Raw genomic sequence first — 118,696 nt, 5'->3', positions numbered from 1 at the left:
TACTCACAGATTCTTTATTCTTATCACCTATAATTTTTCTGCAGTTCTTAGAAGCTAATTTTTTTCCCTCAGCTGTACTTCCTGCCTCAGCTATAGCGTTCTTTCATCTTTCCAGAGTCACTTCCCTTGGCTTTCCTTTCCTTGTTCTGTTTTGCTTAGGGAGTCATATGATGACAGCCACTTTTATTTTTCTGATTTTATCAGGAAGTTACTTATGCAAACTGTTGCTCGTGCCAGTTAGAGGTTTCTCCCCTGCAACAAGGCTACCAGATGCACAGATCAGAATTCTCTCTTACTTTTTTTATACTGCTTGCAGGAAATTCTGGTAATCAAGTCCGTTCTTATTTGTTTAGGCAGTCTTCAGTGATGTCAGTAATGCTACCAGACAACTGACATATGTACAAGTCCCATGGGGATGTAGAAATGAAAACAACCTCTTCAGTTAGGTTCAGTCACGTAACATTGGGAAGTGTTTTTTTGTTTTAAAAGGGAGATGAGGAATTTTGTTTCGTTTTAGCTACTCCTTTTGGAAATATTTTCATTTCCTAAGATTGCACCTCTATTTTGCAGTCTAAAGTGATACATATATATAGATATTTTAACTTCTATGCCAGTTTCATCTTCTTCTCTTACTCCTCCCATGTCTCTATATAGTAACTATTTCCCCTTTAATATACATTAATCCAAATGTGCTTGGCCTTCCTTAATTACCCTAATTAACCTTGCTTATCCCCATTCTACCTCAATTTTTTTCTTAAACATGCATGATCAAAATCATACATAATATTGCTGCTTTGTACCATGGGATTAGTGTTTTCTTCTAAAGGCACCTCCTTTAACACATTACAGCACAGCCACAGCTCACCAGTCTCTTTCACCTTCTTTAGAAGCAGTTTTTTTCTTGGAATGAAATCCAAATAGAAATAATTAATACTTGTGGAAAGTGTTGTGTACGTTCAACCCGAAAAGTTTATGTCCATATGTGATTCACTAACTGAAATACTGTGAAGTTAGATGATTGTTTCCAGATACAAATAAGAAGGAACAGAAGCAAGACTCTCAAGAAATGACCACACGTTTTCCTGGGTTGTTTATTAAAGGATTAAATGGGACCAGTGAGTTACATTTATGAAGTAGGTAAGAAGTCAGCTCTTCCCACTGGCCACTTCAGTACATAAAATGAGACTTGGCTGTTGGGTTGCATCCTAGATAAAGTTTCATTGCATCAGTGCTCCAAACTATGTACTTACTCTTCAGCAGCATTTTTCTGAAAGGTGGGTAACTAATGCCACAGCTCAGGTGAATTCTGTCTATGACAAGCAATGTAACAAACCTCAAAGGTTTAATGGCATGTTGTTACTCACTTGCTTAAATGTACCAAAAATCTAATTAAACCTAGAATTTAATTGAAAGGAGCAAGTCTGAAGAGCTAGAAAGACCAAGCATCAATTTTTTGAGTGTGTGGGAGGGTGTGTGGTGCGGGAAGGACAGATGCAAAATGCATTCAGAACGAGGCAAGTCGGGGATTGTTGACAACTGATTGTGGTAATGTGCTGTCATTTAATCAGGCCGCTTAGCAAGGATACAGTAATTGACATATGGAGATGTTATCTGTCCTAATTTCAGAAACTTCTTGCCTGTTTACAACACATGGAGTGAATATAGCCATTAACTGTAACAAAATATTATTTGCAATACAAACGATTTTACAGTGACCTGGGTTTTCCCATCAGGACTTAGATACCTTTTAAAATTTAAAACAGCACTAAATTGTTTGAATTACTATTTTTTTTCCATTATTCTTTGGGACAGATGGGCTGGACATCTGTCTGCTCTTCCTACAGCCTCTTTGTTGACAGCTGAATAGAATAATTTTCAGTGTACATTAAGTTGCTTTTGGGAGGAAAATCTCCGCTTTTGAATTCAACAGAAAAAATGTTCTGTACAAAGATAGGGCTGTGAAGAAAGTTTCACTGATATCTTCCATTTCAAAACTGCTTTTTAACCACAGCTACTTTCTTAGCTTCACGTTGTATCTGTTGGAAGGGAAGTTGCCCATAGTTAATGCTTTGAATTCAACACAGGAGCCTTGCAATCATCATCAGCACCCTTGTACTTTGTATCACTCTGCCTGTTTCACAGGAGAAAAACTTTCTTAAATGGAGATAGCTCTGTGTAAAGTAAGGAAAAGCTTTAACCATTCAATCTCATTTCCTTTAAGAATTGACGAGCCAATTCACAATTTCAGACAATTTTAATCTTCCAATATTGTTTATTTAAAAGAAATTAAATGCATCTCAGATCATTTTTACAATGAGTATATTTAATGGGAAAAAAAAACTGTGTTCCAAAAGAACCCTAAATAGAAAAAGATGAAAGCAATTCTGATTTTTTTATTTGTAGTCCATCCTTACCCTAAAATTAATGGCTGAAATCCTAATGACCAGATCAAATTGTGTTAGATGGTAGAAAAATAACATTTAAATTCATTGGTTTTGTGTGCGTATGCACATATGTCCCTTCCTTCTCTACCAATTTAATCATCTGTTCATATCATGCTGAAAATTAAGAATTCTATCAAGCCTCAGTAGCTGTAAAGAATGACACCCAACCATACTGTATAATAGTGACAATCCTATTCAGCAGAGAAGTGCACCTGTCTGACGTAGTTACAGCTATAAATGAGATTAGTTTTCACAGTGTTAGTTACATCAGCCTGGCAGAACACTGTAGGCACCTCTCCAGTAAGGTGTTAAGTTCTATGGGCAGAAGTGAACATCAACCACAGATATCTTTAACACTTCTGCAGATGAATTCTCATGTCACTGAGGTTACCAACAGCCCTCTGTGATGAAAGGCAGTGGCAGGAAGGGTCAGAGAATCTTCATTCCCTACCAGCCAGGGCAACTTTTTGTGTTCATAATACTGTGTTTTTCAACTGTCTGCATGAAAATGAGGTATTCTCTGGAAAATGAGATTTTTCTTCAGTATGGATGTTGACAGTATGTTAACTGAAGTCAGGATATGAGGCAAAATTTAGAAATTGGCCCAAGATTTATAATGAGAGGAAAGCAGCACGATGTACCACGCAGCTTTACACAGAAAGCAGGACAGTGGCTTAAATCACCTTCATTTAGGCACGACGCTGTAACCATTCCCAAGCTTCTCCGCAGGGTTTGGGTGACTTCCAAAGGGCTATCCATCTCCATGAAGACATACCAGATAAAACATGATGACTTTTATAGAAAATAAAGCATGAATCATTAACAATGTTTGTTGAACTGCTCGCCCTCAAGGAATGATGACAGGGGAGGATGGGCTGGAACGCCGGGCAGTTTTTGGGTGTACTAAGGGTGCTGTTTTCACCTGGGTGATGCTAGCGGGGTAAAGATGAAGCACCTCCGTCCTACGCCAGCTGGTGGCTGCCCGTGTACCCCTGCAGGTGACCCAGCTCCTCGCTGAAAGGGTTGTAGCCCTGCTCCCTCAAGCACCGCAGCGCCCAGAACAGCTGCTCCGCGGGGGGGAACTCATCCCACTTCACCCATTCCCATCCTGTAGAAAAAAGAAGAAAATAAATAAATAAATAATAAAAAATTAAACGAGCAAAAGGGGAGGGATGCAGGGAGGGCGGGGTGTGCACCCCCCAGCGCGCCAACTCTCGCTGGCCACGCCCACTCCGCATGGCCACGCCCACTCGGTGTAGCCCCGCCCACCCCACGTGACCACGCCCCCTATATAAAGCCCCGCCCCCGCCCCTCTCACCCTCATTCTTGTCCGGCTCGCTGTTGCGCGGCTCCGCCCCCGGCTCCGCCTCCCCCTTCATCAGCACGGTGACGTAGTGGTAGCCGGCGGCCGGGCAGGCGGCGTTGACGGCGGAGGCGAAGCGCAGGTTGCGCACGCGCAGCGCCGCCTCCTCCCGCGCCTCGCGGGCGGCGCACTCGGCCAGGCTCTCCCTGAGGGAGGGGAATCGGGGGGGAGCCGTGAAGATGGCGGCGGCGGCTCCCTCATGAAGGGGCCGTGCCCGTGCCCGCCCTCCCCCGGCTCCCCGCCGCCCCCTACCCGAACTCGAGGTGGCCGCCGGGCAGCTGGTACATGCCGCCGCCCAGCCGGCCCTTCCTCTTGCCCAGCAGCACGCAGCCGGGGTGCGCGGGGCTGGTGATCACCACCCCGACGCCGACGCCTGGCCGCGGGGGTTGAGCTGCGTCGCCCATGGGAGCAGTGAGGGGAGGGGGGGGGAGGAGATGGCGCCCTTCCTCCTCCTCTTCCTCCTCCTCCTCTACCTCCTCCTCCTCTTCCTCCTCCTCCTCTACCTCCTCCTCCTCCTGGGTGCACGCATGCGCTCCCCCACATGGAGGGGCGAAGCTCCCTGAGGCGGAGCCTCCGCACGGCCGCCCCTCGGCTTCCTTCTCACGGATCAAGGGCGGGGAGTTGAGCAAAAAACACTTAAAAAGCTTCCCAGGCAGGCAAATGAGGGCTTTCCTAAAATTTCCTAAAACAAACATGAAAATCCCACGTGCATACACATCCACCTACTGCAATCAGTGCCAAATGTTCTCCAGTTCAAGATCTGGACGAAATGAAGTGGCTTGATACATGAGTCCATGGTTTCAGCTGGACGAGGGTCAATTAGAAATCGTTTAAAACAAAATTACAGCCATAGCTAGGCAGAATAACAGTTCCTTACTAATAAAATCGAATAAGAAATTAAAATCTGTTCATGCAAACACTTTTACCTTCGTTTTCCTTCTTTTTTTCTTCCAGAATGACTATACAGCATATAAGGAAAAAAAATATTTATTTAACTTATGTTTCTTACAAACAACTGCAATATTTGCCAGGCTAAGATTTTCCCCTTCACCAGCATATTTATCACAACAAGAATGTGAAGTACTTTATCTTTGCAGGACTTCAACATATATATAGATATGTATATATATATATATTATTTTTTTTTGGTAAGGTTTTGAAATTCATTTTTATAGATACATTTTTATTTATTTATGAAGGTCATGTGGCCAAACTGACTGAAAATTGGTCACTGCTTCTAGAGGGATTTGTTTAGTTGCCAGAACTGGATCAGTCTGGCATCAAGCGAGTCCCCGTGTTGGCACGCTGGAAATGTCAGGAGTATGTGGCTGGGTTGTCCTAGAAGTAAGGCTGCCCTTTAACAGCAGTTGGCTCTTTTATTTAGCTGTAATGTTTGTTTAGCCCACACACTGAATGACAGGCATTAGTACATTAATAATAATAATAATTAAAAAACAGCAAAATCCCAAGCTAAGTGGCTTTGTAAACTGAGCTCATTCATTTATATCTTGTCTTCCAGTACAACTTGAGTGTCTTATTCTCCAGGTTAAATGTCAGTCAGCTATGTAATTTGCGTGTTGACAAGATGATAATCTTAAAAAAAAAGACTCCTCCATTAAGCTAATTCTGGTAGAGTATATTAAAAGACCAGCACTACATCAACAAGAATCAAAATGGTATTTGTGTCAAATGTCAACCATTTTCATGTATCTTACTCCAAGCACCATTTAGAAATGAGTTTGAGGATGGCCCACTACCACTCTGCTCATACCATTTAGCCTATAAAAAATACTTGTATGTTTGTTATGCTTGTTGGAATGGTAGCAGGATGCCATTTCTTACAAATATTTTATTATATGTATAACATGTAAAACCAAACCAAAAGAAAATCAACACAGAATCACAGAATGATTTAGGTTGGAAGGGACCTTACAGATCATCTGGTTCAGATTGCCCTGGCCCAGACGCAGCACCTTGCACTTGGCCTTGTTGAACCTCGAGGTTCACACAGGCCCGTGTCTCAAGCCTTCCCAGGTCCCTCTGGATGGCATCCCGTCCCTCCAGCATGTCGACCACACCACTCAGCTTGGTGCCATCAGGAAATGTGCTGAAGGTGCACTCGATCCCACTGTCCATGTCGCTGACAAAGATGTTAAACAGCGCCAGTCCCAGTACTGACCCCTGAGGAACACCACTCATCACTGATCTCCAGCTGGACATTGAGACGTTGACTGCAATTCTTCAAGTGAAACCATCCAGCCAATTCCTTCCCCACAGAGTGGTCCATCCATCAAATCCATGTGTCTCCAATTTAGAGACAAGGATGTTGTGTGAGACAGTGTCAAAAGTCCTTATAAACATCTGTAGTATTTGTCATTGTCCTTATAAACAATTGGATTATTTGTCAGTGAGCTAAGATTTCCCCCTTCCCTCTAGCAGTCTATTGATCACAGGGAGGACATGTCCTTTCCTTTGCAGGGCTTCAAAACAGATTTTTTTGGGAAGTTTTGGAAATAGAAAAAAAAATATCTCTGAGGTTTTGCACAGATCATGAAAGAACTATAGAATGGTATTTAGTGTGATGGTGAAAGGACATCCACTGTATAAAAGAGATGAGAACAAACCAAGAATAAGAAAGTCAAAATGCATCTTCTACCTTAGTAATATGCAGAAAAGCTTGCAAGACTATGATCTACGTGCTCTTGCAATCTTGTTTATTAATACTTCACCTGACGGTACTGATGTGCACTACATAGCTAAAACTGTATTTAAACCAGCATGGGTCTGCGCTACTATTGAAAGAGGCACCTGGTTTTCAGACCCAAGCACTTGTTCCGTGTTCCTCATCCTGGTACTGTTAGGGAAGTGGCTGTGCAGTGAATCGGATGAGTGAACTAATCTGGCTGCCAAAAAAATCCCATTTTGGTGAAATTGTTTTTCAGCATGCTTTGGGCAGCACAAGGAGGGGATAGAATATAGTAGATCAGATTAAACATAGCAGGAAGCCAAACCTAACTCAGCAAACTGTGAAAAAAAAAAAAAAAAAGACTATTATTTAACAGGATTGGTTCCCTGATATGATTTACAGCTCAGGTACATGAATGATTGAATTGGCACAGAGAATACGAGCAGCTGGGAACAAGAATGATGGAACTAACCATGTTAGTGACAGGCAAGATTTATGTCGGATTGAAATGACTATGCAGCCGTTCCTTAAAAGCGCACATGCAGAAACCAAGGCAGAAAAGCACACACTGTACAGAACAGAAATCATCCATCTTCTGAGACTCTCACGCGTGCGGTTCCCGAGCTGTGGAATTTACTATATGTTCTCATTCGCTTAGCAGAAGTATGACCTGGAAGGCACAGGGATTATGTTTAAAAGTTTTACATTGCAAAGCTGGCACTGAGCAGCTGGGTGGAATGTAACAGCAGTGCCTTACATCAGAGTCCTCCCAGCAGGCTGAAACATGAGCTTGAAAGATGTGTGAAGTCTCCCTCACTTGCATTCAAGTAGATAGTTGTTATCCTGAAATTATATATATTATATATAATTAAAATGTAACGTGGTTAACTGCTTCATCACTAGTACTGTATCAGAAATATTTCAGTGTTTATTCCATAATCTTGACATCTCATCACACTTCTACTAAATTGTCGTCTTTTAGCCTTACATATAAATCATCCCTTACTGTCATGCTGCACCTTGATAGAAATTAGCACCAAAACTTAGGAAATATTTGGTACCTTCTTTTTAAGTTGAAACATAACCAAGTTCCTATCACATGCAAATCTTAAAATCCTGTACTTTATCTGGGTGAACAATTGCCTGATGGATCTGACCCAAAGGGTTATAGTAAATGGGGTTATGTCAGGCCAGCAGCCAGTCACTGGTGAGCCTCCTCAGGGCTCCATTCTGGGGCCAGTTCTCTTCAATGTTTTTATAAATGACCCAGGTGCAGGACTGGAATGCATAGCAAGCAAGTTTGCAGATGATACTGAATTAGGAGGAGCTGCTGACTCTGTGGAGGGTAGAGAGGCCTTGCAGAGATCTTGGCAAATGAGTGGGCTGGCAATCACCAGCCACATGAAGGTTAACAAGCACTGTATTCTGCACCTGGGACAGGACAATCCTGGGTGCCACGGTGTAAGGAGGGCACAAAGCTGTCAGTGCCCAAAGGAGCTGCTGAGGTCCCTGGGTTTGCTCAGCCCTGAGCAGAGCAGGCTGAGGGGAGGCCTCATGGCGGCCTGCAGCTCCCTCACGAGGGGAGCGGAGGGGCAGGCGCTGAGCTCTGCTCTCTGGGGACAGCGACAGGACCCGAGGGAACGGCATGGAGCTGGGACAGGGGAGGGTCAGGCTGGGAGTTAGGGAAAGGATCTGCACCCAGAGGGTGGTCAGGCACTGGGACAGGTTCCCCATGTCAGTGGTCATGGCACCAAGCTTGCCAGAGTTCCAGAAGTGTTTGGACAACACTCTCAGACACATGGTCTGATTTTTGGGTGGTCCTGTGTGGAGCCAGGAGTTGGACTCAATGACTCTTATGACCCTTTCAACTTGGGATATTCTATTGTTCTGTGATATTACTGTGCAGAGAGTTGGCTCCCACCTAATACAGCAGCGAGAGCAGTCCTTGGATTTGAGAGCTCAAGTGAGTCTCCTGGAGACTTACTTTGATCTGCTATTGTAGAGTGATAGGATGAGAGGCAGTGAGAGTAGTAGAGCACCACAGCAGGCTGTTCAGAGAGGCTGCACAATCTCTGACCTTGGAGATACCGAAAACTCGAGTGGACATAGCCCTGAGTGATCTGCTTGAAGTTGGCCCTGCTTTAAGCAAAGAGTGCCATGAGGGGAGCGGAAGGGGTTGGAGCAGTTGGCCATTCCAACCTAAATTATTGTGTAATTCTACTCTGGCAACAGATAAGATTTCTTCTGAAAAACTTACGTACTCAGTACTTGCAAAAATACAGAAAATTGGGAAAAGGTCTGCACTTTTGGATTTAAATAATGATTTCACCTGTCAGAACTGGGAGGTAGTTTTGCCTCAAATGAAAAATCGGGACTATGCCCTTGCCATGTTCAGTATAAGCAGGTGCATTTAACTCACCTTCAGAAGTGAGTGTTCAGTCAAAAAAATCCTCATACACTCCGTAAAGCTGAGACGTGATCTAATAAACTATCATCAGGTCCCTCCAAGAGATGGTGATGATGAGAGAGTATCTGATATCCATGTTTATTAGAATTTCATGATCGGCATTTTTCCTTTTTTTCTCTTCAAGTTTGCTATCTTAAAAACATGAAATTGCACTCAAGGCATGCATTATAGTAAAAAGGTTGCAAAGCTTTATACTTGAAAGTGCCTATGCTAATGTTACCTATATGTTTAATTTCTCGTATATGGGAGTCCAAAAGTAAAATAGTATCTGCTGTGGGCAAAACAAGCAGAGAAACCAAATGGAGTTTGTTGTTGTTGCCTTTCCCATTTAGATTCAATCATTAAATCGTCCTGATTCAACAAACATAAATGTTTCTACCATGGTTATAAGTTGAGACTTGCATGAAGCTGGCAATCTTTTCCTGGGTTATTGTGCAGTAAGTGCTTTGGAGATTTTAGATAAAACAGGATTCTCTACTAGAGTCTAGTTCTACATCAGTAAAACAATCCTTGCTCTTTGCTCTCGCAGAAGAGAACCCAGATCCTTCCAAGATATATCAGAACTCTTTATTATTCCTATCATTACTTGTGTAAAACATGACAGAGTAGCTGACAGGTGTCATTTGCTATTTAATAGTTTGTCATGCAAGTTGGCAAGCCAAGATGCACTTCCACTTGGAAAAATTTGTCTTTTGACTCTCAAATCCACTCTTTTTTCCCCCTTATACATATGTGACAGACAGCAATACTAGAGATAACTCTAGATTTCTGACAATGCATCTAGTCTGCTTCAATTTACTTTCTTATAATTTGAGATTTTAATTTCCTCGATACTAGTTCTCTGCAATAGCAAATATACTCCTATATTGATAATTACAATTAATTGCTTGTCAAATAATTTTTCCTTTCAGTATACTACAGGTCTGATACTTTGTATGTCTCCGTCCAGAACTTCCTAAAGTCAAACAAATGCATTTCAATTGTAATCATGGAAAATGAAAGAAGATTGGTGAGAAAGCAGGTTTTGCTTAAACTCTGTCACAAAACATACAAACACACACACACACAAAAAAACACAACAACCAACCAACCAACCAGATAAAAAATAAAAATAAAAAAAATAGAGAGTTTACTTAGCATGAACTCAATACCCTAATCAATGTTGACCCTGAGCTATGTATCTCTGATCTGGAGATGTCCAGAATTTAGGATTCATGCCTGAAGGTGTAGTCAGTGCGTTATTATGGTAAAGCTTCATGTTTAATGCTGTGATGTTTATCTAGATTTCACTGCAGAAGGAGAAATGAACTTGATCTGCCTGCCAGAGCTTATGGAAGTGGAAGAAAATGAAAGATGGGCTGACTTAGAGGGGTTGCTGGTTAGGTACCATGTGGCCTGATTTCCTGTCCAGGCTTTGTCTCTAAGCTTGGTCTCTTCCTTTTTGCACAGCTGTAGAATAGATAATGCCAGAGAATGTCTTTCTTAGGAAATCTTGGGGAAAAAACAGGCAAGGGTTCACAGTATCTGTACGGTGCCGCTGGCCTGTCAGAGTAGTTAGTGATTTGGTGGAGTGACCAGCAAGGAAGCTATGAGGAATACTGTATAAGGAAAAGAAATAAAGACTGCTTTCCTGCAGCTGAAATACTGGAATTTCTACAAACAATCCTTCTTCTTAAGAATTTCCAAGTGAAGAAGGGAATTTTTGCAAAAGTTAACCTGCTTTATCTTTGCCTATGCCCTGATTTTACCTTTATTACACATTTATGATCTGGATAAATCTCCCCAATCCTGGCCTCACGTTAATCTCCAAACAATGGCTCTTCATTACATTTTCATATCAGGATTTATGAGAGCTTTAAGGATTCCTACTTTACCTAGTTCCTTATTGTACAGACAAGGAACAGAAAATCCTTGCTTTTGATATTGTACTTCAGAAAGGGCCTGCCTGAGCAAAAGGAGTTTATTCCTATAACTTTCACTGACTGCCATAAACTAACTCCTGTACTTTTTAAAAAAACAGAATATTCTTTTCTATATTAATGCTGGAATTATCATTTATATCTGGCTGCATTAAGAGTACTCTTTTCATTAAGATATGCTGTCAGCCCCAAAGTGGTCACAGTCTTCACAATGATTTATAGAGAATAATGGTGTGCACGTGTAAAAAAAAGTGTTTTACTGCTTTAATTGCTTGCTTTACTGTTTTAATTTCTTTGCTCTGGTGTAGAAAGACGAGATTGAGCCATCAGAACTAGTGTAGGTGGTGAGACAAGTCTGCTTTATTTGTAGCTCTGCTATTAACTTTTTAAGTGACCTTGGGCAACTTGGAAGCTGGCAAAGATGGATTATGCTCGAGCTTCTATAAATCTCCTGTGTGTATTCAGTGCCAGGACAGACTGAGACAGAAGAATATAAAAATGTCCATTAGTTCAAAACAAAAATCTATCAAGGGTAGCTGGTGGTCCAAAGTGGATCTCTGAAAGAATAGATGAGAAAATGTGCCTGGGCTTTTGACTGCTCTTCTACAGCTATTTGCAGCTCAGTGACTTCTCAGTGCAAAGGTGGCTTCTGAATATTTAGTAAAGCTTTTCTTATTTCTCTTCTCTGAACTTATAAAGACCCCTCTTGAGCCCATGTGAACTTCCATCATTTGCAGTATCCACGGCAAGGTGCTGCATAGCTTAACTAAGCACTGTGTGAAGAATCGCTTTTGCAAACAAAACCCTTTTGCTGCATTAACCCTCTGCTGCTTAATGCTCATACCCTCCTCTTTAGAAAATTGCACCCATCCAGAGCTGAGACTGTGTACAAATGTCTGTTGCGAGCACAGGTGACCATGTCAGAACCCTTTGCAGGACAGACACTATAGCACCTTCATGGAAGGACGTGGGATTGCCTTTCTGTATTACAGGCATTGGAAGGACAGATGGAATATCCTGCTCATACTGAAGATGGCTGCAGTGAATAATTTCATGTTATTAGATGCTCCTGAGATTCCCTTTAGGAATTTGTCCAGAGTTATCCCTAACAGTAGTCCTGCAGGCCAGCAACACATAGAGAGTTAACTGGCTGCAAGACATGCTATGTAAAGCACTGTAGACACCTCTGAAGAATTTTTCTTACTTTGCTTCAGGTCAGGTTTTTCCCTGTGACCTTGGCTAGTCAAGCAGCTAAAGATGTTTGCTGACCTACTGCTTGGCCTAGCTGTAGCCAAGATCGTTATCTTTTCTTGTTTCTCTAAGAAAGAAAAGAAATCGTGAAGATGTCATTTCCAAGAATTGTCCTTTTATGTTATGTTATTTATTTATTTTGAGTTGCAAAGCTCCAGATCACCTTGTACTGACAGTCTGAGCCAGATGATGGCATCAGTGATCAGAAAGCAGAGACAGAAATTCGTGATTTTTTACAACAAATCCCAGTTAGGCCAGTTCTCACAGCTGACAGTGCAACATCCAAATTATTAAAGTTCTCCATACATCTGTTTTTCAGACTGTACACAATGACAGTAGATGCCATACGCTTCCCAGAAGTCCTTTAATAATGCAAGAAAATGTAACATTTCTTCTTTTGATGCATAAGATAAAAACCTTCAAACAGCGTAACTGGAAGATGTCATTGGTAGTGAGAAGATACAGTAGGAGTTGTACTATGATGGTCTCACAGTTCTTCTCAAAGGCAAGAATGAATTATAAGCCCAGAGAGATTTTTCCGAATTTCTTGCAGTAGCAAGCAACTGAGTCAGGGTGTAAGTACGGTTTCACAGAATCACAGAATAGTTAAGCTTGAAAGTGACCTCTGGAGGTCACCTGCTCCAACCCCTGCTCAGGCAGCACCACCTACAGCAGATTGCCCAGGACCATGTCCAGGTGGCTTTTGAAGATCTCCAAGGAGGGAGACCAGCAGGTCTCCAACCTGTCTCGGCAACCTATTCTAGCACTCCACCACCCATATTATAATGAAATGCTTTCTGGTGTTCAGAGAGAACCTCCTGTCTCCCAGTTTGTGCCCATTGCCTCTTATCCTGGTGCTGGGCACCCCTGAACAGAGCCTGGCTGCGGCCTCTTTGCGCCCTCCTTGTGGGGATTCCCAGCCCTGGGTGAGATCCCCCTGAGCCTCCTCTTCTCCAGGCTGAGCAGTCCCAGCTCTCCCGGCCTCTGCTCACAGGAGAGGTGCTCTAGTCTCTTTGTCATCTTGGTGGCCCTACAAAGAACCCTTTCCAGTATGTCCAGGCCTCTCTTGCACTGTGGAACCCAGAACCAGACACTACTTCAGGTGTAGCCTCACCAGTGCTGAGCTGAAAGGAAGGATCACCTCACTCAGCCTGCTCTGTTGACCAGTACTGGTCTCTGAACTGTAGCTTTGGGCTTCTTCGTTTCAGGTTTTCAGTTTTGCCAAACCCCATTACATTGTCTTTGTAAACTTTGTTGCATGCTCTTCTTCCCCTTTCTGTGGGGAGGGTCATTTCAGAAAGTCTCCCAGAGTTGTAAGATTTCCTGATGTTTGATATAGGGAAATATATGTCACACGAGAAATGGCCTGTGACAGATACGAGAATTAAAATTGTGTTTTTTGCAGTAAAAGTTCCACTAACCTTGCATATTGTGCAGACATAACAGTGGGGGGTATGTTAAGTAGATAAGGGGACAGTGGAAGGTCCCACTGTCCCAAAATAAGGGGGATGACTAAGAAAAATAAGACAAGCAGTTGCAGAATCAGTAAAAACAAACAAACAAACAAACAAACCAAACAACTGTTGTTTCTCACACAGAGCCACAGGCAAGCCTGTGTTTTGGTTATTTTGGTGGTGAAAGGACACTAAGTACTTTTTCCCTTGGTAAAGGCAAGTCATTTGCCAAGGAGAAGTCTCAGATTTTGTTCGCTGTTTTGAAAAACTTTGGATGGCGTATCAAAATTTTGTAGTTCCTTACAGGTTCAATGACATGCTCATGCCTTGAATGTCTGAAGGTAAGAGGTGCAGACCTAAGCTCTCTGTGGGTTCACCACAATGCTAACAGGTAACAGTAACACTATGTGCAGACAGCAGAGGACAAGAAGCTATTGCTACTCTGTCTTTTGCAATACTTGCCTAAATAAAAACTATTATTGTGCACTTTCAGTTTCAGAAGAAAAAATGCAACCTGTCTGGTTAGTGGGTAATTCCAGTTACAAAACTCATAGCATTCATTCATACAGAAGTCATAGCATTCCTCGAGATAAGATTTAGCTTTGGCATTCACAATGCATGGAAATAACTGCATTTTTCCTTATTACTGTCCTTTACTGTTAACAGAGGACATTTCTCACTCTGGTTTCCTGGAATTAATGTTTTCTTAAACATTAATTTTATTTCCTAAGAAATGTTTTCCCTTAAAGAAGAAGTTTTGTCTCCCTGTGACTCACAAGGTTTATTCACTGGGTTCTGCAGAGGGTTCTGTCTCCTGCAAAAGGTTGTTAGTAAAATAATCCAAGGACAGTAAACATACACAAGCAAATTTGTAAAAGCATAGACCCAGCTGTAAGCTGCACGAGGCAGAATTTAATTTGGTGTCAGGTACAAAGTCTGGAATGCTAGGGAATTAAAGGCGGGTTTCAAAATAAAAATGTGAAAATATTGGGTCATAGAATCATTAAGGTTGGAAAAGCCCTCCAAGATCACAAGATCCAACCATCCCCTACCACCAGTGTCACCCACTAAACCATGTCCCTAAACACCACATCCAACCTCTCCTTGAACACCCCCAGGGATTGGCTGCTCTTTCTGAGCAGAAATGTCTCCTCATTGCCAACCTGAACCTCCCCTGGCACAACTTGAGGCCATTCCCTCTGGTCCTGTCACTGGTTACCTGCAAGAAGAGACTGACCCCCAGCTCCCTACAATTTCCTTTCAGGTAGGTCTTCAGTTTAATAACTGATGTATTTAATGTATTGCATGAAGACACCATGAAATAAGGAAAAATATAATCAGAGTGAAGATAATAATTATTATTTTGAACTGTAGTGTGAAAATCCTGCTACCCCACAGCAGGTCTCTGGGAAGGTGTGTACTGCAGGGTGGCTGCAGTTACGTCTGCCGAGGTGAAGGGAAGCTCATTGCTATTTTGTCACAAGCACAGAGCAGAGGGCTGTGTTTAAACATCTGTGTTTTGGGCCATGCTTGGCACCTGGCATGCTTTGGGATGGCTGCCCAAAGCATGGTGGGCCTGCAGGCCATTGCAGTTGGGTTGTTCTCTTCTCACAGGTAACCAGTGACAGGACCAGAGGGAATGGCCTCAAGTTATGCCAGGGGAGGTTCAGGTTGGCAATGAGGAGACATTTCTGCTCAGAAAGAGCAGTCAGGCACTGGGACGGGTTGCCCAGGGAGGTGGTGGAGTCACCGTCCCTGGGGGTGCTCAGGGCGAGGCGGGACACAGTGCTTGGGGACATGGTTTGGTGGTGACACTGGTGGTAGAGGAATGGTTGGACCAGGTGATCTTGGAGGGCTTTTCCAACCTTAATGGTTATGTGGTTCTGTGAGGAGGTCAGGATGCGGGGTGGGAATTATAACCCTTTTTAACGAAGGCTTTTTTTTTGTGGGAACCCTTTTTTGTGGGAAAACAAACAAACAAACAAACAAACATAAACTTTATTTATTTTTAAATCCTTGGTGAAGGGGAGGCTGAGAACGAGGGCTAGAAACCCCATCCTCCCTCAGCCCTCCCCGCCAGGCGGCAGCACCGCCATTTCCCCGTCCCCCTTCCCCCCCCCCCGGGCCATGGAGCCCCGCCTCCCGCCCTCCCCGCGCGGTCGCCATGGCGGGGCCGGGAGCCTCCTCCCGCCTCCTCCCGCCTCCTCCCCGGCCCGCGGGCGGCGCATGCGCGCTGCGGGGCACCGGGGGAGCGGGGGGGCAGCTGAGGGCGAGGGGGCTCCGCCATGGCGGCCTCCATCATCCGCAGCCGGGCGGCGGCCGGGCTGAGGGGCAGCGGGCTCCGCGCCACCCTGGGCACCGCCACGGCCAAGGTAGCGGCTGGAGGGCACGGGGACGGGGCCGGGAGGGCGGCAGCCGGGCCCTGGGGTGGCTCTGTGGCGGCTCTGTGGCGGGGCTGCCCGCCCGCGCGTCCCCTCAGACTCAGAGGCTCCTTCTCGTTCTCCACAGGGTTTTCCCCCTCCCTCTTGGTTGCTTTTTCTTCCCTCCCCTGGGCTTTGTTTTCCTCAGGTTTTTGGGTAAATCGCTTGGGAAATGTCCTTCCCTGCTCGGGCGGTGCCGGGGTGACCCCTCAGCTTCCTCTAAACGCCGTGTCAGCGAGCCGCCTGCTTTCATAACCCCTTAAAAAACAAACAAACAAACGAAAAAAAAACCAACCACGGTAAGCCCCGCGGGACCTGCTTCTCCTTGCTCACCCCGAGGAAGGTCGCCCCGAGCTCCCCTCTCGTGTTACGCCGCCAGCGCCTCGCCCTCGGGTTGCCTGCCAAGGGAAGGAGCTGCCTGGGAGCTGCAGCGATCCTTGGGGCTTAGGCTGCCCCCAAATGCCACAGAGAGGTCCTCCTGGCGTCTGTGGGTCTGCTGAAAACCCAGTTTTCACGACCCAGGCTGTTCGAAACGCCCAGATGCACACCTATTGACGTGGTGCTTCTGCCAACGCTACTTACTAAACAATCAAAGGCAAAATTTTGCCTGAACCTAAGTAATTTTTCAAGGCTTTTCACCTTGAACCTGTCAGTTATGTACATAACTTGCAAATTTGCTGCGCTATGTGCATAAAGTTAAGGTTTTCTCCTATACTGAAACATACAAAATGCTGCCAGTGTTTTTGACTTCTGTGGTTGGAAGCTTTTTTGTTATGAAGTACAATTACTTTACAAGCTACTCTTTGGAAATCTCTGTCTTCTGAAACTGTACGAGTAGCTCTTTAAAATGCATTTCTTACGTAGTACTGCTTCTGATGTTTTACCATCAAAACTGTTTTCTCCCAGGACTGTGTTATAGACAGTAACTAGTCAGAAGTTCTTGGGGGTCCTGTACATCAGCTGTTCAAAAATTCAGGCTCACTCCACATTGGGATTTCCCGGACTGTATATTAGGCCAGTTGTCTTTTACCTAGCATTTGAGAAGTTGGTTATCTTTTAGCAACCCTCTGACTGGGGGTTGATGTTTGTATCTAACTGGTTGTGCCTAGTTTTCTCTGTTTCACGATAATCATATGAAGGCAGAATAGCCTGTAGCAAATTTAATTCGCTATTTTCAACTGCTAAAGTTGGTGTTTTTAATGCCCCTCCTACCTAGAGCTTAGTTTTTAGTTTGGCAGAAGGAGATAGTTAACCGAAATTGTAGAATAAACCTATTCTGCATGCTTTTCTCTGTTCTCTTATGCTTCCAGACTTGCTTAAGGTTCTTTTCCCTGCAGATATATGCCTTAAAATACTTAATGCCTTATAGCATTAAGTTCACATTTTTAACCCTGCCAACCCTTGCCACAGCTAGCAACCTCCCCAGCGCTTCCCCATTGTCCCCAATAAAACCCCTCAAGACTCTGTAACAGGCCTGACACGAATGGTTAATATGGAAGATAACAGACAAGAAGTATAGGATTAAGTGGGCAGATGTTTACATTGATACACTTAACTGTACTTGTTTAATACGTTGACGTTTTTTTAAACCTAAGCAGCAGCTTTTCGTAATACAGTCATGTTCTTTGTTTTATCTTTGTTCTTTCTTTTTGTTTTTTCTTTTTATTCTTTCAGATTCTTGGTGGAGGTCCGGGAATACTCAATAATCATGGCTTTCAGGTGCAACAGCAGCAACAGAGGAAGCTGTCACTACATGAATACTTGAGCATGGGACTGTTGCAGGAGGCTGGTATTTCTGTTCCACATGGAGTAGTTGCCCGGACACCGGATGAAGCTTACAAAATAGCAAAAGAAATAGGTATAACATTAAAGAGAATGCATACAATATAGGCATGGGATTGATACAAGGTGTAACTACTTTTTCTGTCTTTCCTGGTAAGACATTTCTTGGAGTTGTGAATACAGCTTCTCTTCAAGAGACAGCCTTTCCTATGGAGCCACTTTCTTGCAGATATGAGACTTTAGAGCTGATGTTTTCCTAATGCAAAGTTTTCTAAAGTTTAAGTGCATAAGCACACAGTGAAATCACTTAAGTGTCAGTTTTAATGATGCTCTGTGCATAGAGACTGGTTTATGAAGCTGAACTGTGTCCCCAAAACTGCAATGGGGAATTTTCTAAACCTCCTTTCCGTGAAGGCTATGGACATGTATTTCAGTCACCATCATAAATGCTGAAGATATTTTGCCTGAAACTTGTGAGTCTTGTTTGGAAGGAATGTATTAGTTTAGATTCATACAACCACCTAGGCTTCTTTTGGGTAATAGACTGTGCAAATCCCGAATTTATTTTCGCTCTCAAGTCAGGTTAGGGGGAATCTTCTGTGAAGAGCTTCGTAGTTGGTTATAGATGAGGCTTTTGTAGTTCAAAATCCTATAGAGCTGAAGATGCAATGGACGTTTATTATGTTTTAGGCTGCAGAAAGGTTAAATCCTATTCCTTTGAGGATATGCTTTTCTGTCAGGATGCAGCTACTTCACGTGGGAGGGGAGGTCTTTGGCGGCTTGTAGTTAGTGCTGAATTCCTGGCTTGTTGATGGAAAAACATCCAATCTCCTTTGCTTTTGCGGTAAAAATGTAGTGTTTAATTTAGTTATAATGTAGAAGTCTGCTATCGTTTGCAGCATCAATGCTACCTTTTTATTTTAAGTTTAGAGGTTCACCCCCCAAATATATTAAGCTTTTCACACTGTTTTAATAGAGGATGTTACTTTTTTGTCATACAGGTATTCTACTCCTATATGCAAGTGCCTAAACCTCTTTTCACCTCCAAGTGGATACATTTGTAGTGAGTGATTCCTGAGGTTACATGTTTTGTTAGATTCGTTTCTGTTTCATGTATAGATTTAATGCAAGAAATAACATCTGAAAAAAAAGATATTTTCCTAGAGCAAGTTGTGCTGCTTTATGTAGAGAGGAATTAGGGAGCTTCAGATCTGATGTCCCAGAAATTAAAGTATTTTCTGCCTGTCATCTGTCTTGTTCCTTGTAGAGAGGAACTGATACACAATTGTGACTTTATCGTCATGAAGGAAACATCTTAAAACAATTCCTTTCCAGCTATTTTGAGAATTGTTTAAATCCCAGTCCCTCAACTTCAGTGAGGGACCCCTTTGGGGTCACCTAAACTTCACAAGTAGGGCATAACCCTCTGCTTACGTTAGTACCTGCACAGAAGTTCTGCTACCGGCAAATAAGACAACCTTTGCCTGAGTTTTTTGACAGCTGGCGAGCTCACAGGTCAGGATTCCTTTATTTTGCTCCTTGTTCAGGGAGGAAACGTGTAGCCAAGTAGGTATGTCTGTAGTTAATTGCTAGTTTATAGCTCAGGCTCGCCCACGTGGCTTCCCAGGTATGCCTGTTATCTGGCATCTGTGACTCTGCAGTTCTTTAGGGGTCAGGAGAATAAGGTTGTGAAGTGTATCAGGTTAATAAACAAGAATGAAGGAATTCAGAGCTTCTGGTTGTCAGTTGTGTACTTCCTTTAGGTTGGTGTATCTTTGGCACTGTGGCTTTGTTTGGTAAGAGAGATAAGAGAGGGAAGACTTAAAACAGGGAAGACTGAAGAAGCCTGGGTTTTTGGGTCTTTCCTCAGGCATTGTCCAGAGCTCTTTCTGAATGTGGCAGACTATCCTTTGCTCCAGTGTTTTGGTTTTCTGTGTTATTGTAGCCATTTCCCTTTGACTTTCATGTAGTTCATACTTAAAAAAACCCTACATCTCTAGAATGAAAAAACTCACTTTTTTGGCCACCTGTTCCTTGTTTGTTTTTGTTGTGTAAGAGTTGTCCTGCTAGATAGGGGATTCTTTTTTGCTTCTCTTTGTGTGTCAAACTTTTTTCAAGTGTTTGTCTAACCCATTACAGAGATAGCTGGTGACACCGCTCGCTCTGTCTTTCTGGTGCAGATCCACGCGCTCCTGATAACCTTTAGTCAGAAATCTGCTCTCTGTCAACTTCAGCTTGGCTCTGGGTTTGTTTCCTTTTGCAGATGCCTCACTCCAGTTAGAAATGGGTGACTTCTAATGGTAATTAGAGTTATTTCTACCCGTTTAGAGCATAACAAATGCTTTTTATTAAGAGATTATCCTAATTCAGCTGTGTGTATAGCTAAATCAGTCATATGAATACAGCCAAACCTTAACCATCCCAGGGGTTATTGTCACTGCAAGATAACTAGAATCAAGCTGAGGCACACTACCCTACACTAATGTTGCCATTTGTTGTAGAGCTGAGTAAGAGGAGCACGTCATATATCTTTAAATAACAAAAATAATGGATTTGTTAGAATTTTATTCTAAGCTATACTTAGCTTGAGGTCCGAAGTGAGCTGAAATGGTCTGGAAGGCAGAAAGGTTGTTTGTTTATCCTCCTTCTGCCCAGCTTTCCTTGTACTGAATGTTTTTTTTTTTTTTTCTGATGAAGACCGAAGTGTCCTAAATAGAGCAAATTGTTTACCCATACGTGAGGTAATTCTAAAATGTAAGTGGAATAAAATAGAAGATTTGAGATTCATTGTTTTCTTCCCTATGACAGTTTTCTAATATTCTTAAAGGAAACTGAGATGAAATTGGATGCTGTGAGCAACTTTTAAGCAATGACGCCAGATCACTTAATGGTTTGAATTGTAAGGAAACTAAAAATCAATTTTTGTTGCTATTTTTCAAAATTTGATTTCTTTGCTGCAGGTGTTGAATTTCTTAAAGTGCTTTTTCAACTCAGATTTTCATTCTGGCTGGACTCTGCAACTGATTATTCCTTCTCTTTTTTTAGAGTGCTTTTCGTTGTGTCATAGGAAAGTTGGACACTACTAAAGCATTGCTTTGCATGTAGCTTTATCTTCTTTTTTTTTTTCTCTCTGTGGAGAGTTACTGGGATTTATTACTTATGAAGCAGCTTTTCCTTAGAAATTGCCCTCTATCCCACTTAAAGGGAATTGTTACCATGTACTGGTTCATGGAACTACATTCCTTCAAAGTAATTACTAAGTAATGCAGACCCTGGGAACAAGTTTGGACCTCCTGTAAACATCACTGTTAATTTCCCCCCAGTGTTTCACTGCTTCCATTCAAGACCTCCACCTGTCATTTGTGCCACTGAAAGGATGTGTTTTATTCGGAACTGAGAAGACTGGTATCTGATGCAGTCTTTAAAGTCTTTTTTTTTAAAATCAGTGAAGTACTTTAGTCATTTGTGGGCTTTGCAATATGTGGCTGTTCAAGTGAGTGTCTCACTTAGATTTTGAAAACGTGAGTAACTTCTGTTGTAGAGTATTGATCCAACACTGTAGTATGTCTTGACGACTGCCTTGGAGTTTACTCAGCCTGCATGTGCATCCCAGCTAACACTTTTACTGGTGCTGCTTTAGGAGCCGATACGTGCGTCAAAAACATGACTAACAAACCTAAAGACTGCTCCTTGCAGAACAGATGTTTCACCAGTGTGATAGCAGATAGCTCAGCAGAGCACACTCTTAGAAAACACAGTGCACGTGAAAGTTTATGCATTGTGGTAGTTGAAAGTTTGATGCTTCCTAACTCCTTCCTCTGGTAACAGTTTTTTGTGTTGCACGCCTACAGAAAAGCTTCTTTTCTTTCGTGGAACACATCTATTTCCATTCATGCTGAAATGAGAGATGTGTCTTGAGGCAGCTTTGGTACTGTTGGTTCCTGTGGTGTTGTAGGATTTTAAGGTAGTGAATCCCATGGCTTCATGTTCATGGCAGACTTCCAAATTTTAGTTTAATAAAGTAAGCTGTATGGAAGCGGAGGTGGTAAGAAACCTAGTGTATTACATTCCACTTACCCACACCTGAGTTACTGGAAGGAAATTGGAAGCAGTAGAGTTTTTCCTGTTACTGCAGTTATTAATAATTAATAACAATTAACAATTAATAACAATTGCCATTGCAACTTGAGTTGGTGTCCTTATCAGTGTGGTTTATAAGGAGTGATCTTTTTTGGTAGGTCTTCCACAGAACGACTGAAGTGATTGGCAGGGCTGTCTTCCTAATGATGTTTCTCTGATTAATAGATGTTTCTTTTCAGACCTTTAAGTTCTTTTCAATATTCATATTTTATTTTGCTGTCTGTTGCTTAAACCTACAAAAAGTAATGCGTAAATGTGGGTAGATCTATAGATAATTCTTTTGATCTCAGGCTCTGTTTAATCAGAAACTAAAATCTAGTAAAAATAATGTATTTTAGTTTGTCTGTAGAGTCTGAAGCTCCACAGAGTTATTCCTACTCTGTAGGACATGGATGATGCTCTTAGGTGGAAAACTTGTACAGAAATCCTCCAGGTGTTCAAATACAACAGCTCTAGTGGTCAGATTTGGTAAGAGTGCTAAGCAGTTTTCTTGATTAGGATCCTAGTTACCTGGTCAAAGTCTGTAGATAACCAGCAGTTGTTGTCTAGAAACCAATATTTTCTTGCTTTTTGGCATCCAAAGCTTATGTTTTGCTTCATCCTTTGCTTTCTTCTGTGGCACTTCACTCCTTTAAAGTTCTTGTATTGGAGCATGCTGTTGGTAATACTTGAGTGATTCAACTAACTCATCTAACCAGCAGGTTCAGATTTTGACTGCTGTATTTTAATTGCTTAAATTAAGCTACTGCCAAGCCTGTCTTGCAAGTTGATGAAAAACTTGATGCAGTCGATTAATGTCAGGATCCATTTGTGTAGAAAATAATTTGTAGTAGGTGTGAAACATCTTGTTTGCTCTCCTGACTTAGCAAGAGTTGGCACATAATTATTTCGATAATCAGACTTTTGCTTGCAGTGATTCCTCTAACTTGAACGTTTCCAAGGCTAAAAAATAATAATTTTGAAGTTGTGTTGTAAGCAGCTATGCTTATTAACAAACCATGGTATACTTTGAAGAGATTCTCTGCATGTGTGGGCAGAGTTAGGTTTGGCATACTGTTTATGAGACTTCACTGTTAATAACACATTATTGGTTACAAGCCTATCTTCTCCTTCCCTAATTCCAGTAAATACAACACGATTGCCTAAACTTAGAATTTTTGTTATACTTATTCAACAAGAAAGGATTGCTTTGCATTATAAATGGAGAAAGATTTAGCCTGGAACTAAAAACTCTTAAATACAGAGTCACTGAGGCAAAGATTTGAATCCCTTTCTTTCCCAGGGTAAGTTTGCAGTTGAGAACTTGATTGTCACTTGTGTTATTAGCCTGTTACTGCCTCTTACTGCTTTCCCTGTTTTGTCAGAACACATTAGGCGTGTGTAATCGTGGAGGTGTTCATGATGAGTGGAAAGCAGTGCTGCCACCATGGTGAATGTTGGGCAAGGAGAAGTGGCAGTGAAAATGATTTGACAAAAGTGAGAATGGAAACCTGTAAAGCAGAACGTTTTCATTCAGGTTGTGTGCCCTAATCATCAGACTTTCTTCTTGCACAGGAAACCTCCAAGATAACAACAAGCCTTCTTGCCTCTTAATAAGCTTTATCATAAGCTTGTGTTGTACTTAAATCATCAGCACATGTGTGTGTGGAGACAGGGACCTTTCACCCAGCTGGAAAGCGTAGGTGGTGGAATCAGAAGTTATTCCTTCCAATCAATAAATATCATTATTTCTAGAAATAAAGATCAGGAAGTTTCCTGGTCGTGTCACTCTTTGTCACTGTCTGGTTCATAAACCGTTGTTGAAGATGTCCTGAACAGATGCTGGCTCTGTTTTTCTGATTTCAGGCACCTGTTCTTCTAATTGGTGTCTACTCTAATTATTCTAAACATTTCCTGACTGTTTCCTGCTTGCTTACATATGGTTTTAGTGCTAACTGCCATTAATATAGAAACAGAGCTTTTACCAAGCGCCAATTCTGAGTTTTTCATGTTGCTGTCATAGCTCACTTACCTCCACAGCTTGCTTCTCTGAGACCCTGGCAGTACTGAAGGTTTGTTGGTTTGTTCCAGCGCCCCGCATGCTCAGCAGTCCTCTGCTGTGGCAGAACCTGTGGTAGTGCTGCAGCTGCAACACTACAGATGAGGTCTGTGACCAAACATTTCCATCCTTGGTAGTTTTAGGGCCGCTTTAAATAGGAGCTGTAGGAAAACCACGTTCACTGAACAACGGACTTCTTGCATGGGTCAGGTTAAAGTTTTCTTAGGACATGATATCTGTACTTTTGTTTTAGAAACATCTGTGAAACTTAATTGCCTGTGAACATAGCTGGTCAAATAACCCTTGACGTTTTGTGTTGATGCAATCAAGCAGCTAGTTTGCTTGCAGTTACAGGAAAACAGATTACAAATAATGAATATGCTGCTCCTGTAATGCCACAAATTGTTGCATGCTCTCCGTGAAGGATAGTCCAATGACAGCTTTATTCTGTCCTTGGTCGATGGTGAAAAAGATCAAGTTTTTTTTTGCAGGCTTTTTTCAGGTGTCTTTGTGTGTTGCCATTCATACTACTTGAACTCTTGTAAGAAATACCCCTTAGGAGCAGGCCAGTGGTGCTCCTGTGTATGTTCTGTATGTAGTGTAGCCCAGTGTTTTGCCTCGTATGGTGCCAAAAGAACATATTACTTAGGGAGCTTGTGAGGCTGTTTTCTGCAGTCTGTGCTCTTCAGTTTTCCCCAGCATCCTTAATTGTTGTCTTCAGAATATTTGAGGGAGCATCTCTGCTGGCTGCTTTTGGAATCTCATTTTGCCTTCGTGTCTACTGGCAGGCTTCACTGTCTTCTGTGTAAGAAACTCTTTTTTTCTTGCATCTTTTAAAAATTGACTTCCCTTGGTAGGTGGCATTTGTTTTCAGCTGGCAGTGGGTGTGATACAAAATATTAATATATTTGTAGATACTTTTTCTTTCTCTGTTCCTCACCAGGTATGGCTAAGGACAGTAATCACGTTCCTGCCTTGTTCTCCTTTCCTAGGTTTAAAAAATGCCAAGCTCTTTCAGTTTCTTCTTGTAAGGGAAGCTCTTTATTTCAGTGATCATCCTATTAACCAGTCTTTACAATTGAAAATTACTTTTATGATCCTGCCTAGAGCTAAATATAATGTTCCACTTGAGGTCTTATCAGAGCTTTAGTTGGCATTTAGTTCTGACCTGTTCAGATTCTGGTCTTCATTGCTAGGATGTAATTACTACAAAGAGCATGCCTGTGAGTAAATTTCACTTCACAGCAAAAGTTTTGCCCCCCTATTTTTTTACTACCACTCAGAAATCATACACAGAAACAGAGTTTGGACAAGTATGTACAAGGTAAATGGTGTTCAAATAGAACTTTATTTTTAAGCTGGCGTATGGCGTTATGCATCATGTACAAGATCATATTTGCTTCATGGATAAATTAATGTTTCTTAAAGCAGGCTAGCTTTGTACTTAGAGTACTTGCATAGAAGTTAGTCTCATGAATAAAAAAGGCCACTGTCTTGTTTCACATGCCCTCTATAAAGCACAACTTGATTGCCAGTACTCAGTAGTTATAACAAAAAGTTGTCTTCAGGAGCAGAATTAGATAACAGACCATGATAAATCAACGTACACTTGCATGTTTATAAACTTCATGCTGCTTGTGCCAGAGAGCCTCATATCAGTTGTTAAATTCAGAGGCCAGAGTCTCTGAAAAGACCAGAGTGGCTCAGCTAACTGTGGCATGAAAGAAGATGAGATGTGCCACACAAATGTGAATGGGGCAGCTTTTGCATCCTGCAGTCTAGCTGCTTTCTGCAGTGTATTCAGTGTGACTGGAGTTAAATAATATCTCACGTGGGGCTTTGTTTTTCTTCCTTTATCATCTTAAATTGCTTGATGATTTTTTTTTTTTGTCTTTCAATGACACCGCAGAATATTCCAGTTGATCATGATTCTATTTGCAGATTTTACTTTTTTAAACCCAAATGCATAGCCTGCCTTACCTACAAGAATATTTTAGAGAGGAATTTTAAAACAGTTTAAGGCAACTAAAAGACCTTGGCTGCTCTGAGAAAAATAGTGGCTTTGCTTAGGCCTCTGACTTCTGCAGAGCACTCAAGCTTATGCAGCAGTGCTCTGCCGAATAGAAGCCGTGGTGCACATGAGGGTTAACTTGGGTAAGTGCCATAGTTGCGTAACATTGCTGAGAAGGTGATGATTATAGACATAAGGTATTTATACTTAATTGAGGAAAATATTGGATTATGATTCCTCAGATGTTTGATGTCATCTTGTTAATGGTCTGGGAGATACTAACCATTTCTTACTGACGGCTTAATCATTTGGGATTCAAACACATTAAAAAAAAATCAGAATACTCAAAGAGAAAGGGTATTTTTTTTTGAATACTAACTCATCAAGGTATGTTCACAGAACAGGCTAAAGCTGCAATTTATGGGTTTTTGGAAGAACCTTTGTGAGTTATGTTCCAGTCTTTTGATTCACGTTTGTGTTTTGGAGGAAGGGATAAAATGAAAGCAACCTTTATTATTCTAACTGGGACAATTCATTTTAGTAGTTGCAGATGACAAATTTTGGGTTTTCTTTCATTCCAGGTTCAAAGGATCTTGTGGTCAAAGCACAGGTTTTAGCTGGTGGTAGAGGAAAAGGAACTTTTGAAGGTGGCCTCAAAGGTGGAGTGAAAATAGTTTTTTCGTAAGTTCTTTCTAAATTACCCAACCAAGTGGAAAAACTTCACTTTCACATAATGAATGGAACCTGTTGCCTAGTTTAAAATTGTTTTAATGATTAACCTTAAAAATAATAGAAATTAGTAAGATTTTCTTAATGCTACTTCTGTTTTGCCAAGAGTTTTTGTCACATTCTGAGCTTCTTTTATTCTAGCCCAGAAGAAGCAAAAGATATCTCCTCCAAAATGATTGGAAAGAAGCTGTTTACCAAGCAGACAGGAGAGAAGGGCAGGATATGCAATCAAGTATTTATCTGTGAGCGCAGATATCCCAGGAGAGAATACTACTTTGCAATAACAATGGAAAGGTCGTTTCAAGTGAGTAGTATTAGAAATAGAAGTCAACTAATTGAATTGTTATAGATATGTTTAAAAAAAAATTTGGCTATACCAGTTGCTTGCATTTGAAAATCAGAAAAATACTTGAGCTAAATTACATTTCATAGTATGTCTATGAAGTTGTTATATAGCTATATAGTTGTCTTAGTGTTTTATATGCTTTAAAAATGTTATGCTACGATTTAAATTTAAATTATAATGGAGGAGTATTGGCAGCCTCATCTGAAGTTCAAAGTCATATGGTTGAAGGGGAGGTAGGTGGAAAGAAGGGTCCTTTTCATTTTGGTTTTAAAATTTGCACTTATCTACCAGAGTTTAATTTAAAGATACAGCTGTGCATGTACACCCTACATGCTATTTAAGGGTGTTGGGAACAAGATAAGTAAAAGTGTTTTGGAAGAGCCAATAGTTCTGGATAAATTAAGCATCTGTATTCACCAGTGTATTAAGATTCTTAGGGATGCACAGGTGGGTCCCTCAATTTTGAGAGTGGTGGTAGCTTTCTTATTCCATTACTCTTCAAGAACTGGTAAGAAAGTTGGGGATTTGAGGTCTGTCTTCACAGCTTTCAGGAAGATGAAAACTGTAGTCTCCTCGGCTTTCCCTTTCTGTATGTTTGGATATGTAGTTTTTTAGGCTACAATACAAACCCAGTTACTGAGCTCTGTCAATATATTACCTGACAGACTAGTGTTCCATTTAAGAAGAACAGAACATGAATTGCTAAATAAAAAAGCCATGTTAAAGCAGGGAACATTTATTTCTGAAGCTCTGTGAACTGAGTTTGGTCTATCCAGATGCTAAGAGTTTGTAGAAGCATGGATCTTGGTCATTGGAGGAGTACCTCTGGTTTGAGTATGAAATAACTTTCTGTGGAGGAAACTAGTCATATTTTTCTTGAAAAATTTGAAGTTTAGTATTGCATTTGTTCCTGCCTCTTCATTTGTAGTTTTTCTAACAAGAAAAGTATCTCTTGTGTAGGGTTTTAGGACATTTAGGTGACCTGAACACCTACATTCTGTTGTACTGTACAAAAGTTTGGAAGATCCAAAACGTTACAGTATGCCTCCCAGACTCACCACAAGGTGGCATTAAAATACTGTGAATGTCTGGATTTTGTAATTGTAAAATGTTGTACTACCCAAAGAAACATCCTTATGGAAATAAGAAAAAATTACTGTAACTGATTTAAGCAGTTTTGGGAGAGAATTCAAATGTATTTTCCTGACTTGCTCTTGCATTTAAAAAAAAAAAAAATCTTACTGGATTATGTTGAGCATAATTATGTGGATTATTGTTTTTTTATAGGGATGTTCTTTGTTTTTACTGTTGACTTCTTAAGTCTTCCTTTTGGAAGTACTTCTAATTGCTGTAACTAGTACAGACAGCTGATGAGGAGGAACTAGCTTTCAGAAAGGTTGACTAGCACATGGCATAGTATTTGGTATTACTACAAACCCCTTTGTTTAAAATGGGTAAGAAAGCTTTTAAAATAATTGAAAGTGGAATATGATGTCTCAAGCATTATTTAGCAATAGGGGCAAGACTTATGTCCCAGAACTGTTCACTTTGGTCAGTTCTGTGGAATGCTGTTATTTTTGTGAAGTGTTTGTAGCTTCCTGACTGTTCAGGATACGAATATCCAGAGGTACTCTTTGTGCTGAACCTTGCTGTTTGATGTAGGATAACTCACTGTCTGCATGTTTGCTTTTGGAAGGATGGTGATGGGAGGGGAGTAGCGTGGTTATTAAGTATGTTCTCTGAACCAGCATCTTGTTTTCAGTAATTAACTGTCAGCAGATAGAAGGCTTTTTAGTGTTTAAGACCTGTGCTAATAGGCAATGCTTCCGTAATACACCAGCTGTCATAACACATGCATGGATGGCGATAAGGGAAGTTAGTTGACGTTATATGACTGTGTCTTTGGAGTAAACAGGAGGACTGTTCCCACAGGGAGCAATTTCTAGGTTTTGTGGTTGTGAGTCCTTGATGTTTGCCTTGAGATTTAGCAGAGAAAACAAACAAAACAACAACAACAAAGCAGAGAAGGTTCTACAAACCTTATCAATTCCATTTTCTTAGTTTCTTGTATTATTGAATAATTGAATGCTGTTTTCTCAGAGCTCCTTGACTTACTTTCATCGATGGCTATCTTTACTGAGCTCTCTGATCCTATTGAACAGGAATAGTTTGCCGTAATTTATCACTAGATTCTGCAGATCTAGATTTGTCCTTGGAGTATGGCAGGCACTTGTTCATTTTACCATTCGATGTGAGTGGAGAAGGGGGAGATAAGGCAGTTCTTTGCTGACAACCTAGAACATAAAATGCATGTAATTACTAAGTTGAATCTTTCTATTAAAATTTAGTATGTCTATGTTAATTGCTCAGTTGCTATGGTATATACAAAAAAAAGTTTTCCATGTTAAAAGAAATTGGGCTCAAGACACACCTTACAATTTAGAAAGTATTATTAGAAGTTGTTTATATAGACGTACTGAATAGAAAAGATAGTAGCATTCTTTTCAGTAAAAGCAAGCCAGTAAAATGCCCCAATCCAAATATTCCCAGCTAACAACAGGGTTTCATTGTTGTACAGTACATTATGTGAAGAACTAACTTTCAATTGTATGGTATAAAATTATTTATGCTTTTTTTTTTTCTCCTTTTCTAGGGTCCTGTGCTGATAGGCAGTTCTCAGGGTGGTGTTAATATTGAAGATGTTGCTGCAGAGAATCCTGATGCGATAATTAAGGAACCCATTGATATAGTAGAAGGCATAAAAAAGGAGCAAGCTGTTAGGGTAATTGTTAATGTGGAAAAGTACACATTAGCGAGGATGGGAGTGTTGTTTCTAAATCTTACGAAGTGTACATGCGTTCAGCCTGCTGAGTTGTCTTAAACCATTTTGAAACAGATTTGAAGGAGTTATTTAAGTATTTTCAGTTTGATAGTCAATGTAAATCCAACTCTGCGTGGCAGTGCTTTATATAGCTGTGTAAAAGCATAAAGTGACAACTTTTTACTGGCTCTTTTAGGATTAGTGCAGTGTTTTATATCAAAACTAATCTTCAAACCTGAGATTTACTTCTTTCCTGGAAGACAAGAGAGGTTCTGTATCTACATATTCAGTTGATACTGAAATAATAGTTAGTGAGAGATTCCTAGTTTGTAACTGTAAATCAAAAAATCAACATCAGTTAGCTGATAATCAATCTTTTACTTTCAGCTAGCCCAAAAAATGGGATTTCCTCCTAATCTAGTGGATGAAGCGGCTGAAAACATGATCAAATTATATAACCTCTTTCTGAAATATGATGCTACCATGATAGAAATCAATCCTATGGTGGAAGATGCATCAGGAGTTGGTAATGTTTCTTTTATTTCATATTCTTCTTGTAACAGCTTGGCATTTTTGTAAATCTGAGTTAGTTTGCAATGAGTTTCAGCTAAAACTGCAGCTGTATACAGCAGGAGGTCTGGGCATTTACGTGGTGTGTTGAAAAGTAAATTTAATACAATATAAAATCTGAGAATCTTAGCAGAGTACACAGCTGTTTTTCATTGCTCTGTATGATTGCAAGTCTGTAACATACTTTAACATGTCTGTGTAGCATTTGAGGTATTATTCTAGTAGTAACGACGTAAAATGACTTTCTTTCTAACCGTTTTTTTCCCTTCAGTGATGTGTATGGATGCCAAGATAAACTTTGACAGTAATTCAGCCTATCGTCAGAAGAAAATCTTTGATATGCAAGACTGGACACAGGAAGATCAAAGAGACAGGGATGCTGCAAAAGCAGATCTCAACTACATAGGATTGGATGGAAACATAGGCTGTTTAGGTAGGTTCTGTTTAATGAATTTTAGATGATTTAGTGGATTTATAAAGTGACATCCTAAATGTTATTTTTATTCTCTTATAGTCAATGGTGCTGGTTTAGCTATGGCCACGATGGATATAATTAAACTTCACGGTGGGACTCCAGCAAACTTCCTTGATGTTGGTGGTGGTGCTACGGTGCAGCAAGTGACAGAAGCCTTTAAGCTTATTACCTCTGATAAAAAGGTGAGGGAAGACTTGAATAATAAGGGACTATAGAGGGGCAAAATAGGCTACGCTTTGAAATACGATTCTTACTGCATGTTTTGCAGAAAGCACATTTTTGTAAGCATAAAATTAAAAAGGGAAGAAAATTGAGGTATTAGCTAAATCTTGGTGCAAATGGAGAACGTCTGTAATCCCATTGAAGTCTTTTTCTCCTTTTTTTAAAAATAAATTATTTAGCTTAGTACTGACTAGGCAGTTTTGTGTCCTCTGGTTGAAATTACAGCTGTATTTGAATCTTTCCAGAGATTCTATGAGTGTCAAACTGCCCACGCCTGCTGTTTAAACAGAAACCAGTATTCAGATGGATTTCCATTTTTTCTCTTTTGTGCTAGTTTTGCAGCTGTTTTGCACATAGTTCGAGATAAATATTCTTTGTGCTGTGCACAAACAAATTTCTAAAGTACTAATTCTATATAGTGTAAGATAAAATAACTTTGTAGTGTACAACAGGATAATTTATTCCATCTAAAGCTTCTCAGAGGTTTATCTTTATCAATCATGCTCTGAAGTCATGCTCAGAATATTCTGAAATAATGTATGGTGGTGAGTTTATACAGAAAATACGTCTTCTCAAGTAAGAGACCAGCTGTTGCCTGCAAACTTGTGCTGGATTGAAGGACAACATGGAAATTTCCTGGGTTAGGCATTTTTGAAATAGCATTTTTCTGAGGTAACTGTATTTCCTGAAGTAAAGTTTGTGACTATAGAACCGTGCTTTTGTTGCCAGTGTTCTCCAGAACACAAACACACAAACACAAACCTTTCTTGAGCTGAGTCCCTTACTACACTTACAAAGCTTGAATTTTCCTTTGGTTGAAAGGCTGTGAGTGGTGCTTTTAGTTGAAATGCTTCTGGCCATTTTTAATACGAGTATTGTTATTGATTCTGCAGGTACTGGCTATTCTGGTAAATATTTTTGGTGGCATTATGCGATGCGATGTGATAGCACAAGGTATTGTTATGGCAGTGAAGGATTTGGACCTAAAAATACCGATTGTGGTACGATTGCAAGGTGAGTGTGTTTCAGTACATGGTAAACATCTTTCTGTCTGTATTGACAAATGTTCTTGAGCTTCTCTATTTCTTAGCAAGTATATATTGTGTAGTAAGCTGAAGGCTATGGAAAAATAAGGCAAACTTAGAATTTAGATGATGAGGATTGGCTAGTTAATAAAAAGATTTCTCGCTTTTATAACTTCTAAAGTAGTTGTCTTCTAGGTTTATTCACTAGCTTACTTTTGGAACAGGTTTTTTAAAAAATATGAGCATGCTCTGGAAATAGTAGTGCACTATTCAGTAAGAGATGCATTTTATCTGTTTCTTAAGGTACACGAGTTGATGATGCCAAAGCTTTAATAACAGCAAGTGGCCTCAAAATCCTTGCTTGTGATGACTTGGATGAAGCTGCTAAAATGGTAAGAGAGCTGGGTGTGAATATCCTTTTCAGTATCTGTTAGATACTATTAAAACATTCAAACTCCTTTCAGCGAACTAAAGGTAGCCTAGGATAAACCAGTGCCAGTTATTATCAGGGCTGCAAGCAAATGTTTTACAAATCAGTAAAGGTAGATTTTGTAAGAACACCTGTGATGTCAGGAGCTATTATGCCCCCGATTTTTTTTTTTTATTTGGCCTTTTTTTCCTGAAAAGCAAGTTTAAGAAAAAGAAAAGGTTTGAAAAATAAGGCAGGTAAATGGCCATGTCAGTCACCTTCCTTGGCAGGGAAATGGCAAAGAGTTTAGCTTTATTAATTGAAATGAAATTCTTAAATTCAGGTAGCTGAAAAATGTAACACTTCATTTGATAGAGCACTGTATTTCAGTATGTGTGATTAAAACCAAACACAGTTGATTGCCCTGTTGTTTCATAAAGTAATTAGATGCTCAGACAGGTTGGTTATGATTTTTGCTTCTTGGGGTTGAAGCTACTGAAGCTTGGGATTGTTTGGAGTAAGAACTTGCTGAGCCTGACAGTGCAGCCCTCTGTTTTATGGGATAGTGTTGAGTCCTGCTTAGTTACAAAGCTTTGATTTGGTTCTTGGAAATCCTCCCTAGGAGTACTTAAGGGTTCTTAAACTGCATTTCATCTCTGTATTTTTTTTTTTTTAAAGCCGACGATGTTCTGTTAGTTGAAAAATGGAACCATTCAAATGTTGGACTTAGTTCTGTAACCTTAAATCACCTATGCCTGGAGAAGCACTTTTTGCGAGGGTTCCATTTGTTTGTGCTTATTGTCCTTAGGTAATTCCTTGAACAGGTTTATGTAAGGTGATGCAATGGGTTGGATAAACAAATGTATGAGGATGGGTCAGTGCAATAAGCTGAGCATTCAAAGCAGTAACTGTAACCAATGATGCTAAAAGTTGTGAATAAATACATTTTTTTCCACCTAAATATTCACTAGCTGTGTGTAAATTATTCTGGCCAACTAGGATTTTAGATGAGTTTGCAGTTAGGTAACGTGGACAAGAAAAAATACTACAAATGTGTAGCAACAGTGAAGATGAAGAATCTTAATCTTCAAAAAACAAGAGGGTGTAATTCCTAGGGAGGATTTAATTCATAGAGGTTATGCAAGAGAAGTTTAGGCTCCATAGGGTGTCAAAATATGATCCAGAAATGTCTGCAACAAAAACATACAGGAGGAAAAGCCTCTGGATACATAAATTCTCCTGTGAGTGGGATGCCAGTGCTCTCCCCTCCCAATCCAAAAGAAGGTGGTATGTAAAGTTTAAAACTTTAAATGCTACTTTAAAAGTAGTGTTTTAGTATGATGTTTATTTGGTTGTGAGTAAGAGCCAGACATTGTTTAATCACGTTATCTTTTCCAAGAGATTTTTGACTGATCTTTCAATTAAAAGTGGTTAAGAAACACTAGGCAAAATCAGTTTGCAAACAATATTTAGGCTGTTGTCTGGCACTGCTTAATTCAAAGAGATTTGTTCCAACTCATTCAAGGTAGAAATGTTTTGAAATTAAATCTTTGTTTTCTTTTTCAGGTGGTGAAACTCTCTGAAATTGTAACCTTAGCAAAACAAGCTCAGGTGGATGTTAAATTTCAGTTGCCGATTTGATCTGAGAAATGTCATGCCAGTGTCTAGTATGTTCTCTGAAATACTGTGTTCTGTGGGATATTCTTCTTTTTTTTTGTGTGTGGAGGTTTTGATTGTTCGACAGGCGCACAAACTGAAGTACCTGGTCTTTAATGTTAACATTCAGAGTGGGCAGAGTTCTTGTAAAAGCGTACATTGCTGATATTTAGTCCTTCTTAGCTGTTCTCAAACCTCCAGCTTCTGCTGCAGAATGTCACTTGCAACATACTTTTTGCATTGTCCAAAGTAAAGCTTCTGGTTGAAAGATAATAATTATGAATAAATTCTGAAGTTACTTTTCTTGTAAATTTGTATTAGCCTTGGTTAAAAATAAATATGACTAGATTATCTAGTTGTCCATGCGGAGAAATGTATTGAAACGGTATTTTATATCGGAGACAGTTGTACTTAGTGGTGTAACGGACTTGAGCAAACAAATCATTATTTATGAACAGGTGCATTTGAGCTTGATCAGAAACATTTTTAGAAGTGCTTCACTGAAGTGGCTGGTTACTCTTCTGGACAACGTGTTTAATCACTACAAAGTATACTGTAGCACTTAGATTTTCACGATTTCGGGTCTTTGCAAAACAAAAAAAGCATTGTGTAGTTTTATATATGAACAAGCATTTACCAAATTTCAAGGAGATGAAATATACAGAGAATTAGAATGTTTATTGTACATTGCTGATAAAATTGTACATGAATAAAATGTCTCCCAAAACTTCTACCGTCTTTTTCTTTTTTTCCTCCTTTTGATCAGTTGCATAAACCCATGGATTAGACCATGATTTAAAGGTAGCAAGGTTAAAAGCTTTTAGAAATAAATTTATAATAACACATGCTCTTTTTTTTTTTTTTTTTACCTTGAAATTGCATTGTATGTTAAAAATGTGAACTTATGTGGAAGTAGTTTTTGTCACCTTAAAATGCTGTTGATTTTGGCATTGTGTACAGCTTGAAACTTGTCTGGTGATACATTTACTTCTTATTTAATATCGAGTTTGGAAACTGTTATTCATTGTTTGTATTTTTTTAGACTGTTGTTGTTTAAACAACATTTTCTTGGCTAAGGACAGTGTTTTTATCAGGAAATAATGAACTTGTTTACCGTGAGGTTTCAAAATGGGAAATCCTTTATAAAGCAGATGGAGAAACTCTTTACCAAGGCCTGCAGTGACAGGACAAGAACAGTTGTTTTAAAGTGAAGGAGGGTAGGTTTAGACTGAATATGAGGAAGAAACTCTTTACTATGAGAGTGGTGAGACATTGGAACAGTTTGGCCAGAGAAGCTGTTGGTGTCCTATCGACAGAAGTGTTTAGAGTTGAATTGGATGGGGCTTTGAGCAACCTGGTCTAGTGGGAGGTGTCCCTGCTCATGGCGGGGGGATTGGAATTAGATGGTTTTACAAGGTCCCCTTCCAACCCAAACCATTCTGTGATTCCTTCTCTGATAAGCATGAACTAAAGACTTAAAAGGGATATGTGAAATGTGGGCTTTTTAAAACCATACTTATAGCCTACGTTTTTCTGTAAATTAGTGGGAGGAACAATAAAACACAAGTGACTTGGTGTTGCCAAAAGTGAGAAATGGAAATGGTCTTTTAGTATAAATACTGCACTAGAATGGAGATAAAACTATATCTTGCTGTTAGTCTAAATTCCCCTTTTGCTCTGTTTGAACTGTTAAATGTAGTTGAATAGGGAAGAGGAAGCCAAGGGAAAATCAATTCTGTCTATGAGAGGAATGTAAGACACAGAAATGCTCGATAATGTATTCACAAATAATGAACTTGTCAGAAAGTGGTGGTTTTTTTTTTTTTTTTTTTGTAATTATCCTTTGAAAAAGGATGAATATGTGCAGGACGCAGGGTGGCAGCATGCAGGTTGCTGACGGGAGCATTCAGAATGTACCAAATCACTCTTAACACTAAAATAGTAAAGTTTAGAGTGGAAGATAGTTGATTTTAGGCAGGTCAGCAGTATTTATAGCTTTTGTAATCCAAATACTTTCAAATTGTTGTTTCTAAAGGGAAATTCTGCTCTTTCCAAAGTTTACTTTCCAAAGTTTAATATCATGCCAGAGGTGGGGTGGGAGGCAAGGAAGGAGCTTGGACATGAAGGACCATGAGCAGCGTGGTGCACAGAGATGGCAGGCGTGCCACTTTCCAAAGATAGGGGTCTGGAAACATTTATTATTTCATTTGGTGATGAAACAGAATTAGTGATCGATCTGTGTGAAGTATCTTGAGACTGAATAGTCACATGGAGATTAGTTTAATTAAGAAGGTGCTATGGGACCTTCCAATTATTGGTATGTATTGATTGTTCTTCAGACTGGCTGACCTGAATCAAACAAAGTATGTTGCAACCAAGACCTCTTAATGTTTGGCATGTAGCTGATAACTTTAAGGCTTTAGGAACTACCTGAATCATGTTAAAGCCTTATAAACAACCTCTTCCCTTTAATTTATTAAGATATTAAGAATCAGAGATGCAAGAATGGATGCTTACTAAAATTATGCAGCCAGAAGCGAAGTTTATAACAAAGCAAACAAAATGTGGAAAATGTGTAAATAACTTCTTACAGTTAAAGAGTTTCAAATTTCAGAAATTTTAATGCTATCTTTTTTTTTTTTTTTAAAAAAAAAAAAGTGTAACCACTGCCAACCTTGGGATTCAGAAATGATTTGTTCCTCTGTTCCATGACTATCTCAATATTAGACTTAGGAATCTGTAATAGCTTCATACAGGGTATGTGCCTGAAGACAGCTGTGGAGGAAATTAAATCTTATTCTGTAAGTATTCAAAAAGATCGAGTCTCGTATGTTTTTGTTAATGTATCAAACTGGTTTCTGTGTAATGTATGAAACCAATTTCTGCTGTGATAATTCAGTGAACCAATTGACTTTCATGGAAAAACAGGCAGTAGGGTTCTAGGTAGCATTAATGTAGGCACCACTGGTGGACATACTCAGATTTGTTTAAAACAGTTGTCAGAGATCCAATGCTGAGTAGTTTGAGAGAAAAGTAGAAAATGAAGCACCGAGGGAGCTGGGAATAAAACTGTATTTTGGGTTGCTAACAGGCCTGATGCACATCGTGTGGGGAAGGTGAGCCTAGTATCCCCTTGGGGAAACTACTCACAGCGAGGAGAAAAACTCCTGTATCATCAAGGTGAAACTATAAAACTTGGGCAGGTAAAAGAATAGCCCTGGATTTAATGGAGGCTTAATAGCAAGCTAAAAAATGTATGTAAAAATAATATAATTACAAGGTTCAAACTGATACAAAGGAGAATGAATGAAGCAATAGCTCACCTTTGAGCAGTGCAGGGACTGTAGGCAGAAGGCAGTGAATTTATGTTATTTGGGAGCAGGGAAGCTGTGTCTGAGTAGCAAGGCGTGCTTCTAAAGACACAGTGTCAGCTGCCTGACGAACCTCTTGCCTGACAAAGGCTATCATAGAACCACGGGTCATAACTTTAACATTGCTGTAACCCAATCCTGGGAAGCTGCAGTGTGTAAGAAAACTGCACCAGGCAGTGTTTAGTGCAAGATGTGTCGGAAGGTTTTCATCTTGTGGAATAAGTTAGGGGAGAGAAGAAAGCTCAGCCTCCCCAGCGAGCAGGCTGGGGCCAAGGGAAAGGAGAAGACAGCAGCTATCTGCTCTTCCCAAGCTCTTGGCAGCCTTTTGAAATATCAAGCACCTGAGGAAGGGAGATAAGAGTGCTTATTACTGTTGCTAGATTTAATTTGAAGCTCTGCTGTACCAGCCAGGCTGGGAAATCATCAGCCTCGGTGGTGTGTATTTGGTGCAAAACTATTTCAGGTGAACTACCACTTCTGTGTGGATTTCAGTACCAGCAAAATTCAGTTCCTGCTGTTCTATGTAACAGGTACTGTACGGGGAGTGTAAAAGGTTTGCTTAATGTGTGATGCCTGGAAAAGAAAGGTATCTGGATAAGCAATAGTGATGCCTTGCAAATACACTGTCCCAGTCAACAGTGATTTGGGGCTTGGATCCTTGGGAGTTGGAGGTGAATATGGCTGAAGCAAATCTTCAAAACCAGTAGTGGCTGGACCCTGAATCCCTGTTCTTTAACAGATTGGGTGCATTTCTTTCCATTTTTGAGGTGAATAGCTTAAACCTTAAACACCTTACAAGCTAAGCTCCATTTTTTCAGTCAATTGAAATAATTATTTTTGTAAGATCCTAATTAAGCAATCCTTGAACCGTCACAGAAGTTTTTCAAGTATGTGCTAAAGTGCAAGAAAACTAATGAAGGATCTATACACACAGGTGTTCACCATCCACTTGGTTTGTGTTCCCCCCCCCCTACTCACAACCAGTGGCAACAGCTACTTCCATAACGAGGGAATGAGGAGGCAATGAAGTGTTTTTCCCATGGAGAATGGGGAACAGGATTAAAGTCACTCAGGCGTGTTGGATGATATAAAGCCAGTAAACATTTTTGCTGAAAAAAAATAAAACTTTGAAGAACAACCTTACTGAGAATTGATTTCTTGATGAAGCGTGCTTTTTCTTTGCAAGAGATCTGTCACTTTTGGCTCAAACCTCTGCATCTAGGTCTAATTGAGCTGAGGATAGATTCCCAGATCGTGTTTGTTCCCATGTCAGGAGCTTTTTTTATTTCAGTTCAGTCTTGAGTACCTCTGATCAAACAGCTTCTGCAGCAGGCAGGGTGGTCACAGGCTGCTCACAACTGAAGCTGTAGGGTATGTGGGGTTGTAATGATGCAGGGAAGCCTCTGGTCCTTGGGAGGTCAACTCCGCTTTCAGATAGTAGGATGCATGTGGAAGAAAATACTTTCCAATCACATTTGCTAGTTAGTTTTCTATTTAAGAGAAGATTTACTCTGAGCAATTTTGCAACATCTCAGTAATGCTCATGACTCTTTTCTGATAAGAAAAATATTTTTAATTAAAGTCTTATGTGACATATTTGGTCTGGCTCAAGGCTTCCTAATAGAATTTTGACAAAAAAAAAAAAAAAAAAGGAACACCTGACTGCAAACTTGACACAAAAGACACAAGAAACTACAGAAATAGGGAATTCTGCCAACAATAGTGGCTGGGATAGCTTATTCCTAATAAGAAGCTGGGGTCTCTTGTGACTGCAGGGCAGATATCTGCAATGCTGCCTTTTTATTCACAGGCAGCAATTAGCTCCTTGGCTCTAGGACAGCTGAACTCCATAGAGCAGTACGAGAGCCCAGGCGCTGCGAATTAAGGCCTCTATGGTTCCTGGTAATTCAAGTTTCCTTAATGGAAATACAGGAATATCTGTATATATTTTCTTCTCTCTCTCTTCTGAAAGTGCATCAACTGCTGCACCACACTAAAATGGTCTTTGTTGCTTGGTCTCCATCTGCACTGAAGTTCAAAAATGCTGTGAGGAGCCTTATCTGTGCTCCCATTTCTTACAGCTTCTCTTCTCTTCTAGCTTTTGCTGCTGCTTCACCTCGTCACCAGTGTGTTGTCTTCTGTCCCTCGCTATGGTTGCTGATTTCTGCTAATATCTGACCTTTCCTGCATGAAGCAATGCAAAATCTTTCAATGCCAAATCTTGTCACCTAAAAGAACCCCCCAGCAGGTACTGGATGTGAGCTGACCTTGTAGGCCCAGGTCTGCTCACCGAAGCCCAGCGGGTGACCAGCGGTCGTGGTCCTCTCAGAGCTGGGTGCTGGAAGGCCCCGAGCTGCTTCCTGGCAGAGAAGCTTTGGGAGCAGTTTCCAGTCTTTGCTGGCTGCCTTCCCTTCTTCTCTGAACTAATCGTGTAACTTGGTCAGGGGAATAGTCAGTACACTCCTAATGTTTTCCTTATATTAACTTTCATTTATCATTGTCCCAAAAGTAGGTAAACCTTGCTGCCATCACAGGCCTGCTGCAGCTTGGAGTAGCTATGTGACCAGTGTCTGCAGTGATGGGACATCATCACCTCTTGATGCCTGTGGTTTCCTTTCCTCCTCCTTCATGGGACATGGTCCGTAAAACACTAAGTCACTTAGAGCAAATTCATTGCAGAGAAAATGGATTTAAAGCAGTTCAGGTGCTTGGTGCTCTTGGAAGGAAACAAATACAGCACAGCACTATGTCCAGCTTCTTATCTGATACCTTGATGCTACTATTCTTCAAAAAAGGAAAAACCTCCCTGTTTACATCTATCCACTTGGAAAAATACACCCCTGACTTTTTAGCCATGTATTATTATTTTCTGTTGTTCATTCCTTGCATCTAGAACAGCTTAGAGGTATGTTCAAAGCCGGCTATTTTCCTTTGCTTGCCCTTTTCCTTTGAATCCCCCTCTGCTGCCTCTTTGGAGCTTGCCTGGATGTATCCACTCTGTAGCTTTGCTGATTGTTTTCCCTCACAGCTGTCTCTGAGTCTGCTACAAGTAATGCCATAACCCTGCTTTTCTAACCAACATTTGATATTTAGAGAATCCTTTCCTACGTATTCTTTAGGCAGTACTAAATTTATTGTCCTGACTGTCTTGTCAGAGAGGGGGACAGAGGGTGAGTGCCTGTGTGGGTGCCCCACTCCTGAGCATGACCTGTGTGTGTCTGAATTTTGCAAATCTAGGTGGCTTAGTGTGGCCGGAGTGCATTCTCTCTCCTTTTCCATATTCTTGACCTCACTATCGCATATTAATTTCCTTTATCTGTGATGAAGGATGATGTGACGTGGGCAACAGTAGGAGCAAGGTTGGAAAACCTTCTCCCCAGTCCCTTTCTTTTATCTTTTTCTGCTCCCTTCACCTTCCCATACTTATCATTCATCCTTGCAAGCTCAAACACCTCCTAGCCTCCCTCTATTTATTAATCAACCTCCTCCTTGTCCTTTCTTAAAGGCAAAGCTAAAACCATCACACGCCTTTGGTTCTGAAGTGCTGACCTGCCTCGAGAGGGGAGCAAGCTTGGACCTCACCAGACTCCTTTCAGCTCTGTTATTCTGTGATCAACCACAGTGAGGAACTGGTGGTGAGGCAGTGGAAGAGTTCCCGTAACTTTTTATTAATAAAAACTCTTTATTAATTCCCTTCATTAATAACTCTCACCAGCTTTTATTTACATTTGGCTGACTGACTTTCACTTCTGTGCATCACCATGGGGACACTGAGAGCCACTTTGTTTATTTTGAACAGGAGATTTTGGCTGCTTTTGATGCCTTGTTGGGAAGGGTGTATTTCCCATCAGGCTTACTGGGGAATCTTGGCCTCTCTCTTCAAACACCTGAACCGGGGCCAAGTTCTCTCACCTGAAGGCTCAGGGCCCCTGAGGAACCAGAGAAGTATCTCCAAGAGAGGAATATTGGATTTATTCAGTCCTGGCTTTCTTCTCTGACCATCCTTTAGCTCCTTTCTTTATGGGGAATGTTCTTAGCTGGTGGGGTGGATTTGTTCCTGTCCTCTGGATGCAGCCTGTAGCAAAGGTGAGTATCCATGCCCCTGAGGCTGAAATGCTCCTGAGAAGCCTCCCATTTGGGAGGCTTAGAGAGTGACCCATTTGGGCCACCTTCCTCTGTGTCTTGAAGAAAGCTGGTTGGAGCAGTCTAAAACACAGAAAGGCAGTGATCTAGCAAGTAATCACCAAGGTGTCCTCTGTCTGCTTTGGCTGAGCAGAGTGGATGTACATTGGGTCTTCTCTCCCAAAGCACATCCCTCCTTGTTCGAAATGCCTCCTTGCACCTCGCTGCCAGGGCAGTCCGCTGCCTCCACAAATTCTCACCCTCTTTGACAGCAAAAATTAAATTCCTTCAAGTTCCCTGAGACTGCTGCTCTCAGAAACGCCATCTGCACTCCCTATTTACAGAGGGTTTAAAGGGGGTGGAGAACTATTTTGACAAAGAAAATAATGCAGGAGCTATGAAGGAGAGCAGGCTGGAACTGAAGCTGCAGAGGAACCACAGCTGGATGAACCTTTGGTTTAGTTCCAGCCTACCTGGGTTGCACTATCTGAATGTTTTACTGAAATCTGTCCTGATTTCTCAGCTCACGTTGCTCTTCTGCCCTTCACTGCGGGGAGATGTGATGCTGTCTGTGTTGCGTTGCCCTGTATTCCCCGTTTGCTGTCTCGCTGATTCATGCATTCATTTTCTTTCACTGTCATTTCCTGTCCTCTTCTAATTTGCATGTGTCTATATGTGATCATTCTGAGGAACTTTACCCTTTTCAGGAGGATCAGGGAGTGCAGAAATTGGTGACTAATTGGCAGAGACTCAGCCAAGTCTGGAGCTTTCTAGCGGCTGGTGCATGGCAATGGCTCCTTGGAATATGCAAAACTGTCTTCTTGTCTGGATGCAGCCTGAGAAGTTAACAAAGCAATTGACAGATGGAAACCAGGCTGCAGAGAAGGGTTTCGACAGTCCCAGTCCTACATCTGCATCATCAGACTGCTGGGAAGGTGGCCGTCCTGCTCGTCCTGTGTGTCAGGATCCTGTGGGTCCTGCTCTTGAATGTCCCATGTGTGCTGCATGCCAGAGTAAAGCCCCAAGCAACACTGTGGGGGACGCTCTGGAATTAGAAATTGATCCTAAAGAAATGAACAGGGCTGAGATGGAACAGTCTCTGTCCCCAAGATGAGAGCTGTGCCGAGATGATTCTATGTGACTCAAAACTAGACCCTGTCCAGATGATTTTTTAATCTGTTAGCAAATAGAGATACTCAAACTGATTAGGGTCAGAAGCAGTGAAGTTTTGGCACTTGCCTTCATCTTTTTTTTTTTTTTTTTTCCTATACATATATCTGAAATAATTTTATTTAGGACTGACCTTTTGGTCTCTCTCTTCTAAAGTCAGATTTTTTTTTTTTCAGAAAATTCCTCTTCTTGTTATTATGCATTTGACCCTCCTGCACAGATGTTCACGAGCACACGCCAAGCAAATGGCCTATCTTCAGGAGTGATAATGAAAATAAACCCAAGTTCCTGCAGGTGACAGGCAGCGGTTGAACAACCAGAGACATAGCTTGTCCCATGCTTTGCAGTGTCTGAACAGCGGAAAAACATAAAAACAAAACAAAAAAAAAGCATCACACAGCTATGCTTTCTTCAGGGAAAGTTCCCTACAGCACACCCAGACCTTTGTGCACGTGTACATGCTATGAACTGCTTGTGGGACTTTTCTCCTGCTTGGAGGCTGATGACTGGCATGGGGTGTCCCGTGTCCATGCTGTTATACCCTCCTGGCCTCCAAAATGGAAGGGATGTGGTTGATTTGTATTTCAGCTGCTGGTTTGTAAGGATCAGTCTGAAGTGCAGAACAGACAGAGGGATTCCCGAGGGAGATGGCAGCTGTACTCTTCTGTCATCTGAAGGACTCGGTGGTGCACTTGAGGGAGCTATTCACCTTCCCAAGGAAGGAAGGGAGGAGAAAGAATATCCACTAGCCTCTAGAAAAAAAAAAAAAAAAAAAAGGTTAAAAAATTTTAAATCATTTGTTTTACAGAAAACCAGTGCTATTAAACTCTACGAATAGAACCGTGTGCAGCACATGAAGCAAAGCCCTGCTATAGGTACATTTTCTTTTGCTTTATGGTGGAGTTAATATCAGAGTGAACCTAAATGTTTTTGAGTTAAAATACATTCGTTGTAGATTTTGGAAGCTGTGTGGGCTTTTCACACAGAACTGTAATGCACATAGCTGCCTATACCTGCAAGTAAAGGCCGTGCTGGGAGGGGGAAGGTAAGTTCAGTTGCATGCTATGAAATGCTGGGAATGATTCCCAGATACTGAAGAGGTGCCTGCTCCTTATGGGGAGCAGGGAGATCCTGCCAGGAGCAGGAGTAAGCCCTGCAGCCCCTCTAGGTGGAGATGTGATGCCCATGGATGCTCAGGAGACACCACACGGGCTTGGCATGAACACCCTCAAAATGACAATTAAATATGCTAGTATTTAACACCTCTTTTGAGGTGTCCATGGGATCTCCTTTGGCTTCAAACCCCATCAAGCATCTTTGTTGCGATGATGGAAGGATGAAGACTGGGAATCACAAACCCACAGAGGCAGGTGCGAGCAAGCACGCTGGAGTTGTGCTCCACTGGTCTGGAAAAACAGAGCAAAAAGGTTGGTTCCCCGAAGAACCAACTGTGCCGTTTTCCAGACAAAAAGTCTTTGCTCTGCTGTCAGTGACAGCTTCTATTTAGGAGGATCCTGTTTTGTAGCTGCAAATGAAAAGAGCCGCGTGGCAGCCAGCCAGCAGCGCAGCTACTTAATTTACCAATGAAAACTTTGAGGAAACGGGGAAAGTTTGCTAGAAAGCAGCTCTGTGAAACAGCCAGGCACACTATGTGCCCTCTTTGTGCAACATAAACTCAAATAAAAAAAAAAAAAGAAAGATGCACAGCAATATATTCTAGGTACTCAGGTTTACCAAACCATGCAAGATTTGGCTGCTGGAGTGACTAAGGCAGGCAGAACACCTCTGCATTTACCTCAGTCCCTCCTCCCCTGAGTGCCTTTGTCCAAGACTGATGGCTTTTGGACCACCTTGACATTAAGGCAGACAGGCTCTTGCCCTGTGTTTAAGGGTACACTGGAGCATTGCCAAGGAAATATATAGATAAAACGTGATTTCCTGAACGCTTCCCCCTGGGATGCATCTCACTGCCTGGAGAACGAGCGAACGTCTCCCTCCAGCAGCTCTTTAGTGGCTTGGTGTAACTACACAAAGGTACCAGAGCCAGCTACAGGCTTACAATTGCGTCCCTGTGAGAAAATCACCTGGGAAATGAAACCTCTGAGATCACTGTTTTGCTGTGAGCTCAGAGAGCACATCAGTGGGATGCTCACATCCAAGCAACAAGGAAGAGACCATTTCGTTTTGATGGTGGTCCTTGCTGCTAGACCACAGCTCCTTTTGAATATTCTCTTTATAAAAAAAAAAAAAAGCCACCTGTCAGCTTTATGGATTTTATAATGAAACTTTTCATTGGAACAATAATCACGATGTGACCCCAAGGACATGCATCTCACTTGGCAATTTTCCTTAGGCAAATGCTTACGGGACACTGCATATCCTCCCAACCTACCTCAGCTGGTAGAGAGTAATTCTGATTATTATTACTATTTTTTTTCCAGTGCTAGCCTTGTGTATTGTTCAATTACTGGTTATTTTGGAAGATCCAGGAGACCTATGTTTGTGCTCCACCTTCTTGCACAGTCGCCCGTGCCCTGCATCCCCCAAGGACTCCAGCTGTCCCCTCTTCACCTGCAGCAGTACCCGGTGATTTCTCTAAAATTTCGGTATTGCCTTTGGTGTTTCTAGCCTGAGATTCGGCAACACAAGGAAAATCAAAATTTATGGCAACGTTAAATTAATTAAACTTATTGTCAAATTAATGACACAAAGAATAGTGTGCTTGGTGCATTATTCATTTGCATGTTTTATTCAGTAAAACTCTATTTTTAATGCACTTGGTGTTACTGGAAGATTTTGAACTTGCTCTGCTAGAGTTTCATGGAAACCTTTGGCACACAGGGTTTCTGGGGTCTTGTACATAAAGTGAATGCAATTTTCACTCAAGTGCTAAAAGATTCACAATTAGCAGAAGTGAGAAAACTCCAGTTTCTCGGAAAGAAAAAGATTGTCAAACACCAGGGGTCAAATTCCCATGCGGTTAAGTGAATTCATTTTAATTCATCACCTTTCCCTTTGTCACTCGCTTGTTTCCTCGAACTCCTGCTCTTTTCCCCACCACCAATTTTCTTCCAGTACCTCTCACCTCCTGGAGGTTTTCCGAAGGGTCTCGGCGCTGAAGGCTCGCTGCACCGCCAGGGCACATCTCCGTTACCTGTGCAGCCCTGCTCCTGGCTTCCTACCACACCGCAGGAGGTCACCGTCTATGAATAATGCAACGAAATGCTACGTGGCATGAAGCTAGGGCTGAGAGGCTTTGTCTTCCTTCAGGTCGATTTTTCTTTTTTTTCTTTCAGTGCAGCTGAGCAATGGCTGAATAAATGGTTCAAAGAGCTGCGGCTCCTCCATTCCAAGGGGACTTTGTATTCTGGTCTGAAAGAAAAAAAAATGAAATTATGGGCACAATAAAGCAATGCATGCCTTAGAAAGAGGCTGTGGGAATGTAGCTTGTCTTGGAGAAAGGAAGGAAATTAATGAAAACTGAAGCCACGGCGCAGAGGCAGCATTATTAAGAAGGAAAGAGTAGTTAGGAAACATGCAGCTATTGCTGCAACATAGCACAAGGGAGAAGGAGAGATCAAATGAGCATATTAGGTGCTTCCTTTCTTAATTTCTGTTTTTATTAAAGCTTATTGTTGATACAAGAACAGGGTAGAGCTTCAACAAAAAAAACGCTGCTGGATGACAGCACTGAGTTTCACCTTATTGCTCAAGCGTAATGCCTTGCCTGGTGCAATGTGCTGAGATGCAATCAAAGTAGCAAAGCCTCCTGCTTCCTAAATCCCTCTGCTCAGAGGAAGAGCCCCGGGAGCTCAGTCTGTGTGGAAAAGCACCCACCCCAACTCCTCACAATCACTATATTTCCCTTTGAGAATTGCCTGTGTGTGAACATTCACATAAGTTTTTCCAGATACCATCTCAGCTTGACAGCAGGAAAAAATAAATCACTCATTTAACACTGCTAGAAATATTCTGATGCCTTGCTATTAAAACTGAAGAGTTTTGAGGCAGAGCTGCATGTCCAGCCTTTATGGGCATGGTGGAGATCCTTCCTACACCTCGTTCAAGCTGCAGCATTGCTCTTGCAATGTTGTTCTTCTGCCTTCAATCTGCTTCCTCCTCTGGGGCTTGTGCTCACGTGTTTTGGGCCATTTGTGTCTGTGAAGAAGTGCAAAGGTGCTGAAGATGGTCCAACAAGGATTTAGGTCTGAGCTTGCATCAGATGTTGGGTTTGCCAGAGCTGGAGAAGGGCTCTTTGCTGCATTGCATCTCCATGTGAGTGCTCACATATGGAGCTGTGTGGATCCAGGACAAGAAGACATCGTGTTCACCTCTGCTTTTCATCTTTTTCTCCCTTTCTTCCCTCCTCTACCTCTTTTTAACACTAGCACCCACTCACATTCAGCAAAGTCTTTCCTTTTACAAGTCATTATACTGGCAGCTAGAAATAATGACTAAAACCTACATTTATTTTTTAATGCAGCAAGAACCCACTCACTCAGGAGGGCTAAAGGTAATCTTATAGACTGGCTTCCTTATTTCCCTTTGAAGCAGAGTTTTTTCTAGTTCTCAGCTACTTTAAGAGTTTGTCTCTTCTGTACTGGCATCCTTTAGTGTGAGGGTTGGTAGACCCTGCCAACATGTTTGAAGCCAGAAGCCCAGGGAGCATCTTTAGCTGCAAAAAATAAAACTGTTCCTGTGACTGAAGAAAGGTGCAAAAAGCGGACTTTCGTGGTGTGATGTTCAAGTGTGGCCCAGAACAGAGCTGCTCGCTCCAGGAGATGAAATCTCAAGGCTAAGCAATATCTATCCAGTGAGGGAGGGAGAGCTGAGTGCCTCAAAATTGGATCAGCATCCTCCTTCAGACTGAGTGAGGAAATGAGAAAAAAAACAAGGGTACTCCTGAAATACCTGTCTACCTGCTTCCTTGGGATTTATACGTTCTTCTTGGTATGCATAAGTTATGGCTGTCTCCTCTTCAGAAGAGAGTGAAAAAAGATTGAATTCTTCTTAGTAACTTATTTGCAGTCTTGCCCAGGGAATAGCAGACCTGGTTTCTGAGTCCTCTCTAAGCTGAAAAGGCTTGAACCTGTGTTTCGTCCTCATTTTTGCTAAGACTTGCAGACAACAATTTTGGAAAAAAAATAACCCACTTGAGGCCAGTCATTTACCCTGTGGAAAAGGCTGGCTGTAAAGTCTGCCTTATGATAATGCACAACTATAAAGAGGAGGTCTTTGCCTGAAGAGCGGCAGCTTGGCTGTGGGTATTACGAGGAAGTGGTGGAGCAACATGCAGTCTGAGCACTCCTGCTCTGAGCACTACTTACACAAAAATTTAGCCATTAAAAAGTAAGATGAATGTGGCCAACGTAGTGCCCAGTGCTTCTCAGCACCTTGTGCTTGTGTGTTTACACAACCATACCTTCAAAATAGCTCTTGAAGCAACAATTGCTCTGCATTTTGCACTCTGGTCCTGTAGTGTCCCCACGAGAAACTCCCAAATGGAGACAGCTTGCGGTCATGAATTATACAACTCCCTGCTTTCACACCAGGACTCTACAGCAGGTTTTCTGAAGCCATGGAAATCCAAGGCTGGCAGCTGAAAGCAACTCTCCTGTGCCTCTTTTATTGCAAGCCCAGGAAGAGAGGCCATGTTATGTACTCAAGTGCGCGGTTGGGCTGAATAAATCGATGCTTTTAGATGTAAAGATCATACAATGGCATCGGAGGATGCTGTTGAGTAATTAATTTTCCGAATAATAAGGCATCACTGAAAGCATTCAGAAGTCTACATGGTAACTCTGGATGGGTGCTTTGAGAGAGATTTGCAACAATAATCATAAATATCAGCACCGTTTCAGGGAGGCGGGCAGCGGGGGAGTGCCAATTGACAAGCTCTGGGTTTGTTTTTGCAATGTTTACCTTATTTGTTTGGCTTGCCAGGCTGAAATTCAAAAATCAATCAGCAGGCTGTAATGGACGTATTTTCATTATGGCTCAAGGAGCCTCCAGAGTCTTTCACTCATGAATTATTCACACAAATGGCTGGACAAATAAGTGATCTAAACAGCCCCAGTGCTTCCTTGGAGAGCTGGATCCTCACCCTGCCTCCACCACAGACACAACACACAGATATTCATCAGCTGAGCCTTGCCCCGTTCTCATGCTCCTTGTTTTCTGGATTGCTGAACCATGACTCAGAGCCTGCACTCTGAGAGCTGAGACTTTGGTCAGTGGGAGATGTACTTTTTTGGATTTGTGCATGCAAAAATAAATAAATAAATAAATAAAAATTTAATACCAGCTACTCAAAGATCCTGCCCTGGGTCTCCCAACCTGAGGACTCAGAATTAGTACACGTGTCTCAGCATCTTCTCTTGTTGCTTCTCCTCCCACTGGTGAAATGAGAAAAAGCTCCCTTGACATGAAGGGGCTTTATGGAAGGAAATTCTTGTAATACTGATGGGACCAGACCAACATTTTGGTGGCCAGAGAAGGGTTTAAATACCACACCACAAGTCAAGGGTTGAACTCTGAGCAACAAGAAGAGAACAACATGTTGGCATACTGCTCATGAGCTGAGCACCATCCAGGGTGTACAGTGAGCAAGGCCAGAGTCTTAAGGCAAAAAATAAAAATAAAACATACAATTATTTGGTTAAATCCTAACAAAACATGGGTAAACAGAAGGGGAAAAATGCAGCCTGCACAAAGCTTCCTTTGCTATGATTTTATTTGCCCAGATGTCCCCAGGACACTTTTGCATGTTTGGTTGTTCTCACTCAAGGTGTTTGAGTAAATGAAGCACACCCTGAAATTAGTTCCTGGTTTTATTTACTTTGTGTTGACTTTAACTGTGTTCTTATGGTTGCAAACAGGCTGATTTAAAAAAACAAAAAACAAAAAACAAAACAACAAAACACACTGCATATTTCTTCACCTTGTTGACTTTTGTTACTCCTTCCTTTTTCCGGTCACCATGACAGCACAAAGCTAAATCCTACTGAATTACTGTTTTCTTAATATTTTGCAGCAAGGCTCTTAAAATTTCCAAATGAGAAAAAGAAAAAGGAAAAGAGCTCATGGCTTCCATCTACCATAAAGCTTCGCGCTAAAATTGCTGCTCTATAAAGCTACATCATGCTAAAACTTTCTCTGGAACATTGCTTAAGAGAGGAGGAGAAAATAGACTGCTTTTACAGAGCATCTTTAAGGGAAAGGAAAAAAGAAAAAAGAAAAAAAAAAAAACACAACAAAACACAACCACAAAAGGCAGATATTATTGCAGCCAGACTTGAAAATTTGACCCTGAGTAAGGATAAAGTGAAAGAGTCCCCAGGATCCTGTAACCCAGCCTTATTTTTTCATTATTTTGAAATTGTTGTTTTGCAGTACATGCTGTCATTATCAGACTACTTCAGAAATTTCATTTTTTCTTTCTATTTTTAATGCATTTTTTTAACATTACCAGACAAGCATAAAGAATACTAAGAAAAAAAAAGTGGAGCACTTTAAGAGTATGTTTCACTTTGCTGAGAAAGAAATAACTTGGCTTTAACCCATCACGTTGGGAACATTTTGGGAATTATAGCCAGCAGAAGAGTGGGAAACTCATTGATGATCATCATGACAAAAGGACTTTGGGAAAGCCTCAATAGCAGTGCTCCCATCGTATTGGTGAAATTTTGGGAGAAATAGGAACTGTTGACAGACCTGCTATGGAAAGTCCTTCCTGCAGGAAGTTTCTTTACACTGGAACTTTGTGACTATGAAGAAATAACTGCTCCTGAACTTCCCAGGCAAGCAGAGGGCTGACAGCCAGTACTGTCCCTTGATGTCAACAGAAAGCTGGGACGTGTCACTACCATTGCCTGAGAAGCCAGACCTGTACTGGAATCCCAGGTATCATTCTAGAATCAACGCTGTCACAAAAGCATGACAAAAAAAAAATATCAGAAAAAAAGATTTCAGAAAAGAGACTTCCTCATGGGGTTTCCACTTCACTAACAGCCAGGGAACTCTGTCACCAGACCAAATTCAGGGGCAGACTGGACTCTCTACACAACCCACATTTAAGATGGACTTTCCTAATGTAAATCTAACACTAATACAGAAGAACAGAGAGCAAGACAACTAAGAAAATACAAGACCTCTATCTTTCCAATTTTCTGTTTCCTGTAGTTGGTTGCTACTTGAAAGTATGCATCCAAATGAGTTTTATAGTCTAAACTAGCACTCCACAAACTTTTTGCAAGCCTAACACACTTTCCACTGCAGCTGCCTTCGCAGGATAACCCTGCTACACCCTTTCCACTTTTAGCTGCTGGCAGCAGCTCAGTTCCTCCAAGTGGGGTAGGAGAGAGGGTGCCTGCATTGCTCTGTGGGCCCCAACGCAGATGTTTGTTTGCATCCTTCCCAAAATCTGCTCAAGTGTCATTTCTGCAATCCCTGGCATAGCAGAGCATGGTGCAGCCATCTCTTACAGCCCAGGCATGAAGACAATACAGCAAAATGGGAGAAGTTGTTCAAAGTGTGATTTTTAAAAAACTGTTCTGGCTGCTTGAAAAGATCTCTGTAGAAATTTTTTTTTGAGAAAAGACTGCATCAGCTTCCCTCAGGCCACCCGTAGCATATGTGAGCCAGACCAGCTAGTTTGTTTTCTGTTATTTCTTTTTGAAGGTTTTGCACCAGCAGCATTCACGAAGGTGATCATCCATTTCAGATCAACTAAAAGCAATTCAGAAGCTACTTTGCTGTTTAGGAATCATTAATTTAATTTGCGTCTCATTTAAAACACATATTTACTCCCCAGTGGATCTAAGTTAAGCAAGTATAATGAAGCTTGAAGTAGAAGAGCAGCATGAAGCCCACAGCAAAGTCATATCAATTTTGTAGAATCATCATTTTTTTGTCAAGGGAGGTAGTTTCTGTTCAAATAAGGGCAAATCAGGACATCTTCACTAGTTTTTCTATTTCAAAAGCTGGTTCTTACTGAAATGCAGTTCACCTTTCTTTTTAGGAAGGCCAGAACTGCAGATCTTTAAGCAGTGCTGTATAAGACAAAGTACCTGTGCTTCCCAGAGGAACCTAGAGGTAGGTCTCAGCCACTTTGACAGAATCTGAAGCACTGCCTAGGGCTTTCAATCCCTTGGCCCTTTTGTCAGCCAGGAAGCTCATGCTGCATGTTGACCTGACCCTTGGAGATATGTTCCAAGTGCTGAGAGCTCCAGGTCCTCTCCCTTGACCTGGCTTAATTAGCTTTGTCCACTGCCCTCCAGTTCTCTATTTGCTCAGGAAAATTGTGAAAACTTGCAAGCCCAGTGCCTAGCAAGAGTTGCTATTCTGAGCTGATTGGGGATGAATTTCCTTCATCCTGTGCCTCACAGCCACGTGAGTTGAGCAGAGGTATTGCTAGGAACTATGCACAGGACCGTAGGTGATGCAGGCTGGAAGGGACTTCAGGACATCCTAGTCCAGCTCTGTGTAAGTGCAGACAAGCACTCAGGGCAGCAGCAATGGGTTTTCATCAGCTGTTTCCATTGCACAAGTTAGGTTTACTGCCTGTGACATGCTGGAGGGGCTGACTTTAAAGCGAAATACTCCCATCAGAGCTGTAAGAAATGTCTTGAGCTGGCCATAAAGAACTGAAACAGCTGTGATAATTAGTTACTCTCGAAAATTATGCGCACCTCTACAGCAAAACTAGTAACCTCTGAGTTACTAGAGAAAAAATGCTTCAGGTTGTGTCATGTCTTTCATTTGTCGTACTCCCACATAAAATGCTCAGAGGTGGAGGGTAAATGGAGACGACTGTCTTCCCAGGTACAGGTTGGATGGTAGCTGTGAGAACTCACAGCTGATTTGATTCTGGATCCTAAATGCTTCATGAATCATATATTTGAAGTCCTGGATTCTTGCAAATCTTGCAGGAAGATGTAGCTTTGGGAATATATTGTCACAAATGGTGCATAATAATAATAATTAATACGTAGTTTTGGTGTATGATATTGTTTCTAGCTGATGATCTACCCCTCATCACGACCCTAACACCTCTATGTAATGAGGTCGTGGAACATATGAACCGTGTCGATTCTGCAAATAACTTACAAAATCCTATGCACACTTCTGCTATATTTCACTCAGCAGGGAGCATTCCTGGTCTGATTAACCTGAGGCAAGCACTGTTATCTCTGAGGCCATTGTACTATTCTTTATTGGGAATTTTCCATTATAGGTAGGAATTTTTTTTTTTTTTTAATGGAGACATTCTAAGCAAAAGAAAAGAATTATTTTTCTTTCTTTTCCCTGTAACCTTTTCAGAGAGCAAAACTACATCCTTATCTATACAGTTCCTTGCCATAAATCATCACCAAGAGTTTTTTTTCCAAAGAATGTAACATTTGGAACAAAAAAAAAAAAGAAAACAAGACACCCCATGTAAGACAATTCCATACTTTTTTTGATCTATCAGTTTTGAAAAAGAAAACCTGCCAACACATAATTCACCTTTTTCATCACATTTGGTGAAGTCCAATAATTCAAGTGATTCAAGCAAAGATGCTTTATCCTTTTGATTCAGAAGAACTGCCTCCAGTTCAAGTACTGACATGCTTCTTCTCATGGTACCTGATTGGGTTTTCACTGCCGTTGATAATCTATGAAATAACACCACAGGACAAACACTGTGATTGGTGAGTGGGTGGGTAAATCCTCTCTGAAGCTGATCGCAGCTGTTACCCTGTGAGTTCACCTTGCTGCACAGAACAGCTTGTCCTGGGTTTGTGCTTAGTTGATGTCCTGTCGTGCTGGCCATGGCCTTTCCTGCTTCTGGAAAGATGACATAGCAGAACAGCACTCTTGCAGCATGACAGTCTTATGGACCGTTTTGAAATGCTAGAAGTGGTTATTGAGGTGTTTAGGGCAAAGATAAACACGTATACATTCCTTGTGTGGACCAAGTTAGTCCATCTGCTGGTTCCCAACCTCTGGAAAATCCCTGGTGCCCGTGTGCCCTCTGTGGCCTGCTGTCTGCAGGCCAGGTCACAAGCCCTGCTCTCAGGTGCACCCGAAGAAGGCCCCATACTCCTCTCATGAGCTCTTTGAAGAGCATGGAAAGAAAGTATTATACTTCATTAGTGGTGCTTCATGGTATGGATGTGAGGGAATGCAGAATGGTCTTGCTTTCAGGCCAGTTAGAGAGAGGAGAGCAGAGGGGCTGAGGCTGCTTTCTTGGCTGCTTAGTCTGGAGAACCAGTAGGCCAGAGAAAGCAGAGAAAGCTGAAGGTGAGAAGGATAAGGGACATCCATGATTACTTTGCTAGCTAAATGGATCTGGACATAATTCACAGTAAAAGTGTGACATTGTACCATTAGCTGCATCACACACATATAATGTCCTTATACAACAAACTCATGAGAGAGAAGACAACGCATACATTTCCCTTTGACAAGCATTTATATATATATATGAAATTCCTCAGAAGGAAACTTCCTGCATAGATGTACAATATTGCAATGAACGGAGAAGTGATGGAGCATTTCAGAACTCATCTGCGTTGCTGACGAGTGACCTTCTTTGTTAGTTGGTTTAATAAGAGTGACAAACGACAAGATTTTGTGCTGCTTCCCTACTGATAAATGCCTGAGAAAAATGTCAGCGGTTGATGCATAGTGGCAAAATGTATCTGTCTTCTTCATAAGCCTTGAGCTGCCAGTATTTTTCGTGCATAGCTTTCAAGAACACATTTGATTAAGTGTTCCAAAAGGCACAAACTGCTATATTAGTTTCCTTTTCATGAACTTTATTGAAGCTCAGCAATAAGCACAAATAATCAAACTGCCCCTTGAAAGACAGGCACTACTAGGGCCAAATAAGGGATGTCTGACTACAAGAATAAAAAGCAAAGTACGAAAAGATGCAATTTATAACACACATTGTAACCAGCCTCCTTGGATGGGTCTTCTTCAGTTTTCATTGCAGAAAGCTTTATTCTATCCAGAGACTGTAATTTTTCCACATTTGGGCTTTTTTCCTTTTTTCCCCCCCTGAGAACAGAACACCCAGAAAGCACTTTTTTTTTTTTTTTCTATTTAAAGACTTTGTGTGTGTGTGTTCCTGCCAGTGGAAATCTGTTTGAAGTTAACTGAAGACTTCTGTGAAAGTTCAGGTTCACGACTTTATCATTTACCTCATGTGGCCGTCCCTGCTGGATTCCTGGCTCCATTACCCAAGGTGTTAGTTAAAATTGAAGGAGGTCAAAGTAGTTTTCCCAGATTATAAAATAAAAATTATGAGCAGCTCATGAAACATTCTGGCTTTGTAATTTCCTTGTAACTGCATTCATCTGAGCAGGTGCCTTCCTCTCCCCTCACCATGATATTTCATGGTACCTCAAGGAGGAGAGCAACAGAAGCAGGATCCATCCTTTCAGGCAGGTCCCTTGTGCAGCAACCCTCTGCTGTCCACGTACAAAACAGATTATAACAAAATACTGTTAACAAGGGGGTGGGAAAAGCCCCACAGGTCTCTCCTGCTTTAGCATTTATAGCAAAGGGCACTAGGAATGAACCTGCCAAGTCATATTCAGGCGATTTGAACTTTGCTTCTACCTGGCAGGCTGTCTTCCTGCTATTTTGAGGCAGGTCAGATCTTCCTAGGAGTATTTATGTGGCAGCAATCATTATGCAATTCAGGAAAAAAAAAGCTCAAAAAAAAGCATTGTGATATTTCAGATATGGTAGGGGATTTCATCTTGTGTCAAATGTAAAATATGCAGCTATTTAAACAAGCTGATAGTTTTTTTCAATTTCACATGCAACTACTTTTTGTAAACAGTGTATTATACAAGTCAGTTCTTTGATTTTATTTCCATGCCTCATTAAGATTTTCAGACTTCAATCCTAATAAGGACTGTGTTATTCTTTGAAGTGATGTAAGAAAATACTCATCTCTTGCTGAGGAACTAGGAAAGAAAATAAACCATTTTCCTGTTTTCCTAGTTTGAATAGACATTTAATTAACGTGACATGCCTTGGGCAAAATCTAATTAATACATCATCTCTTCTACAACTAAAATTAATGGAAGGTTTATGACTGCTGAGCTGCAGAAGGCACTGAATTTTTTTTCCTGTCTTCTTACTCTATTTCATCCAACCGTCCATCATTATTTTCTCATCGAAGGAGGGAATCTCTCTTTCTGATCATTCAATTTTAATATGCGCTGACAGAAAATTCCCTCCTATCTTCATTGCTCCATCAAGCTTCCAATTTTGAACATTTCTATTATGACTTGTAACCTCGGTTATAAAATTAGGGAGAGTCTATGCCTGGAAAATCTCCAAAGAACTCTTTGCTTTTGAGAGGTGCCTGCATGGAAGTGATAACCCCACACCTGCTTCCCCCAGTCCTTGGGCTTGCAGCAGCGTGGGTTGGGGAGGGCAAACCTCTGTGAGCAGGACTTATTCCTCTGAATATGAGGAAACATTTCTTCAGAATATGAGGAAACGTTTCTTTACGGTGAGGGTGACAGAGCACTGGGACAGGTTGTCCATTGGTTTTAATGAGGTGGCAGGAATGTGGGGGGAAATCCTAAGGGGCTGAGACCCCTGTCTCAGACTTCATGGGATGGTAGAAAAAGTCAAATTTCTCTGAACTTGTGATATTCCTTTTTTTTTTTTTTTTAATATATATATATATTAAATATCAGTTCTGGGATATCTGGGCATTAGGGTCAACAACTGTGGAAAGTTTCCTCCCCTCTCACTTTGGCATCCTTCCACCTCCAGTTTCTGAGAGCCTCATCTTTGGCAGGGAAAGGAAGGAGGAGGGGAGGCAAGAGGCAAACCTGAGAACAAAGGAAATTGGAGAGGCACCTGGTGATAGAAATCAATGAGTATCAGATAGGAGGGGAATGAAAGGGGGAGGAAAAGAAGGGAATAAGGACTTGCAATCATTAAAAAAAGAATCAGAAACAGAAAGTAGGGATAAGAAAAATATTAACTACATAAGTACGCTGAGGACGAGTGTAGCTTTTCTTATTATAACAATTCTATTTCATGCTGACAATTCTTTGTAGTGAATTTGTTGGATTGTTTCCAGATAATAGCTCCTAATCTGTCAGCAGAGTTTTTATGAAAGCCTGTGCTATTCCTGCCCCTTTTAAAGACTGCAATTTGCTCCACTGAAGATCTGGATTGTCCTCTGAAGAACCCCATGCCTTTCCATTAGCGTTCTGATTAAGGAGACTTAAGCTAGCTGGAATGAATTTGCACCTTAGTTATGCTCGTCATGAAAGAAGGAAAATAAGGTTGACAATTGGTGAATTATCTGACTTCAGGTTTAGGATCTTTTGTAGCTGGCATGAAACATCATTTCATGTGTTCCTCTACAAGCATCGGGTTGAGTGTTTCAGGCAGTTTCATTCACTAGCTGATGTAAATCATGATCAAATTGTCCTCCTGGAAGTGGTGTAGCCCGCTGTTACATTTAGCTTTACTGCCCCACAGGGCAATTAGAGTACCTCATGCAATGTGGGACTTTGAAAAATTCAATATTGGTTTCATATTTCCTTTCTGGCTCTCATGGCTGTCAAAACAGGGCACTCGTGTGCTCTGGCTCCTGTGGCATGTCAACTTTTTTATTTTAATTTTTGCACAATTTTATATATGCACAACATTTCTTAGTTCCTGGTTCCCAGAATGTGAAACATACAACATAGGGAGAAGCAGAATTATTAGCACAGCAAGAGTGAGGGAAAGGTCTGTTACTCTTCAAAGTGAGCAGAATTAGATGATGGGTGAATTGAATGCTCATCAGCTCTATGGCTAGGTTTCTGCAATCCAGCAGGCTATAGGCATATGGATGGGGTTGTGGGCATAGTTATCGTCTTTGCTGCCACTCTCACCCTCCCTCCAGGATCAGGGATGTGCTATCCTAACCCATCTCAGGGTGGCATGAGATCTCACACCCATGGCAATACAGAAATTTAGCTTCAGAAAGTGCTAATGAAGAGCCTATTTCTTCCTACAAATGTGACCTACAAAGTAGAAGTGGCTGAGAAAAAACAGCAGTGGTGAGATGGAGGAGAAGAGGAGGTGAAAGCCAACAGAGAAATGTGAACATGAGGAGAACCAGGACAGGGAGAGGAGGAAAATGGTCTCTTCTGCATACCAGGGGTGAGGGATTTCCCTGCCTCCTCTTCTCTATGTGTGGGAAGTTTGTAACTTTGCACATCCTGCCTGAGTTCTGCTGTTCCCCACAGCTGTCCCTTAGTGACCAAAGTAACTGATTCAAGGGGCTCAATTAAATCTTACCAGAGCTCCTCTGCAATGTGTTCTCCCCAGTCTGCTTGGGATGGGGCATAACCTTCAACATTGCAGATAAAAATAAGCCTTCATCTTGTCATGCCTGATGAAGACCATGGCTATGGTTAGACTAAGGTACCATTACTTCTGCATGTGTGGCAGACAGGACAAGCTAATGACCCATAAAGATAGGGGTAAGCCCACCCAGCTCACAGAAAAAAATGGAAGGTGCAACAGGGTCACTTTCAGGTCTGTGTGACTGAAGGTTGAAGCAGTGCAGGAGTCAGGCATTCATGCATGGGTTCAAGCTGTCTGACAGCTATCACATGGGAGAAGACCTTCTCCAACCCGTTTTGCTCAGCGCTCACAAGATGTCTTTGATCATCAAGCTGTGCCTTTCGTGCTATCAGAGAAATGAGCACTTGGGTAACAGCAGAGGGGTTGCTACACATCTGCACAAAGAGAAAACCTTCGAGATCCTATTGGTACATGAATCATCCAGATCTCTTTCTGTTCGGACTGTCTCCAGTTTCTGTTTATCAGGCATACCATGGACTGGACTATAAAGAGGAATGGGCACCGCTGTTTCCCTGTGCTTAGAGGCGCACAAGGATGTTGTGTCCCCTTCCTCCAACTCCCTGAATCCAGCTTCTCCAGAAAATCAGCAACATGAAAAGAGCAAAAGATGGTATTTGAAGGCATGAGATGTACAAAACTAAATGCGCTCTGAGCTGTTTCTAAGGCATTTGGTTTAGATTCTGCACTTTTTCATTAATAATAATTGCTGGAGCATTGGTCCAACCAGTAAAGGACACAACTGGCACCCATGCCCTGACACTACCACAGGTAAATCGAACTATCCCAAACGGGCAGTGCCAAAGGCAGAGGGCTATAATGGACAAGGAATTTTTCATGATGTTATGCAATTTCATAGAGAACCTAATATCATCTACTTATTGCAGAGGTACCATCTGTCTGCCAGGCTTCAGGTGGGTTTGAGCTACCTGTGGAAATGCCTACTGGATGGTAGGTGACCTGGTATTTCAGCAGCATCTCTGTTATCTCTTACTAGACTAACATTTTGGAGAAACACGCCAAAGTTTGGAACATCTCCTCTACAAGCAGATATTTAGCTTAATGATCGTGTTCTGTACCCACGCACAGTTACCTCCCCGTTTGTGTTAGGAGAGATCCAACACTCAAGGCTGAGCTGTAACAGGGTGAGCTGTGTCTCCATGGGCTGAAACATCAAGAAGAGGCTCTGATTCTGCTTCTGAGCTGTTGAGAAGAAAGAGGGAAGTGACTTGAAGCTTTCTTCCTTCCAGTCACAGGCTTGGTACTTGCTGCTGCAGAAATCCTCGCTCCTAGGTTTGCACGGGGAAAGCACCAAGTGATAACACGGCCGGGGTAAATTCCCCTCCACTGCTGCTCCCAGCCTGATGCTGTTTTTTATTGCCGACAGTTTACTCCCTGCAAGAAAACCACCTTTCTCAAATGACCCCTCATTCCTGAAAGTGTGTCTGTATTTCTACCAAACTCCTAAAAGAGAAATGCTTTCCTGGCTAAGTGTAGTGAATGGCAGTAATTGCTTTCTTTCAGTTTACCTCAGTTCTCAGGATTAAGATTAATAAAACACTGGCTCTTAGCAAAGGCACTTAAATAAAGGATGGATACTTCAAGTTCAGCCTGCTATATTGATTAGATAGCTCCATTTATTTCCCCCTCTTCACTGAAATAGGTTGAGGCTGTTGCATTGTGTAGGCAACTAATGTCAGCTGTGCTTGAGATGAAGGGGTTTTGACTCAAATGCCATTGAGAATAAATTTAAAGTATTGTTATCTAGACATCACAAAAGGGAATAAAAGCTGAAGTGTAAGCCCCAGAATAATACATACAGATAGCTGCCAGACGTGGAGTGAAGAAAGGCTGGCTCTCTAATAAATCACACCTGACTTGTATTCAGCCTAGCCCCGTGCCATAACAGGCTGGAAGCAGGAGGAAAATGCAGGTGACAGGACTGCTAAAACCACCAGAAACGAGGAGCAAATGCCACGGTGGATGTGACAGAGCTCCTGACTGGATGAAAGGAATTGGTTCTGCAGAGCAATTAGGCGCTCGTAAGGAGCAAATGACAAGGACAGGACAGTGAGGAAGATGATAGAGCAGCACATAACATTGGAAATAGTACCAGGATCTGGCCTCCCATGTTGTGACACATTTTTGTTGGCACAAACCTAGACTCTTCCTGATTGTTTCTCTTACTGTATAATTTTCAGCAGTAACTGAAGATGTGTTTTCACCACTTTATCCATTTCTACCTCAGGGATTAGGGGGCAGCTGAAGTTGTTCCTCTACTTCTCTGACCTTCTGTGACTTTCACACTTTTATTTAAGAAGCTTGTCTATTTTCCAGATCTCAGTAGCATCCATATTCTGAGGACACCACGTGCATGCCGTGAGAGATTTATATGCATGCTCTCTATCATCTCATGTCATCAACTCACAAGTGAAATGGCCTGGGTGGAAGAAAGCAGATACAAGCATGACTCTACTCTGAATAACTGAATGTCCTTTGCTCAATTGAGTAGCTTAAATTGATTGTTAAAAACCTGGCATGAAAGGGTTTGCTGGCATAAAAAGGCTTGCTGACATTTCTGTTAAAGAGCATGCTATGGATTGCGGTGTAGATAACATTTTATTCCAAGTTTACTCACCCAGTAAAGGGTACAAATTGCTCCGTCCTGTGAAGGATTCACCACTAAACATTTCATTCAAAAACAATACAAAACAAAGCAAAACAAAACAAACAAAAACTAATCTTAACACTTTTCACTTTTTTTTTTTTTTCTCCAAATCTGGATTTCACATATACCAAAACCATAGGTTATTTCTTGGGGAGTTGCAGGGGAAAAGCAGAAACATTGCAGCATGGGATATACCATATTGAAACCATGTAAAATAGTCCACAGCCTTCCTCACTGAGGGGTAGAGGAGGGAAGGAAACAAGTTCTAACACAACTGGATACTGTAATTAGGGTATTTGATGCTTTCACTCAAATTTTATCATGATCTTTTATGTGAACACATTTATCTATGAACACGTAAATATTTGTGTAGGAAAAGTTTTTGGTCTGCAAAAGATTTTATTTTATTTTTTTTCCCGCCAATAGTGTCTAATTCCTTATAGCAGGTGATGTTTTGGCTTATTCTTTTTATCCTGTTTTAAGAGAGATGTTTGAGAAAACAGAACATAATATACATGATGCTTTAAGACCTCTCACAGCTCTGTGCTGCTCCAGGGGTACAGTGTTAGCCTCTTAGTGCTGGAGAAGCACAGAGCAGGCAGGTTCTGCTGGAGACGACACCCAGAGGAACGAGGGGGAGGTTTTGCTTACCCTGAAGTCATTAATTACTGTCGGCCTGCATCGATCCACTGAACTACTTTTTACATCACAAAATAATTGTGCATCTCCTAATCGGAAGACATTCAGAACTGTCAGGGCTAGGAGCAGGTGTGAAAACTACATCTCATGCAGAACTTGTTTAATGGCACAGATGTTGGTGGTTGCTGTCATATTGCCAGCAATTTGCTCTCCCCCTTTCTTGTACCTGCAGCAGGAAGGCATTTTGCTGGCTCACTTCCCACCCGAGACTTTGATAGAGTCACAGGGTGAAAAAGAAGCAGAACTGCACCTGAAACTTTTTGTTTTTTGAAATCCTGGGTGCTTCAGCAGCCATTTGCATCCAGGGGCATGGCTGGAAGTAGTGAGGGGAGAGGGACCAATGAACTTTCTCTTCTCAGTGTCATATCTGGTGTTTCCCACATTTTTAGCTTAAGATTTTATGATTGAAAGAAATCAGGCACATTGAGGAAAGAAGCAGCATGCACATAAGACTTCTCCAAAGCTGTCTGTCCACTGTTTTAAGGGTGACAGAAGTGGGGAACTTCCCATGCCAAGAAAGGGCTCGATGCAGAAGCCAGCGGGCACAGGCTCCTGCTAACACGTGCAACCTGTCAGCTCCTTCCCCTCCTTCCAGCGATTGCTGGTGCTTTTTCTAGCTGAACGACAGCTGATGCCTGAAAGGAGAGGGATGAGCCGTGTCACATTTCTGTCACTGCTGCCTGCACGAAGAACCGAACGCCTCTCTCTGTGCTGCGTGACAGCTGTGCCAAGGGGTGCTGGGCATCGTGCTGTCTGGAGATGCAGAGCAGGGATAAAAGTGGAGACAGCGAAGAGCAAGAAGAAGAGGGAACAATTTTAGTTCAATGGGAAAGTCTGGGCCTGGGAATTGGCTGCCAATTGCCAGCTGGCAGGATGGTGCTTTCTGTCATAACCCATGCATCCCAGCAAAGAGTTATTAAAAATGACTGAAACTAGACACTGGGGACACATACCATGTTGTTTCCTATCTCATTAAATGCCACAGCATCTATATGGTTAAATTATCATGAAAAATTTGAGAGGGAAGCATTTTGTTTATTCAGAGCGTTTGTGTCTGGGCTTGGTATCTGATTTTTTTTCCTGGAGACAAAAGAGCACAGCAGGAAAGCACCAAGGATGAAATGTAACTGTGTTACAGTAAAAATAATTTAAACCAGAGGCTAACTGGGTTGGAGAAGATTTCATAACACCGTCCCACTTTGGGCGTTACATGGCATCCTTTGTGAGCTTGGTCTAGCACAAAGAGTTGCAAGTTGCTGCTGTTATTTGTTGCTGTCTTTGTCACTACTCTTTATAGCACAGACTCACTTGGAGTAGGTATGACCTTTTTCTACCTAAATGATCCACAAAACAGACATATTTGAAATACAGAATACAGATGCAGTCCTGTGTGTGGCTTCAGCAAGCCCAGCACTGATGCAGAGCTTCGATATGGCCAGTCCATGGCCAGGACAGGTGTTTGCTCTCCTGCTCTGTACAACGCCCCACTGCTTATCCATCCTTGTTGCACTACCAAGCAAGTGCTTGGTTTTGGGCAGTGCAGGTAAACTGTTTTCTGTGATCAAAACTATATGCCTCGACTGTATTTATAACAACAGAAATTAACCTTTACCTAGTATCCAGTTCTGTTTGTTTTCTCTGACACTGAAAAATCATAGAAAGTGTTCAGGAGTGTCCTTTATGGCTTTAGGGTGAAGAAGTGATCGCTTCTATTAGTAGATTCTGAGAAGCCTGAAGTTTCACAACATCCTACCTGCCAGACAAAATTTAGGAAGTATGCATAATACACAGGCAAGGTGACATTGTTAAGGCCTGCGTTGATGTGAACAACAAGAAAAAAAAAAGGTGTTTTTGACTGGATGTATCGTAGATATCATAAGGCACTTTCTGCATGAGCTATGGGAATGACATACCCACTATGCATGGACAGAGTGGGCAGAAAACAGCAGACCAAAGAGAGAGGTAGTGCGTGAAAGCTTCTCCTTCCCCCGTTTTTCCTAAATTTAAAGCTCTCCTCACCATGCTGGCCAGCCAGGTGGTGAAAATGTTATTGTCCCTCTCAGTCAGATGGATCCCATTTATTTGTAGCAGCCCTTGGTAGTTAGCAGATAGGTGCCTCCAGCCCCAGGAGCAGGCAGTTTCCCATTGCTATCACTTGCTGCTTCCTCTTTGTGCTTTTGCAGAGCTCAGGCCCAGCTATTTTGAGTGCGTTTATGGACATACCTCCTGGTACACTCATCTGCTCATGGTGATTGAACCTAGTCTGCAGTGCCTGATATGCAGGTGGAGCAGGAGCCATCTTAATGGGGGAATTCATGAACTTCCACCCTTCCAGCCTCTCCCATGCAGTGAATCTCCATTTCTCAACCTGACAGGCCCAGGCACTGCCTGCATCTCCTTTGTTACAGCTGGGGGTTTGAGCTCATGTATCAGCGGGCTCTCTGGGATGATGCAGTCAGTCTGCTTCTCATCCTCTCTAATGCTGTCCGTGCTGTGGACCTTCCTGCATCCCTGTTGACACAGGCTCTCCACCCTCACACAGCTGCTGCTGAGGAGGAGCCCATCACCCCCAGACCCAGCCCTCAACGTGAGGTCCCTGTAGGTTTCCTTCCCTGGCAGTAGACACCCTCAGGAAATAAATAGTTATCATCTTTCCTCCTAACTCCCTGCATCATTTAAATTTATTGCCAATGTTTTCCCCATTGTTTTCAATGCCTGTCTGAAAAGCCTGTGCTGTCTGATTTTATCATTTAGATGTCCTACCCCAGAACATAATACCTATTAACTGTGTCTTCCTTTCTGTTATTATTGACACTGTTCCATTTCATCTATCAACACATCAACTGTGTGAGTGGGCTTTTATAATTCCAAACATTTCACTATTCCCTTCCATTGCCAGTTTTATGGAATAGATTACATTTATGTCCATAAAAAGGCAAATTCAATTACTCTAAACTGTTTTCCATAACGTCAATGTACAAGCTATCAACTTTTCCTTAATACTTTGTGTGTTGATGAGTGGTTTCAGTCTCTTGATTTTGTTCTGAGTACTCTTTGGACCCACTTCTCTTGCTGTTAACAAAAATGCAGTACCCATGGGATGGCTTCAGCCAGTTTGTGTGGCAGAAGGCTTGTTCCACTTTCAGCCAACAAGAGTTTCTTGCAGGTTTCAGTTAGGCAGCAACAAATGTAATTCTTAGTAGAGCCTGTGCTTCTAAATCTGCAAAAGCAAAAAGGGAAGAGGAAGCACTTATATATATATATATATATATACACACACAATTTTTCCCCCCTTATTTGAATATATCTTCCTGAAAAAGTAGCCTTACCTTACCCAGGCATCTTGAAGCAGTCTGAACCTGGAGAATGAGACAATCAGGATAAACCAGGTGGACATCCTGAAGGACAAGATAGGTAACTTTTTTTCTTTGTAGAAAGAGGTAAAGAAGATAATAGAAAAGGACCTGGAAGGCAAGGTATTTAAAAGCCCAGTTGAATGTAATGACAATTTCAGTTATATGTGTGTAGAGCTGCTTCTTCCCCTTTCTAGTGGAAGGCTTCAGCAGAGGTCTTGAGCAACTTTGCAGACGGAGAAAAGCAAAGGTAATAATGCAATTGCTTTTTTTTTATGTGGACACGATGTGCATGTCTTATAGGATCCTTGATAGCTTTCTTTTATGGGAGGCTACTTCTTCAAAGTATGTTTTGAAGGAACTGTTATCTTCAAGGGTAAGTGTGATTCACCCAGCCCTCAGCTAGCTGATAAAGTGCTATGATGATTTATAACTTCATAAAGGTGGGATAATTTGATATAGAAAGCAGTCAAGTGTGATTACAAGTGGTGTGGGGTAGCTAGCAGGGCTGACTTTGAAAAACTCATCTGTATGTGGGGAAAGCTGTTTTTGTTTTTTATTTTGTTAGTTTGTATTTTGTTTATTTTGTTGCTACAATACAGATCACAGTATGGAGAGTTGTGAATATTTGGAGTTCAGCCTGAGCTTGTATTACAGCTGATGTGGGAGGAACAACAACTCTTACCTGTTGCTGGAAAATTACAGCTTGTAATAAAGGGCTGAAATATGTAATCTGGACAAAAAGGGGTCAATTTCACAGGCTTTTAGTTTTGAACTCTGCTAATTCTTATTTTTAGTTTTAAAGCTCTGAAGGTTAAACATATACTTGCTTTATTCTTAATGTTCAACAAAACATTAATTATCCTTTTTGTAGAGTAATTATTTAAGCTACAATAAAATGTAGTGTCTCTTTATCCTATTGATATATATGTATTTCTATTTATATATATATAACGCTATCTTTCAAAAATATATCTTCTTTTTAAAGGATAGTTGAAAATCTTAGAAAAACATCCATCAGTATTTTCTGTACCTTTGAGCGTTGGTTCTTACATGCACCTCCAGCAGCCACTTCCACGCTCCTGCCCAAGTGACTAGTTGCTAGCCTTTGGAGATAGTTTTTTGCTGTACAATTCAGTAGTTTCAATGCCAGATGCCACATAATCTATCACTGTGACAGCAGAGGTACAAAATATGGTTGTGACAAGTCTTTAGGTGTGGATTCAACTTTGAACATGTTCCTGAATAGTATTGAATTCGGCACCTGGTTAGGTACGTGGCTGAATCTGAACTTTGGCATGTACTCAAGTGCTTTCCTGAATTAAAGTCTCAATTGACCTCAAAGGAATAGTTTCAAATGATGTGAAGTTAACAGATTCTTCTAGACCTTGTAATACATATGCGTATTTTTGGAAAGCTCTGGAGGCATCACTGTGTATTCATAGCTAACATATGTCATGGTATAGAAGTCGTTATAGGTTTTCTTCCCAAAATGGGGTTTGGAAAATGCCCAAATCTCTTGACGATAACACACCTGAATCTCAAAACTCCAACTGCGACTGATTCATCAGTGTAGAGCTAAACACAAACTTTTGCCTGGCATTTAAAATTTACCTAATCATTTTCTAGGAATAAAAGGATTATTTTTTACTGCAGTAATGAGGCAAGCTAAATGATACAGTAAGCAATTACTAACAGTTTATTTCACCTTCTAAAGAAGAAGTGTAGCACTCTTGTATGCTTCAGGAATATAATTAAAGCAGAAAACTTTATCTTCTCTCGCTTCCCTAGATTTTAATTACTGCTAGAACCTGATTACTTGAAGAAGCCATAGAGCCATAAGGATATTAAGGGAAAAAATGCACTGTTGATGTGTGAGTTGTAAATGTGCTTGCCTTCCACCTTGCTGACAGATGTCAGACATAAATGTTAGCATGAGTCTGGTCATCTCTTGCACACGTTGAAGCAGTTCCCAGCTGCCACTCCACCTGGGGTAATGGACCACTTCTATGTGCAGCTGTCTGGGTGAACAGTTTTAATGTCTTTTTGGAACTGTTATCTTTTACTTCACTGAACCAAGGGATATAATCACCGACTTTCTAACTAGCTGTGTAGCAAGTGAAAATTACAGTAATCATTTGAATATTTTAAGTGACTTCTCAAGAGTTAGGCCAATTCCACGTCCGATCACCACACATTACCTGGGAGACGCTGTGACATTATCTAGGGCAAGAAAGAAAGTTGGTAAGAGTGCTGACTGCTATTTTGATGTTCTCTCTGGTTGCAATTCCAGACAGAGCACATCCAGGTGAAAACATTTCCAAAGTAGGTCAATTCTCCAGCAATAGCTACACTGACAGCATTTGCAGAACTTGACATACCCAGCACCACCAAGCATTAATATTACACGTCATGACTCCAGCTTGGAGTCCCAGGGACTCAGTCTGCTTGCTGTAGACTATTTCCCAGCCCATTATTTTCCTCTGAATTTTGAATCACCACTGAAGCAAGAAGTTTACCTTTCATAGGTTTTGTAATTATGAATGTTGTTTGTGCTCTGTAGTGTGTCTGTGCGTTGCAACTACTAATCAAACCCTGTTGTGTACCACAAAGATGTCAGCCACATTTGAAATCTGCATACCTCAAGGGTTTTTATATTGTTTTGTCTTATATGTCTAATTACTTTAATGAGGGAAGTGTTTGGTGTTTGTATGTGTACGTGCTAATGCAGTAAAGCAATTTTCTCTCTCTGTAATTTCCCCAGCCTGCTTTTTGGCATTGTATGTTGTTTCAAGTGCATTGCAAGATAAACAACTTTTGTCGTAAAATGTTACTAGGTACTGTAAAGGGCTTCAGAGCTAGAAATGCAAGATCCATTTCTTCTATTAAGTGCCACGGTTACAACAAAGATCCTCCTTGATTACAGCTTCTTGTTATCAATTCAATAAAATTACACCATTATTGACAGTGTTTGCATGTTTTATGGATTTCTTTTGACCTAAATAAGCCATGGTTGCCTTTATTATTTAATCATAAATTGGAGTTTTAATCCCTTCCAGTCATTTCTCTTTGGAAAGGAACGATGTTTGTAACTCCATGTGGTAAAGAGTGACTGGCATGTAATGTTACACACCATGATTATTTCTTTTTGTTGAAAACAAACAGGAGGTGGTGTGTCCATACCTTGGTACATACAGTGTTGCTAGGCTACTGCTGTGCTGCCTGACAGACGCGGGCAGCACGATGCAGCCGCGATGATCAACCTCACCTGCGTCATCAGCATGCGTGGCCCTTTCCTTTTGGTGCACGGCTGAGGTGACGCAACACTCGGGGCTTGGAACAACAACAAAGGGATGGCTGAACAACAAATTTCATCCAGAAAAGTCTTTTTCCTTGATGAATAATAAAAATCAAAATTAGGTACAAAATCAGGACTCTTCACCATATCACCAATCCACCTGGCAAAGCACGAAAGTCACTGAAGCTCTCCAACACCCCAAGAGGAACTTGGGCAACATTTTGGTTTCTATCTTTGGCTTGAATCTAAACCCACATGGCCCCTGTTGCCCAGCCTGCACCAGCCATTGCTGGTGCTGTCTTTGGGTGTCACTGAGACTCTCTGGCAGCCCCAGGCCCATGGGATGGGGCCATGCATGGCTCTGGTCCAGCTGCTCATCCACCACGGGACGTCCAGAGGTTTCCCTCCTCCCAGCTAAGCAGCTCCAGCCCATTACCTGTCCTAGTGCTCCAAGTGCAATAAGCCATGCGTGGAGCTCTAATTTCCCCCAGAAACCCTCCAAAAATACTTGCACAGAGCTGCTATAGGCTTGCTATATCATTTAAATGCTACTTCAGTGCTGGAAGCCTTGCTTTGCTGGTTGTAGCCCTGCATGGTTCTGGAGGCAGCGTTTATACCATTTAGAGTGAAGGGAGAGCTGAATTTGGAGCAGCCTAATGTGTCCCTTCTGAAACAGGAGCAGGAGGACTGCTGGTGACCATGCTGTAAAAGACCCTAATTGAACAGATTTCAAGCTGTGAAATCTACTTGTAGCTTGCTTGGTGTTGGCTGACAGCACGTGTTTGAGCATACAATCTAATTAACGCGGTACTTGAGAATTTGCCAGACACGGTCATTTGAACTCAACTCTTCTTTTTTTTTTTCTTGCTTTTTTTTTTTCTTTTACTATTTCTGAGAGGTCTCATTAGCGAGTTTAAATCCTCAAGGAAAGCATCCCAGCCGCCTTCATGTGGTCTTAGTCACTAATAATGCCAACTGAAGATAGCAGTAACAATAAGTAATTTCATTGCAAAGGGCAGAGACTCCTCTCTATTTAATGTCTTTAATCCAATCTAGAGAAGAGTACAGTTTTTCTGACCTTTTGAAAGCCACAAGTCTGACTTTTAGGGGCTTTGGATGTTACCAAAAATCACTACTTAGATGGCGTTTAGCCCACTTTAAGCATCATCATGTGCAAACCTGCCCAAGTAGTGATATCAGCCCACAGCTGCTGGGGTTATTTCTGAAGTGATAAACCAGAGGGTGAGCAACTGAGTACTCCCCATGCAAGACAAAGGCACTTGTTACTTTCTAGAGCATTTCTGGATATATCCACATCCAAGGTAGGCTAACGACTTGAACTTTCTTCCACGTTGTCTTGAATATGGCAGCAGAGTTACCAGCCTCATGCACACATTTCCAAAGCTGTTATTCATTCTTCTACAACATCTGGGCTAGATTAAACTGGTGGGATAACAGTCCAGTACACGTAGTCCAGGACTCATCAGAGCCATGGCTTGAACCACAGCTCTCTACCCGCACGTCTACTTGATATTAGGTATGTTTTCTTTTTTCTTTCTATTTTTATTTTTCCCTTTTTAATGCCAAGGGGAATAAAGCCATACTGCCATACTGCTCTGGGCACTTAACTTCAGCTGATGTTCTTCATGATGGAAGTGTTCAGCAAAGGGAAAGGTCTATTTTAAGCCTGGAGCCTCATCTTTTCTTCTTTCTTTTATGTCACTATTTTGGGACTATCCAACTAAGGTGGCTTGAAGACTTCATTAACAAAAAAATCCTTGAGGATTTTAGCTTATGTGACTATCCTTGCACTCTCTGAAAGAGAGGCAGCAGCTGAGAGCATCTCTGAGCTGTACAAACATCCCTGGAGACATGGCCCACAGTTTCTGATTTCCTTAAAGAACACAGTTTTGGGGCACATCTGAGTGCTCCTAACATGCTTCCCATCTGGCTGCACCTGTGTAAAGCCCCTTCCAAATGCGTTTCTAAGAGTCCTAACAGCCAACACCACTGGATTGTCAGAGCACACAGAAATTATCTACATTTCTTTTGTCAACTTCCCCAAACCCTTGCTGGACTGAGACTAACTTACTTGTTTCCATTCCCCATGTGCCCAAAATATAGGTGCACCAAGACAACTGGCTCTCCAGACCAAAGCGAACATTTAGTGCTTTGGGTGTATTATCAGCCAAGACACCTGCAAAACAGCAGCAGAACCAGCAACAAGCTCTTTAATTCCATTTTCTGTCTCTATTTGTACAATGAAGAACATATTTTTAATAATTTAATATACAATATAGACAATATAAGAGCACTGCACATGTGTAGGTCGAACATACTTAACCTACATCTGAAAATCTCTTAAAGTGGAAGATATAAACAAGAAAAAATGTGTAACTTTGGCTCTCAGTAGATGCTCTGAATGTTTGATGAACTGTCTAGGTTACTTCATTACCCTTTGGATGTGATATTTCAGCTTCATCAGTCACTTTGGAAAGGGATCTGAGGATAAAGCCGCAGGATCTGCCATTGTAACAACACCATGTCTTTTTCTGTTGCAAAAGGGATTTGTCAGTGAAAGAGAAGACACTTGTGATTAAGCTGGTAAGCTTTGGCTTAAGACCTTGGACTCTATTTCAGTTCTGCTGGACTGTTATATATTTATAACATCTGTTATATATTTATAACTTCAGGAACATTACCAGATTTTTGGGTCCGTGTCCTCTATTCATACACTAGATGTCCTTCCACTGTGGCTCTGTCTGTCTCATCTAACTGAAGTTTCCCTCATGTTTGTATTTCAGTAGGTTTCACAGAGGTCTCTCCTCTTGGCAGGGACTTTTAAGCATCCGTGTACAGAGCAACAATAAAATGGAAGTGAGCCATGAACAAGGGAAGAGAAGTGATGAAGCTGAAGTATGTGTTCAACACAAAGCACTGGGCAAAAGCATGCTATAAATCATAAGAGCCTCTCCACTTCTGTTGTCTGTCTAGCTGTCTCTCAGATTTGCATCCCTGTGGATAATTTCTTAATCCTAAAAAGCACCTGAATGATTAAAAACAAACTAATTTGCATGCTTGTCTACACATGTCTTCAGGAAGGGAGATTCATGAATAAACTCCACGTACCAGTGCATACTCCAGAGTAAGAATAAACCCATCTAAGTTAGGGAAAAACATACAAAGTTTTACCTCATAATTGCCCTGTTCACTCTGAGGCTTTGCAGACAAAACTAGCCAGCCACACATTGCAGTGATGTGGCAGCACAGGGCTCGTGGGGACTCTGAAATAACACGCGGTGATACCAGCTGCCCCATACAACCACTCCTGGTGGCAATGTCATTGTTTGCAGCCATGCTAGCTGGTTTCTAGAGAAGGTGTCTGCTTTTTCAAGACTTCCTTTGTCCTGCAGAAATATCCAAATCCCAGTGTGTGATGGCTTACTGATATCTGCAAGGAGGCTCCATGGTTTTAGTGGTGACCAGTGCTCTGAGTGAGGATCCCGCATTTTGTCTATAAACCACACCACACTTGGCCAAATGTCCTAAGGGTCTCAGCATGCCCTATACTAAAAAAAGAGTATCAGGAGGAGACCCATTCTCACTGGACCCTTTGTGCCACCCCTGTGCAAAGCTGTCTTTGATAGGCACCATCCTTAAAGCAAGACTCTGTTCATAAATGAATCTTTCTGGGTAGCTTCAAGAGCTACCCAGAGAGATAAATAGCTGAATAAAAGGTTGGTTGGAGTGTAAAGCACTGAACATGCCTTTTTTTTTTTTTTTTTTCCCCAAGACCATTAAGACTGTTGTCTGCTGAAGAAAGTAGCATCTTCCAATGATCATTATAGGATTGAAATAGGCTCTTCACAGTAGGCTACCAGTAAACTCAACAGTTTATTAATAGTACAGCTCAAAAAAAAAAAAAAAAAGAAAGATTGTTTGCCTTAACATTTTTTTTCCCCCCAAAGTTAGTATAAGCAAAAGAGGAAACACTCTGATTTGTTTGCTAATGCTAGGAAAAATAAATAAATTCAGAAATAGGCTTAAGTAAGCAAATAGGGTGTAGATTTCAAATCACATAAAAATTCAAGTGATATATTCCTGGTAATGTGAGATATTGTGAAGGCTCATGCTATATCAATTCAGAATTATGCATTGAAGTCAAAATTGCATTGAGCTCAAGTGCCTTTGGACCAGACTGCTTATTTTACAGGATTAGCAGAATTGGCTGTCTGAACTGCAACATTGCCTGGAGCCTTTCTGGCTGTGTCCATTGGGAAGGAAATATCTTTCTCTTTGGGTGGAGCAGTAGCATCTCCGAAGTATTTCTCACTTCCAAATTACTTTAAGAAAGATGTTTGTATGGTTACTGATAGTGATATTTTCTCTATTTCCTTTTCTTAATACCAGCAGCCCACATACTTCTGCAAGTATATATTGCAGTGACTTAAAAGGTCAGAGCTCAGCTTGAGTCAAATCCAAGATGCCCAGAAAGGACAAATTCTAACCTGGAGCCAGATTTTATTACAAATAGTTAGGGAGGTCCTCATGTGAGCAAGGAGCAGGGAATATCAGATTGTTGACATCGAACGTGGAACTATGTGGGCAAATCTTGCATGGACCTGATCTGTCCTAGAGTGCCATTTGCTTGGGGTTTTGTACTTGCCAAAAGACTTCTGTCCTTTTGTGCTTAGCTGGTTTGCCGAATCACCATTTTCAGTTCCCTTTGAGTTTGCAGCAGTAAGCTGTATTTCCCTTTAAAGAGGCGTTCTGGATAAATTGATGCTTTAAATCCAGCAGGGAAGATAATCTCATGTGAAACGATAAATGCTTCAAGTGAATTGCAAAGTTAGGTCTGTTAGAAAGCTGCCTTTGCTGTTCAGCTCTCCTAAGTGTTTCTGCTTACATGTCACACATAAAGCTGTGGGTTTGCCTTATTGGATTTATCCTTGTTTATGACTGCTGCTATTAATGTTAATGGTAATGTACCCTTAAATTCCGTAGACTATGAAGTCTATGAAATAGCTACATGATAGCTATCACCCTGTGTCTGTTCCTTCTGCTTCATGCTTTCCTCCCTGGTTTGTATCTCGGTATCATTTTGGGGGTATATGTCAGCCACAGTGACGTGCTTTCAGATTCAGAGCCAGGATTCATTAGTTCCAATGATCACATTTCTCCATGCTGGATGCTTAGAGTCCCGTCCTCTTCCTGCTCTCAGCCAAGCTTTTCACCAGCACAGCCACCCGCAGCATTACCAAACTCACCTGGAGCAATGGGCTGACCTCTGCTGCTTATGTCCATGTTGTGTGTTAGGGATGCTCTTCCTCTGTCAGGCAGTGTGCCTCCTTCCTCTCCCATTACTAAACCACAGCCAATGCAAGCTGCCAATATGCATTTGAAAATATCTTCCATTGCGATTACTATTATTGTGCACATCTAATAAGAAAATATTTTCTCTTCAATATCAGTCAAATTGCTACCCTTTGCTTGTCTTTCTCTACAGTTCACTCTAATCTTTTCCCCATGGAAACCTTCTATTGCCTCCTTCCTTCTCCACCATTTCTGGGTATCCCTCCTTGCAGCAAATCATAATTGTATTTATTTTGCCTCACTTCTGCATCTGACCTCTTGAAAGGATGAAAAATAAAACGGACAATAAGGATGCATGACAGTTTAGTTGAGTAGATGCCCCAGATTCTCCATGGTTTTGGTGGAGACTTCCTAGTTGTGCCATCGTTTCAATTTGGATTAAAATGCAAGCTGTGGAGGCAGACCTGGGGGTCTGTATATTTGCCATGCTGTATATTTGCTGACAACCATTGCAAAAGTGTGATGTCCTATTTTTATCCATGCTCTGCTTGTGCTATGAAATATCTAGTTTATTTTGATGGAAGTTTATTTAATGAGCTTTTGTTGAAAGGTCTTTTTACTGCTTACTCATGACTAAGCAATGACAATTGGTCTCATTTTCTTGTTGAAACACAGCATAGCTGAGATTATCTTTAACATTAGGAACAGATGTCTACTTTTTCCTTCTCTTTAAAGCCAGGGGGATGGGAAGGCTGTTATTTTTGGATATTTTTTGAAGATGTTCACTTTTCTTCGGAGTTATGGGGTTAACCGTCACGGTTTGAAAAAATGTTTTGACTGTTATGTGTCCTTGCTCTTCTACCACCACAGCTAATGTTTCTTCTGGTAGACATCACTCTGTTTTGGGGCATCAGAGAATTATGGGCTATGAAGGAGAAATGGAAGTGACGTGAAGGATTTGCTTTGTGGACCAAAATGGCCAGAGATCATACATCAAGAGAAAGAAGGCATAGAGGCAGCTGCGCAAGACTTGCTCAGATGAGGTAGAAACATGTGGTCTGTCTCCACTCCAGATAAAGCTAGAAGAACATGGACTCTGAGCTCATCAGGCCTGCTCCTGCTCTTAGCTACATGACAATGAATAGCTCCGTCTGGTCTCCTGAAACCTCAGACAGCCATGCAAACAAGCTTGCAATAAGCCCTGGATGATGTAACATTTCAAGACACAATCTGCATTACTACACTGACAGAAGTGTTGCCCTATAGAGTAAGTCACTGTGCTGGATCAAGGATAAGGCCTTCTAGGGCTGATTAGCATTGCAAAATGGGTTTATGATATTTTCTGTTAGCAAAGTGACATCTAAAGGCTTATGCATTAACTAGAAGGGAAAGTGGACTTAAATGACCTTTTCTTTTTTGAGGCAATTAGATGCAGTTATAGCATTTACATGTATTTGTCATACAAGCAAACACATTTACCTGCAAATAAAGCGATTTGTGGGAGTAACTCAGATAGGGGTACAAGCAGAGACTGCCTGTTTGCAAAACCTGTGTCATTTATTTATCTAGTCCTGCCTCATAGCATTGTTGGAGACAAGAGGTCAGACCATAAAGACAACAAATTGGTTTGTTTCCACTGATGTCAACGGAGCTGTGTTTTTGTTCACACTGGCCACAGGTCTAAAACTGCCTTACTGCAGATTTTTTTTTCTGAGGCAGTATTTGATAATTTTTCCCTTTGGCCAAATGAGAGGCATTTCAGAGTTCAGGTGGGTGCTGCCTCTAAATTTAGCTAACCATGTAGAGAAGCTGTGCATGTATGCAAGTCTGCTGCCTTTTGCCCCTTTCCTCCTGTGGTGGGATGAAATAGCACCTATGAACTGAGAATAGTTGTCATGTGCTTTGTGGCATGTGAGCTTTGGACATTCAAATAATGTTTAAGATTGCACAAGGAATGCAGAATTTGGGTCAGTTTCTTGGGGCCCCCTGGATCTTGGAGTAGATGTTTGTTTTCATGTGCTGAGGTAGATGTGGTGGTTGAAGATATGAGAGCTCCAAAAATACTGGAGTAGGTTAGTTTGGAACTAACATCTGCTTAAGTCTCCTACCACAGGTGGAATTACCCTAGAGGCACATCTAATCTGCCATGGTCTTCATCCAGTAAGGCACATCATCGTATGCCAGACTTTAGGACTATGATGTTCCACAATCAGAAAGCTAAAGTTGAAGCTAAAAGGGCAATTTGTATCTCTAGATTAGGTATTCACTTTCAAAGTTTATCTTGTTCAACTGGAGGCCACGATTCCTTATACAGGCTAAGATCTAGGTAAAAGGTTTCTGTTAACAATGAAGTCAAAATTACATATTTAAAGTTCTTTTCATTATCTCACCAGGGAACATTTGTTCCATTAATTAATGAAATGATTATCTCAAATGAGCTTTAACAGTGCTTGAGCATTTTGCCAGTATCAGTATAGGCATAGCTAATGAAAGGAAGAGAGCAACTCCCTCAGCATAGCTAAACCTTCAGAATTTATACTTTAGATTATGGAGTATTTAATTTATCAATCTCTAAATAGCTTCATGGATCTTTTTCTTCAAGATATTTTTTCCCATTTGTCTACTTCAGAGCTGTGGTTTTGCTTTTCTATTCTAGCTTGTTCATTTTTACCCTTAAAGGCACATTGTGTTTTTGAATGTATGAACCTGCACCACATTTTCACTTGCAAAACTAGTAAAAACACCTTGTAGAGAAATAAGTTATTTATTTTGTACTTGTCAGAATGAGTTAATAATGCATCACAGTGTTATAACTAATGCCTGCAGAGGGATCTCTGCATGTCTGTGAAACTCCAGATGGGTGAAACAAACCCTGCTCCCAGCATTGTTTCTCTTATAATAAACTACTGCAGTTAAAAGCCCTTGGGATATGAATTGTTGCATCTCCAAAGCACGTCTGTAGCATAGATGTAATATGCCAAAATCACAAAACAAGAAGACACCCCTATTTTCAACTTACTGCGACGTGAGACAAGTGTAGCACATGCCAAATTCTTCATCAGCTATAAGGAAAAAATCTCAAACAATACTCGTTGACTGAAATGATGTTGTCCCAGAACAGAATTAATAATTGCTGTGCTGCTGAATTCACTGACTATGGGATGTCCAATGTATGATGGGATGTTGCTGTCAGCAGCACAGCAATAAAAGAGCAAAAAAACAGGTCTAGCACTCACACAACCAAACAACATTTGTAAAGGCAATACTACATCTTCGTAGTTGCTGAAACCATGTCCTCTGATAAGTTAAATCAGACTCGTTATCAGAGAGTGTAGTGATAGGACAAGGAATAATGTCTTTAAACTAAAAGAAGGTAGATTTAGATTAGATATAAGGAAGAAATTCTTCACTCAGAGCATGGTGAGGCACTGGAACAGGTTGGGCCTCCTCATTCAGCCAGGCTGGATGGGGCTTTGAGCAACCTGGTCTGGTGGGAGGTGTCCCTGCCCATGGCAGGGGATTGGAACCAGGTGATCTGTAAGGTCCCTTCCAACCCAAACCATTCTGTAAATCTATTATTAGTCTATGAAATTAGCATGTAAGCCCAAGGCCGAAGGTTTAAAACACTGTAATAAATGGCTCAGAATTGCAAATTATTCTGATATTTTGTGGATGCAAATGACCTCCGGAGGAATTGCATGAGGATAAATGGAACAGAACAGAACTTTTCTGAAAAGAAACTGTATGTAATGATAGTGATTTTCAGGGCCTTGTGTCACACAGACAATTCCAATGAGGGTAGATGTGCTCTGTTATCCCAGGATTCAGATGGCAGATCCCGGAGAAAGACTCAGCCTTGCCTTGCAGCAGCTTGCTGGAGCACTCACAACATCCTAACTGGGGCAACACAGGGCTTGGGGCAGATTGCAAACTCTACCTGTGCCCCTGGGCAAATTTTCAGCACCTTGTGTGTGCTGCTGCTGCTGGCCATTGTTGGTAGAAATAGCCTATTTAAGTCTAATTAGTTTGGAAGGGATTTATGTGAGCTGCAGACTTTCCTCTGCCTGCAGCCCTGGACAGCCCCGGAGGAGTAGAAAGGGGAGGTATGTGCATGGACTTGCAAAAATGAACTGCAAACTCATTGCTGGGCTTCTGACTTGCATATGGGATTTTTAACAGCAAGGTTTTGATGACTCAGTTCAACAAACATATTGTTGATGCTTTCTGATAAAACGGTTCTCATAGTGCTTAGTTCAGCCAGGCATTTCAAGAGAGATTGAATTCACCATCCTTTAGAAATGTTCTGGAACATTTACGGCTGTAAATGTGTGCTTAAAGCTTAAAAACCCAAACAGACGAACCGGGGGCTGCACATTGTAGAAATGCTACATACAAGACAAGTTACTCAGGTGCCTAAACATAGGTATCTAATACTTCTTTAGATGCCTCCGAGCATCCAAAGCACATTACAAAACCCTGTAGAAGACCTGCATCCATCTGCAGCTCAGGGTAGCAAGCTTGAAATAGATATGTGAATTTTCACCTCCTTGCACATTTACAGTAGTGTATGCTTAAATGAATGGCAAAGTGGGTTGAAAATGGACTGTAAAGTGAGAAGTACTTTTATGAGGGTGTATTTTCACTGTCAACTCTTTTGATTCCCCTTTGATTTTTTTCCCGATGTATCTGTCAGTGTAGTTGGGTATATTTCTAAGCAGACATTTTCTAACTCCCTAAGAGTTACCCCAAGTTCCATTATGATGCTACCATGGCATACAGCAGGCTAGCAGGGGAACTTGCTACCATTTTCTGGCAACGTTACCCTGTTTTATAATAAGAGAAAATGCTTGCACCTGCCTATTCTGCCTGTAAAAGGCTCAGGAAAATTATGGTGTTAATAATTGATGTGACAAGGGCAATCCTTGCAGAGATAGAGGGAAGAAAGGCTTCTTCAGTTCTTAAGTAGCTTATAGTGACTCATAATTCTGCTCTATTTTTGGAGAGAAGCGATGGAAGGAGATTACCACTTTTCTAATGGAGAGAGGCAGTCACACAAACAAATAAACACTAAAGGACTTGAATGACTTAGGAGTCTATCTCTTTGTTTTTCATCAGTTGTGATTAAGCCATGGTAGTCAAGAGAGAGATAGTGTGACAAAATGAATGGTTGTTTACGATTATCTACAGTTCAAGGTTTCTGGAATTTGCAGTGTTTGAAGCACCTCTGGGCAAGTTACGTAAAAAAATAGACAATACAAGATTGTATAAGAGGCTTGTAATCAAAACAAGTGAAGAGGACAAAGATTCATCACTCAATTGCAACAGTTTGAGTGGTACAGGCAGCTGTAATTCAGTGATACCCTCCAGATCCATGCCGTACCCATTAATTCTACATAGAATACAAGCAATGAATGGATGATGATATCTCTGCTGGGCAATAATGATGACGTGAAATGAGAAATGTCAGGTCAGCAGGCTGAAGCACTCTTTTGTTTAAATTTCAGGAATGGGCACTTATCTGTATAACATTTGCCTCTAATAATGCTTCCACTGATTAAATACGTCAAAGCAACTTATATGGACAATTCATTTCAAGTCCATGCGCAATCAACTCATCGAACTGTCAAGGTGCTTGAGCCTTCTTGCAACACTGGCATACTATTTGAATTCTAATCTGAGGTACTTTATTTAAGCAGAAAATGATTATTATCTTCACAAAGTCATTTAGGTACTGGCAAAGCAGTGGACTAAATGGGGCAGCAAGGTGCTTGAGCAAGTTTGTGGGTGAAGGGATGGACATTTCCTAGTGTAGTTAGCTCCTAGGCACTTCGGGAGGGCCCCAGACGCCATCAGTAAAAGTCAAATTCATAGTCTTGTGTGCTAATCTTGTTTTCTTTATCTGTTTAGTGTTTTTTTTTTTTTTTTTTTTTTTTTTTTTACATGGGAAGAAATTTTCTACTCTTCTGCAATATGAATACAGAAGCTAGAAAAAGATCCAGAGTATGTTGTTGCTAACTGAAGAAGTAGAAAGGAAATAAAAACTAGTATCTTAATGCTCAATTTCTTTGTGTTTATAGACAGGGATAAAAGAGCACTTACAAAATTAATCAGAAGTTTGCTCTTTCCAGCCATATGTTCTTCGTTCTTGAGTCTGGGTTACCTTTGCCAAATTTATTGTTCTGGTATCATTTGACCGCATCTTCTGTTGTAGAGACACATTTCACTTGCCTTTGTTTTCCACTGTATTCATTGCTGGTAAAGTGCAGCAAGTTGAATTTCCCCAATCAGGCCTGGTAAATGACTTAGAATGACATATAGATTAAGAAGACAACCATGCATACATTGTGTATGCTCATTCTTAAAAAACAGTCAATATTGTAATCCTGTGTTGTATAATCCATAGATAAACTGCTATTGCACATGACACAGCTTCTGACATTTCTGTAGGAAGACAGCTCAGAAAGTACCTGTTCTTTGAAATTGGTTGTGATTTGTCATTTCTTTATAATTTAATGTGGGACTTTCAAAAGAGAAAAAAAGGTATCTAAGACAATTTCATATTAACCTTGCAGCTGAGCTGTAAATACTAGGAACTAAAGGGCATTGATGTTCAGGATAAACAGCATTTAAAATGCTTAATAGTGCAAAAATGGAGCTACAGAAGTCTGAATAATCATGAGCAGATGCTGAAGGCCCACACTGAGAAATGCCTGTAAGGACATGATCACAGGGCCTTAAGCAGGTTCCAACCTGCTTTTGTACCGACAGTGACATAACCACATGGAGACCATCTCTTGGAGCCTTGGGGCACCTGTATTTATTGCCCATTTCTGCGTTTCTTCCCAGTTTGGGGTCACAGGAACATGTCAGGGAGGCAATGCTTGTCGTGACCCTTGCTCCCTGAGTATACAGCTAGGAGAGGCATGGTGCAGACTTCTGACTGCCCTGCAGCCGTGTTGTTGGCCACAGCTCTTTACAGCTGGGCAAACACAGAGCATTTTGTCAACATTACAGGCAAAGATTAACAGCAGGGAAATATTGGTTGTGGGGGAGAGACCCCAGGCTATTAAGAAGACCTCAGAGATTTCACCTGCCCTGGCATCACGAGCCTTTCCTTGCTCAAGCCACCTTGCCCTTGGACTCTGCTGACCCTCAGCTGGTGGAAGCTAGAGAAGCCCTGTGCCTCTGACATTCGCATAACCAGGATAACTGTAGAAATTTAATAACTTTTCAATTGGTCTTTCCCTTTCTCTGTGAAAAAGAGGAGAAAGTCTGTCCTGACTCTAGAGAAGGCAATGATACCAGTGGGAGTGGTGCCCCTTCTGTTAAACTGTTCTGACAGACCTGTGGCAAAATATAAACCATGAAAATGACCATATAGTCTATCCATTTTATCCAATATCCAATTTTAAAGGATCTGTAGAAAAAAATCAGGAAGTGCTGCTTGTAGTCAGTCTTGAAAGACTTCACCCCGATGCTGAAAACCTCATGTGCTGGCTGCTTTTTTTTCTAGAAGGGACAATTCAGTCTTGCTATCTGCTTTGGAGGAGCCCCCTCTGTTGAGAGGATGTGTGTTGTGAACAACTCAGGCAAGATGCTCTGCTGTGAAAGCCTGAGCTTCTGAACCCAGTGCCAGTGATTCACAAACATCTGGCAGGCAGCACCATAACTGCATTGGAGTAGGAATGAAAAAAAAAAGAAGTGCTTGGTAAAGGTTGTTTAAACAGTTATTAAAATCTCAAATAAATAAGGTGAAATATTTTCTTGATAAAATATTATTTGGCATAATTGCATATTTTATCTTCAACTGTTCAGTGTGTTCATTACCTGCCTGATTTTTTACCCAGACTTAAGCTGTAACAGCTTATTTAAAACTGCATTTATTATTTTTCCCATGAAGGATGTATAAATGAGTGTCAATACTAGCAGCATGGAAATGAATCAATTTGTAATTGCAATAGCATTAAATATATTTTGCTTGTGTTTGAATGGAAAACATTTCAGATGAAAAATTAATTCCACCCACTTGAAGCGGGAAATCAAAAGTTATACTTTAGTCTTTACCCGTAAAAATAGCTGCCAGTCACGCTGTGAAAATGAAAGCCACTGTTGTTCTTTCTTTAAAATGCAGTTATTTAAAGAGACAAGAATAAGGTCTGTGTGAGAAGTGTATACTACTATGCTGAAGGAAGTCTTAGCTTGAACTGCAAAGCACTGGTAAATTTACTTTGTGAATATACATGAAAAGAATTTCTGAAATGAATAAATGGCAAATGAAATATCCATAAGGTTTGTTTTGTTGCCCAAGACTCACAACTTGTGCATATCTTCCTGGTTTATGTGAAAGATGGGTAATTGCAGATGCAAATCATCATTTGAATGCCTGAAGATCCAGCTATGTATGCATGTTTGAGGGAATAAGAATATGCATACATTTGTATATTCATATGCAGCTTGTTCAGCTGCCAGTCAAAACAACTGCCTGTTGAAAAATCCCATGTTAAGAATATAGACCTTGAAAGATGTAATAGCAGAACCTCTGATAGTGATGGGGGAAATGATTCGATAAAAGCATTCTTAATGCTCCATCTGTCGTCACCTAATTAGGAAGGCATGCATGGGCTGTCTGCAGTGTTTTGGATAGGGTAAGTCATATGTACCATAGTTTCTTAAGCCTTTTATGAATAGAAGGGAAAAAAATCTTGAAAATAAAACTCATGACAAAAGTACAAATACAAATGCTAGAAAGAAAAACAGCCTGAGACCAAGGAGATGGGGTGGATGAGGTAGTACATTTTTCCTTGTAGCTTGCATGTGGCTTCTCAAAGCCTAATTACAGAAAATGGAGCTCCATGGGGGTAAAAAGCAGCAGAGAAAGACTAGTCAAGACCAGTTCAGCCTACAGGATGGGGAAGAACTCCCTGTCTTTGGCTCCATGCTGGTCCTGGCAGCCATATAGCAGCAGAAAAAAAGAGCTGTGGTGCTGGAAAGAGTCTGCAGACACCTGGTTATGAGGTGGACTGGATAATAAAACCTGCATTGTTTGTTTCCTAAATAAGATGCTGAAATGGTTAAAGAATTACATCGTTGTTAGATGAAGTCTGGAGAGCCACTTCCTCCTTTAGGCACTTAGAGCTGTAATTCAATTTCCTAGAGTGTAACCAGGAGTTTAACTCTTACCTTATTGGAATAAATATATTTTTTACTTTGTCTACAAATCTTGACAGGTAACCAACTAATGTCTGGATGGCATGGCAAGCACAAAGCCTTTGTGTTTGCAAATGCGTGTGGCAAATCCAGTCTAAATTCATCCCCATGTGATATTTTGCAGGGCTCTTCTCTTCATTGGTGGCTGATAACACTGTCACCTTTCAAAGAAGCAGATGTTTCAAGGTGGAGTCTGGCTTAAAGGACACAGGATGATTAGGGTAATATTAATAACTACATCAAATTAAAACAACTACATAATCTTAATTTAAGAAGTAAAAAAACTTGTACAATTAATTGTCCTAGGAGTGTGAAGGTGGAGTCAGGCTCAGAGAACACACACACTCGTTAGCATAAATGAAGGAAAACTGTGTTTGCTCTGTGAGATTCCCTGCTGAAAATGAAGATCCTCTGAGGCCAAACTCCCAAGGACAGCTTTTGCTGTCACTGACAAAGCTGCAAGTAGTGCATGACACAATGCATGTGTCAGAAATGAGAAGCTGCTATTTATCTAAGGAGACTGAAACTTTGGAGCTTGTCAATGTCTTTTTAATGTACTTCCAACAAAATGCTATCTGAGGCAATCCTACTGTTAACCAGGCTGCCCTTTTTAACAGGAGTTTTCAAAATGTCAAATTTTGATTTAAATGAAAACTTGCAGATTTTGACACTTCCCACAAAAATAATTAAGAAATATTTGGAAATCCTCTTGAGCGTTTCAGTTTGATAACACTAAAGGCTACAAGTCACTTTTACTTTTTAATATCATGACGTTGCAAACTCAAATGTCATTTCAAGCTGAAAACTCAAGCCCTGTGTTTTGAAAAGGATTGAAAGAGCTGGATTAGCAGAATGTCCTGAGAGGATATTTTTTTCTTTTAATTTTCTTTTTCCTTCAAAACAAAATTTCACTGCAAGTGATATATGCCTACAGGAAGGTTCTGTTTTGTCAAAACATTTTTTTTTTTTTAATTTTTTTTTTACATTGCAAAAATATTCTGTAAGAAAATATTGATGCTAGTCCCCAAGACTTGTTGATCAGCAAAATTTTAGGTGCTTAAACCTTATACAACCACTGCATAATGGATGATTTGAAGATCATATTTCGCATTCTTTTAAGAGTGACAGAAAGAACTGCAGAGGCAATAGGCTTAAGCTGAAAATGATAATTCTATTTACATATCATGTACCAGTAATGTCTTTCCTTTACTATTTTAGTCATGTATGTCTGGCCAGCCAGAAAGAAAGACTCTGTTTTGATTTCTATTAACTTATGATATGGGTTACTTTTTTTTTCTTTTTTCTTTTTTAAGGAGCTTTAGGAGCTTTCTGTTTGTGCCTATATTAATTCACATGGGAGGCTGCATTTTGTGCCTTTATTTATTTTTTTATTGTGGTTTAATATCTGCAGCTGTGGTAGGTAGATGTTAAAAATCCTGCAGGAAGCTCTATCTGGATAAATGCTGAAGGGAGCGTGCCCTTTGTTAGTAAGGATGCAAAGGTGCTTGGAAATAATAGGTGTAGAAGAAAAGCAGGAACTTACAGAAATGTTCTCTTGAGACGAAATTCCCAGATAGGTTTATTTTCTTACCTAGGTGTTGGTTATTATTTCCAGATTATCTACTGGACCCAAAGCACTTGGGGAGAAGGGCAGAATGGCTCTTGTGCAAAATATACTGTAACTGGTGAGGCTTGTGAAAGGCATCAAGAAAATGTAAGAATGCAGGGGAAGGAAAAAGGCAAGTATAATAGGTGACATAGGGCAGACAAATGCATTCAGTGCCTCTTTGTATTGTTTTGTTTCGTTCTAGTTTCAACCAAAAGGTTAACTGTGAGCAGATTCTTAATGTAATAGGTTATAACAAGAGGATACGAACTTATACCAGAAACAGGAAAGGTCACGATAAAGAATATTTATATTCAGGTAAATTGGAGGCATTTGAGCAGGCAGATCCCAAAGGAGCCCTCCCACAGGTACTCAGGGAGGAGCAGCAGCAGTCTCTGACCAACATACAAGCGTCCCCCAGAGATCCTGGCAGAGGGGGTCCAGAGGTGATTGACATTAGAGATCTGCAAGAAGGAGACAAATGAGGACGTAGAGAATAAACCAGTTTACAGCCCACACAGAGAATATTTTGGTGATACATGCCAGCTAATACATATGAATCAAGAATAAGTCAAGATAAACCATCTACTTGGCTGATTAAGGGGATGTAAAAGGTGCGATATATCTTGACCTGAGCATGACGTTTGGCACTGTCTTGCATAAGCAAGCTAAGGAGATATGATCCAGATTAAATGATGATGAGCCGGGTGAATAATTACACTGAAATTGCTCTAGAAACTGTTAAGAATTATTCCATCTTATATTAGGGGTACATTTTAAGTGGAGTCCTGCAGAGGTCTGTCTGTTTTACTCAGTATAGACATTAATGACTCAGATGATGGAATATGGCAAATGCTGGTAATCTTTGCAAATGAAACAAAATTTGTGAGGGCAGGACTTTAATTCAAAATAATCTAAATATATGGGAGAAGTGATCCAAAATCAACAAGGTGGTGTTGAACCAAGGCAAGAGCAAAGAACTGTGGACAGGAAAGAAGGATGTAAAAGACAGCTCTAGCTGTTCTGTGAAAAAGTATTTGAGAGTTGGAGAGGAGTACAAACTGGATCTTTTCTGAGGATGTATTAGCAAAAGTGCATTGTGCAAAGCACATAGAAATAAATGTCTCTCTCTCCACTGTGCTGGTGAGACTGTAACTGGACTACTGGTACAAATACATAAAGTGGAAGGAGAATACATAGGAGACATCCAGAGATGAGAAACAAGAATGATAAAAACTTCGGATTGTGTAAGAAAAGCCTTGAAGGAATTGTCTTTTTACTAGAAGAGAAGGTCTGTGAGCAGACATGAAGCTTGTTTCCCATGTTTAAACTGATTGATACAACTAGAGTGGTGATCATTATTCTCTGTAACTGGGCGGAAGGACAGGAACTAACCGGCTTCACTACCAAAAAGAGGTTCAGATATGAATGGGAACAGACCACTTTGTGAATTTGTCGGATTGTTGTCTTTGGATGGTATTATGGATAGTTCAGGCCAATGTATATTCAGAGGAGTTTCCTGGCAATTAACTATGTGCATGTGGGATTAGAGGAAGTTGTTGAGAAAAATGACTTCCAGAGCATCACATAGCCCTGTTTTTGAATGATTTTTTTGGTTAGCCGTACCTCAAGAGAATACTCTTTTGAGAAGAAGATTTTTAAAGATATGTTAACAACCTCCTTATCACACATGGGCTGATGGGCTGAGCAGGAGAAGGCACCTGCAGGTGGATGAGATTGCAAAATTCCCGCTGTTTGAAGTGGATTGCTGCACAAAGGCACCAGCATGAACTGCTCTGGTCCATCCATCTCAAGACTGGCAGTCTCTAAGAAGAGATCAATTGATTTGCCTATGCAAATACTCTATTTTAACTGGGACAGGGTTTCTGCTTATGTTTTATATTAAATTACTAGAATGGGGCTGCACAGGTGGAGGTGATTTTTTATGACAGAAAGTAATCCTTGCTAATCTCCTCAGCCAAAGATAATCAGAGATATAATAAAAGACTTAGTCAGCTGCTAGCAGGAATGCATAAAAAGAAGTATATTCTTTACCCACTATGCTTTTACAGCTTGTGCTGAACTGCATCACTTCCTATCTTTGTCATCTGTGAAAATGCTGAACAGTTTTCATTTCTTCTGGGGAGGATTCCTTACCTGATAGGTAATGTCGGGCAGGCAGGGGTATCCCAGATATCTAACAATCAGGGCAGAAAGTAGTAATTCACAGATAAAGGAAGTATAAAGTTGGTTTTAAAATTGCCAGAGCCTGAAGCTAGTATTTGGTGATGATGATTTACCACTTCCACAGCTCCTTATCCCGAGGCTGCAGTCCTGCCTTTCGTTAAGCCTGGTGCAGGAGTCTTTTCTGCACCCTGGGACGATCTCTTGTCCAAAATGATGCCAGAACTTGAGCTTGTTAACCTTGAGATTAAGCCAAAGTTCAGTACCTGGGATATAACAGTCTCTTTTCTGCATCATGAATCAATGTGACGGCCAAGCTGCTGTGTGAATACATATTACAATAATATTAAATATGAGTGAGCTTAAAGTGTTAGCAAAACAAAGTAAGACCTGAAGGGATACATACTGAAAAAAGATTGTTTTTTACTTCTCAATAGCTTTTTATGGCTCTGTGTTGAACAATGATAGATATAGATTGTTTCCAGCTTCTGGAACAGGCAGGGAATCCACTTGTAGCTGAACTCCACTAAATGGTTAGTTTAGGTAGTGTCAAAGTCACTGTCTAAAGCATCTGATAGAAATACTTTTCCAAGGAGCAGCTTTAAATTACCATTTGGATACTCCTTGATGCTCTGATTTCAGTCAATCCCTTTTAGTACAGGCTTGCCTCTAGGTTTTGAAGACACACAAATTTACTTTAATTTCTCCAGCTTCGGCTGAATGGGAAATCCTGTGTTCTCATAGTAAACCATGTTATATGGTCAGTAGCCACTGTGAGATGGTATTGAAGTTCTTGCTTCCACTTGCATGAAGGTCAAAGAGATTTTTTGAAATGAAAAGATTCAAAAAAAAGGAAAACCAAAAACTTTGTGTTGAAACATGTTGAAACATATCTCAGGAGACTACTGAAGTGTGTACTTCAAGTTAAGTAGATGCATCGGCAATGCCTGCTTCTGTAGGACATCAGGTTATGCCTGATGTTAAGGAAATGCCATTAGCATGCGTTCAATTTCCATTGGAATTGATGTGGAACTTACAGAAGGACTTAAGGATTGGGTTTCATGTGAAGCCTGTCATTTTGGGAATGCTGGGAAGAGCCTCTCCTCCTAAAAAAAGATATCTGTGAACAGAGCAGCCTTGCCACGTCCTGTTGAGCCATATGCATCTTACAGAGAGCTAAATCTTGAGGCTGGTACCCATCAATGATCTTTTTAGTGATGGTGACACTTATTTGAAAGCTGGCTCTCCCATCAGTAGGTCTAACTCCCATCATTGACTGTGGGAGAGAGGATGCTTCTGATCCTACACACAAAGACATGTGGTAGAAGTCAAGTCACCTCTAGTGAACAGGACGACCCCCATGCTTTTCCAATGGATAGCACAACATGGCAGATCCCCACAGAAGAACATTCTGTGAAGGAAATAAAATGTCTGGCACCTCTTACAGCCCACTGCTTTGCCAAGTCCTTGGGCTGAGATGTTAAGAAGCAATAGCAATATATTCCTGGGAGATTTACAGTCACATGAACAAATTTGAAGTTACTGAAAGCCTGGGAGTTACTGTAAATTCTGAAAGCCAAAAGGTCATTATTTAAAAAACAAACAAACAAACAAACAAAAAAACCCAACAAACAAACAAACCAAAAAACCTCATGCTTTTTAAACCAACTTTCTATCTTCATGGGAAATGTCTCATGAATTTGACTTTCTCGAGGCTGGTATTCCCAACTGATTTTTTTTTTTTTTTTCAGTGTCAATGACCTAATTACAAACTTTTAGAAATAGGCCAGGAGATGGCACTAAACATAATGCACCTATAGGGCTTCTGGGCTACATTATGTTTGCATGGTCCCTTGCCTGCACATGTCAGCTGGCCACATGCCCACAGGCAATGCTGTTGTACAAGCGTGGTACAAAGCACAGTTTGAAATGCACAGTCTCTCAGTAAGTCCTGATAGTATGGGCTTTGTGCCTTCGGTAAATGTAGCTGTATGGCTTCTAAACAGGTTTGAGTGCAAGCAACACTGATATGTGTATGGGCATAGGCTAACCAAGACCATAACTACAGAAAAGTGCATGGAGATGGATCCTGCTGCCCTGTAGTACAGGTGAGCAGGTCATCTACATGATGTGGTGTAAAGTATGAGAACATGAGACCCTTTTTTCTCCCCTCTCACTAAATCCACATCAGTGAACCTTTGCGAAATAATGTCAGGACTGTCACAAAGTCTTGAAGGCTTAATGGGGATATCTCAGGTTATCATTTTTTAGGATAAAGCACTTCTGAACTTCTGAAGTGTTTCTGAACCAGAAATTTGACACTTCTTGTCGTTCATAGCATATGGAGTATAAAGCAGCTACAAAATGGTTAGCAGTGAAATAAGTAAAGAATCCACAGTAGACAGATGAAAGAAGAAACAACTCCATGAGAAGTGACATGAGCTTCTCATTTCTGCTAACCATACAAAACCCAAGTCCACATGAAAATAACTAGGCAGTGACAGAGGGATTTGTCCTGCCAGCCTGCAAAGTTGTTTGAGTTTGACTCAAAACTGGAGTTTGAACTCTGCTGAACAGTCAGCTGCTCAGTGAAAGGAGTGAAATTACAGTGATGAGAAGCAAATTAACAGATTCAGGTATAACAAACAGGTGCTAACGAATGCTGCCACGTCTCTTCCTTGGGAAAATATATGTACGAGCACCAAGAAGCATGCTGTGGCAATAGGAAGTTATCCCATAGGGAAATAATGTGGAATATCTTAATTAAACTCTTAACACTGATCAGTGAGAAAGAGATTAAACCTGAAACTGGTTTAATTAAATACTGAATTGCTGTATGTTTAATAACTAAAGATTATAAACATAATGAAATGAATGAATCTTTGATGGCAATGAAAACATTTTAGCATGCAGAACAGCTTGAGTTCTAAAAAGCTTTTACAAATATTGCATTGTCCTCCTTTACCTTCACCCTTTTACTTTTCCTTCCTTTTGTTCAGCCATTTGATGGAATTTGCATCATTCTCCTTCACTGTGGTCCTCTGGTTGTCCCATGAGTCAGATGTGCCCGTGCTCCCCTGTGCTTGGGAAGCAGAGACAAGGAGGACAGACAGTCTGGAAATTAGGGATTTGTCTTAGTGTTGATTTATTGGTGTCAGCGTGCATTGAGTGTGAATTCTAATTTGCACACTGATGCTTTGAGGCCAACTACTGAGTCATGAAGTGGAACCATGTTCTTAGCTAAACTTTCTTTGTTTCAGTGGTTAGGCTGTTTCATTAATGGTGCAACAGATACTAACACTATTGTCTGAGCTGTGAGGTTTGGGGCCCTAAAGAAACTGGAAAAAGCATTCTATAAATTATTTTACCTATCTTTTAGTCTCTCAGTTGAAATATTAATAATTTCCAATAAGCTTAAATGAATGTTTACTCAGTATCTCTTAACTGTTGATTTGTAGGGCTATAAATCCTTATGTTTCTGTTTGCAGCGTTTCATCTCTCTCTCTCTCTCATCTTTGAAAAATATGCTAGGGCAACTTTGAAATATATCCTTTAAAATACGTTTAGAATGTCTTTTATTTTCAGTTTTACCTCATTCTCTTTACTATGTCTTTCCCATCCTCTTAAAAAACAACAATTTCCCTACTCTTCTAGCTTGCTGATTGATTTGTTTTTCTTCAGAAGCTGTCTGAGGAGTGTATAATGAAGCTAAGATGAATTCATTTCAAATCCTTCCATCATTCTTGCTTCCCTTTGGAATCTTATGAGTTTTGTATTCACTTCTAAAACATCTGAATCTAAGATGGAAGAAGGTTTCCAAACAGTAATTCATCTAAATGTGTCCCACTCCATAATTTCTGTGTTCATGCTTGTCTCTGCCTTGTACAATTTACACAAGGGACAGCTGGGTAATATATCTGGAAGCAGAAGACAGACATTTTCTTTACAAATTTAAGTATTGTACTCAGTATCTTCTGTATTTTCTCTAACACCTAAACTGACATTTAATTTGAATTAAGAAGAAACCAATGGAATATAGGAGTAAAGCTCCTACATTTGCACAATGACAGTATAAGTTATTTCTTACTGCTGTTGAGGCAATAAAAGTTATAATGATGTATTATTTTGCAGTGCTTTGCAGATAAAGTATGCGCATAAAGTATTATAACATAATCATTGTTTTCACTGTTGTTTTGAATAGAGGTAGCAAATTGTCACTTGAGTTAGCATCTTCCTTACTCTCAAAAAAAAATTGTATTTGTGGAAGAATGTAAGCATTCTGAAATCCAGATGGGAAAAGTTCACCCTCCCCCAGTTTTGGAATATGAATCTATAGATCAAGCAAACCACACAAACGACTGTGTTTTGAAAGGAAATGCAAAATTTCCTTTCCTGTTGGGAAAGAAAAAGTATAAAATGGAGAAATCATCTTTTACTGATGAACTCTTCTTTTTTTCTTCCCCCCCCCCCCCCTTTTTTTTAATTGTCTTCTAATTTCAGAAGTATCTCTTTTCTTCTTCAGAAAAGAAAACTTTCTTTTCAATCAGTCGTTCAGCATCCTCCCAGGAATGAGAATAAGTGATATAGTTTTCTAGGAGAGGGTTTCTTTGTAGAGAAAGGGCTCTTCAGCAGCCACTGAGACTTTACTGGACCGTGTCTGCCAAAGCTAAACTTTTAAATCAGGTGCAGCTCTTGGTAGAAAGCAAAGGGACATGATAAAATTATCAGACCAGTCATAAGATTTGCAAATAAAGACCTTTAATGTGATTTAGCTGATTAGGCAGACAACGGAGAATATAGAGCACATTTTTAATTTATTACTTTGATATTATCTTTTGCTGAGTAGAAATGTATGTCTATGTCATATGTACTTCAGCAGGGTCTTCATCACCAATCCACAGGGAGCCTTCCAGTAATTTAATATGGAGGTAGTTTGCTTAGTCCTTGAATATTATTAATATTTTGGTCTATCAGAAGTGTCAGATTTTATCATGTGTTGCTGCCTAGCAGTTGAGGATCTTAGAAGATGGCAGAATGATTATTCCACATCCCATGATGCTTCCTCTTTCCTAAAAAATCTGCTTGTCCTTCAGCTTTGATCTCTGCATGAGTTGGGGTAGATCTGGATGCCTGTGGGTTTATGTGCAATCTTTGCTTAGCCAGTGAGCTATATGGGATAAGACACCATTTACTGAATGCAAGAGTTGGAGCTGAATGTCTTCACCCTACAGGTCTTGATCATAAGATCATAAGCAGCTGCCCACGTAATGCCAGGTATGAACAATGACAGTCCTGAGCTTGGTAGAATGTCCCAAATTCCTCCAGGCTTAGGGGATGTGTATCATTATCTGCTCGATACCCTTGAGATTACTTGGGGAGAAAAAAGCAGGGTCAGCTAACTGAAACCATGTCTTCTCCCAAGCATTTCTGCCAGAGCAGCAGTGATGTGGGTTGCTGCCAGCTCTGATGGAGTTTAAGGGCTGTTTGGTTGCTCTGCTTTCATTATGGCAAGTTCAGGCTGAAAGCTGGAAAGGAGCTCGTTCGGAGCAGTTTCCTCTTATTAAAGAGAGTACTGCCAGAATGTGCGGCTAATATACATCACAACTTTACATCTGTACTTTCCAAAATACCCTGGTCAGCATCTTCTTTGCATCTTTTTGCCAAGAAAAAAGTCGCAGAGCAATCTTCCTGGTAATTTGGAAGCAGACGCATCAATCCATCTGTCAGCAGCTCTGACCAATGCAACAGAATGGAAAGAACAACATCAAGGGGAAACAGCCTAACCAAAATAAGTGTTAGTTTAAAGGGCATGAGCGGTACATCCCCACTGAAACGTTTTTTCATCATGATGTGAATTTCCATACCCACATAAGGTGTACCCAGTGACCAAAATGGGGTAATACACATGGCTTTCTGCACTGTCCCCTCCCCCTTATTTGTTTTCCTATACATATTTTGCTGAAATGTAGCAAATAAGATGACGAAGTTTCAAAGTCAGATACCTGACTCATTCAGCTCTGAAAAATATTCAGCAGAATATCAGTAGCCATGGAAATGGACTAAAGGAAAGCTTGCAAGTCTGGTGGAAATGCAGTCAGAGAACAGACTAATAAGCAGGAGGTCTGTCTGCAGTGTTTCAAAGGACTAACAAAAGCCTGCCCAATCCTTTGTGCTTTGCACATTGCTATTGTGCGGGAAGAAAACACACTGAGAAATGCCTGGATATGACAGTCAAAGATGTTTTGCATGATTTAGAATTTATGCTGAGATTGCTAACACCCGGAGCCATGACAGAAGGTAATAACCCATACACAAATACATAAAAATTGTACCCTATGGTTTATCACCTTCTGTCTAAGGAGCTTATTAGAGAACACACATTTGGAAAGCTGGATCCTGCTGGCACTTTTTTGTCACCAATATGCAGTGGCATGCTGTGACGTGCTCTTTGGTCTTGACAGAGTTGGAATAGAAGACTGTATACAACAGAGCCTGTTTTGAAGTGACATTTTGACTGATAACACTGGTATGAGCTGGGGTGGTGGAAGCAGCAGAGTCTGGAAGAGCCAATACAAGTACTTATCCTTGGATGAAGGAGAATGAAGGTGGTGATCCCTGTAGAGCAAGAAGTGGCTTCTGAGAGATGTAGATATGGGAAAGGGAAAGCATCCAGCAGCTAATTTAAGCCATTGACTCCTGGAGCTTCGCAGTGGAAGGATGCTGGGCAGCAGCATCTTTCCTTATTTTCACAATATTGATAAACAGTCAAAAACAGTTCCCAACAGAGTCCACAGCATGGTGCTGATAATGATTTGACATGAACAGATCTGCTACAATCTGGGAATCCCCAGGACCTCTAGGAACTCAAACGCAGGGACTCCATCTGTGAATTTCAAAACATAGATAATTATACAGAATGTAAATGGTAATTGCAATTAGATTGTAAACAAACTGCTTCTCTGTTTTGTCTTATCAGGTAGCTATGACGGCAATACACAGTGACACCAGAAAATCAACACTAAAGCAGTTCATAACTTCCAAAGTTTCCATATTTTTCTTTAAGTTTTGAGCCTAAGCTGGGTCAGATCCTGCAAAGCACCATCCTGGCAGAACAGCTCTGCAGAAGGTTGTGTCTTAAAAAGATAGTTCACATGCACAAGTCTTTTTCATTTGCTTTCCAGAGTGTTGTGCTTGAGATCCTAAATGTTTGTTCCTAGATTAATACCTCTTGTCATATTCGCGTTAGCATTGTCAGTATGTGTCCTTATCTAACAGATTCCCTCCAACATTCAAAACCTGTTTTTAGCACTAAGTAGAAAAAGACATGTATAACATATTCTCTGTGTATGCCATATATCTGTTTGCCTTTTTTGTGACTCCTCCATTTTTTTTTAAATTGATGGAGCTGTCCCAAGCAAGCCTGACAGAGAAGCAGAGCTCTCAGAGCCGTGATGCTCTTACACCAGGGCTGACCCACACAGAGGAGGAGACACAGGCAGGGCACGGGATTCATTAATCTGGAACAAATTCAGTCTGTCTGGCCTGGTAGCCAAACACAGCGGCCAGTTGGCCGGTCAGTGATGTGGGCAGGCATTCAACCAGTACTTGGTTTCAGTGCTGTGACAACTTAGCTTTCCCTTGCCCAGATATCTTTCCAAATAGGAGCCATGCAGGAGCTGGCCTGCTGGATTAGTGTCGTGCAGGGACAAGGGAGGATGCTGAGGGAGCTCCAAAGATGATGCAAAGCTCTGGCAAAGCAGGCTTTATTAGCTCTGCCGGGCATGAAATTGCTGTGTTTCCTAAACTGGTTTTGGCTGTATTGGAGGAGGAAATTTCACGTTGTTTTTTGACTCAAAGGTGACAATGCTTTCCTCTGGTTAAAAAACAACGACAACAAAAGGAAAAGTAAAAAGCAGATTGCAGAGAAAAGTGGGAGAGGTTCCGAGGACACAGCAAGATGCAGCTTCCTCTCAGATGCAAAAGCAAATGGCATTTGTCCCTTAATACCCACCTGGCACTACACAGGGAAGAGTCAAATGTGCTGGAGATCCTGCGTTTCCCTTTTCAGTGAAAATACGGCTATTACGGCATCTGCCCATTAACGTGGAATCAAACTGTGCTTTCGAGCTTACTCTTCTGGCTCTGAAGGGCTGGGCCCGGTCCCTGTTGCCCTTTATAGGCACATGCTCTCCGTGTAAATACTGGAAGTGCTGTGGGGATGGTGCATGCTCTGCACCTCTCAGAGCCCTTTGTGAAGAAACAGCTGCAGTTAACTCAGGTCTGGACTATCTGGGGCTTTCAGCACAGCCTTTGTTGCTTTCAGGCTGGCTACATTCAGTCCACTGGGGTTTCAGAGAAGTGATGAAGAGGAAGAACTTTTCACGAGACTAATTGGCCGGAAGATTTCCAGGTCCTCTGGAAATATTTGGGCTCCTCTGGCAATAGAAATACCGTGTCCTTTTCCTCCCCGGTGGCTCTGTTTATACAGCCAGCTCACCCAAGGAGTGGTTATTTACACTGTATTACCACACAACTTACAACTTTCACCCGGGATTAGCTCTGACTGTGGCTGAACTCAGCACTTCTGTTGGGAAGCTGAGAGGTCAGCTTCGGGCTGCCACTTTTCCAGCATGTGGGGGAAATGTCAGAGGGTTTCTTTCAGAGCAGCGCTGAAGGGTTTATTGCTTACTGCACAGAGGAGCTCATGACTGGATAGGTAATGGCCAGGCTGTGCTGTATAGAAAGGATATAAATGAAGACACAGTGTAAGGACAGATCCTGCCATACATATAGTCACTGCTTGTGAAGTATGAGCAGGCCAGATAGCCATTTTTTCCCTCCTGGAGGAGGAGTGGGAACAGGGGAGGAAAGGCCAGTGGATGTGGTTAGTGTCACTTGAGGGGCACAGAGTCTGAGATGGGCTATAACTGCATGTGGTCTATTATTTTTCTCAAAATTTACCAACTTCTCTTCTAGCTACTTGCCTTCACTGCTCTGTTCTCCTTCAAGTTTTATGTATGTGTGTTAGATGTGTGTTAGACTACATGCATGAACTGTAGACAGTTCAGGTGAAATGAGATGAATCCCGTTCATTTATTTATGTACGGTTTTAATAATAATAATAATAATAATAATAATAATAATAATAATAATAATAATAATAATAATAATAATAAAGCATCTAAAATCCTTAACTGATAACTTGCACCCTCAAAGCCCCTATTCAGTTGTGTAACTCTAAATGCTTCTTTTATTGAACTGTAATTTTCTCCACTTATCTTCGTCTGACCCAGTCTTCTGATCTTCTGGTACATAAAGGAGTCCTAAGAGAAAATAGGAGCTGCCCAGAGAAGCTGTGGCTGCCCCATCCCTGGAGGTGCTCAAGGCCAGGCTGGATGGGGCTTTGGGCAACCTGGGCTGGTGGGAGGTGTCCCTGCCCATGGCAGGGGGCTGGGACTGGGTGATCTGTAAGGTCCCTTCCAACCCAAACCATTCTGTGATTCTGTGATCTACCTGATTCTGACCATTCAAAGCAGCAGGTCCTCAGGCTAGTTATTCCATCCCAGCAGCTCTCTCAGACAGCCTGGTGCCTGTGTTTCATGTAATAGGTGACTTTAGGATAAGCTGAGTGGACTGACACTCACAAGAAATACTGGAGGAGGAGACAGTGATGTCCCTTTCTTCTCCACATAACTTCACAGCTCAGGGATTACAACCCACCTCTGGGTTTATTGTGGGAAGAGCACTAGACGTATCTGGGCTTGAATATGATGTGAACCCTGATTTGTAAAAAAAAAAAAAATGCAGATGATTAAAACCATCCCTTAAATTTGAACAGGTGTTTGTATGAATCATGGTTGAAAAATATATGTCAACACTGGGATAAGCAGGAAACATTAGTCATTTTTTCCCCTAACTTCTGTGATTCTGCAGTTTCTCAGAAAACTTCTACAACTTTTCTTGGTCTGATCAGAAATTGATTGGTTTTTCCTCGTTTAAAAATAACTCTGGTATTCACAGAGAAAAGCAATATTCAGTTCAGCCAGTATCTTTGCCCTGCTGGCAGGATCTGTCAAACTTTATGAAAACAGATATGGATTTACATTTTGGGGGACAAAGTATAAGATACATCTGTCCTGAGAATTCAATGCAATAAATAAAAAAAACAAAACAAAAACAAACAAACAAAAAAAACAACCGGAAAAAACCTGCAGGTGGGGAAAACCATGATCACCATCTCTTTCAGTATTGATTAGAAGTAGCTGCTGGGTAATCCTAGAGAAATGAGCATTTATTTTTTTTTTCTGCTTTACTAACAGTTTTTTTTTTTTTTTTTTTTTTTTTTTTTTTTTTTTTTTCCTGAGTATTGGTGAAAATTTGAAACTTGGAAGACTCATAAGAACATTCAATTTTAAGACTTTAAGCCCTCAAGCATAACAGAAGCAGTCAGTTTCATGGAGTAATTCTGTAATTTCTGGATGAACTGCAGCAAACCTTCTAGAGTAGTAAGTACATAAAATTCTTACATAATATTTATATCTGATTTTATATCTTCCTGGCATTTTTTTTTTAATTATTTTAAAATTAAACAGCCTAAAACTCTTTTTTTCCATTATTGAGAAAATTTCAGGACTAACGTTGCATTTTCCAAGAGAAATCCTTTTGATAGCTTTATTTTGTTTTAAGAATTCTTCTCTCTGCACTGCTAATTTCCATAATCCTATTTCCTTCAGTAGCAAAAAGCACAATTAAGATGAATTAAATGAAAGAGCTTCTGCATTCAGGTCAATGGTATTTTACATCTTTTTTTAAAGAGAGCTTTTAATACAGAAGTAATTTAAATTTAGCAAAATGTATTCAAATGAGCTGGCACTCATTAACTTTTCATTCTTTGTGCTGGTTTAAATATCACCCTTATCACTTTATGTATAGTAGTTACAAATGAGATAATGTTATATTTAATATTTTAACATCCCTTTCAACATTTACATTTGCTTTATTTTACTGACCCTGAAATTTCAGACAATGCTTGGTACTTCTTATCTATGTTGTCTGCTGCTTATCTCTACATTTGCACATTTTCTTCTTCAGAGATACAGATGAGGGAGTCAGCCTGGAAAGCCTGTATCCTGAAGAGACACTCTTGCATTGAACTTCTAACCTCCACAACCTACCAGGAAAATCATTGCCAGGCATGAATAAATAAAATGCTAAAACCAATACTGGAATTTTTAATAAGACAGGTGATTGCAGTTAGGATCCTAGCTACACATTTGAATACCTAGATAATTCATCCAGGTTTCAGGAACAGGTATGAACATCTGCTGACATTAACAACTGAAGCTAGTAGAGGGAACCAGGGTACTCCTTTGGCGTATGTTGACACTGTCTACAGAAAACAGGACATTATCCAACTATAACCCAGTAGACCATGCAATTGAAATGCAAGGATGCCTGTTCTACCTCTTTCTTGTTGGCATTTTGGTGCTCCCTGTGGTTGCCCTTTGGAATCAGGTACAGAGTCAAGGTCATCCCCACTGGTGTCTTCTTTGTGCAAGTGCTTCAGAAATGGTGACTGAAATAGGAACTGCACTGGCTTTATTTTTTAGGAATATTCTAACACAACTGTATATTTCTGAGATGATCTTAAATGACATCAGGTTGATCCACAAGAGAAAGGAATTTGAAACAACAGATGCATATCTGCATATGAAAGAAGTTATTTGGCTTGGGATATACCCTACCCATGCATACATTGGGATGAGATGGTTCACCTTGTGGAGATGCCTGCTTTTCTCCACTGGTTTCAGGGAGTCAAGAGAGATTAGCTGAGATTTAGTTATCTCATTTTTAGCTACCAAATGCTGGATGAAAAGGATTTTAATGTATGTTTCTTTTTTCTTTCTAAGTCCTAAAAGGCAGCTTTACAATAAAATTTTCTTCTTTCCTGCCTCTTCATACTTTGCTCATTTGCAACAAATGTATAGGCACTATTTTTCATGCAGCCCTTTTATTAAACTTATCAGAATCAATCTTATATTTGGAACAAAAAACTTCCCTCATAAAAAGTCTTTGAGTGAAACACTGAATGCTGCAGAGCTCAGCAATAAGTTTTATTTACCATTCTTCTTTAAATGATGTTGATGAAAACTTGGGTAAAAATACCTTAGAATAGGAAACACCACAGCAAAAGTGGTGTTAAGTATGTACTGCAGAAAATGAAATGAATCTACCTTGAATCTAGTGACAGAAGCAGCTTGGAACAAGACATAAATGCAATTCTTTTGCATACCATTTCCCATCTCACCTCTTCTATCACAGTCCTAGGAAAACCTACACCTCTGGGCATAACGACAGCTCTTTTCCCCTTAGTTTTTGCACTTCTCTCATTTGTTCATGTCAACACAGTGTTTTGTATACAGACACACACAGGCCCCCAACCAGTTATTTAAGTATAGCCCTCATCACAATTACAGTGGGAAAAACAGCTATAGGAACACTTCTCTTCACGTGGGAGTTGAGAATATAATATATATATATATATATATACATATATATATATATATATATATTTTTTTTTTTTTTTTTTTACTAGGGTACATTCTTGTCATACAGTGTCAAAGCTGACTGGAAGAGAGATGACAGTTCAGTGAACTGTTTAATCACATGCTTGGCTCCAGGCACTTGAAAATCACATCAGAAACACTGGCACTATCTACATCTAATAACCCAAGTCTGAACATCAGTGGGCTGGCAGGCTGGGGTCCTCTGTTGCTGTAAATACACAGCAATTCCCTGAATTATGTTGTGTCACCACTGGGACAGAGATCAGGAATTTGCTTGCTGAAATCATGGACCTTTTGGATATTAAGGTCAGTGGGAACAAGAAAAAACAGTAAATTGCTTTGGAAAGAAAGGGCTTAACTTGCAATTCCAGATGCAGATGGAGTGAGCTGTTGTTGGAAGGCTCAGTAAATCACTGCTTTGCCCTCGAATCCTATTCACTATATCGTGCAACTTTAATCTTATCTTTATGGCCTGAAGCTGTTTATTCCTATTGATTGTCTTTGAAATCTAAAGGCTATTTCCAGGTCATCTTTCTGCACTCTTTCTGCCTCTAGTCAAAGTCTCCTGGTATTGATCTGGGAGAGTTTGCTAAAGCCAATGAAAACCACAGCTGAGGTGAGCAGGTGGCAGACCATGCCCCATGGAGCTCCAAGGAGGGGACCTTCTTTTCTGCACCTCCTCGGTTTTATTTTTTTTTTTTTTATTTTTTTTAATTTTTATTTATTTTTTTTTCAAAGATCACAAAGATCCCAACATCTCCTGGGGGTCTTGGAAAATGCAGGCTGGCTTGGGGACAGAGGTGAAGGGGAGATGTTTGACACACTGAACTTCTTTCCATGGTATGTCAGGAGAGGCCACGTGGTGGAACAAAGGTCATTGCTGTGACTTTCATTCTGTAAGAAAGCTCCTCCTGGTGTGAGGTTTTCTAGGGAAGACCTGGTCACCAGGAGTGAGTCCTCTGGCACACAGAGATCAGGAGTGAGGGATGACTTTACATCTGAAAGCAATATGCAAACAAACCCATCCTACTGCAGCACTGAAAGCCTTTAGGAGAAATGAGTTAATTGTAATATTCCACAGTCATAGAGTTCAGTATTCTTAAAAAAAGGAAAGTTACTACTGTATTGAGTTTATTTGGCAAGGTTTTAGTAGTGGAGGGCTGCAGGGGTGGCCTCTGTGAGCAGAGCCCAGCAGCTGCCCCATGAGAGTGAGCTCCAGCTGGCTCCAAAACGGACCGGCCACTGGCCAGAGCTGCGCCAGTGAGCAATGCTGGTTGGGCATCTGGGAGAGCAGATTGAAGAAAGGGAGGAAAAAAACACGTTGATGTGTGACAGCAGCTGGGAGAGCGAGGAGTGAGACCCAGCCCTGCAGCCCCCAGGCCAGTGCAGCAGGAGGGCAGGAGGTGCTGCAGGCAGGCAGCAGCAGTTCCCCTGCGGCCTGTGGAGAGGCCCCTGGTGGAGCAGGCTGTCCCCCTGCAGCCCATGGGTCCCACATGGAGCAGATCTCCACGCTGCAGCCCGTGGAGAGGAGCCCACGCAGGAGCAGGGGGCTGGGGGTGCCAGAATCCCGTGGGAGGGACCCCACGGGGAGCAGGGGCAGGGAGGGACCGTGAAGGTGCGGTGGAGATGAAGCATCAGGGACTGACCGCAGCCCCCATTCCCCGTTCCCCTGGCTGCTTGGGAGGAGGAGGTGGAAGAGGGTGGGTGGGAGGAAGGCGTTTTTAGCTTGTTCGTAGTTTCTCACTGTCTGCTAGTGAGAGGTAAAAAAATATATTAATCTCCCTGTGTGAGTTTTGTTCAATTTTCAGTGTTCACCCTTGCATGCTTTTGAACAAGTTCAACTCCTTTTCTCGGGCTCTTTTCTTTCTAGCAGAAGAAATAATAATAATTGGCAAAGAACAATTCTTTTGTTATATTTTTGTCTTTCTTCTGCTTGAGAGTTGTTTTTACAGAAGGGATAACATTCATACATCTGTTCATTGTAAGTCTAGATGAACGTTTGTGCAATATGTGTTCATTTTAGCAGCTTCTGGACCAATTATGACCACTGAATCAAGATTTGCCATTAAGTTTTGGGGGAAACTTGTCCTCATAGAAGTGGCTGTTATCAGAGATAATGTATTTATAATATATTTAAAATATTTTTATAAAGGTGATTAAAAATAAATCATATTTGAGAAAGAGGATTTCTGGAGGAGCACAGTTCATACAAACTGTATGGAAGATCAGCTATACAGGTACGAGAATGTCACCATAGCTAACATTTTTTATTTTTTGTTTATCACTTTTTTTGATTTGGAATGAACCCTTACCTCCTCCTCCTCCAACAAATACATGATTTGCCTTACAGTTAATATAGTGGTTTTTTTTGTTTGTTTGTTTGTTCTGTTTTGTTTTGTTTTTTCCTTCCCCAGGAATTAAGTGTTAACCTTATGATCCCAGGAATAGCAAAATAATGAAATATGCATTTAAGAAACATGGAGGTTTACAGTAAAATAAACTTAGCAAAACTAACTCCTTCACCCCCTGGGTCTTCTTGAAAAGACACATCTTACTCACCACTAGTGTAGCAAGTAGGTGCGTTTTGGCTTGTGGCAGTCATAAACCATGAGTAGAACAAGAGGCAAATGGGGAAAAAAAATGAACCTACCAAGCTAATTTCTATTTTCTCTCTGATACTTATGTTTTGATTCATTGAGGTGCCTGGTACTGAACTGTAGCTGTAAAATTTTGGAGGCTAGCCAGAATCTCAGCCACTATAAAGTACCATAGATCTTGCTAGAATGCAGTAGGGAAAAGATGCTTTGGTGGTGACAGATAGTGATTTTAAGAACGCCAAGACAATGAACTTTATGAGTAAAATTTATTTAAAATCTAAAGGGCAAGCATCTGCATCTGCAAGCAAACACTTCTGAGGAAATGCTTATTAGCTGTGCCCCATTTTTATCCATTAATTGTATAGACTGAATGGTCACTTCTACAGGCTGAGATCGATCAGCTGAAATGCCAAACGTATTCAGAAGCGTAAATGGGTTGAGGAAGAAAAACATAATGGATAATTTTGTTTTCTTGCTCTCTTTTTTTTTTTTTTTTCTAATGGGTGGAGAAAGCTCAGGATCTTAAAGATGCTAGATCCGTTAAAAACAAAATAAAAAAGAGACTATTCAAAGTGATTGGGATAATGAACTTTGAAAACCAGCAATTAAATTACAACCCCAGGTTCAAGGCATTGTTCATCAGACATGTCAAAGATTGAGATGCTGAACATCTCTTATAAATCCTTGTCTGTAAATTATCCTTTATTACTTGGTTGCATAATGTGTGAAAACTATGGAAGTTTGAGAGAGAAAATTGTGATGATGCTAAGCTTCCACACACTTGCCTTACCTAGTTCAGTCCAGGAGCAGGTCAGTGATAGGAGCAGGTGAGAAGAGCAACTGACATCATTTACCTGGACTTATGCAAAACATTTGACACTGTCCTACATTATATCCTCATCTCTAAAATTGCAGACATGCATTTGATGGACAGACCACTTGATGGGTAAGGAATTGGCTGGGTGGTTGCAGTCAAAGAGTTGCAGTCAACGTCTCAATGTCCAAGTGGAGATCAGTGATGAGTGGTGTTCCTCAGGGGTCAGTATTGGGACCAACAGTGTTTAACATCTTTGCTGGTGACATGGACAGTGAGATTGAGTGTACCCCTCAGCAAGTTTGCTGATGGCACCAAGCTGTGTGGTGTGGTCGACATGCTGGAGGGAAGGGATGCCATTCAGAGGGACCTGGGCAGGCGTGAGAGGTGGGACTGTGTGTACCCCATGAAGTTCAACAAGGCCAAGTACAAGGTCCTGCATTTGGCCCAGGGCAATCCCAAGCACAAACACAGGCTGGGTAGAGAATGGATTGGGAGCAGCCCTGATGAGAAGGACTTGGGGATGTTGGTTGATGAGAAGCTCAACATTAGCTGTCAATGTGCACCTGCAGCTCAGAAACCGTGTCCTGAGATGCATGAAAAAAAGTTGGGCCAGCAGGTCAAGGGAGGTGATTCTTTTCCTCTATTCTGCTCTTGTCAGAACCCACCTAGAGTACTGTGTGAGGAAGTACTCTTCCTGAGGAATGGTTTTAAAATAAAAGAGGGAAGATTTAGATTAGGTGTTAAGAGTAAATTACTTACTCTTAGGGTGGCAAGGCACTGGAACAGGTTACCCAGAGAAGCTGTGGATGCCCCATCCCTAAAGGTATTCAAGACCAGGTTGGATGAGGCCCTTGGTTGGATGAGGCAACTTGATCTAGTGGGCAGTGTCCCTGCCCATGTCAGGGGGGTTGGAACTGGATGGTCTATAAGGTCCCTTCCAACCCAAGCCATTCTACAATTCTATGATAATGTAGCAAGAACATTTATCTACTGTTTCCAAATTGCTGTGTATCTACCAGAATTAAATTTTAGTCACAGTGGATGTATGAAGGGGTGCCATTAATATTATAAAAGATTGCTTAATAACCATCAACTGTTGTAGATGGTATTGGTTTTGATCTTTCAGATGAAGCATTGTTTTTGACGGGTGAATGAACAGTGTTCTTGGTCCTCATCCAGCGTCTAATCCTCTTTCTACTGAAGCTGCTACAGGTTTTTGTTGTTGACTTCAGTGGAACGAGGATCAGACCTGTTGTTTTTATGAAAAGGTTGGCATGAACGTTAAAAAATCAGCATCACTTTGAAGGGTTTATTTCTTTATGAGCTTTTATTTCATCTGAAAAAAAAAAAGTGGAATCATTAAATTCCTTTTCTTCTTAACAGTAATGGCAAGATAAGTTCAAATGACAAGTCAAGATAATAAAATTCAAAATACTGCTAAATACTAAAAAGATTTGGACTCTGTGTCACATTATGGTTTTCCTCCTTCCCAGCCCTACAGTGTTTGTGTCCCTCAGGTGATAATTATTTGGCTTTCACTCTGTTAGCCTTAGTATCTTTTGCTAACACACCTCCTTGGATCTCCAAGTACCAGCTACCTTTCCTCTGAAGTTATCTTCTGGATTAATGTTAGTGTGTAAACTTAATTGTTTCCAGTCTGTGCTTTGTTCAAAGTTTGTATCTCCTGTCCTGAATAAGAAAGGTAGCCTGTGGACCTGGAAGTTTTACCGTGTTTTCCCGCTGTCTAATAAGAGGACTTCTCTCTACAAATCCTACTTGGCTTTTAACATAAGGTGGACAAGTGTTCAACGGAGGTGGAATGGAAGCTCCTTTCTGAGTAAGGTCTTGTAGGGAAAACAGCCACGTCTGATTCCCCAGAGCATTGTGGAATGCATTTTCCCCAAAGTCAGAATGTGTCAGGGGGATGTGAGAAAACCAGCATTTGATCTTCTCCGGATAACAGACTTTTAATACCACCCATGTCACAGCTCCCATGCCATGTGTGTGTACATGTATATCTGCCTCTGCATGCTGTCCATTCTTGGAATGGAGATGCTCCTGTGGTGTCCTTAATGCATGGTATCACCACCACTGAGTCACAGAGCAGGCAGTGCTTGTGAAGGAAGTCTTGACCAACCTTCCTTGTTAGGCCACATCTCATATGTGAGATCTATTGTGACGTCTATTCTATTGAGATTTTTGTAGATATTATCACTTAGTATCTGAATGTCTTCCAAGAGCACTTCATGTAATATGAATAACATCTGTCATGTGTTGTTTGTTCTCTTTTCCTTTCCTCACTTTGGGAATGGAAATGAATGCAGTGACATGTCTTGTTCCAGAAGTGATTTTTAAGAAAAATAAACATATATTTACATGTATTTATGTTTGAGATGACATAGTCAAAGAAACATGTTTTGTTGGGAAGAGCTACGCACTACAGTGGCAATAGTCCCTACCTACTAGGGTACTTCATTTCATTACCTGGTGATTCACTCCCCACAGACAGTCTCATGCGTGGACAAAATGGACCCCTTATCCAGGTAGCTACATTGCCCCCCTTGAATATAATTGCTAGACACAGTCTTCTTCCTAAAAATTTGGAAAATCTTAAAAAAGACCACTGAACTTCAGCAGAGCAATCACAAGTGCTACTCTGAGTATACTTTTTGTGGAACAGAAATGGATTTGCTGATCCGTGTTGCTGAAGTGTAATGTGCAGTTGATCCTGACGTATTATTACCTCAATAATGTCTCCCTTTTGGGGAAAAATAGGTTATTTTTACTTTATGAAACAAGATACAGGAATGCTGTAGCATGGGTTGACATTATCTGCCAGCTGACTTGCCATCTCCTCTCATGATGGATAAAGCTGTATCTCCACTGTTTATTGCTGGACCCACTTTGTCTAACAGGCTGCACATGGCTTCTAAGAAGGATCACAGAGTCAGTCAGTCCTTCACATCTCTGCAATGGAAGTGCAGTCTCAGTCTTCTGCCAGGACCTATTATATGACTCTCCACAAGTACTCTATCTATTATACCTCATTACATTAGATTCCCATCACTTCTCCTGAGACATTACATGTGTAAAATGACCCAGGAGGATGAGAATACATACCAGCTCCCTTTTCTTCCTGGAAGTTTCTCTGTCAGTGACTGTGAGCTGCTTTCACCTTCCAGTGATGGCTTGAATCTGATTGTTTTGTGACTAGAGGATTAGATTTGGTTAGATGTGTTTAGCAGTTGTCTTTGAATGGTCTCTTTTCTGCTCTGCTCAGGAATAGGAGGTATTTAGTGAGAACCTGACATTTGCTACATGGCTTTCTTCAGTGCTGATTTTTATGTGATACATTGTTCCTTGAAAACAGATTATATATATATATATATAAAGGAAATTGCAGTCAAATTGCTCATGTAAATAAAAGCAAAGCAGATACAGAGATTGTGTGGCTTCTGGTTTAAGCAGTCTCTTTAGTCCTGGCTTGTGCATCAGGCCTTTTTACAGGAGGAAGCCTCAGTGAGGCATGAGGTTCAGTTGGATAGTAAGTGAGGGGAGAACTTGCGTCAAACTTGTTTAATTGGGTTTATATAGCAACGTTTTGGTAGCAGGGGGTGGGCTGCAGGAGTGGCTTCTGTGAGAAGAAGCCAGGGGCTGCCCCTTGCTGGACAGAGCTGGTTTCATCTGCCTCCAAAAGGAACCCACTGCTGGCCAAAGCTGCACCCATCAGAAATGCTTTTTGTACCTCTGTGATACAATTTGCATATTTAAGAAAGGAGGACATATTTAAGAAAAATGCTGCACAGCAGCAGCTTTGAAAAGAAGTGAGAGAAACAACTCTGAAAACACCAAGGTCCGGGATGCTCCAGGCACCTGAGCAGAGTGGAGATGTCCTGGAGATGTCCCTGCAGCTCGTGGAGATGTCCATGGTGATGCAGGTTGTCCCATGGTGTGCTGTATCGGAGTACATCTCCACGATGCAGCCCATGAAGGAGCCCATGCAGCATCAGGTGGATGTACCCCGAAGGAAGCTGCAGCCCCATGGAGAGGAGCCTACACAGGAGCAGGAGGAGGTCTGGCAGGAGCTGCAGCCCATGGGGGACCCACGCTGGAGCAGTTTGTTCATGAAGGACTACACTCTGTGGCATGGACCCACACTTGAAGAAATACAGACCATGGGAAAAACCCATATTGGATCAGTTTGGGAAGGACAGTGTCCCATGGGAGGGGCCCCATGCCAGAGGAGGAGAAGACAGTGCAGTTGAAGGAGCAGCAGAGACAAATTGTTATGGACTGACTGCAATCCCCATTCCCCTGTGCTGTTTGGGGGAAAGAGGCAGAGGAGTCAGGAGTGAAGCTGAGCCTGTGAAGAAGGGAGAATGAGAGGAAAGCGTTTTTAGTTTTGTTTCTGTTTCTTACTATCCTACTCTATTTTTTAGTTTGCAATAAATGAAATTAATCTTCCTCAAGCTGATCTTTTCTGCCCATGACAGTAATTGGTAAGTGATCTCCCTGTCCTTATCTTAACCTGTGAACTTTTTTTCATCGTATTTCTCTCCCTGTCCTGCTAAGGAGTAGGATTGAAAGAGCAGCTTTGTGGACACCTGGCAGCCAGCCAAGGTCAAACCACCACAACTTGTCATTGATACAGGCTTGTGTCTGGAGCAACCATATGGAAAATGAATTTAAAGTAAACACAGCAATTCATCCTTGCCTCTTACGTAGTGAAAACAAAAAGTGCTCACAACATCTTAGACAGGCTCTGTTGAAAATTACTGCATTTACATGGTTTCCAATAAGGATGAAAATAACATTAAATGTGTTTTATTGTTGTAGTAAGTTTCATTTACTAGAATAATAATCAAAGTCTGGCTATATGTATAGACTGGGGGACGAGACGCTGGAGAGCAGCCCCACAGAAAGGGCTCTGGGGGTTGTGGTCCCAGCAAGCTGAACAGGAGCCAGCAGCGTGCCCTGGCAGCCAGGAGCGCCAACCGCACCCTGAAGTGCATCAGGCCCAGCACTGCCAGCTGGGTGAGGGAAGGGATTGTCCTCCAGCACTGTGTGCAGCTCTGGTGCCACGGTGTAAGGAGGGCACAAAGCTGTCAGTGCCCAAAGGAGCGGCTGAGGTCCCTGGGTTTGCTCAGCCCCGAGCAGAGCAGGCTGAGGGGAGGCCTCATGGCGGCCTGCAGCTCCCTCACGAGGGGAGCGGAGGGGCAGGCGCTGAGCTCTGCTCTCTGGGGACAGTGACAGGACCCGAGGGGACGGCATGGAGCTGGGACAGGGGAGGGTCAGGCTGGGGGTTAGGGAAAGGGTCTGCACCCAGAGGTGGTCGGGCACTGGGACAGGAGTTCCAGAAGTGTTTGGACAATGCTCTCAGACACATGGTCTGATTTTTGCGTATCCCTGTGTGGAACCAAGGGATGGACTCAATGATTCTTATGGGTCCCTTCCAAGTTGGGATTTTCTATGGTTCTATAATTCTAAGTCTTTCTAAAAAGGCATACAGTTTCACTTATATTTTGGCAATGAAAAGCATTAGCCCTTTTATTTTTTTTTCCAGATTGCACATACCTTACAGTCATTTTACAAATTGGGTCTTCAAAGACGGATTCATTATAAAATTGAAAAAAGCAAGTGAAAGTTTTAGAGAGTTGTCTATGTGCAATCTTTTATGTTTGCATCGATTGCTATCACAAGAAGGATGCAAAGGTCAGATGGGAAAAATCAGTATTCCTTTGTTAAAGCACTACTGTGTGTCATAGAGATCACTCCTCCTACCAGTTTGACCCTATGCTTATGGCCCAATTATACTGCTGAAAAGGCTTTGGTAAAAGCAAGATTTTTTTTTTTTTTCTTTTTCCCTGGGAAAATGGGCCTGCAGTTTGAACAGGAGAGCACCGAAACTATTTTAATGACCAGCTACGTTTAGTTCCCTTGTCAAAGAGGAAAGTTTGAAAGAAGGCACATAACTATCCTGCTTAGTCATGCAGTTTAACCATGAAAGAAAGGGTTATTATTCTCCACCAGTTGTTGTGCATATTGCAGAGCAAACAAATGAACAAACAAACAAAAACCTGAATGTGACTTACAGTCTGAAAAACTGCTTAAATTTTTAAAAAGTTAGTCTTTTTGGCCATAATGTTGAGGTCTGGACATGCTCTCGCAAATGCAGTGAAATCCTGGCACAGCGTGAGACTCCTGCCTTTGAAGAATAATGATGACATGACACTGTAAGGTAGAGCTATAGTTTCTTTTAATGTAGCCTGGTTGTTGGGAATGGGGAGAAGCCTCATAGTAATGATTTGGTTTATCTCAGTACTAGGAACTCAATTCAGTTGTCTTGATGTCATCTGAGGCATCCAGGAGTAGCCTGGAGGATAGTGGGCTGGTGAATAGGGTGCAGGACCTATGGAAGACCTGTGACCTTCTGGTCTATCAGCTGATGGCAAGACAAAATACCCTTGGGCACCTCAAAAAACTTATGTGGCTATGTGTGGGCAGCTGTATCTTACTGTATCTAGAGGATGAGATGAACCTCGACTGTGTTCACCAAATGTCATCTAAGTATGTCATCCAGATGACCAAATGTCATCTGGGAATTTGGTAATGGCTGGCTTCTGGGGGCAAATGCATCCTCCCAGCACTGTCTGGATCATGGACACCTCCAAGGCGTCCCTGGAAGGCTGTGGCCCTGAAGGCTGTGTAGCACATAGGAAACAGGGAGAAACACGATAAAACATGATATTTCTGAGAGCTGGGGGGGTGGTGGTGGTGGTGTTGTTTCACATGTGAAGAACAAAACTGAAAAACACACAGTGTCCAAGAGGAAGCTGAGAGAGCTCTTTCCTCTCCATCACTCATTCCCTGTGTTACCTCCTGACTGCACTGCTGCTTCTTGAGATACTAGCAGCACATGCATTTACACAAACGCCTAGAGATGAAGGAGATGTCTTCTCTCCATTGTTTTTTGTTATGGGTTTATTTTCTTGCCAACATGTAAAGTCAGAAATGGCTTGAGTGCCTTACCAGTTGACCCATTGAACAGATGTGACTTTTGCCCTTGAGGATGGGTGATCAATGATATGATTTAAAATACTATTAGAGACCAAATCAGTTTAAAAGCTTCCAAGTTGAGAGTTTGAGTTTCCTAGACTGGGATTAAAAGCCTTTTCTGTTAGGACAAATGTCTATGCGCTTCTTTTTTTTGGGCTTGAAATCTGGCCTATGATCCTTGAAGAGCTTTCCACAATTTTTAAGAAAAATTGTCATGGCCTATTTTTAGTTTCAAAGATCATATATATTATATTTAGGAATCATATAGATAAATTCTCAGTGTGTATTTCCACCAAATAAACACCACCATAAAACCAAGTGCTATTTTTGAGAAAAGCTTTTTTTCCCACTACTAAATGACTGTGCCACTCACAGTGTTAAATATTTTGCTTTATTTATCTGCTCTTTTCCTTCAGTTTGGAACATGCATCTCCAAGGCACATAGTGCACAGTGACTTGATGTCATGTAGGGGGCAGGCAGTGGCAAACAGATCTTCAATTAAATTCAATTGCTCTTCAAGGGCTGTTGCCCTAGTTTGATCAGAGCACATAGGTGAGAGTTTGAAGCACAGCAAAGTCACGTTTTAGAAGTGTGATTAATCTCAGTTAAATGTTTTTATTCCTCTCCAGCTACCTCCCTTCCCTACCATGAACCTCTGGGGTTTGGAGAGCTTTTTGTGTCCTGTGTCCCATGGAGGAATCTGTCTCTGGCTGGCTTGGAGCTGCCAAACGTAAGAGAAAGAGGAACTGCAGAGCACACTGTGGCAGCAGCAAAATTTGGAGTGGCAGTGGTTCAGCGGGAGGGCACTGCTGTGTGTCAGCAGGGTTTCAGAAGGCCAGGAGGTGATGTGAGGAGAATTAATGGAGCTCTGGAGGGTGTGAGAGGAAAAAGAAGGAAGGTGCCTTGGGCAGGGCATCTGAATTTCTCTGTATATGCCTCTTTGACCGTCAAGCCCACTGCCTTTCCACCTATGCCCTCAGCCAACCTGATATGGCTGGAGGGCCTGTTCATGGGTAACCTCACCCCAGAAGGGCTCACGCTCTGGTATATGTGCTCCTTCAGTTCCCATGCCCCTCTGAGGTGTGAAATGCCTCAGGCTCATACCTACTCTGTGCATGAATTCATCCCAGCCATGCTTTGCCAAGCTCTGCCCTTCTCTCCTGCTCCCCTTCCACCCATGCTGGAAACTGAAGTTGGCTGGGGAGGACCTGTCTCAATACAGCTCCAAGGCAAAATCAGGGAGAACAGAGCGTGGATGATGGCTCATCACAGCCCAAGGCAACCTTGTTCCCTGTCCCAGCCTTAAAAGGGCCCTGCTTAGGGCCTTTCAAAGCTTTGCATGTTACTCTCTGCACAGGTATTATAAAGCAAATGGAGTGAGAATGCCGCATTTTCAGAAAGTCATGTTTTATTTCATAGCTAATTGAATGAGATGGATACCTACTATCTATGCAAGTATCACAATACATCCACAAATGATACTTCTATTCCTTGGCTATAAATGTTCCTGTGGTTCATTACAAAGCATTAACTGGAGGGCTAGCTGTCAGTCCATTACTACACTGCTGCAGCAGAAATCAAAACCTCTGCAAAAATGTCAGCCCCCTTTCACAGTGACACAAAGAAATGACAGACAAAGTTTTGTAGGATTTCTCCTGCCTAATGCAAATACCATTAATTCTAAAAAATAAGCCGTGTAAAGCAAAACTTGGCTTCATGTCAAATAAGAGTTCCAAACTGACAAAGTGATTGTGTAAAACAAAATAAAGTGAAAATGCACTTTCAAAAGTGGGAAGTTGCTTTATCTTGCTTTAGCCAACACTGTTATTCTCAACCCTCCATTAGATTTTAACCTTAAAGTCAATAGAAGACACACACTTCTGATGACCCCTTTCTCAATTATGCTGTTGAAATGTTCAACCCATGAAAATTGTAATGAAAGTCTATTGCCTTTTGTCAGATGAGGCTAATTCCCCATGAGGAATAATGTGTCAAGAGCCAGAAGAAACTTGTTAGAGATCAAAGGAAAAGCTGTATGAAGCAAGATGGCTGAAAAGTGACAAAAATCAATTATGATGTGTTTGGATATTTTGCTAACTCCATGCTGTAGCAACTGTGCACTGGAAGATACTTTCCTTCTCTCAAGAGATGGCAACCTGCCACCAAGCAGCGAAAACAATGTGGGTAAACAACTTAGAGGAACAAGCGTGTTAAATTGCTGTAACCACGTACACTACTTTTGGCCTGCTCTTTATTCCATGAAAACCCGAGAAAAATGACTTTCATTCTCCTTAGAATCAAAATTATAAAACTCTGGAATTCAGAGAGATGAGAAAAATTTCAAGAGAAATGGGAAGGCTAAGGGAATAATCCAGGCAGGCTTTGCATAAGCTTTTCTCTGCATCAGGTGGGGACAGGGAGGGTGTGCTGGTAGTCACAGCCCTGATGCCTCTATTTTTCATTGCAAAACATGAGTGGCATGTGTGGAGAAACAATGTGCAGCGTATTTGTAAACTTCTGTGCACAACCTCATTGCTTATTGCCTAGTGATGTCAAAAATTGGTGGGAAGTTGTGGAAAAGCTCCTTTCCCGGGTCTTAGCTCATATGTTGCCTTCCAGTATTCCCCACCTCCTCATTGTCAGATTTGGCTCACCCATTGTGTATTATCACCAGGTCTCCAGAAAGGATGTCAAAATACCTGTAAAAAGCTAAAAAAAAAATAAATCTTAGTTTATAAGAAAGAAATGAGATTTGACAGCTTGTGAGGTTGTAGAGGGAGGATGAGGCAGAATTTTTGTATGGAATGTGGCTTTGTTCTTCCACCTTATTCTCAGCAGTATTTTTCCTTGTTTACTTTAAGGCAGCTGCCTTGTTCAGCTGGGAAAAGTGGGATATAACTGAGGACTGGCGTGAAGTCTCCTGCCACACATGTTGTTCATAACTCACAGAAATGAGGGAGTGATATAGGAATTATTCATCTATAAATTGGTCAGGGATCAGTCCGGATCAGCCTGAGCTGAGGACGCCTATCATCTTGACAAATGAAGTCAGAGGATGGATCCAGCTCACCAACTGTGATATTCTGGCCAGCTTTGTTGGCTGGAGACAGGAAATGTGTTGATGATTCCACGCTTTCTGCTATTGCTTGAGTGCAGTCTGTTGTGTCCCGACAATTGTTTTCATGTCCCTTCTTCATTTGGGGTGCATCTCATCATTAGAGTTTCAGCAAGAAGCCAGGGGAATAGATTGGGATCAGTTATTGCTTTCACAAAGCCAGATCGACACATGCAATTACTTCTAGTGCATTTCCAGCTCCTCTCATCTGTTCTGCTTGGCTCTTTGTTAAATCCTTGCATGTGTAGGAGATGAATCATGTCACGTATCCAGAAAACGCTCTGTATTCTGCATCAATAGTGGCAGCGTTTATGAGTTGTGCCTTTTCATAAATTATTTCCAAGATGCATTCTGACGGCTCCAAGTCTTTCACAGCCAGTTTGTTACAGGGTGGCATGCTGGATTTTTCATCTCACTTTTTAGTAAAAAAAGCAACCCATCAGTCATCATTGGACACATATCGAACCAGATTTTGTACTGTGGCAGAGAAAAGCTCAGCACAAAAGAAGAAAGAAAGAAAGGAAGAAGGAAAGGAAGGCTTACAAACCCCATGCAGACTGCTGACAGTAGTTGCCTGACTTCACTGTCACAGCTCCTGTGAGACCTACAGTGGAGAGAGATGGTGAGCAAACTGCACCCTGCAGGTCTGCTGGAGGGGAGGGAGACACATTTACAGAGGCTGTCTGAAGGCAGGTAGAAGTGAGCATCTTGCTCGTGGGCTCTGAACTGTGCCATTGACAAGAGTCTAAAATCAGACAGTGTGAATACCCTGGCAGAGAAGTATGGAGGAGACACCAGAATTCGGAGGAGAGACCAGAATATGGAGGAGACACCAGAGTGGCTCCACAGCATTGGCAACCCATGGCATAAGAGAGACCTTGTAGAAACTGGTTGGAGGTTGTTTTTTGGCCAGATGTGCATCTATAAAGCCTTCAGGTATATCCCTCTGTTGTATACCCTGTCTGTACAAACTTGGCCATACCAATCTATAATGTTTTAAGAAAAAAAAAAAAAAAAAAGACCAAGCAAACAATAGCGCCTTTTATTATGTTTCTTTCTGACTGAAACTTTCACTTTTTAAAGTGAATTTCTCCCATATGAAGCATCAAAGGAAATTGCAAAAGTTGATGAAAGAATCTCCCAGTCTTTTGTTATTACCTTTCACATGGCACACTATTTTTGATTTCATGTCCTTGAGGAACCTCAGTAATTTATCTTAATAAATGTGTAATTTGCCAGTGAGAATTTTTTGTCCTTTTTAAGTCATCTGAAAGTATCTTGAGAAAAAATCATTTGCTGAATCAAAACCTCAATGCCAAGGTGGATTTTTTTTTTTTTTTTTTTTTTTTTTTTGTAATTAATAAGCAGAGAGTGGCTGAATAATGAAGATAATAGATAATTAGAAAAAGAATACGGCTTCCTGAAACTTCATTATTCATGCCAGAAGATCACTGGGCAAACAGTGTTAGTACAATATATTCTGTGACTGTTGAGTAAGTGAAACATATCTAAATCCTATGTAGTGTTCAGACCAGATAAACTGTGGGAGCAGTAAAGGAAACCCCCTCAAATGGCACCAATTCTACTTCTCAGGAAATAGCAGTGAACTTTTCTTGTTATTATCTGCCACACCTCCTCTTCCAGTGAAAACCCAGGATTTGGCTAGTGTTGCAAAACTCTTAATCATGACACTGATTCCTCGTGTGCTGAAGGTGTGCTGGGTTTTGGTGGAGATGTTGCCTTGGGGGGAGAGAGCATCCCAAGTGGATGGCCACACATACTGTGAAGGACCAACATTTGACTTGGTGATTAAAAATAAGAAGAATGAATAAAATAACCTTAAATTTCTCAGTAAATCTGAAATCCTTCCTTGTTACAACATCTCAAAATGTCATGAGCTTCAGGTATGCAAATTCTGCCCTCCTGTAAGGCAGTGGGAAGAACATCCAGAGCTCACTGTATTTATCCTGTTTCAGTCCTTGGACTGCTTTAATGTTAAAAGGAGTGCTGAGATCATGCTGAGTAACAAGACGCAGGGCACTGTACTACTTGTCCTTAACTGCTCTTGCCTCTTGTAGCTCTTGAGATGATGCGTGTGTGCTAAGCAGATGCATAAGACTTGCTTTAGTTCTTCCTAGAACAATCTGATTTTAGGAATGTTTATCAGTCGGGCCCCCATTTCTCTACTGTTATTTATCCATTTACTTGCCATTTTCTCATAATTATTTTATAATCCATAGCTGTTAGTCAGTGTGACAGTAACTGAGAATGTTTCTGAGATATTATTATCCATATTTGCTATTTTTCAGGACTTCTGTCCCTTTGTAATGTCTGGTGGCAGCCTGTGTTCACCTACAACATGCAGCTGATTGTGTGGGACTTTTCAGGCTTACTGATTTCTGTGAAGTTTGATCTCCGAGGTGTCTTTTGGAGAAGAGCTTACAAATGAACCTATCAATGCAATTCCCACGTTAGTTACGATGGGATTCAGCTACTTATTTTAATAACGATGGATTGAGCTACAGTGACTAAAAACTAATTCCAGTGAGATTGACTTTCCAGGACAGATTAGAGTTTAGCTCTTGAGGCTTGTTTGTGGAACATTTTCTAAGACTATTTCTCCACCATGCAATCTCTTCAACCTGTGAGGAAGGTTTGGTAACACTTAACATCTGCTAAATTTAACTCTCCATAAGCACGGTGTTATATTTGTGGTTCATTTCCACAGTCCAGACTTGACCAATGGCATTTCAGAGATCTGTATCAAGAATAAGGTGTAACAACATGTGCATTTCTCCCTTTTTCTTTTTATTTTTTGAACAGGAAGATCCAGCACTTTTTCAGTCACATAAGCAGACTTTAATGAAGTTTTTTATCCCAGATCTGGCAAGGTTTATAACAAAATAAACTTAAAAGTGGGTGGGTTTTCTTTCTCTCTCTCTCTCTCTTTTTTTTTTTTTTTTTATATATATATATAAATACTTAGATTTAAGTGTAATAATAAGAAGCCATTGGGCAAGACAAGTAGCAATGATTGGAACCTAGGTACTTATAATTAACATATGGCTATATTTAGTGGGTGCTTGAAAACAGCTTATAAAAACATATGTTTTGGGATGAGTGCAAATTGCCAGTGATGGAAAGGGCACATGGGAAGTCTATCATATCTGCACACTATATCTTCATTTCTCTTAAAAATAGGTAATACATTGTAGGTAGGAAAGTCAGAGGAAGAGCTCTCCAGCTTGTTGGAAAACTTTACATTTTCAGGGTAAATGATATTTTTGTCTTTCTCATCTGTCTTTTTTTTTTTTTTTTTTTTAAGTGGTTTTCAAGAGCGTTCACTAAGAAAAATGAAATACTGCAAAGAAATCTAAAATATCACATCTTCAAAAAAAAAAAAAAGAAGAAAAAAAGGAGAAAGAAATAGCTTATGGACACATGAAGCATGTGTTAAATAACACATGCTGCCGAGTGATTTGAAAAAAAGTTAAACACCCTTTGAGTGTAAGCCTACCACAATTCACAACCCACAGCTGTGACTCAGAAGGAAAGTTCTCTATTAAAATGTCAGCCTTGTCATTTATTCCGTTTGTTATTTACTTAATTCTTTGATGGAAAACTTTGTTCATTAATGCCACTCGTTATTCTTGGTAGCAGTCATGCTCTGGTGAACATTTGTATTTGCATTCAGTCCAGAGGTTGAACTCTCTTAAGAGCAGATTACATATGAACCTGTGCTGCATGCAGAGTTCAACACGATGCAGTTTTATCCATCTAAATGGCTGCATCAACACACAGCAAGTAATTAAGATAAAAATAAATAGCTGGTCAAGAGCTTACCGTTATCAATAGCAGGAGGAAAGCAGAAGACAATGAAATAAGCTAGAAATTTACTTTCCTTCTATTAGAGTCTTTAGGAACACCTGCATTCAGGACTTGAACACTAAACATATGACAAGACTGAAGGGAATCATACACACTACTTTCAAATTCCCCAAGGAACTGGCAATTAAAAGAGAGAAGGTCAAGGAGCAAAAGACAGCAAATATCTTTCCTCTTTCCAAGAAAAAAACTCCTGAAAAGCTGTACAGGGTCTATTGAATGTTCATAATGACTATTCATTGCCAAGGAGCAGAGGGGTGGTCCTCAGATCATTTTGCCATCTTTTCAGAGAGCCAGAGCAGAAGCTGGCGATGCTGTGGTAATAAGCACAGATCCCTCAAGATCCATGGACATCAGGCAAGCAAATCTGAACAGTTGCCTGGAATAGCAAATTGCAGGTGAAGAGATATGGGGATCCTCATAGTATTGTTTATTTATTCTCAAACTTTCACTCAAATAAATTTACATGGGCATGAGTGGTACGAGCCACTCAGGCATCTTTTTGCATCTAAACAATTAAAAAAGTTTGCTTCCTAGGAGGAATGAACATTGTGATTATGTTTCTGTTACCTGAATTGATGTTACAAGAAATGTCATGCTCAAGGCTACAGAGCATTGTTTTTGTAAGCCTGATTGTGAGTGACACCCACTACTCACCTTTCAGATGATCAGGTAATTGGAAAAGTGCTCTTCTGCCATCTCTGAATGGGTCTCTCAGGAAAACTCTCTCTTTGTTACATCATTTAGGGAGCATGGGGTTGCTACTTTAACATGCCCTCTCCAGCTTCCAGTCACTGTGATGAGCTACTCTGCGTTGCTTTACTGTGTGGATAATTTCTGCTTCACTCCTTGGAGCTATTGGCAGAGTAAGGGACTGCTCTGTGCCAGCCATGGCTTCATAGGCCATCTCTGTATGGGATTTATGTGGCAAGGTTTTGGTAGTGGAGGGCTGCAGGGCACCTTTCACTAAATCAGGTAGCTCTAAACTGCATCCAGCCTGACTTTGAGTGCTTCCCTTGATGGGAGATGCACAACTTCTCCAGGCAACCTCTCTTACTGCCCTCATTGTGAAAAGTTTCATCCTTATATCCAAAAGTATCAACCATTGGGAGCTAGGAGCTTGTGACATCTGGGAAGTTGCTCATGAACCTTTAATGCAAATCTTTTCCCCTTCTGATTTCATCACTGGCAACAAGCTTCTTGGAGAGCGGGGAAGAGTTTCTGTGAAGTTTCTATAATTGTAACCTCACAGCTGAGCTGTGTACATTTTCGCTTTGGGAAGAATCTCTCTTGTGAGATCTCACTTGCCCCTTCTTTGTTCCTGATTTACTCCGAGTCGAACACAGTAGCCTTGTGTAGGTGCAAACGAGTCTCCAGTGCCTTCAAGTGAGAGCTGGAGAGCTTACACAGAGCAGAAGTGAAACCGTATTACAGCCTGATTTCTCACAGACACCGTGTATGCTGAGCTGGGTATCTTCGTTTTGTAATTATAACTCACTGATTTCACAAGGTGCCTGTAAGCTGTGCTGTGTCAGCATGTAGCGACAGCATTACAAGATTACCTTCCATATTGGACAAACTCTGGGGAAGCAAATGTACTTAATGTATTTGTAGGATTTCAGTAAGTAGGACATTTAGGACATTGCTTTTTGCCTCGGTAGTATTTTATAATCTGAACTGCTTACTTGCCTGTGTATGTGTGAAAAATAATCTCTCATTTTGATGCCAAGAAGTGTCCCTATGCTAATACCTTTTTAATGGATGTATCCTGCTTTTTTTTTTTTTTTTCTCTTTTTTATTTTTATATCTTTTTTTTTTCTTCAACAAAAAGGGCTGGTGAAAAGAAACACAAGCTGACTTTCATCAAACTGACTTCCAAAAATCTTCCCGCAGACTAATCTATATTTCATTAGATGAAGTACATAAGAGGCTATATCCCTCTTGATTTATGAGCAAAAGTTTTATGAGAAATATGAACTGTATAATGCAGATGATCCATCATTCAGAAATAACTATTTGTAACTCTAGCCAAAATCAAAATTCTCCTGGGCTGCTGCCCAGT

General features: G+C 41.1%; 2 protein-coding genes and 1 long non-coding RNA gene across 3 annotated transcripts; 1 reads left to right on the top strand and 2 right to left on the bottom strand.

Annotated features, from left to right (window-relative positions):
• Window positions 1-1,073: 1,073 nt before the first annotated feature.
• Window positions 1,074-4,299, bottom strand: NUDT15 (nudix hydrolase 15). The gene is made up of 3 exons (XM_072032551.1): window positions 4,060-4,299; window positions 3,763-3,953; window positions 1,074-3,552 (listed from the first exon to the last, which is right to left on the bottom strand). The coding sequence occupies exons 1-3, from the start codon at window positions 4,209-4,211 to the stop codon at window positions 3,407-3,409; spliced, it is 489 nt and encodes a 162-aa protein (XP_071888652.1). The 5' UTR covers window positions 4,212-4,299; the 3' UTR covers window positions 1,074-3,406.
• An 11,496-nt stretch (window positions 4,300-15,795) lies between these two features.
• On the top strand, window positions 15,796-34,959 carry SUCLA2 (succinate-CoA ligase ADP-forming subunit beta). The gene is made up of 11 exons (XM_027471679.3): window positions 15,796-15,956; window positions 17,679-17,862; window positions 26,557-26,656; window positions 26,846-27,008; window positions 29,704-29,832; window positions 30,259-30,397; window positions 30,713-30,874; window positions 30,956-31,098; window positions 32,032-32,152; window positions 32,467-32,555; window positions 34,139-34,959. The coding sequence occupies exons 1-11, from the start codon at window positions 15,870-15,872 to the stop codon at window positions 34,211-34,213; spliced, it is 1,392 nt and encodes a 463-aa protein (XP_027327480.1). The 5' UTR covers window positions 15,796-15,869; the 3' UTR covers window positions 34,214-34,959.
• Window positions 34,960-58,510: 23,551 nt separating this feature from the next.
• LOC110353414 (uncharacterized) lies at window positions 58,511-59,879 on the bottom strand. Its single transcript, XR_002403851.4, has 3 exons — window positions 59,799-59,879; window positions 59,363-59,472; window positions 58,511-58,646 (listed from the first exon to the last, which is right to left on the bottom strand). It is a non-coding gene; the product is annotated as an uncharacterized lncRNA (long non-coding RNA).
• Between the last annotated feature and the right edge of the window lie 58,817 nt (window positions 59,880-118,696).

The sequence above is a fragment of the Anas platyrhynchos genome, chromosome 1 (assembly GCF_047663525.1).
Source record: "Anas platyrhynchos isolate ZD024472 breed Pekin duck chromosome 1, IASCAAS_PekinDuck_T2T, whole genome shotgun sequence".
In the NCBI taxonomy this organism is placed as follows: domain Eukaryota; kingdom Metazoa; phylum Chordata; class Aves; order Anseriformes; family Anatidae; genus Anas; species Anas platyrhynchos.
Note: the sequence above shows the minus strand (reverse complement) of the source record. Positions and strands in the feature narration are given on the sequence as shown.

Bases quoted from the DNA above. Each gene is read 5' to 3' on its own strand.
- SUCLA2 (XM_027471679.3), top strand. From the start codon at position 15,870: ATGGCGGCCTCCATCATCCGCAGCCGGGCGGCGGCCGGGCTGAGGGGC. The intron at 30,398-30,712 runs GTAATGTTTCTT...TTTTCCCTTCAG, and splicing joins GGAAGATGCATCAGGAGTTG to TGATGTGTATGGATGCCAAG. The intron at 32,153-32,466 runs GTGAGTGTGTTT...CTGTTTCTTAAG, and splicing joins GATTGTGGTACGATTGCAAG to GTACACGAGTTGATGATGCC.
- NUDT15 (XM_072032551.1), bottom strand. From the start codon at position 4,211: ATGGGCGACGCAGCTCAACCCCCGCGGCCAGGCGTCGGCGTCGGGGTG. The intron at 3,954-4,059 runs GTAGGGGGCGGC...CCCCTCCCTCAG, and splicing joins GGCGGCCACCTCGAGTTCGG to GGAGAGCCTGGCCGAGTGCG. The intron at 3,553-3,762 runs GTGAGAGGGGCG...TTTTTTCTACAG, and splicing joins CGAGCCGGACAAGAATGAGG to GATGGGAATGGGTGAAGTGG.